This window comes from Anguilla anguilla, chromosome 8 (assembly GCF_013347855.1).
Source record: "Anguilla anguilla isolate fAngAng1 chromosome 8, fAngAng1.pri, whole genome shotgun sequence".
In the NCBI taxonomy this organism is placed as follows: Eukaryota; Metazoa; Chordata; class Actinopteri; order Anguilliformes; family Anguillidae; genus Anguilla; species Anguilla anguilla.
In genome coordinates this window covers 27,238,101-27,378,481 of record NC_049208.1, presented here as the reverse complement: position 1 = coordinate 27,378,481, position 140,381 = coordinate 27,238,101, and the positions used below count along the sequence as shown (strand labels likewise).

Below are 140,381 nucleotides of genomic sequence, written 5' to 3'. Positions count from 1 at the left end.
ACCAGGCTCAGCCCCTCCCCCGAACCCCCAACCCCAACCTACAAAGAACAGGATAGGGTGACAAAGGCACACTCCCCCTTTGCCACTTTCAATCATGTACAGCTGAGAGGGTTAAAGAGAACCTGACAAGAGGGCTCATATTTTCATTTCTGATCAATCCTGGACAAAACAATATAGGATCATTTTTTGTTTGTTTGTTTGATAAATTTGCACACTGCATTTAAAACCAGGAAGTAGCATTTTTTTTTCAATCCACATAAGTGTCACCTTCAGAGAGAACAGAGCTGCACCAGCAGAACCTCATTATCTGTGTATTAGATGGTGGACTTATGGGAGAACAGAAAGTGAAGTTAAATTTGCCAACCGTTTGAAGGAACAGAGATTACTGTTCTTGTGCGTGATCACGTTTACAAAGAGAACTTAGCAAGTCAGACTAAAAATGTGGCAAGGCTTTATTTTTTTAAAATTTTGTTTCCTTTTGGTGACAATGATTATTGGTTTTACCTCCTGCTGTGACTTCCCTCTCACTGTGAAATGATTGCGCCCTCCGGTGGCCAAATCACGCCACGACTATAAGACTCGCCATTGACGCTCAGGCCTGCCTCAACCAAGTGCAGTATTTCAGCTCAGCTCCCCCTGACCAGTGCACCACGAGGACATCCCTGAGAGTACAGACAACATTCGCTTTGTTTTCACTTTGTGTTTTCTCCAATGCCTTTTTCACACTGCAATTTGGACTCTTGCTGTTTTATGTAGTTTACAAAGAAAAGAAAAGAAATCAGGAAGTGGCATCTCCTAAAAACCTCCAACAAAGGAAGACTGTCAGAAAAAGGCCTTGTTTCTGATATCTCAGCTTCGTGCTGGCTATTTAGTGACCACTGAGAAATGCTCTGGGGTTAGTCATGCAGTGATGTAGCTTAAACAGCAATCTTAGGAAAATGTAGAACGGTATCCATTTGTACCGATTTGTGTCACAGTAAGCTTTCCATTACTCTGGTCTTCAGCAATTGAACAGGTAAAGGGGAAAGGAGTGTCTTTTTGTTTGTTGCTTTTTCCCCTTGCCGGCTGTCTTGTTTGGTAATGTTCGAAAGCTGAAAATTTGTGATCTTGACAATGCACCCCTAATTTTCTGGTCTTTATTCAGACCAGTTTTAAATTTCTGCATCCATAAAAGTCATGAAGAATGGTACAAGTAGCTGTGCTGGTGATTTTGCGAATGGGTGCATGTTTTGCTTTGGAAATACTTTTGGTGTATTGGCTTTTTTTTCAAATGCGCCACGAAAACCTAATTATAAATATAATACTGCGTTGACAAGGGAAAAAATCCCTGGAAATGCTTTCCTCATATCACTGTGGGGTATAGTTATATCTTTTGGGATATGCCAAAAAATCTAACCACTATCTTTGAAATCCCATGCAGTGATTTCAAGCGGTTTTTTTATTGCCACAGTTCTCTTTGTCAGCACCTGCCCTCTTGTGGACAGAGTACATTATAGCAAAGAACAACTACTGTAGTCCCAGAGCAATTTTTTTGGAAAAGAAAAAGAATTATTTGCATGAAAAACTGGGATGTCTTTTATAAATTTGAAACTGAAGCTCAAATGGAGTATTTTAATGGGAGATGTATATTTTATATTGTTATCTACATTTTTTAGATTAGTATAAAATATATGATTATATATGTATAAAGATTATTAAACATTATTAAACATCACAGAGACATATGTAATATAACATTAGCCAAGTGAAGCAGTCCTTATTCGATGGCATATCATGATTCAGGCATGCAAGAGAGGAGCTCGGCTTTCTCTTTTGGGCGGATGGGTATATTTCAGTAGTGCGGTTGTCCAGGTTCACAGGGTTAAACTGTGCCGATCACAGTCGCCAAATGTGCTCTCTGCTTTATGCTTCCTGTCCTCTTTCTGGCTCACTCTTTCTGTGTCTCATGGTTGTGATACATCACATCCCCAAAAGAGATGGAAAATGAGCAGGGAGGCCATCGCCCTTGTGACTTACTACCTGTAGTATGCACCGGGATTTTTGTTTGTTTTCTACACAACTGACAACACGTGCCTGAGGACAGCAATGCGTGCGGCTTATTTCATATGACTATAATAACTTATATTGTGGCAGAACAAATATGTACATAGATTAACAATATTTAGAGATTTTTAAATAGAAAAAATATTTTACTGTATTAAAAGCCTTGTTGTGAGACTTGAAACATGAATCCACGTATACAAAGACACACACACACAGAAATACCTTGTCAACTTGGCTTTTGTATCAGACATCTCTCAGATCTAGCTATTTATTGTGCATGCTTTTTGTACGATGGCTACAATAAATTGTAGTTTGTGGCCACAATTGTTTTTGTCATCCTGCCCTGTTGTGAATATATATACAGTAACATGGCTCTATCCTATTTGGCCAATGCTATAAACATAACTTGTTTGTCAAGCTAGTAAAAATTATGATAAAAGTCCTCTGAATACACCAGTTCTCCCTTCCTGCTTGCAATTTGATTCAAGACTGACGAGAAGACTCCTTGTACTGCATGCTCAAGCAGCCAAATCAACTTACGAATATGTGGGGTCCCCCAAGGGCCTGTTCAAGGATCCATAACATAACAGTGAATGGTAAAACTTTGAAAAAACGCTTTACCTCTGTGAACTTGACGTATAATTCAGTATCAATGTGCTACACTGCTGAGATTCTTTCGCAAAGATTCTACAGCGATACAAGCTTTCATAGGTGCGACATCTCCTATTTCATGCCAGAAATAATATATATAATGCATTCTATACTTAAGCCTATGTGAAAGTGTATAATAATAACTGATGCTGCAGTTGTATAAGCACAATACTTTGCCAGTACTGTTCCTTGAATATTAAGGACTTGTCACCATCAGATCAATATTGTTTCGGAATGAACTCACTGTAAGACAAGAGTTTCAACTAAAGGACCCACAAGTGCTTTTCATGTGAAAAACAAAAACGGTCACATGGATGTGAAGACTGAAACAGTCAGGTCACTTGAGGCATGAGGTACCATGCTTGCGTTTATTGTCTTATGTCTTTTCTCTCGCATCTACAATATTTAATCTGAATCCCTCGGGGGTGTGGGGGAACTGCAGTGTATCTTTAACCCTGGGGGGTGTCGGTATTTACTTACACAAGCACTATTAGCCTTTAACTAGACCCCCTGGTCAACGTATGAGTTTGTCATACATCATACAATATAGCTGCTGACTGACCAATTGATCAGAAATGAGCTGAGACCAAGTTCATTTGAAACACTTGATAAGCCTTGACAGCTCTTGTGTGACAGGTCTTTGCACAACCAGTACATAAGTGCTTAATAATTGGTGGAACTCTAGGCTAAATACCAACTCTGGCCTCACTGTACACTTCTACATTTCCATGAAGTTTGTTCCTCCCCTGACGTAGATGGATAGGGAGCTAATGGAGAATGAATGAAACTATAAAGATCTGGCTTCTCCTCTGGTAGTAACTTTTTCAAAATCCTATTGAGGTCTCTTCTTCCAATGTTTTTGTTTTTGTTTTTGTTTGAAATAAAGGTCAACGCTATGACTGTGTAGCTTGCATTAGAACCCGTGCACCAAAATCAACACCCTCATTTAACGGCTCTTAGGAGAACCATGCCTGTTGTAAATGGTATTCTAAGTGGGCAGTAATTGTGCCCTAGTGCTGATGAGAATAATTTGATCATATATAATTACTGCACTGTGATCTTGACCTCCCTCATTTACAGGCTGCAGAGATACCTAAACACTGGAAATTACATGGGTCACATACTCCAAAGTAATTACTGTGTAATAACATTTACCCTACACACACACACACACAATTCCTCACTTTTATCATGTAAATATCTCTGTTGAAATGGAATTTAGTATTATTAATATGAATATGTACTGTTATTACGATTATTATCAATACTATCAGTCATTATGAAAAGTGTTATTTCAATTATCAGTATTAATAACCTTATTCTGTATTCAAGGGTGAGTCTGTAATGTATAAAAAGAACATGTGTGTTGGAGGATTGCTTTTTATATTGCTGCTACTAAAGGGCAAGGGTTGGAAGAGCACCTGCCATTGTTGGGATGATGCTGTGAAAAGGGAGAGCACGAACTCTCTGCTCCATCTTCAAACAGCTGCATGGCTGCTTCCAGGCAGAGGAGTTTTATTCCAGGTTAACCTGAGGAAGACTCACAAGAGGGCTGCCATATGTCATCACTGAGCCCCTGGATCAACTTCGGTCTTACATATCGAGAAAAATTGTTAGTCAGAAAAGAATTAGCCTCCAGATCCATCCCAAAGGGGGACAGACATTTTTTTAATGAATGTTTGGTTAACGCAGCAACACATTTTCCTCTCTCATATTTCCTGACTCTGCGATTGACTCCCTGAGAACGATTTCAACATCAGATTGACCAATCCAGTTGATTTCCCTTTTACTTATGCTGGTTTGATTCCTCTCTATTTATTTTTTACTTGGTAGTTGTTAATGTGCCAATGTTTCGACTCTGAAAATATTCTTCTCTTGTCTACTGGTTGAATCAAGGCTGAATTGCTCAAACTAATAGCAATAGTGACGTCAAAGAGCAGAGAAAAAGAAATAGCTAAAGAAAAAGTAGTGAATGAGGATCACAACACAATCAAAGTGTAATTCAATCATTGATTCTGTTTAAGTCATTGTTTTCTTGTTCATGGACGTGTACAGGTCAGTGTCTACTAGCGCAAAAACCAGAGAGATGGCACACTGTGACGTGGTTTACCTAACACAGAATGTAACACTTGACGTTGTTAACATTTTCTAATTATTATTATAAAGCTATTTTTAGCGAGAAAAAAGTTTGGAGTCCCTTTGTGTTTCTTTTGCCCGCTTCCTTGTTTTTTTTGTTATCCATCCATCCATCCATTATCTATACCCGTTTATCGTGAGCAGGGTCGGGGGGCGGGGGGGGGGGGGGGGTGCTGGAGCCTATCCCAGCGTGCATTGGCGAGAGGCAGGAATACACCCTGGACAGGACACCAATCTATCGCAGGGCACACACACCATTCACTCACTATTCGCTCATACAATCATACCTATGGGCAATTTAGAGTCTCCAATTAGCCTACCTGCATGTCTTTGGACTGTTAGAGGGAACCGGAGTACCCGGAGGAAACCCACACGGACACGAGGAGAACATGCACACTCCACACAAAGACCCAGGCCAGATTCGAAACCATGACCTTCTTGCTGTTAGGTGACAGTGCTACCCACTGCACCACCGTGCCGCCTTTATTATTATTATTATTGAAAATGACTGATGGCTGGAATGCTGGTTACATTCATGCGGCTGAATATTTACAACAGCAAAGCACTTTAAAATGGCACAAATGCAATGTATCACCCAGGACTCAAACCATCAGGTTACTGGCCTTATAATGTACAAGCCGCCTGTCATCAGTTTGAGTGACAGCCAGAGGTCTTCTGAGGGAGCGAGGTAGAAGTTTGTCAGGGTGTGAAACTGCACACAATTCATCAGCATTTTAGAAAGCAATCGCTTTTGCTCTCAGCAACCAAAAAGCGGTCATTTGGAAGCCAGGACAGATAATCAGTTATCTGTCGACTGTCGATTGATTCCTTCCTCGCTCAACTACGTTTTGCACCCAGACAGAAAATGTAAGAAATGCATAAGGGTCCTTCTTTGGGGAATAAACTTTATCCGACCTGCCCTTACTTGGCCCACGTAAACTATTTTAACTTTATTACGGTAAATTAAAACTACCCAAGGGGGAATTGATAACAAAGTATAGCTCAGGGAAATTATTTTGCTAGATCTATCAGATGTCTATAAATCAGGCCTGAACATGGCTAGTTTGTACTCAGTGCATTCATCTACAAGCATTATGTTTTATTGACAGAGAAAGGTGGTGATTGGTCACTGTAAAGCATATTTTTTCCCAAGTGCCCCAACTGGAATTCCTGCAGTTCCAAGAGTGAATGAGATTTTAAGGAACACTGGAAAGCCAACACAGAAACCCCCAGGATAGGGGCCTTGCTTTCCAAGTGAGATACTTCACTGGCTGAGATGGAGGGAATGTTCATGAGCCAACAATCTCCCCGTTACTCCACAATAATTTAAAATGCCCAATACCTGTAACACCAGCAAATAACTGCATAGTAGGCGATACCATGTCCATGGTGGTGGGTACCCACTGTTACCATCATGGGTCTCTTTATTGTGTCTTTGGAGAAAGGTAGAGAAAAATTATTTAATTGCCTAAAAGATAATATCACTGATAGCCAAGCCTTTTATTATTTTTGTCATATAAAGGATCTTGGCAGCTGAAGAAATTGCAGGAATCATTTTGTGTTACAAAGGCTGCATGACAGAACCTTAAGTATTAGCAAGCTCCCATTCCATGTCCTTGTTTCACTTTCCCTCAGTTTAAATGCTTTGAATGCTAAGGAGACATGAGTAATGCACAGCAGTCTGAGGACCAGCTCCTATAGGACAGAAGCAGAGATGGAACAGGTCCACACCAAAGACAGGTGTATTCATCAATGAAGCTGTTTTCCTGTTGTGGTGCATTCATCCTGAAGATCTTTGAGATTAATTTTTTCAAGGATGCTGATTTTTGACAGCCACTAACTGGCTGAAACAGCACTTCAGACAGTAAATGTATTTTTTTTTTTCAATTTACTATTTTTAATCTGGTGTTTTGACAGTCAAGCCATCGGCAATTTTAAAAATAACACTGTTTAAATCTGCAGAGCCTCTCAGTCTTAGGTGAGATGAAAATAAGTTGTGCAGGTGCAGAGAATGTGCAGAGAAAGAGCTTTTCAGTTATTCAGAAGGTTCTGGAATCACTTTATTTCTGCTCGTCTACATAAACGACATCTGCATATTTTTTTCAATGAAAAACATCAACTGAGCTCCATAAGGAAAACACAGCCACAAAATTAAGCTACTTTAAGCTTCTGGCGCAAAATAAAACCATTTTTTTATGTTTGCCTCAGAGACGAGTTTCTACAAATGTTTTCTTTGTTGCAGTGTAAGACTAAATGCATTTGGGACTTTTCTCGATGAGACCAAACAAGGCAACACAGTAACTCAAACATTTTTATTTCTTTGTTATAAAAATACATACAAAAATAGTAAAAAAATAGAATTAACTTGCATGAAGCAGATTAAGTGAATTGATGTTTCATGTTTTTCTTATCATGGAAACCTTGGTAGATTAAACTTGATATAAAATTCCATTTTTAAAGCACAAGAGCTTCACTTGACGCCATCGAGCCTCAGCGTCCACCCATGGCCGTTCACAAAAGGCTTGAGAGGCAGCTCCACCTTCAGGCCACTGGGCTGCAGGGCAGACCAGTTCAGCGGTCCAGAGTACCCCAATAACGTCACCTGTGCACAACAGGGAAACAGTGGTTCTCAGTCATGAAAGCAAGGTTTAAAAGAGAACAGAAGCTCTCGAGAATGTTCCAATGGCTTTGGTTCATTTGCTTTTTACCTTAGATAAGAATGGCCCTGCATTCAAATCTGAAATCGACAGGCATGAGCCAGAAAACTAAAAATAAAATGTTTGTTTTTTTTTGCACAAGGGCACAGCCATCTTGGCACAAGCTAGGTTGTGACATCACTGACAGGATTCACATTGACTGCTCAATGTATTCCTGTTGCTAGATGTCTGCCATTCAATGAGCTCAACGATGATTTTGGAGGAAAGAGACAAAGCAAAAAATGCACAGAGGGTCTTTTTGTATTGCTCCGGGATGCTCAAATGAGTATCACCAAACAAAACGTTTTAATTTTCACAAACTGCCTCTGACGAGACCGCAACTACTGAGCTGCTGGCTGGCTGCTCTGAAATGGCATCTTTAAAGCATACAGTATTCTTTCAGTCCACATAATCAGTATAAAAGGTATTGTGCACCTCAAATGTACCCAATGAAAACAATCTGGAAAAGGTCAGTGTATTTCCCTTGCCAACGGAATGCGACATCGATTAGCAGGGCAGCCTACGTTGAGAGAGCCATGCAGACACGGTGGTTACAGACTGGGACACACCAGCACAGCTGTGCTTACCTTTGTAGAGGGCGACGTTATTGGCTTGGCTAACTTCAGCCAGGATTCTGACGGTCGGACAAGGAAGAAAGCGTAAACTTGGGAGCCCTTCGAGGTATACCTGTGAAAGACGGAAAACACAAACGCACGCTAAGTTTATCTACAAAGACTCTAGCTCACAAGCTTCAGTGAGGGGTCAGCTACCTCAAGATAAAGGCAAGAGCATTAAAAAAGACAATGAACAGCTAAACCATGCGTCCTCCTCTGGGTACACAGACTTTTTCAACACTGCAATCCTAAACGTTTCAATCCAAAAGTAACCATCACTCGACCCATAAGCCACAAATACATGCAAGACTTGCACTTTTAATAATTCTACTCAAATACCCTGCACATCATAGAGCTGCGTACATTAGGCATGCTGGTAGTGCTGGTAGCGGGACTCTTACCACACGGTCTGGGTGGAGTTCTCATCACTCTGTGCCCTCCATGGTCGGGAAGCATACACCGCCTCCCCATTGACCTTCAGCCAGTCGCCCAAACCCCGCAAGCGCTCCTCGAACACCGGCGGGATCGCCCCCTCTGCCGTGGGGGCCACATTCAGCAGGAAGTTTCCCCCGTAGGCCACAGTGTGAACCAGGTCCTGGTAGGAACGGCATGACGAGACCACTGAGCTGTACAGTTCTCATTTACTGAAACCAGGGTTTCATTAACTCCATTGAAAGACACTAAGATTTGTGAAGAAAAACCCAAGGAGAAATTTTGGAATAACAAAGCATATTTGCAGTTGATCTGTTGCAGCTGAATGAACTCGTGCTGAGGACATCAGATTATAATGCCTTAAATTTGCATTTATGACATTTTCTAGTGAGAACGTTCATAATTTATGCATGCACTGATTTAAACTCAATATGGAACAGTCAAAAACTCATTTGGAGTGATAAGAGAGATAGGCAAGAGAACAGTCTTTGTCAGGTGGTTTTGGGCTCCGCCCCCCAGTTCTCACCTGTATAATACTGGGCAGGTCCCGCAGCTCATTCAGCCTCATATTCCTCCGATAGCCCCAGGACAAGGTGTCCACAAGGGTCTGCTTCTCCCACTTGTGTTTGGACGGCTGTCCCGAGCTGAACCTATGCTGATAGCTGTAGTACCCTCCGTGATTGCCGCTGCAGCCGGCCCCCCACTCGTCATTGGTTACCACCGAATCCTGTGGGAGGGGCATTTTTATCAAAGCCTCAGAGCTGTGCCCTGAGGATCAGAGCATCTACAGGGCCAGAGACCTCCTTCCCCTTTCTCCACCCCTATAGCACATGCTAGCCGCTATTACTGTACCATCCAATAGAGCAATGCTTGCAGATTTTGTTTTTTGTGTATTTTCTTCATTTTTTCCAGTGACTACACCCGTGCTTCTGTCTGGATTTTTGCCACAAGCTATTTCTGTTTAATCTGGCAGCAAAGTGAAGCAATTAGTATTCAAATGTAGTTTTACACTAATAAATTTACTCACAGTGGGTTCCCTGACCATGGGAGAGCAAACGCTGCACTGATGAGAATTAATCTGCACCATGTGCCAAGGTTCATTTCTGTCTGCAGACCAAGCATCACACCCAAACAGTAGATTGTCAAGTCACTTGAGCATGTCGGACATTGAGGACCAGGGATTGTTCCAGGAGCAAGCCGAGCTATACCTGATTTTTATTAAATTTATATAACGGTAGAGCCTTGCCCAAAACAGCCAACTTTCTCTCCAACTGGTCAGACGATATTGTAAGTAGATCACATTGCACAACTTTTGTAAAAAATAATTACTTCTGCCACATGTCCTAGAGACACATAACTGTCCATACATCCATCACTCCACAATGAAATAATTCTCAAGAACCCAGTCAGCCATATTGGATATTTCTCCACTTTTGTTTTTAAAAAACAGTTAAAAACGTTTCCTGGACTGTTTGATGCATCACACATTCATTCACTGAAAGAAAACCTCCCTGAAATACTGACAATCAAATGAAGGCTTCAAACAGATATTGATACCCATATAAAAGCAGTATGGTAGTACTTTCACATTGAACAAATATTTAAAAATCATTGTTCCTTTCTGTGCCCTAAGGGTTGCTGTCTTGAAGTGACTGTCGTGAGCCAGTGACAGTAAAGTATTTTTCTGTATTAAAAAATCCCTCTAATACACCATATCATGCTGCTGAATTTCATATGGACATCCGATTCTTGGTACCAATTTGCAAATGGTCATCAAGGGGGGCACTGTAACTTTAAAACCAACTAATACATTTTTTGCAGGGTGTACAAGTTTAACAAAAAACATACAAAACAAGGACTTTCAGACTTATTAGTGACATGGGCGGACGGTAAACTTGGCACAAACAAGCTGGCATCATTGCAGCCATGTGTGCTTGGCTGCCATATTTGTTGCTTGCAGCTATAGCCTTTTCTTATTTTCACTGTATGTGCACATGACCTATGTTCATCAGTACACACCTTGACAGGGCTGTCATTGTAGAGCCAGGCCAGGAACTCAGTGGAAGTCCAGTAAGAGTCTGGTGCTTCCGAGTTCCCATATGTCCAAATCAGGTCTGGCTTGTACCTAGAAGACAGTAAACATGACAGCTCAGAAAAGCTGCTTACTTCCTCCTCTTTCAAAGCCAATAATACAAAAAGTAATGTGCTGATGTTGCAGGTTTAGCACTGCTATTCAAACCTTGGATCATGGTACAGAGTCAGTCATTAGACACATAAACATGGTGTAGCATTCATAAACTACAGTACACAAAGATACAACAGTGAAATATGACAGATTAATCCACTTTAGTGAGGTGATTTACTTTTACAATTTTTGTGGCACATGACACACCAGAAGGCCAATGTGTGAAGCAGTTACCTGGTAACAACTTCATGAAGTTCTGGTAGAACCTTGTTGAATACAAACTCCTGTGTTTTAAAGCCCGATTTTTTATCAGACAGGTAAAGAGGGTGGAACCATTCAAATAGGGAGTTATATATGCCATAGCGTAGGGACCTAGGAAAAAGATATTGCAGAACATAATTTTCTTATCAGATTCCAATAATCATAGAAAATGAAATGTTACATTTTAATATCACTTTAAAAACATAAGCAATTCAATATGTTATGTGAACTGTTTAATAATACACCAGCTAGCTAACAACATCATAAACTTTTGCGAAATAGCTCAGTTCTCAAACTGCAAATCTATAATATGATCCCTTGCATTGCATTGCATATTTTACAAAGAGGTCAGGGGTGTCAAACTCAAATTCTGGAGACCGCAGATATGGATGCAGAGTGTACACAGATACATTTAAAGAGTTTCCTTATAATCAACTGTCAATATATGCCTTCAGAAAGAGGTGCCTGGTCTCATTAAGAAATTGGAGTCTGACACCCATGAAGTAAGTGAATACGCTTTTCAGTGACAATGAATCATTAAGATCTCTGGCCTTTGGAAACCGTTAACACTGTACCTTTTTCGTACAGCGACTCCCAGGTCCCCCACCAGGTCCCTGTGAGGACCCGTGTCCACAGAGTTCCAGCTCCAGGAGTGTGGGGAGCCCCACGTTGTGAAGCCATCATAGTGCTTGGACGTTAGAACCACATACCTGAAAGTGGCCAAACCAACACTTACCGGGGGATGTTTACTGATGATTTCACAGTATAAATAACAGTCTTCTCAAATCATCAGTAAAAGAAAACAAGCAAAATAGCATTACATTTAGGCTCTTCGGCACTTAGATGAAATTATTACAACAGGGGTTCCCAAACTCGGTATTGTGGCCTCCCTGGGTAGACCATTTTTCATTCCAGTCATTATTCCTGCTGTGTAACAAGCTGCTGATTTTAATTAGACACTTGTAATGTGTAATGAGGGATGATTTACCCACTTAATACCAGTTATGACCAACTTTTATGTTACAAAGAATGAATGCCTATTTCAAATTAATTTTAAGCGCTTTTGATCAGGCAGATCAGTTCTCACTCAAACTCTCATTTATGTAATAAGCTACTGAACTATAAAATCAACGATGCCTTCAGTGCCGAATGTGTTAACACCTGCAAATGTTCAACGTTAAATCCAGTTTCAGTAAGCTACATTTCACTGAGACAGAGCAAAGTCAATTCCCTTTAGACCCACATATTAAGTAACGATACGTAGGACTAAATAGCTAGACTAACTACATTTTATCGTGATATTCTCATTATTTTTAGGTCAACTACTTACTTGGCACCCGAAGCCTCGAAGAGTTCAGCCCATTGGTCTGGATCGAAAAACTGTGCACGGAAGTCAGGAGCAAACTGTTGGTAAGTGAATCCTGGAGGGTAGTTTTTCTTCATGAATTCCACATGGCTCCGTTTCGGATCGCCTTGCCAGTGCCACCAAAACCATTCACTGCCGAATCCGGGCACCGCGTAAACTCCCCAATGAATTATAATCCCAAATTTGGCTTCATCGAACCAGGTTGGCAGCGGTCTCGAATCAAGACTCTTCCAGTCCGCAGTGTACCTAGCTCCGGCTCCTGACGGCAAGGCAAGTACAAGAAACAATGACGTCCATATTGGCAGACAATTTACTGGCATTTTGCAATTTTGCATACATATAAAGCGGCTAATTCAGCTTCGATGACGCACTAACAATTGCGGAATTTTATATTTTAAAATCATCTGTGATCACAAGATGTCGCAACACAAGAACTGGTAACCTGGTACACCACCAAGCTGAAACAGTGGTACAATGTGTACAACAACACTTACCGGTAATTAGAGGATGTACTTAATTACAGTAAAAAAATAATTTAACTACACAATAGTCTATATTAAACTGTAGTTTACTATGATTTACGTTACACTAGTACCGTGGTTCTCAACTGGTGGGTCGCGCCCCAAAAATGGGTCGTGGGGCCATTTCGAGTGGGTCGCGGATGTGTGCATAACGTCTTCATGTTCGAAGCAAGAGCTGGCACTCCGTGCATCTTACCACGTAGCTCACTGTATTGCAAAGTCCAAGAAGCCCCACACCACTGCAGAAGACCTTATCTTACCTGCAGCCGATGACATGGTCAGAGAGGTGCTGGATCAATCTGCTGCGGATAAACTGAAGACCATACCACTGTCGAATGATTCCATAAATAGGCGGATTGAAGAGCTTGTGAAAGTGAAAGTGGAAAAAGGGGCCACTCCCCTCGTTTTCCCGGAAATTTGTCAAAGGTGAAAATTAATGGGGAGATTTTGAATAAGCGATATTTTTAGTTACAAGTCGGGAACCAGTTAGCTATTGGTATGCGGTACTCATGACATATATGACTCATAAAATATAATATCAGCAGCACGATTGACCCACGACAAGTACAAGGTACAACGCTGTGTACGTTTCGTACGCTTAGGAACTACACAAACCGGTACTGCGCTCCCGACGCACGCTTATACAGACCTGCCAACCTGCACCCATTTTGTGTAGGCTACCAACCACGCAGTTCTTGGTCAAAATACGCATGTACGAAATGCCATCTGAAACTACGCAAATATATATATTGGATTGGACCAGATCAAGCGGCCAAAACCAGACTTCGTTTTTCAAACTAATTTCCTGGTCTTGTTGTTCCTGATTGCTCACTAGCGCCACTACGGTTGGCTCCAGTATAGGTGTTTTCATATCCGGTTTCCATGTAAGTCTACGGTACAAATGCGGTCAAAATACAAAGTCAATAATTTTTTCTCATGAGAACAAATAGTCACAATATGTGTATTTTATTCGTCTTATGACTGTCTATGGGTCGATTTCATGATTTATTGTGTCATTTGGGCACTGTTGTAATATTTGTTGTAGACCAATGAGGTACAATTTGCGTCACTTCCTGATTACTGCGGAGGACTGACGGCGAAGCCACACTATACGCGGCCGCGGCGCGGCGGCGCCGCCTCCATTCATTTTGAATGAGGGGAGGCGGCCAGACCCCGCAAGGCATGTTGGGATTGCCGGCGGCGCGGCGAGAGGCGGCGAGCCGCGGGGGAGATGGCAATAATTCAACTTTGACCCCCTCGCCGCGTCGCGGTAACCAATCTGAATTGATCAAATGATCCGTCAAGTAAATTGTCCCTATTTTTTTCTAATTTTATTTCCACATGCTATTGTTCCACAATGGAGGACCTAACTCGTAATTTCCGTATCGGGCTTCCCAACTTAATAAAATCTCCTACAGAGACGTTGATAAGAGGAACGCAGCGTGGAGAAAAGTCTCTGAAATTGTCGGTGGCTCTGCAATGTAGTTATCGCCGTTAGCTACTATCACTGTCCAGTCTAGAATAAATTCATTTTTGCAGTAACCTAGCTCTGAAAAATGTTAATAAGCTGCCTAGCTAGGCTGTCTAATGTCTAGCTATAGTTAGTAACAACAAACAATAACAAACAAAAAAAATCTTCCTAATGTATTAGTTGCTAGTTGTTCGTTTCAACCAGCCACCTAGCTAGCTAACCAGATATAACTTTGAAGGCATTACCTGGCTAATTAGCCAGACAATGTTTTTGTTGTTGGTTGTTACTCACTAGCTAGACATTAAACAGCATGGCCGCGAGCTTCAAAATGTGTTTCAGAGACGTGTTTTTGTATTATTTTTTTTATTATTATTGTTATTGTTATTGTTGTTGTATAGCCTACTCGCTGTGGCCATTGCCACACTGTTGATTGCATTGTTGTCGTTACCACAATGTTGTTTGTATTTCATGTTTCCTATTTCTGTTTCTATGTGTACGCTTTGGCAATAAGTACAAGTGTATTTCATGCCAATAAAGCATTTTGAATTTGACTTTGAATTTGACCCACGGAGAGTCAATGGGTGACGTCACAGTAGCTTTGTCCATATTTTTTACAGTCTCTGGACCAGTTGCGACCTTGTGCTTGTGGCTCTGTAACCCCTCCCCGACCCACTCAAAATCCACTGATACACAGCGGTACTTTATTATCCACCGAGGCTTAACGCAGCATTGCTGAGGTAAAATGAGAAGTGGGAGAGTAATAATCAAGCACAAAAATGTGACCGAAATGTTAACATATAAAACGTTAAAACATGTTCGGTAACTTCACGTGCATTTATGATTTTGACATTAGCCACCAAGGAGCTTCGTGTAATAATTTAGCTAAACCTCTAGTTACAAAGGCCTACATTCCTAGATAATTTTTCAATTGAATACTTTTTTTATTGTTAAATAAAAATGGAAATCATGAACAGAAACTTGGTTTTATTCATAACTGAGTGTTGTACATCGCAACATAAGTTTTTTTTTACATTACAACATAAGTTTCTGTAAATACTTGAAAATGAAAACATGTCACAATATACAATATAAATTATTTCCATATTTATTAAATAATTAAATGCAATTCACGTATAATTATCAGTTTGTATAAAAACACATATCATATAATAATATATTAATCATGAAAAAAAATGGGTTTAAGCAGGTGTACTCAAACTTTTGACTTGCAAGTAACCTATATCATAATAATGTACTTTAAAACGTTTTTTTAAAACGTTTTAATTATTTCGGGTGAACTATAAAAGTTCACCCGAACCGTCTGGGCGTGGTAATGAGAACTGTCAGTTAGCTATGATTGACAGACCGTGCCCCGTTACCATAGCTACCCCCATGATACGCGCTCTTTTTGGAAGACTGAATTTTCGCAAGCTAGCTAGCTTAGTAGTATATCAAGTGTCGATAGACAGCTAAGGACGTTGACTTATATCCAATTATAATTTTTGCTATCTAGCTAGCCAAGTTAAGATAAAAGCACAACTATAACGTCCTCATAAAAGCAAACTAGCTAGCTAACGTTATCGATAACATTGCCTTATGAAAGCGAGCTACCTAGCTAGCTAAATGAATATAACCAGAAATAATCTAATAGTCCTTTAAAGGCACTCTAATTTAAGTGAACCTAACGTTAGTCAAATATTTGCATCGTTTTGCCTGTAAGCCAGCCGCGCAAACTATGGGTCTCGAGTTATCAATCGGTTTACGGGGCGTGGAACGGGGAGTGGTTACTGTGTTCGTGACGCACGAAGTTGACAACTTTCTCAACCAGTTGAAGCGGGCGGTTTGTACCGTTATGGGCGAGAGCGGGCGGTTTGTACTCTGTTGCGGCGGGAGCGGGCGGTTTGTACCCTGTTATGGTCGGGAGCGGGCGGTTTGTACCGTTATGGACGGGAGTGGGCGGTTTGTACCCTGTTGCGGGCGGTTTATACCCTGTTGCAGGCGGGAGCGGGCAGTTTGTTCTCTGTTGCTGGCGGGAGCAGGTGGTTTGTACTCTGTTATGGGTGGGAGCGGGCGGTTTGTACCCTGTTTTGGTCGGAGCGGGCGGTTTGTCCCCTGTTATGGTCGGGAGCAGGCGGTTTGTCCCCTGTTATGTTCGGGAGCGGGCGGTTTGTACTCTGTTGTGGGCGAGAGCGGGTGGTTTGTACCGTTATGGGCGGGAGTGGGCGGTTTGTACCATTATGGGCGAGAGTGGGCGGTTTGTACCATTATGGGCGAGAGTGGGCGGTTTGTACCATTATGGGCGAGAGCAGGCGGTTTGCACTCTGTTATGCGTGGGAGCGGGCGGTTTGTACCCTGTTATGGTCGGGAGTGGGCTGTTTGTACAAAATATATTTTCTAATTTAATTACGGAAAACAATCAATCGATACAAAATAATACCGTACATTTATTCGGTAATTAAATTACATCCCTCGGATTGTACCAGATGCGACCTTGTGCTTGTGGTTCTGTAACCCCTCCCCGACCCACTCAACATCCACTGATACACAGCTGTACTTTATTATCCACCGAGGCTTAACGCAGCATTGCTGAGGTAAAATGAGAAGTGGGAGAATAATCAAGCACAAAAATGTGACCGTAATGTTAACATATAAAACGTTAAAACATGTTCGGTAACTTCACGTGATGATGCATTTCAAGAGGTAGGCCTATATCCTAATGAGATAAATTTGTGTATATAGTTAGCCGTAGTAGTAGCTCGCATACGATTTAGCCTCGTTACGAGACGGCTACTGTGTGAATAACTGATGGAATTATTTAGCTGCAGTAACTCAAACGCCACAGAGACTCCCTGTTCTAAGATTGAATCGAGCACACTGTTGGAGCAAAATATCAGGAGCAATGGCCGTACCTCCGCCCCACAAAACTTCCGCACCATGCATTTTGCACATTGTGTATTTATGATTTTGACATTAGCCAAGGAGCTTCATTTAATAATTTAGCTAAACCTCTAGTTACAAAGGTCTACGTTTCTAGAATATTTTTCAGTTGAATACTTTTTTCATTAGCCCTATATGATATGTGCCTATATAAGCTGATTCAATTATTTAATTATTAAATAAAAATGGAAATCATGAACAGAAACTTGGTTTTATTCATAACTGACAGTGTTGTACATTGCAACATGTTTTTTTTTTTTTACATTACAACATAAGTTTCTGTAAATACTTGAAAAAGGAAAACAATATACAATATAAATTATTTCCATATTTATTAAATAATTAAATGCAATTCACTTATAGTTATCAGTTTGTATAAGCACACATATCATATAGTGAAATATTAATCATGAAAAAAATGGGTTTAAGCAGGTGTACTCAAACTTTTGACTTGCAAGTATATCATAGCCCAGTGCAGTGCAAGTGATATTTTAGAATCAGGTCAAATTATACAATTTTGCCTGATCACTTCTACAGTCAAAACTAGAATTATGAAGAAAGGCTTGTGTGTGTGTGTGTGTGTGTGTGTCTCTTGCAGACTGTCGTGTGCAAAGCGAAGTGGTGCGAAAGCATGTGAACTAAGCATTACACTGACTATTGTGGTACTCAAAATATTTTCCCAAGGTTGGCAGGTCTGCTTATATCGTCACGACTCAGATGGAACATGCTTGCGCCCTTCTACTTCTAGTGTCACTTCGATATCATATTTCAATTTCAAATTACTGGAAATAACAGATTTGTTACTAATAAGTCATATATATTTTTTATCACAACACAACAACAATATACCTAGCCAGCATGGTTTTCGATAAATTACCGACAATATGTTTACTACTTACTATGTTTTAATAAAACTATTTATTAGAAATGGTCTATCTCTTGCCTACTGCACCTGTCTTGTCTAAGTGCACTGTGATTCTGATTCTCACAATATGTGTATTCCTTTCTAAGTGCTGTGAGCTGACTGAAAGTCTGTTACACCGAAGCCTTGCGAAACGAAGTTTCGTTACATCGTGTGCTGTACAGCATATGGTTTGTAATGACAAATAAAACTGACTCTGACAGCTAGCTAGCTACCTGCTGATCCAGCCCTTCCTAACGTTAACGGTAGCTAACCGAAACTTTATAAATGATATCTTTCATGCTGGTGCTGACAGAACCGCTAATCTACCCTGGCTGTATATGACCTGCTCTACATGGTTGGATTTGGAATGATTTTCTCCCTTCTTAACATTATTGTCCTGACCATTGAAAAAATGCATTAAGCTAACCAGTGACACCGCATTTGTCGTTGGTATAGCTAGCTAGCCACCGGTGTTGGGTGCAGTTGGCCCTAGCTGCTGGTCCAGTCAGCTATTTCCTTCTACTAATTGTTAAAGCTAGGACCTTGGAAGGGAAATCTGACACCAGACCAGCAGTTAGGGGCAGCCTAGGTACCGCACTTGTGGGTAGATTTTTTACAGTCTCTGGGGTAGACTTACAAGCACACGTGGTTGTGACGTACATCCGTGCGACTTTGATTTAGTGTAGTTCAGGACCACCAGCACACCGTAGGCGACAGAGCTACTCACTGCACCACCGCGCCGCCTTTTTTATTATTATTATATAAAATGACTGATGGCTGGAATGCTGGTTACATTCATACGGCAGAATATTTACAACAGCAAAGCACTTTAAAATGGCACAAATGCAATGTATCACCCAGGACTCAAACCGTCAGGTTACTGGCCTTACAATGTACAAGCAGCCTGTCATCAGTTTGAGTGACAGCCAGAGGTCTTCTGAGGGAGCGAGGTAGAATTTTGTCAGGGTGTGAAACTGCACACAATTCATCAGCATTTTAGAAAGCAATCGCTTTTGCTCTCAGCAACCAAAAAGCACTCATTTGGAAACCAGGACAGATAATCAGTTATCTGTCGACTGATTGATTCCTTCCTCGCTCAACTACGTTTTGCACCCAGACAGAAAATGTAGGGTCCTTCTTTGGGGAATGAACCTTATCCGACCTGCCCTTACTTGGCCCATGTAAACTCTTAGATTGCATTTCATTCCAGCCCTTAGCCACTCAAACCCAAACTCCTCGCCATTTTAACTTTATTATGGTAAATTAAAACTACCATCATGGGTCTCTTTATTGTGTCTTTGAAGAAAGGTAGAGAAATATTATTTATTGGCCTAAAATATAATATCACCGATAGCCAAGTCTTTTATTATTTTTGTCATATAAAGCATCTTGGCAGCTGAAGAAATTGCAGGAATCATTTTGTGTTACAAAGGCTGCATGACGGAACCTTAAGTATTAGCAAGCTCCCATTCCATGTCCTTGTTTCACTTTCCTCCAGTTTAAATTCTTTGTATGCTAAGGAAACATGAGTAATATACAGCAGTCTGAGGACCAGCTCCTATAGGACAGAAGCCGAGGAGGAACAGGTCCACACCAAAGACAGGTGTATTCATCAATGAAGCTGTTTTCCTGTTGTGGTGCATTCATCCTGAAGATCTTTGAGATTAATTTTTTCAAGGATGCTGATTTTTGACAGCCACTAACTGGCTGAAACAGCACTTCAGACAGTAAATGTTTTTTTTTTTTCAATTTACTTTTTTAATCTGGTGTTTTGACAGTCAAGCCATCGGCAATTTTAAAAATAAAACTGTTTAAATCTGCAGAGCCTCTCAGTCTTAGGTGAGAGGAAAATAAATTGTGCAGGTGCAGAGAATGTGCAGAGAAAGAGCTTTTCAGTTATTCAGAAGGCTCTGGAATCCCTTTATTTCTGCTCGTCTACATAAACGACATCTGCATATTTTTTTCAATGAAAAACATCAACTGAGCTCCATAAGGAAAACACAGCCACAAAATTAGCTACTTTAAGCTTCTGGCGCAAAATAAAACCCATTTTTTTATGTTTGCCTCAGACGAGTTTCTAAAAATGTTTTCTTTGTTGCAGTGTAAGACTAAATGCATTTGGGATTTTTCTCGATGAGACCAAACAAGGCAACACAGTAACTCAAACATTTTTATTTCTTTGTTATAAAAATACATACAAAAATAGTGAAAAATAGAATTAACTTGCATGAAGCAGATTAAGTGAATTGATGTTTCATGTTTTTCTTATCATGGAAACCTTGGTAGATTAAACTTGATATAAAATTCAATTTTTAAAGCACAAGAGCTTCACTTGACGCCATCGAGCCTCAGCGTCCACCCGTGGCCGTTCACAAAAGGCTCGCGAGGCAGCTCCACCTTCAGGCCACTGGGCTTCAGGGCAGACCAGCTCAGCTGTCCAGAGTACCCCAATAACGTCACCTGTGCACAACAGGGAAACAGTGGTTCTCAGTCATGAAAGCAAGGTTTAAAAGAGAACAGAAGCTCTCGGGAAGGTTCCAATGGCTTTGGTTCATTTGCTTTTTACCTTAGATAAGAACTGGCCCTGCATTCAAATCTGAAATCGACAGGTATGAGCTAGGAAAATTTGTTTGTTTTTTTTGCACAAGGGCACAACCATCTTGGCACAAGCTAAGTTGTGACATCACTGGCAGGATTCGTCTTGACTGCTCAATGTATTCCTGTTGCTAGATGGCTGCCATTCAATGAGCTCAACGATGATTTTGGAGGAAAGTAACAAAGCATTGCTCCGGGATGCTCAAATGAGTATTACCAAACAAAACGTTTTAATTTTCACAAACTGCCTCTGATGAGACCGGAACTACTGAGCTGCTGGCTGGCTGCTCTGAAATGGCATCTTTAAGCATACAGTATTCTTTCAGTCCACATAACCAGTATAAAAGGTATTGTGCACCTCAAATGTACCCAATGAAAACAATCTGGAAAAGGTCAGTGTATTTCCCTTGCCAACGGAATGCGACATCGATTAGCAGGGCAGCCTACGTTGAGAGAGCCATGCAGACACGGTGGTTACAGACTGGGACACACCAGCACAGCTGTGCTTACCTTTGTAGAGGGCGACGTTATTGGCTTGGCTAACTTCAGCCAGGATTCTGACGGTCGGACAAGGAAGAAAGCGTAAACTTGGGAGCCCTTCGAGGTATACCTGTGAAAGACGGAAAACACAAACGCACGCTAAGTTTATCTACAAAGACTCTAGCTCACAAGCTTCAGTGAGGGGTCAGCTACCTCAAGATAAAGGCAAGAGCATTAAAAAGACAATGAACAGCTAAACCATGCGTCCTCCTCTGGGTACACAGACTTTTTCAACACTGCAATCCTAAACGTTTCAATCCAAAAGTAACCTTCACTCGACCCATAAGCCACAAATACATGCAAGACTTGCACTTTTAATAATTCTACTCAAATACCCTGCACATCATAGAGCTGCGTACATTAGGCATGCTGGTAGTGCTGGTAGCGGGACTCTTACCACACGGTCTGGGTGGAGTTCTCACTCTGCACCCTCCATGGCCGGGAAGCGTACACCGCCTCCCCATTGACCTTCAGCCAGTCGCCCAAACCCCGCAAGCGCTCCTCGAACACCGGCGGGATCGCCCCCTCTGCCGTGGGGGCCACATTCAGCAGGAAGTTTCCCCCGTAGGCCACAGTGTGAACCAGGTCCTGGTAGGAACGGCATGACGAGACCACTGAGCTGTACAGTTCTCATTTACTGAAACCAGGGTTTCATTAACTCCATTGAAAGACACTAAGATTTGTGAAGAAAAACCCAAGGAGAAATTTTGGAATAACAAAGCATATTTGCAGTTGATCTGTTGCAGCTGAATGAACTCGTGCTGAGGACATCAGATTATAATGCCTTAAATTTTCATTTATGACATTTTCTAGTGAGAACGTTCATAATTTATGCATGCACTGATTTAAACTCAATATGGAACAGTCAAAAACTCATTTGGAGTGATAAGAGAGATAGGCAAGAGAACAGTCTTTGTCAGGTGGTTTTGGGCTCCGCCCCCCAGTTCTCACCTGTATAATACTGGGCAGGTCCCGCAGCTCATTCAGCCTCATATTCCTCCGATAGCCCCAGGACAAGGTGTCCACAAGGGTCTGCTTCTCCCACTTGTGTTTGGACGGCTGTCCCGAGCTGAACCTATGCTGATAGCTGTAGTACCCTCCGTGATTGCCGCTGCAGCCGGCCCCCCAATCGTCATTGGTTACCACCGAATCCTGTGGGAGGGGCATTTTTATCAAAGCCTCAGAGCTGTGCCCTGAGGATCAGAGCATCTACAGGGCCAGAGACCTCCTTCCCCTTTCTCCACCCCTATAGCACATGCTAGCCGCTATTACTGTACCATCCAATAGAGCAATGCTTGCAGATTTTGTTTTTTGTGTATTTTCTTCATTTTTTCCAGTGACTACACCCGTGCTTCTGTCTGGATTTTTGCCACAAGCTATTTCTGTTTAATCTGGCAGCAAAGTGAAGCAATTAGTATTCAAATGTAGTTTTACACTAATAAATTTACTCACAGTGGGTTCCCTGACTATGGAAGAGCAAAGGCTGCACTGATGAGAATTAATCTGCACCATGTGCCAAGGTTCATTTCTGTCTGCAAACCAAGCATCACACCCAAACAGTAGATTGTCAAGTCACTTGAGCATGTCGGACACTGAGGACCAGGGATTGTTCCAGGAGCAAGCCAAGCTATACCTGGAGAACACTGCAACGAACACGTTCCAAAAACTATGGCCATCCTTAACAGGAGCCTGAGGCCCAAACTGTAGCAAAACCACCTGGTCGGTTTTGATTAAATTTATATAACAGTAGAGCCTTGCCCAAAACAGCCAACTTTCTCTCCAACTGGTCAGACGATATTGTAAGTAGATCACATTGCACAACTTTTGTAAAAAATAATTACTTCTGCCACATGTCCTAGAGACACATAACTGTCCATACATCCATCACTCCACAATGAAATAATTCTCAAGAACCCAGTCAGCCATATTGGATATTTCTCCACTTTTGTTTTTAAAAAACAGTTAAAAACGTTTCCTGGACTGTTTGATGCATCACACATTCATTCACTGAAAGAAAACCTGCCTGAAATACTGACAATCAAATGAAGGCTTCAAACAGATATCGATACCCATATAAAAGCAGTATGGTAGTACTTTCACATTGAACAAATATTTAAAAATCATTGTTCCTTTCTGTGCCCTAAGGGTTGTTGTCTTGAAGTGACTGTCGTGAGCCAGTGACAGTAAAGTATTTTTCTGTATTAAAAAATCCCTCTAATACACCATATCATGCTGCTGAATTTCATATGGACATCCGATTCTTGGTACCAATTTGCAAATGGTCATCAAGGGGGGCACTGTAACTTTAAAACCAACTAATACATTTTTTTGCAGGGTGTACAAGTTTAACAAAAAACATACAAAACAAGGACTTTCAGACTTATTAGTGACATGGGCGGACGGTAAACTTGGCACAAACAAGCTGGCATCATTGCAGCCATGTGTGCTTGGCTGCCATATTTGTTGCTTGCAGCTATAGCCTTTTCTTATTTTCACTGTATGTGCACATGACCTATGATCATCAGTACACACCTTGACAGGGCTGTCATTGTAGAGCCAGGCCAGGAACTCCCTGGAATTCCAATAAGAGTCTGGTGCTTCCACGTTCCCATATGTCCAAATCAGGTCTGGCTTGTACCTAGAAGACAGTAAACATGACAGCTCAGAAAAGCTGCTTACTTCCTCCTCTTTCAAAGCCAATAATACAAAAAGTAATGTGCTGATGTTGCAGGTTTAGCACTGCTATTCAAACCTTGGATCATGGTACAGAGTCAGTCATTAGACACATAAACATGGTGTAGCATTCATAAACTACAGTACACAAAGATACAACAGTGAAATATGACAGATTAATCCACTTTAGTGAGGTGATTTACTTTTACAATTTTTGTGGCACATGACACACCAGAAGGCCAATGTGTGAAGCAGTTACCTGGTAACAAGTTCATGAAGTTCTGGTAGAACCTTGCTGAATACAAACTCCTGTGTTTTAAAGCCCGATTTTTTATCAGACAGGTAAAGAGGGTGGAACCATTCAAATAGGGAGTTATATATGCCATAGCGTAGGGACCTAGGAAAAAGATATTGCAGAACATAATTTTCTTATCAGATTCCAATAATCATAGAAAATGAAATGTTACATTTTAATATCACTTTAAAAACATAAGCAATTCAATATGTTATGTGAACTGTTTAATAATACACCAGCTAGCTAACAACATCATAAACTTTTGCGAAATAGCTCAGTTCTCAAACTGCAAATCTATAATATGATCCCTTGCATTGCATTGCATATTTTACAAAGAGGTCAGGGGTGTCAAACTCAAATTCTGGAGACCGCATATATGGATGCAGACTGTACACAGATACATTTAAAGAGTTTCCTTATAATCAACTGTCAATATATGCCTTCAGAAAGAGGTGCCTGGTCTCATTAAGAAATTGGAGTCTGACACCCATGAAGTAAGTGAATACGCTTTACAGTGACAATGAATCATTATGATCTCTGGCCTTTGGAAACCGTTAACACTGTACCTTTTTCGTACAGCGACTCCCAGGTCCCCCACCAGGTCCCTGTGAGGACCCGTGTCCACAGAGTTCCAGTTCCAGGAGTGTGGGGAGCCCCACGTTGTGAAGCCATCATAGTGCTTGGACGTTAGAACCACATACCTGAAAGTGGCCAAACCAACACTTACCGGGGGATGTTTACTGATGATTTCACAGTATAAATAACAGTCTTCTCAAATCATCAGTAAAAGAAAACAAGCAAAATAGCATTACATTTAGGCTCTTCGGCACTTAGATGAAATTATTACAACAGGGGTTCCCAAACTCGGTATTGTGGCCTCCCTGGGTAGACCATTTTTCATTCCAGTCATTATTCCTGCTGTGTAACAAGCTGCTGATTTTAATTAGACACTTGTAATGTGTAATGAGGGATGATTTACCCACTTAATACCAGTTATGACCAACTTTTATGTTACAAAGAATGAATGCCTATTTCAAATTAATTTTAAGCGCTTTTGATCAGGCAGATCAGTTCTCACTCAAACTCTCATTTATGTAATAAGCTACTGAACTATAAAATCAACGATGCCTTCAGTGCCGAATGTGTTAACACCTGCAAATGTTCAACGTTAAATCCAGTTTCAGTAAGCTACATTTCACTGAGACAGAGCAAAGTCAATTCCCTTTAGACCCACATATTAAGTAACGATACGTAGGACTAAATAGCTAGACTAACTACATTTTATCGTGATATTCTCATTATTTTTAGGTCAACTACTTACTTGGCACCCGAAGCCTCGAAGAGTTCAGCCCATTGGTCTGGATCGAAAAACTGTGCACGGAAGTCAGGAGCAAACTGTTGGTAAGTGAATCCTGGAGGGTAGTTTTTCTTCATGAATTCCACATGGCTCAGTTTCGGATCGCCTTGCCAGTGCCACCAAAACCATTCACTGCCGAATCCGGGCACCGCGTAAACTCCCCAATGAATTATAATCCCAAATTTGGCTTCATCGAACCAGGTTGGCAGCGGTCTCGAATCAAGACTCTTCCAGTCCGCAGTGTACCTAGCTCCGGCTCCTGACGGCAAGGCAAGTACAAGAAACAATGACGTCCATATTGGCAGACAATTTACTGGCATTTTGCAATTTTGCATACATATAAAGCGGCTAATTCAGCTTCGATGACGCACTAACAATTGCGGAATTTTATATTTTAAAATCATCTGTGATCACAAGATGTCGCAACACAAGAACTGGTAACCTGGTACACCACCAAGCTGAAACAGTGGTACAATGTGTACAACAACACTTACCGGTAATTAGAGGATGTACTTAATTACAGTAAAAAAATAATTTAACTACACAATAGTCTATATTAAACTGTAGTTTACTATGATTTACGTTACACTAGTACCGTGGTTCTCAACTGGTGGGTCGCGCCCCAAAAATGGGTCGTGGGGCCATTTCGAGTGGGTCGCGGATGTGTGCATAACGTCTTCATGTTCGAAGCAAGAGCTGGCACTCCGTGCATCTTACCACGTAGCTCACTGTATTGCAAAGTCCAAGAAGCCCCACACCACTGCAGAAGACCTTATCTTACCTGCAGCCGATGACATGGTCAGAGAGGTGCTGGATCAATCTGCTGCGGATAAACTGAAGACCATACCACTGTCGAATGATTCCATAAATAGGCGGATTGAAGAGCTTGTGAAAGTGAAAGTGGAAAAAGGGGCCACTCCCCTCGTTTTCCCGGAAATTTGTCAAAGGGGAAAATTAATGGGGAGATTTTGAATAAGCGATATTTTTAGTTACAAGTCGGGAACCAGTTAGCTATTGGTATGCGGTACTCATGACATATATGACTCATAAAATATAATATCAGCAGCACGATTGACCCACGACAAGTACAAGGTACAACGCTGTGGACGTTTCGTACGCTTAGGAACTACACAAACCGGTACTGCGCTCCCGACGCACGCTTATACAGACCTGCCAACCTGCACGCATTTTGTGTAGGCTACCAACCACGCAGTTCTTGGTCAAAATACGCATGTACGAAATGCCATCTGAAACTACGCAAATATATATATTGGATTGGACCAGATCAAGCGGCCAAAACCAGACTTCGTTTTTCAAACTCATTTCCTGGTCTTGTTGTTCCTGATTGCTCACTAGCGCCACTACGGTTGGCTCCAGTATAGGTGTTTTCATATCCGGTTTCCATGTAAGTCTACGGTACAAATGCGGTCAAAATACAAAGTCAATAATTTTTTCTCATGAGAACAAATAGTCACAATATGTGTATTTTATTCGTCTTATGACTGTCTATGGGTCGATTTCATGATTTATTGTGTCATTTGGGCACTGTTATAATATTTGTTGTGGACCAATGAGGTACAATTTGCGTCACTTCCTGATTACTGCGGAGGACTGACGGCGAAGCCACACTATACGCGGCCGCGGCGCGGCGGCGCCGCCTCCATTCATTTTGAATGAGGGGAGGCGGCCAGACCCCGCAAGGCATGTTGGGATTGCCGGCGGCGCGGCGAGAGGCGGCGAGCCGCGGGGGAGATGGCAATAATTCAACTTTGACCCCCTCGCCGCGTCGCGGTAACCAATCTGAATTGATCAAATGATCCGTCAAGTAAATTGTCCCTATTTTTTTCTAATTTTATTTCCACATGCTATTGTTCCACAATGGAGGACCTAACTCGTAATTTCCGTATCGGGCTTCCCAACTTAATAAAATCTCCTACAGAGACGTTGATAAGAGGAACGCAGCGTGGAGAAAAGTCTCTGAAATTGTCGGTGGCTCTGCAATGTAGTTATCGCCGTTAGCTACTATCACTGTCCAGTCTAGAATAAATTCATTTTTGCAGTAACCTAGCTCTGAAAAATGTTAATAAGCTGCCTAGCTAGGCTGTCTAATGTCTAGCTATAGTTAGTAACAACAAACAATAACAAACAAAAAAAATCTTCCTAATGTATTAGTTGCTAGTTGTTCGTTTCAACCAGCCACCTAGCTAGCTAACCAGATATAACTTTGAAGGCATTACCTGGCTAATTAGCCAGACAATGTTTTTGTTGTTGGTTGTTACTCACTAGCTAGACATTAAACAGCATGGCCGCGAGCTTCAAAATGTGTTTCAGAGACGTGTTTTTGTATTATTTTTTTTATTATTGTTGTTATTGTTATTGTTGTTGTTGTATAGCCTACTCGCTGTGGCCATTGCCACACTGTTGATTGCATTGTTGTCGTTACCACAATGTTGTTTGTATTTCATGTTTCCTATTTCTGTTTCTATGTGTACGCTTTGGCAATAAGTACAAGTGTATTTCATGCCAATAAAGCATTTTGAATTTGACTTTGAATTTGACCCACGGAGAGTCAATGGGTGACGTCACAGTAGCTTTGTCCATATTTTTTACAGTCTCTGGACCAGTTGCGACCTTGTGCTTGTGGCTCTGTAACCCCTCCCCGACCCACTCAAAATCCACTGATACACAGCGGTACTTTATTATCCACCGAGGCTTAACGCAGCATTGCTGAGGTAAAATGAGAAGTGGGAGAGTAATAATCAAGCACAAAAATGTGACCGAAATGTTAACATATAAAACGTTAAAACATGTTCGGTAACTTCACGTGCATTTATGATTTTGACATTAGCCACCAAGGAGCTTCGTGTAATAATTTAGCTAAACCTCTAGTTACAAAGGCCTACATTCCTAGATAATTTTTCAATTGAATACTTTTTTTATTGTTAAATAAAAATGGAAATCATGAACAGAAACTTGGTTTTATTCATAACTGACAGTGTTGTACATCGCAACATAAGTTTTTTTTTACATTACAACATAAGTTTCTGTAAATACTTGAAAATGAAAACATGTCACAATATACAATATAAATTATTTCCATATTTATTAAATAATTAAATGCAATTCACGTATAGTTATCAGTTTGTATAAGCACACATATCATATAATAATATTATTAATCATGAAAAAAAATGGGTTTAAGCAGGTGTACTCAAACTTTTGACTTGCAAGTAACCTATATCATAATAATGTACTTTAAAACGTTTTTTTAAAACGTTTTAATTATTTCGGGTGAACTATAAAAGTTCACCCGAACCGTCTGGGCGTGGTAATGAGAACTGTCAGTTAGCTATGATTGACAGACCGTGCCCCGTTACCATAGCTACCCCCATGATATGCGCTCTTTTTGGAAGACTGAATTTTCGCAAGCTAGCTAGCTTAGTAGTATATCAAGTGTCGATAGACAGCTAAGGACGTTGACTTATATCCAATTATAATTTTTGCTATCTAGCTAGCCAAGTTAAGATAAAAGCACAACTATAACGTCCTCATAAAAGCAAACTAGCTAGCTAACGTTATCGATAACATTGTCTTATGAAAGCGAACTACCTAGCTAGCTAAATGAATATAACCAGAAATAATCTAATAGTCCTTTAAAGGCACTCTAATTTAAGTGAACCTAAGGTTAGTCAAATATTTGCATCGTTTTGCCTGTAAGCCAGCCGCGCAAACTATGGGTCTCGAGTTATCAATCGGTTTACGGGGCGTGGAACGGGGAGTGGTTACTGTGTTCGTGACGCACGAAGTTGACAACTTTCTCAACCAGTTGAAGCGGGCGGTTTGTACCGTTATGGGCGAGAGCGGGCGGTTTGTACTCTGTTGCGGCGGGAGCGGGCGGTTTGTACCCTGTTATGGTCGGGAGCGGGCGGTTTGTACCGTTATGGACGGGAGTGGGCGGTTTGTACCCTGTTGCGGGCGGTTTATACCCTGTTGCAGGCGGGAGCGGGCAGTTTGTTCTCTGTTGCTGGCGGGAGCAGGTGGTTTGTACCCTGTTTTGGTCGGAGCGGGCGGTTTGTCCCCTGTTATGGTCGGGAGCGGGCGGTTTGTACTCTGTTGTGGGCGAGAGCGGGTGGTTTGTACCGTTATGGGCGGGAGTGGGCGGTTTGTACCATTATGGGCGAGAGTGGGCGGTTTGTACCATTATGGGCGAGAGTGGGCGGTTTGTACCGTTATGGGCGAGAGCAGGCGGTTTGCACTCTGTTATGCGTGGGAGCGGGCGGTTTGTACCCTGTTATGGTCGGGAGTGGGCTGTTTGTACAAAATATATTTTCTAATTTAATTACGGAAAACAATCAATCGATACAAAATAATACCGTACATTTATTCGGTAATTAAACTACATCCCTCGGATTGTACCAGATGCGACCTTGTGCTTGTGGTTCTGTAACCCCTCCCCGACCCACTCAACATCCACTGATACACAGCTGTACTTTATTATCCACCGAGGCTTAACGCAGCATTGCTGAGGTAAAATGAGAAGTGGGAGAATAATCAAGCACAAAAATGTGACCATAATGTTAACATATAAAACGTTAAAACATGTTCGGTAACTTCACGTGATGATGCATTTCAAGTGGTATATCCTAATGAGATAAATTTGTGTATATAGTTTTGCCGTAGTAGTACCTCGCATACGATTTAGCCTCGTTACGAGACGGCTACGGTGTGAATAACTGCTGGAATTATTTAGCTGCAGTAACTCAAACGCCACAGAGACTCCCTGTTCTAACATTGAATCGCGCACACTCTGTTGGAGCAAAATATCAGTAGCAATGGCCGTACCTCCGCCCCACAAAACTTCCGCACCATGCATTTTGCACATTGTGCATTTATGATTTTGACATTAGCCAAGGAGCTTCATTTAATAATTTAGCTAAACCTCTAGTTACAAAGGCCTACGTTTCTAGAATATTTTTCAGTTGAATACTTTTTTCATTAGCCCTATATGATATGTGCCTATATAAGCTGATTCAATTATTTAATTATTAAATAAAAATGGAAATCATGAACAGAAACTTGGTTTTATTCATAACTGACAGTGTTGTACATTGCAACATGTTTTTTTTTTTTTACATTACAACATAAGTTTCTGTAAATACTTGAAAAAGGAAAACAATATACAATATAAATTATTTCCATATTTATTAAATAATTAAATGCAATTCACTTATAGTTATCAGTTTGTATAAGCACACATATCATATAGTGAAATATTAATCATGAAAAAAATGGGTTTAAGCAGGTGTACTCAAACTTTTGACTTGCAAGTATATCATAGCCCAGTGCAGTGCAAGTGATATTTTCGAATCAGGTCAAATTATACAATTTTGCCTGATCACTTCTACAGTCAAAACTAGAATTATGAAGAAAGGCTTGTGTGTGTGTGTGTGTGTGTCTCTTGCAGACTGTCGTGTGCAAAGCGAAGTGGTGCGAAAGCATGTGAACTAAGCATTACACTGACTATTGTGGTACTCAAAATATTTTCCCAAGGTTGGCAGGTCTGCTTATATCGTCACGACTCAGATGGAACATGCTTGCGCCCTTCTACTTCTAGTGTCACTTCGATATCGTATTTCAATTTCAAATTACTGGAAATAACAGATTTGTTACTAATAAGTCATATATATTTTTTATCACAACACAACAACAATATACCTAGCCAGCATGGTTTTCGATAAATTACCGACAATATGTTTACTACTTACTATGTTTTAATAAAACTATTTATTAGAAATGGTCTATCTCTTGCCTACTGCACCTGTCTTGTCTAAGTGCACTGTGATTCTGATTCTCACAATATGTGTATTCCTTTCTATGTGCTGTGAGCAGACTGAAAGTCTATGTTACACCGAAGCCTTGAAAAACGAAGTTTCGTTACATCGTGTACTGTACAGCATATGGTTTGTAATGACAAATAAACTTGACTTTGACAGCTAGCTAGCTACCTGCTGATCCAGCCCTTCCTAACGTTAACGTTAGCTAACAGAAACTTTATAAACAATATCTTTCATGCTGGCGCTGACAGACCCGCTAATCTACCCTGGCTGTATATGACCTGCTCTACATGGTTGGATTTGGAATGATTTTCTCCCTTCTTAACATTATTGTCCTGACCATTGAAAAAATGCATTAAGCTAACCAGTGACACCGCATTTGTCGTGGGTATAGCTAGCTAGCCACCAGTGTTGGGTGCAGTTGGCCCTAGCTGCTGGTCCAGAGTCAGTTATTTTCTTCTCCTCCTAATGGTTAAAGCTAGGACCTGGGAAGGGAAATCTGATCCCAGACCAGCAGTTAGGGGCAGCCTAGGTACCCCACTTGGCGGGTAGACTTACAAGCACACGTGGTTGTGACGTGTATCTGTGCGACTTTGATTTAGTGTACTTCAGGACCACCAGCACACCGTAGGCAACAGTGCTACCCACTGCACCACCGCGCCACCTTTTTTGTTATTATCATTGAAAATGACTGATGGCTGGAATGCTGGTTACATTCATACGGCTGAATATTTACAACAGCAAAGCACTTTAAAATGGCACAAATGCAATGTATCACCCGGGACTCAAACCGTCAGGTTACTGGCCTTATAATGTACAAGCAGCCTGTCATCAGTTTGAGTGACAGCCAGAGGTCTTCTGAGGGAGCGAGGTAGAATTTTGTCAGGGTGTGAAACTGCACACAATTCATCAGCATTTTAGAAAGCAATCGCTTTTGCTCTCAGCAACCAAAAAGCACTCATTTGGAAGCCAGGACAGATAATCAGTTATCTGTCGACTGATTGATTCCTTCCTCGCTCAACTACGTTTTGCACCCAGACAGAAAATGTAGGGTCCTTCTTTGGGGAATGAACCGTATCCGACCTGCCCTTACTCGGCCCATGTAAGCTCTTAGATTGCATTTCATTCCAGCCCTTAGCCACTCAAACCCAAACTCCTCGCCATTTTAACTTTATTATGGTAAATTAAAACTACCATCATGGGTCTCTTTATTGTGTCTTTGAAGAAAGGTAGAGAAATATTATTTATTGGCCTAAAATATAATATCACCGATAGCCAAGTCTTTTATTATTTTTGTCATATAAAGCATCTTGGCAGCTGAAGAAATTGCAGGAATCATTTTGTGTTACAAAGGCTGCATGACGGAACCTTAAGTATTAGCAAGCTCCCATTCCATGTCCTTGTTTCACTTTCCTCCAGTTTAAATGCTTTGTATGCTAAGGAAACATGAGTAATATACAGCAGTCTGAGGACCAGCTCCTATAGGACAGAAGCCGAGGAGGAACAGGAATACACCAAAGACAGGTGTATTCATCAATGAAGCTGTTTTCCTGTTGTGGTGCATTCATCCTGAAGATCTTTGAGATTAATTTTTTCAAGGATGCTGATTTTTGACAGCCACTAACTGGCTGAAACAGCACTTCAGACAGTAAATGTTTTTTTTTTTTCAATTTACTATTTTTAATCTGGTGTTTTGACAGTCAAGCCATCGGCAATTTTAAAAATAAAACTGTTTAAATCTGCAGAGCCTCTCAGTCTTAGGTGAGATGAAAATAAGTTGTGCAGGTGCAGAGAATGTGCAGAGAAAGAGCTTTTCAGTTATTCAGAAGGTTCTGGAATCACTTTATTTCTGCTCGTCTACATAAACGACATCTGCATATTTTTTTCAATGAAAAACATCAACTGAGCTCCATAAGGAAAACACAGCCACAAAATTAGCTACTTTAAGCTTCTGGCGCAAAATAAAACCCATTTTGCCTCAGACGAGTTTCTAAAAATGTTTTCTTTGTTGCAGTGTAAGACTAAATGCATTTGGGATTTTTCTCGATGAGACCAAACAAGGCAACACAGTAACTCAAACATTTTTATTTCTTTGTTATAAAAATACATACAAAAATAGTGATTACTTGCATGAAGCAGATTAAGTGAATTGATGTTTCATGTTTTTCTTATCATGGAAACCTTGGTAGATTAAACTTGATATAAAATTCCATTTTTAAAGCACAAGAGCTTCACTTGACGCCATCGAGCCTCAGCGTCCACCCGTGGCCGTTCACAAAAGGCTCGAGAGGCAGCTGCACCGTCAGGCCACTGGGCTGCAGGGCAGACCAGCTCAGCTGTCCAGAGTACCCCAATAACGTCACCTGTGCACAACAGGGAAACAGTGGTTCTCAGTCATGAAAGCAAGGTTTAAAAGAGAACAGAAGCTCTCGGGAAGGATCCAATGGCTTTGGTTCATTTGCTTTTTACCTTAGATAAGAACTGGCCCTGCATTCAAATCTGAAATCGACAGGTATGAGCTAGGAAAATTTGTTTGTTTTTTTTGCACAAGGGCACAACCATCTTGGCACAAGCTAAGTTGTGACATCACTGGCAGGATTCGTCTTGACTGCTCAATGTATTCCTGTTGCTAGATGGCTGCCATTCAATGAGCTCAACGATGATTTTGGAGGAAAGTAACAAAGCATTGCTCCGGGATGCTCAAATGAGTATCACCAAACAAAACGTTTTAATTTTCACAAACTGCCTCTGACGAGACCGCAACTACTGAGCTGCTGGCTGGCTGCTCTGAAATGGCATCTTTAAGCATACAGTATTCTTTCAGTCCACATAACCAGTATAAAAGTTATTGTGCACCTCAAATGTACTCAATGAAAACAATCTGGATAAGGTCAGTGTATTTCCCTTGCCAACGGAATGCGACATCGATTAGCAGGGCAGCCTACGTTGAGAGAGCCATGCAGACACGGTGGTTACAGACTGGGATACACCAGCACAGCTGTGCTTACCTTTGTAGAGGGCGACGTTATTGGCTCGGCTAACTTCAGCCAGGATTCTGACGGTCGGACAAGGATGAAAGCGTAAACTTGGGAGCCCTTCGAGGTATACCTGTGAAAGACAGAAAACACAAACACGCGCACAGTTCATCTCCAGAGACTCAAGCTCACAGGCTTCAGTGAGGGGTCAGCTACCTCAAGATAACGACAAACCAACAAGAGCATTAAAAAAATACAATGAACAGCTAAACCATGCATCCTCCTCTGGGTACACAGACTTTTTCAACAATGCATTCCTAAACGTTTCAATCCAAAAGTAACCTTCACTCAACCCATAAACCACAAATACATGCAAGACTTACACTTTCACTAATGCTACTCAAATACCCTGCACATCATAGAGCTGTGTACATTAGGCATGCTGGTAGGGCTGGTAGCGGGACTCTTACCACACGGTCTGGGTGGAGTTCTCACTCTGCACCCTCCATGGCCGGGAAGCGTACACCGCCTCCCCGTTGACCTTCAGCCAGTCGCCCAAACCCCGCAAGCGCTCCTCGAACACCGGCGGGATCGTCCCCTCTGCCGTGGGGCCCACGTTCAGCAGGTAGTTTCCCCCGAGGGCCACAGTGCGAACCAGGTCCTGGTCAGAACAGAACGGCGTGACGAGACCACTGAGCTGTACAGCTCTCATTTACTGAAACCAGGGTTTCATTAACTCCACTGAAAGACACTTATATTTGTGAAGAAAAACCCAAGGAGAAATTCTGGAATAACAAAGCACATTTGCAGTTGATCTGTTGCAGTTGAACGATCTCGTGCTGAGGACATCAGATTATAATGCCTCAAATTTGCATTTACAACATTTTCGAGCGAGAATTTATGTATGCACTGATTTAAAATCAATATGGAACAGTCAAAAGCTCATTTGGAGTGATAAGAGCGATAGGTAAGAGAACAGTCTTTGTCAGGTGGTTTTGGGCTCCGCCCCCAGTTCTCACCTGTATAATACTGGGCAGGTCCAGCAGCTCCTTCAGCCTCATAGTCCTCCGATAGCCCCAGGAGTAGGTGTCCACAGAGGTGCACTTCTCCCACTTATGTTTGGGCAGCTGTCCCGGGGTGTACTTGTCATCACAGTTGTAGTATCCTCCGTGCTTGCAGCTGCAGCCAGCCCCCCAGCGGTCATTGGTCACCACCGAATCCTGTGGGAGGGGCATCTTTATCGAAGCCTCAGAGCTGTGCCCTGAGGATCAGAGCATCTACAGGGCCAGAGACCTCCTTCCCCTTTCTCCACCCCTATAGCACATGCTAGCCGCTATTACTGTACCATCCAATAGACCAATGCTTGCAGATTTTGTTTTTTGTGTATTTTCTTCATTTTTTTCAGTGACTATACCCCTGCTTCTGTCTTTGTGGATTTTTGCCACAAGCTATTTCTGTTTAATCTGGCAGCAAAGTGAAGCAATTAGTATTCAAATGTAGTTTTACACTAATAAATTTACTCACAGTGGGTTCCCTGACTATGGAAGAGCAAAGGCTGCACTGATGAGAATTAATCTGCACCATGTGCCAAGGTTCATTTCTGTCTGCAAACCAAGCATCACACCCAAACAGTAGATTGTCAAGTCACTTGAGCATGTCGGACACTGAGGACCAGGGATTGTTCCAGGAGCAAGCCAAGCTATACCTGGAAGACACTGCAATGAACACGTTCCAAAAACTATGGCCATCCTTAACAGGCCCTGAGGCCCAAACTGTACCAAAACCACCTGGTCGGTTTTGATTAAATTTATACAACGGTAGAGCCTTGCCCAAAACAGCCAACTTTCTCTCCAACTGGTCAGACGATATAGTAAGTAGAGCACACTGCACAATTTTTGTAAAAAATAATTACTTCTGCCACATGTCCTAGAGTCACAAAACTGTCCATACATCTATCACTCCACAATGAAATAATTCTCAAGAACCCAGTCAGCCATATTGGATATTTCTCCACTTTAGTTTTTAAAAAACAGTTAAAAACCTTTCCTGGACTGTTTGACACATCACACATTCATTCACTGAAAGAAAACCTGCCTGGAATACTGACAATCAAATGAAGGCTTCAAACAGATATCGATACCCATATAAAAGCAGTATGGTAGTACTTTCATATTGAACAAATATTTAAAAATCATTGTTCTTTTGTAGAGATTTCAAACTGTTTGCAATGATCAAACATCGAATTAGGAACAAATGTGTGCCCTAAGGGTTGCTGTCTTGAAGTGACTGTCATGAGCCAGTGACATTAAAGTATTTTTCTGTATTAAAAAACCCCTTTAATACACCATCTCATGATCCAGAATTTCATATGGACATCCAATTCTTTGGACAAATTTTCAAAAGGTCATCAAGGGGGGCACTATAACTTTAAAACCAACTAATACATTTTTTTTGCAAGATGTACAAGTTTAACAAAAAACATACAAAACAAGGACTTTCAGACTTATTAGTGACGGTAAACTAGCTGGCATCATTGCAGCCATGTGTGCTTGGCTGCCATATTTGTTGCTTGCAGCTATAGCCTTTTCTTATTTCCACTGTACGTGCACATGACCTATGTTCATCAGTACACACCTTGACAGGGCTGTCATTGTAGAGCCAGGCCAGGAACTCAGTGGAATTCCAGTAAGAGTCTGGTGCTTCCCAGTCCCCATCTGACCATATCAGGTCTGGCTTGTACCTGAAAGACAAGTAAACATGTCAGCTCAGAAAAGCTGCTTACTTCCTCCTCTTTCAAAGCCAATAATACAAAAAGTAATGTGCTGATGTTGCAGGTTTAGCACCGCTATTCAAACCCTGGATCATGGTACAGAGTCAGTCATTAGACACATAAACATGGTGTAGCATTCATAAACTACAGTACACAAAGATACAACAGTGAAATAAGACAGATTAACCCACTTTAGTGAGGTGATTTACTTTTACAATTTTTGTGGCACATGACACACCAGAAGGCCAATGTGTGAAGCAGTTACCTGGTAACAAGATCATGAAGTTCTGGTAGAAGCTTGTTGAATACAAACTCCTGTGTTTTAAAGCCCGATTTTTTATCAGACAGGTAAAGAGGGTGGAACCATTCATATAGGGAGTTATATAGGCCATAGTGTAGGGACCTAGGGAAAAGATATTGCAGAACATAATTTTCTTTTCAGATTCCAATAATAATAGAAAATTAAATGTTACATTTTAATATCACTTTAATAACAGAAGCAATTCTATATGTTGTGTGAACTACGTATGTTGTAATGATACACCAGCTAGCTAACAACATCATAAACTTTCGCTAAATAGTTCAGCTCTCCAACTGCAAACCTATAATACGTACTCATGCATTACAAGACATTTTTTACAAAGATGTCAGGGGTGTCAAACTCAAATTCTGGAGACCTCAGATGTGGATGCACAGTGTACACAAATACATTTAACAGAGTTTCCCTATAATCAACAGTCAATATATGCCTTCGGAAAGAGGCACCTGGTCTCATTATGAAACTGGAGTCTGACACCAATGAACTGTGAATACGCTTTTACAGTGAGAATCAATCATTATGATCTCTGGCCTTTGGAAACCGTTAACACTGTACCTTTTTCGTACAGCGACTCCCAGGTCCTCCACCAGGTCCCTGTGAGGACCCGTGTCCACAGAGTTCCAGTTCCAGGAGTGTGGGGAGCCCCACGTCGTGAAGCCTTCATGGTGCTTGGACGTTAGAACCACATACCTGAAAGTGGCCAAACCAACAGTTACCGGAGGATTTCAGTTACTGATGATTTCACAGTATAAATAAGTGTTCTCAAATCATCAGTAAAAGAAAACAAGCAAAATAGCATTACATTTAGGCTCTTTGGCACTTGGAATTATTACAACAGGGGTTCCCAAACCATTTTTCATTCCAGTCATTATTCCTGCTGTGTAACAAGCTGCTGACTTTAATTAGACACTTGTAATGTGTAATGAAGGATGATTTACCCACTTAATACCAGTTATGACCAACTTTCATGTTACAAAGAATTAATGCCTATTCCATATTAATTTTTAGCACTTTTAATCAGGCAGATCAGTTCTCACTCAAACACTCATTTATGTAATAAGCTACTAAACTATAAAATCAACGATGCCTTCAGTGCCGAATGTGTGAACACCTGCAAATGTTCAAAGTTAAATCCAGTTTCAGTAAGCTACATTTCACATTTCAGACAGAGCAAAGTCAATTCCCTTTGGACTTACATGTTAAGTAACGATAAGTAGGCCTACATAGCTAGACTAACTATATCTTATCGTGGGATATTCTCATTATTTTTAGGTCAACGGCTTACTTTGCACCCGAAGCCTCGAAGATTTCAGCCCATTGGTCTGGATCGAAAAACTGTGCACGGAAGTCAGGCGCAAACTGTGGGTAAGTGAATCCTGGAGGGTAGTTTTTCTTCATGAATTCCACATATTTCGGGTTCGGATCGCCTTGCCAGTGCCACCAAAACCATTCACTGCCGAATCCGGGGACCGCGAAAACTCCCCAATGAACGAAAATCCCAAATTTGGCTTCATCATACCAGGTTGGCAGCGGTCTCGAATCAAGACTGTCCCAGTCCGCAGTGTACCTAGCTCCGGCTCCTGACGGCAAGGCAAGTAAAATAAAAAATGTCCATATCGGCAGACAATGTACGGGCATTTTGCAATTTTGCTCAAATATAAAGCGGCCAATTCAGTTATTCCGGGAACCGTTGTTTCCTTTGTACAAATGCCTTCTGAGTTGAACGAGTCATATGACTACCATTCACGTGCCATGAGAACAAAGTATTTTTCGGAGGGGCTGATGGGAAGTGGAGTCCGCAGCTTCGAGGACGCATGGCATTTTATGTTTTTAAATCATCCGTGATCATGTCGCAACACAAGAACTGGTAACCTGGTACACCACCAAACTAAAACAGTAGTACAATGTGTACAACAACACTTACCGGTAATTAGCGGATGTACTAAATTACAGCAAAAATCATTTAACTTCACAATAGTCTATATTAAACTGTAGTTTACTATAATTTACATTACACTAGCATTACACTCAACATTGGCAGTATAAATACACCCTGCTGTATTTAGGAACCACGATGCAGCGGCTTCAACTGGTGGAATGATAAGTCAGGTGCAGAATATCAAGATTCTGCAGTCATTACATTACATTTATTTGGCAGACGCTTTTATCCAAAGCGACGTACAAAAAGTGCATTTCATGGTCATAGACAACTGCTTAACACAGGTTCAGTAAGGTACAATACTTATTTTGTACAGCTGTTTCTAGCCAAGAACACAGCTTAGTTCACACAGACCTATGAACACTATTCAGACCTAACCTCTGCAAAGCCAACTAGGTAGAAGAATAAGCTACAGTATTAGGACAAATACAAATTACCAAAAAGTGCTGAAAAAAGCGACTTACACAAGTTTTACATTTTATCCATTTATACAGCTGGATATATACTGAAGCAATTTCAGTTAAGTACCTTGCTCAAGGGTACAACGGCAGTGTCCTACCCGGGAATCGAACCTGCGACCTTTCGGTTACAAACCCAGTTCCTTACCCACTGTGCTACACTCCGTCGCAGGGTCGAATCCGGGACAACATGTAACAAGTGTCATGAAAAAAGGGGGGGGGGGGAGAGATTTAGAGTGAAATATACAGCGTGGTGGTGGTTAGTCTAGGTATAGTCTGAAGAGATGAGTCTTCAGGCCACGGCGGAAAATGGGTAGTGAGGGGGAGGTTCGGAGAGGGACGGGGAGTTCGTTCCACCACTGAGGAGCTAGGGTGGAGAAGCTCTGTGATCCCTTTGGGCGGGTAGGAGGGGTTACAAGGCGCCCTGCTGCCGCAGAGCGGAGTGGTCGAGCAGGCACATAGAATCGAGTCATGTCCTGCAAGTAGATGGGGGCTGTCCTGTTGGCAGCAGTGTAGGCAAGGGTCAGGGCTTTGAACCGGATCCTGGTAGCGACCGGTAGCCAGTGGAGTGATCGCAGCAGAGGAGTGATGTGGGAGAATTTGGGAAGGTTGTAGATGAGTCGGGCAGCGGCATTCTGAATCATCTGTAGTGGCTATATGGCACAAGCTGGCAGGCTTGCAAGGAGAGAGTTGCAGTAATCAAGGCGAGAGGTCACCGTAGCCTGGACGAGCAGCTGGGTGGAGTGCGTCGTCAGGTAGGGTCGAATCCTTCTGATGTTGTACAGAAGGAATCTGCAGGACTGTGATGTTGCCTTGATGTGCTCCTTGAGGTCCAGTTAGTCATCCAGGATCACCCCCAAGCTCTTGGCAGAGTGAGAGGCAGTCACTGTGGTGCCATCAATCGTGATTGAGAGATCACAAAGTAAGGAGGTCTTGCACGGGAAGAAGAGCAGCTCAGTTTTGTTGAGGTTGAGCTTCAGATGGTGGCTGGCCATCCAGGTGGAGATGTCAGCCAGGCAGGAAGAGATCTTATCATTGACCTGTGTGGCCGAGGGGGGGAAAGAAAAGAAGAGTTGTGTGTCATCTGCATAACAATGATAGGAGAAGCCATGTGAATTAATAACTGAACCAAGAGATCTGGTGTATAAGGAGAACAGCAGAGGACCCAGTACAGATCCCTGCGGCACTCCCGTAACAAGGGGATGAGAAGCAGAGGCAGACCCCTTCCAGGTGACCTGGTAGGACCTATCTGCAAGATAGGAAGCGAACCAAGACAGGGCAGTCCCGGCGATGCCCATCCCAGCCAAGGTGGAGAGGAGTATTTTATGGTTGACCGTGTCGAAAGCTGCAGACAGGTCAAGAAGGATCAGGACAGAGGAGAGGCGTGAGGCTCTTGCAGTGGCAAATGCCTCTGTCACAGCTAGGAGTGCGGTCTCTGTTGAGTGCCCGGATCGGAAGCCAGACTGGTGAGGGTCTAGCAGGTTGTTCTGATGGAGAAAAGAGGTTAGTTGTTTAAGAACTGCTCGTTCAAGGGTTTTGGACAGAAAGGGTAGAAGCGATACGGGTCGATAATTCATTACATCGGAGGGGTCTGAGGTGGGATTTTTGAGCAGTCCTGGTGATGCTCTCATTCTAGAACTGAGAGGCCTAGCAAGTTAATTCAGGATGCATAGCACAAATGGGGAAAAATGAATGGGGACAATTGCTTGTTCAGTACTTGTGTGGGGATGTATGGTCTGATGATGGATATTAGATAGAATGATAGAATTCCTTTAGATGACATACCCATTTAAACAGTTCAGAGACTGCATGAACACAACAGGTAAAACTAAGAGGAATTAAATTGAGCTTAAGCTGGCTTAAATTTGTCCATTATGACAATGATACAAATGTTTTTTTTTCCATTTGACTACAGTACCTCTTCAACTGCTAAAAACATGGCTAATTAATGGAAATGCAGGTGTACTTATACAGATTTTTTAATGGAGGGTTGCATTTCACAGTAGACACTGCTTTTGAAATCAGTTCAAATTTAAGAATAGAAAAAGCAAACATTACAAAATCGGAATCGGAATAACACAATAAATATGTATCCTTTAAAAAAATTTAAAAAATCAGTTGACCTCTGTACAATGAGGAAAATCTGACAGGTGTCACATTATCTCCATAAATCAAGCTTTATTTACAGATATAGCAAAATGAAAATATTTCAGCTTTTATCGTTTCCTTGATTGATTTTCTTTTCCGATTCTCTTCTTTGGAGAGTCTTCATTCGTGTGCTTTCATAGGACCGAGAGGGAAACCTGGCCCACGGGGAGCAACCGTGCACATCACTGAAACCGAGGGCTAAGGGCGGCCGCTACGCCAGCTCAGCACCTTTGTCTGCTCACAGGGTCCGTTAAAGCCTGCTAAACGAAAGAAACCGGGAGCCATTTCCCAAAGGTTCGAAAGCTGCTGTTTTCTGAAGTACAGCACAGACGAGCAAATAAAATATATGTTCATATATCAGTTCCATGAGACAGCCATGCAGGACCTGTACATGCAGAGAATTTGTCTAGTGCCTCTGGCCCCACACCGCTGGGCTGCCTGCTGGTGGAAGCTGGTCTCCTGTCAGATGATTCGGTGAGTAAATGACCTCACTCTTGCAAACTGGAGCAGTGGCACAAGGTTTTGCAGGGCACCTCCCTGACACACTTAAAAAGGAGCCCCCTGCTTGTTCGCCTCTCCCACCCACACAGCTCTCTCTGCACAGCTGGGGAACTGCTCATCAGCAGGAATGAGTCCTGACCACCGCCAGACTGCCTGCACAATGAGACACTCGTGCCCTGCTCTTCCCTTCAGTAATACGCTGTGGAAAAATCCAAGGCTGACCCTTTACCCTTAACATGGAGGAAAAAAACTCCCCCTGGTCAAGTAGTAACATCACATCTTTGGCCCCCTTCCACAGCCCTGATTGGACGCGTCCTGTGGACGCCCTCACAATATCACACCGCTACCCTTTTCTCCTCTCCAATCCTCCCCCTTCCTGTCCCTGGCTGCTGTGGCCAGCCTCAACTTCTCATTTTTAATTGTTGGTGTGGCTGGGGAACGGAGGGAGAGTTAACTTCCACCACCCTATAATAGACCCTCGTTCTCTGTGAGCTGCCTTTGTAGCTCCTGCTTGTCCTCCGTGTCGTCGTCTCCACCGCTGGGCTCCGCCTCCTCCGCATCGTCCATGTACATCGGCCAGTCGCCGTCCCCGTCGCTGCGCTCCGCACCCTCCGATTGGCTGCTGAGATTAATGGGGACGGAGTCGTCTTGGGTGGTGGTGACACAGGTGCAGCCGTCGCAGAGGCCGAATCGTTTCAGCCCGTGTGACACCGGTCCCGTGAACGTGCGTCGACACCCCTTACACACAATGGGCCAGCTGGAGCGATGCACCTGTGAGAAAAATTTAAAGACTTAATGGATTTCAGAATATTGCTTAAGCTTCATTACTGAATTAGCAAAGATCTTTGTGCCCCTCTGAAGCAATTCAGAGCTCAGTGAAGCTTGTTTTCCTTAACTGGATGTGCATAAACACGCGTATTTGGCAGTGTTGTAAAGGTAGTACCAGGGAGAGCTCCAAAGTCTCCTTACATCTTCATATGAACACCCCCTGTCCAGCTGACATTGGACCGGGTTTAATGAAATTGCCCCTTGGTCAGTGAAAGCAGGCCCGACAGGTTTGTTTTTGTTGTGCAGTATAGCTGTATTAGAATAACATGTTCACAGAAGCCAATGTGGGAAGCAGCAACATACGATGCTGACACCCAATCGAATTTGGGGGCTAAAAGGCGAGAAGGCTTGTTTTAATCTGCAGCCTGGCATTCAGGCCAGCTGAACACAGGAAAACCAAGCATAAAAAACACAATGGTTTATATGTATATATTTTTTTAAATCTCTCTCTCACACACACACTCACGCTGAGGGAGTGACTCCGCAGGTGTTCTTGGCGGGTGAAGCGTTTGCCGCAGGTCTCACAGGGGTAAGGCCTCTCCCCCGTGTGGCAGCGGATGTGCCTCTTCATGATGCCCTTCTGTTTGGCTGTGTAGGGGCAGAAAGGGCACTTGTGCAGCTTCACCGGCACCACCATTCCATCACCTGGAGCAATAAAAACAGAGGGGAACCTGCAGTCAAGGCAACGGACATGTGACGTGGGACAAATCCCAACACGGACCCAGGGCGAGCAAGCCTATTCGCCTGGCAATATAAAACCTGCCACAACCTCTTCATTGAGCCTATGAGCTCAGCTATCAGTGTGCTACCTTGTCAACTATACTGTACAACTCATGATTAATATTAATTCTATGACATTTTATTTTACGCTTTTATATGATCAACGGCAATTTTACCAGCTGTTAGCTGTCACTATTTTGCATACCACCGCATACCAACTGTCAGCAAGCTAACAACCGCAAATAACTTGTGCTGGAAATTTCAGTAAATGTGATTGTGCCTCTGATTAGCCTGACTCTTGTGCCCCATCTATAACTGTGAAACACACATAAGACTCTATTTAAAAGAAGAATATTTTAACATACTGTCCCTTTGTACTTACTGTAGTACAAACGCAACCATTTATACATTTTTTGTAGACTGAAGAATAATTCAAGCTAAAATTAACAAAAGGTCATGAGCTGATGTCATCAGCATAAGACGAATCTTCACCTGTGTCTTCACCATACCACTCGCTCTGGATCTCCATGATGGAAGAGCCCCCGAGCCCCAGCCCCTCCTCCAAGCGGCTGGCCCCCTCCCCACCCCCAAAACCCTGGGCAAAGTGCTGGGCCAGCTCCTCCCGCCGTGGATCTGAGCCCCCCCTGAGAAACACCTCCAGGAACTGTTTCATGTGGTAGTTATCATAGTGCAAGGAGGACGGCTCGCTTCCAGGGGTGTGGCTGGAAGGGTGGGGTATGTCATCATCATCGGGCGGGGCTTGGCACAGGGGCATGTCCTTTGGCCCTGGCGAGCCCTCCCCTTCTTCATCGGGGTCAAACTCTGTCTTAGGGTGGACCAGCCCCAGGAGGAACCTGGAGGAGGAGTTAACCTTCTCCCCCTGGCTGCTCTTGATGGCCAAGTCCACAGGGTGAAAGCTGGGGAACTCCCCCCGGGAGCTCTCGCTCTCCGAGTCTCTACTGGGGGCCAGGGGCGTGGCCGGGTCGAGCGGGAGGGCGGACGCTGAGCAGGGCATGGCTGAGCTGGGCATGTCCGACCCGGAGTGGTCACCTCCATCCGTCTGGGAGGTGGAGGCATTGGAGGCCTCAGCCGGAGACCCACTGTCTGCCACGCCCTCCCTCTCCCTCTCTCTTTCCCTCTCCCTCTCCCTCTTCCGCTCTCTCTCCCTCTCTCGTTCCCTCTCTCGTTCCTTCTCCTTCTCTCGGTTGCAGATCTCCAGAGAGGAGCGGATGTAGGCCTTGCAGAAGCTGACCACGTCGGTCATCTGCAGGTAGCTGGCCGCCGACATCACCTCGATGACATTGTCGCTGCGCAGGTCCAGCCGGCCCGAGTACAGGAAGTCCAAGATGAGGGAGAAGGCCTCGGAGGTGACGATGTCCAGGGACGCCGTGCTGTGGCGCTGGCCGCTGTCCTGCAGGTAGTGGACCAGCAGGGCCCGGAAGTAGCCGCTGCCGGCGAATAGCACGTTGCGGTGCGCCTTGAAGACCCTCCCCTCCACGATGACGCTGCAGTCGCAGAAGAAGTCCCGCTTCCGCTGCTCGTTCAGCTCACACAGCAGCTTAGACTGGTAGGACGGCACCTCCATCTTTACCCTCTCCACACACAGCTGAGAGCGAGGGAGGAAGCAGAGGAGGTAGATGTCAGTGGATAGAAAGCAGGAGAGAGAAAGTGGAGAGAGACAATTCTGGCACTGTCATTAAACCTGAACCAAAACAAAACACCCACTCCACACTATTCGCCCACACACATAACAGCAGTCACCCATGTGCTGAACTCTGGTTGACTCCCCACAGCAAAATGCATGACCCTGCCTAACCTCATAGTCGTCCCCCGCGTTACCAATAGAGGGTTTTGTGATTTGCGACTTTCACATTTAAAATGTGTAGGCTATTTTCAAATTGTGTCAGTTGTACATTGTTACAAAACTGCACATGACGCACGAGACAGGCTATACACAGTGCCTTATCCAAAGGAGGAAACACGCTGACAAACGTACCAACATGCCTTTTTTGGAGGTGGGCAGGGGACGTTAAACACAGCCTAATCTCTTACCTCCCAAATCGTGTGGACTACAGAAAGCCCGTTACGTTAATTGCTTTTATAAGGCTTTGATAGTCTACCTAACACTGCACATGAAATGTGCTGAACTACGCATATCCAAATCGTACTCCGCCGAACACGAAAACTCATGCTACAACGTACCAACATAATCGTAGAGCTAATTCCTACCAAAGCGGGGCTCAAACCCTAATGTATTCAATGCAAGTCGATAGTTGCATTCATTACTATTTAACTAGAAATTGTTTATCACCTTCGATGTATTATGTAAGCAATGCCGACAATTAAACAGATTTACAGAGGCCAAGAAATCTTACCTTCGATGTGAGATCTGTTGTAGCAGCAGTATTTCTCTGCCGTTGGTAATCACCTAGCTAGTAGGAGCTACTTCCTTTATTACTCAAACGTGACGCTACAGTTGACACGGGTTGACATATGACACCACTCGTTAAAGAACCAGAGGTACAACAAAACTGTCCAATGAGAAACGAAAGCGTTCGAAAGGGCATGTTCTATGAGCCCGAGGATTTCTGGGAAGTGTATTTTATTTTATGTCATTTAATTTTATTCTTTTGCGGTTCATCCTAGTCTTGGCATTCAGTGAATTCAGCAGGAATGATAAAAAGAACATGGCCTAGAACAATACCCATGTGTATGTATTTTGACAAAAGTAAATCGTTACCTATAATATATATTAAACATGACGAATAACAGTGATTAGTAAACATATAGAAATTTCTATAGTATGAAGATAAGTTAAATGAACTATACAATGTCAGCTCATACTGCTATTACAACTGTAACGGCGATTTTGTCAGTAGTAATGTGTAGTAATGCTATTCTGGTCAACACTGTAATGTCCTCACGTTTACTCTCAACAAACGACTATGCACTGTAATAAATGTGTGCAACACACTGCCAGCAGAAGAGGTCGCTACATCTCAATTTTAGCCATCAATGTTACTTGTTTCGGCGCACGGGGGGAACACTGCTGCATAGGCATGGTCCTTCCACACTTTGTTTCACTATGTGCGTGTAGTAGAGACATATGTAAAAAATAAAAAAGGAAGTTTTTTTTTAGTAAAATGAAAATATAAATAAGAATGCACACTATTACAGCAAGTTAACTCTATTTAACAAAACCGCCTTAAAATTACACAAATATTACCACATTTGGCCTGTCTTTTAGAAATAAATAAATAAATAAATACTGTCTTTACAAGTACATAGTGTTGACGCGCGTTTTAAAATATAGAGCCGGCCACCATTGTACAGGCGCAGATTGATGTGAACCTGACAATGGCACTCGCGTCATGAGCCCCATTCAATGTGCAATCAAGTCGTCAGACGACTTGCTCTTGCCCACATTGTCTACAGCGGATGTGTGTTTATTTGCTTTCGCTCTGAAAGAAAATAGTTCTTTTTATTGTCGGACCGAGAAAGTAAACGTAAAGTTCCTGCTCACCGCACCCATACTTCACAATCCGTCACTCTCTGAAGTTTTACTTAGAGGTCATGAGGTTACTTATTTGTTTGAAGATTTTTTTCTGTTTTCCCCATGGTAAACTTGATGAATACAATGGCTTTGTGGTGCATGTACAGACTGCTGGATAGATAGGCCTACAGCCGTAATTGCTGTGTTGTATATGAAATTCACGGAGCGATTTTATATCCTATTCATAAATTCCTAATCACAATCAAAATGCTTCCCATCTCCTTGCTAGTGTCCTAACGAGCTCCACTATCTGTGAGCAAGTGTACGTTGTCAACCCCTTACATCTCATAATACATCACAGCCATTCAAATATAATATTTATATTTGACTCATGTACCCTGAGAAATTTGCATTTAGGCCAGACTTTAGCTTCATTCAGGGTTGGCATTTTATTTGCAATTTTTAATTTGGCCACAAAAGTCTTGACATGAACATCTACTGCATATCGGAAATTCAGTTTTTGAAATTCCTTTTGCTCTAAAATGTTTTTACTGATTTGGGATTCGGGTATGCAAACATTGGTATCAGAGGTTAGTATTACAAGCGGCATTTGAAATGTACAAATTCAGGTTATGATATTTTTATGGTGTTTGGTGATATGGTTTCTCTTCTTTGGACAAGTTATGGGCACAGTCTGTATGTATTTAGAATATGCACTGGTTCTTGGTTAGCACAGTTAGCCTGCACTGGAGATTTAGTGATGCTTTACCTGCTGGTCTGGTAGTGTTGTTAGCTGGCTCTGACATTATTGCTCATATCCACCAGGTAAATAGATATTAGGGTCTGCTAAGTGAATGCTACGTATAGCTCAGATGTGAACCCCAACAATGATCACAGAATTGAGAAAAACTTTAGTTTCTCCCCAATACTGTCCAATCCTCCATTGATCTAGTTGTAATTAAGTTCTCTATGTGTACGAATCGGACAAGAATTGACAGAAGGGTCGGAAAGTGGTTGAAATGGTATGCTTTTGTGTACGTGTGTGCGTGTGTGTGCGGAGGGATGGCGCTGCTTTAATAGAGCTGAAGAATAGTGGGCACTTGTACAGATGGAACGAGGATGTTTGGGAGGGGGCGCTGGTAAAGGCCCGTCGTTGGGGAGTTAATATGCCAGGCGCCCAGTGACAACTCAGTCTCAAGACAGCTCTTCCCTCTGTGGTGGAGGAAGAGAGAAGAAATCTTTACTCTCCCTCTGTAATTACCACTTAATGTACTTTTGCAATTTTGAAACAGCCTTTCCCCTCCTTCTTCTATTTCTCTCCAAAGCTGACGTCTGGCAGAAATAAACAAGTCCGCCTTTTTTATTATCTCATGTTTAGAATGAGAGAAGAATAATGATTTCAGCTCTCTTGGCCGCAAACTTCCGACAGGGTCTGATGAAGAAGACGCGGGGCCTTATTGTCTGGATTTGCCTTGCCTCAGGATTCATTAGACGCCCGCCCCCCCCCCCCCCTTTCCATCTCGAATGTCACCCAGCTCCAGACTACACTGAGAGACTCCCCACATCCTCTTCTTCTTTGGCTCTGTCTCTGAGTGCGGCAGTTGAACAATTCAGTTTTGTGACATACAGCAATTACCGTTGTGCGGGAGATACTTTTGAAGGTCACCATTCAGTTATAATCTATGGAAACCTGTTGGCAGCATCAAAATTGGTTTACCACAACAACAATAATAATAATAATAATAATAATAATAATAATAATAATTCAGTAATGGAGGATGCATTTAAACTTGAGTCCCAGTGAATCAAATGTAGTGCTTAAGATTAGAGATAAGCATGATTTATATTCTGTTCTGAGGAGACCCTTGTAAACAGCATTAGCCTATAAGGCATTTATTGTTCACGGTATATATATTCCAGTGGCATGGCAACTGTGTGTTTGGAAGTTACTCAGCTTTAAAATATACTAATCAAAATCATGTCATGCTTGTAAATTTAAATTTGCTTAATTTCACAACTGCGTGAATACACAACAAGATGGTCAATGTGCATCTCTTTTCTTCTGTATTTTATATGGGCCTCGATCCCACTGCCACCGCTGTCCCCTACCTACAGCCCGGCCGTCGCTGGGCCTTGTTGTAATTACAGGCTGGGATCGTTATAATTAAGTTCAAACATAGCAGCATGGTGGCGGAGGCCGGACGGCGTGATCCCTCCCTATCATGCAGACTCACCGCAGACTGTCAGCTCTCCAACACTCGCCAAGCCGCCTTGTTCCCGGTCCGCTTCTCCCCCGCTGGCTATCCCCACTCACGCAACACACCGAGTACGGCCAGAGCCAAGACGGAAAAGATATCATTTTTCACCACGCCGTGGCTCTCACGCGCACAAACACGGTCCGACATCATTTCTGGGAGGTAACCGGTAGACGACCGTAAACAGACTTGTGCGAAATCCCTGTTTTGGTCGACAAAGCAAAATGGTTCAGTGTACATTATTGCATTTATTTGTTTATTTTTAAGCAAAAAGTGTTCCTAACGCACAACAAACTACTCAATTCACACCCACTCTCCTTTCTTCTCTTCCTGCACACCCCGCTTAATCCCATTCTAGGAACTCTAAAATTAACTAGGCCTACCCTTTGGAATGCCCCCGCACGTTTTATGACCGTAACAAGCCTATTTCTTCTCTCTTAAAATTCCATCAGACCCAAGTGTTAGGTCGGTGGTGTTCTGATAACTGGCTTTCTGAGTGCAACATAAATGAATGTGGCCCTTGAAGCATGCACACATTGCTTGGTACCCTATTAAAGGTCAATATTGATTGCCCTTTTGTCGTGGTTTTAAAGTGATTCGATCACCTCCTTATTAAACACAGTTGGAGATGAATAAAGAGCTTAACAGTTATATAATTTACATTTTGTATCATTTCTGTCAAGTATAAGATAATATAAAATAAGGCAATGCTGTTTGTTGAATGCATTTTTTTCATGGAACTTGAAATTATTTTGTAATCATTTAAATGTTTATTTATTCTGCGGGTATTCAAAATTCATATATTGAGAATTTTCATCACCTGTAATAATAGTCTTACATTAAGTTGGCTATGTTATCACTGGGCAAGGTCACATACTTTGGGAAAATGTGCATCCAAAACGTACTTTCAAGGATGTGAACCAAAACATTTCAGGTCTAGTGTTCATTAATTCCATGTTGCTGTCCATTATGCTACCCTGACACCATAATAGTGGGAAATAAGCCAAGTCTTTATGGAGTAGTTCAACAGAGACTGACTTACACCGTGTTTCCTTGTGCTTGCGCCATGCATGTGAAATTACTCTGTTGAAATACCACACCTACCCGTTGAGACACAGCCTGTATTTGTGACAAATATTAGAGAAATTTATCAACAAAGTAGCCAGAGTGGCGCTTTGGCGTGAGCTGAGAAGACGGACAGAATTATTTTCACTCTTTCATTTTTTATCCCTTTTCATTTTCCGATTTGGCCAATAAAATATTCTGCCCTGTCTGTGATGTGGTTGGGGACTTGAGTCAGAATGAACTGATTACCACTGTACTGCAAATCCTTTGAGTCATGGCACAGAGCAACATTCTTTAGGATCTTAAAAATAGTAACAGTTTTCTGTTTTGTTTTTCTCATTCAGTGTCTGTGGGGCATCCTTTCTTGGTTTTGGAGACCAGAATCATAACCAGATCTCTCTCTCTCTCTCTGTCTCTCTCCCTCCCACCCAGCCTCCCTCACTCTTGTTCTCTCCCTTTTTTTCTTTCCTTCTGTCGTTAGAGGTTGTTTAATCTTCAGATGAAAATTGGCTTAGCGTGGGAAAGACAGAATTCTTTGAGGATAGGTTTTGTTGTTTTAGAGTCGTATGTTTTTTTCATCCCTGAAAAAAGGGCAGTTTGTGCCAAAACCTCATAAAGTCAGTTTTAAAAAAATGAACAAGGGAGAAAAAAAGGAAAAGCCACAACACCACGACAAAGATAGGGCCTGTCTGCAACTAAAGAGCTTTACAAATGACAGTCTTCAAAAAAAAAAAGCAGAGGGAAAAAAGAAAGAAATGCGGATGGGTTGGGGGAAAAGGGGGAGGAAACATTCCCTGAGCCACATTAAAGACATAAAAAAGAAAACAAACAGAAAAACATGTCTGACATGAAGACGCTGGTTTCTGTGGCGACGGACAATGCCTGCTTGTGGCCTGGTGAGGCCTACCCTTCCCGTCTGAGCCCCGGCACCAGCGAAAGTTACCGCAGTCGGGCCCGTGTTCAGGGGGTCTGCTCTGTGGGAACAGGCTTGAAAGGGACCTCACCCGGGGCCACAAAGAGCCATTCTGCTTCCTCTCATTGGCTTTTACCCCTTTTATTTATCTTTGGGGAGCCAGATGAGGCCGCCCTCAGTGGCTGGGTAAACAGTGTTTACCTCTCTCTCTCTCTCTCTCTCTCTCTCTCTCTCTCTCTCTCTCTCTCTCTCTCTCTCTCTCTTTCTCTCTCTCTCTGTCTCTCTCTCTCTTGCTCTCTCTCTCTCTCTCTCTTTCTCTCACACACACTCACTGTCTCTGTCTCTCCTTATCTCCTTATCTGTCTTTATCTTGCACCATAAGCTGTTTGTCTATAAACTGTCCATTATATCCCATGCTTGCAGATCCTACTGTGGTCCAATGATGAATTAACTAATCTAGTTTGAACAATGCAGAGTTCTCTTGTCATATCATAACTTCTGATAATGCCAAATTGTTGCAATGTAGAAAGTATCATGCACTTTTTTTTCCCCTAATGTCAATAGCTTCTTTGTTAACTAGTGTAATGCATAATGGCTTGTAACAGTTCACAACTTGATATAAATGAACATTTTAAAGTTAATTTTTACACAAGAGAACCTCCATACTACCTCATTCAATTAGTAAGCAGAGAACATTCATTCTTACTTCAAAATATTCAGTCAGAGTGGCATGTATAACGTAACTGATGTTATTGCCTCAGTGCTAGCTCATGCATTTCTCAATTAGTTTTATAAAAAAAAATGTATGGCTAGAAGCAGTGATGCTCCCTTACACATTTATGTATGTGTGTATGTATAACTAAGACTAAATTATTTTGCTTTAAAACGGCATAGGTGCCGAAGCATCAGAAAAACTGTCCAATATTAGCCTCAGCAATGGCGAGTCAAACATGGATATTGACAAGACCTGCTGGTCAGTTGTTCTTGCACCCTGTAGTGGTACAGCTCTGTTTAGTTCAGAACCACATGCATATTCTTTCTCAATACCGATATGCATATTTGTAGGTATGCAGATCTTTGATGCATGTATACAACAGTATGCTCATCTCTGGTTAAATATAATTATGCAAATCGTGTCAAAAAAAAAAAAATTATATATATTAATAAAAACAATTAAGTATCAAAGGAAAAATTGTTACAGGCTACACACTGGGCTTATTTGGAGATTCTGGGATGTGTGTCGCTCTCCCAGCAAGACTAACAGCTCTTTTTATGTCCTTTTATGTGTGCTGCTTTTCAAAAAATGATATTTCCTTGTTTTGGGAATGTCTAATCTAGTGTGTCGCCATCAAAACCTCTTCTGTCTCTCAGTGACCAAACTGTCTGTTTTAACGTATTCCAACGGACAGACTGTGGTCACAGAGCCTGTCTTTCCCAGCTGCTCAGGTTAAGCTATTTAAACGCTTTGGCTGCGGTCGCAAAGTCAATGTACCACGACTAGCCAGGTTAACCTATTTCAACAGCCGGATTGTTTGTCCCTTCTCTTACCACACGTCTGTGTGTATTTCTCTTTTTCTCTGTTCTTGTCTGCCTCCACCTCTCCCTATCTGCCTCTGTCTTTTTCTCTGCTTGACTTTCTTTCCCATCCCTCTCTTTTCCTATCTGTCTGTCTTTTGCTCTGTCTGTCATGGTTTCTTTTACCCTCCATCCATTTGTCTGTCTCTTACTCTGTGTCTTTTTTCTTTTTCTGTCTGTCTCCTTCTTTCTCTGTATCTCTTTCCTGTTTTTTTAAATTTTTTATCCCATCTCTCTGTCTCTCTGTCTGGGAGCTGATCCCTCAGTGAGAATGACGGGGCCCAGTGCGGGCCCCGGACAGGAGAATGCTTTGCGGCGCACCCTGGAGGTGGGTGCAGGGTGCGGAGGAGTGTGTGTGAAGTGGGAAGGGCTTAAGATAAGGCGTGGCAGGGCTCTAGCATTCAGCACCATCAGATCCACAGCCGGCAACAGCACTGTATCTCACCAAAGGGCACTTGTCGTCTGAGATAAAGAAAAAAGGTTTTGTGCCACAAGCGTTGGAGTAAATACCTGAGAATAAGGATAGAAGGAAAGCCGATTGACAGACACCATGCCTAATAAAGCAGCCCTGTGTTTCAATCTATTTCCATAACATTCATTGATATTACATACTGATATCATTACTCAGCTTATTTATATTAAAGTTTTGTTTTCAAGACTTCACCACATTGAGTGCCAGTCATGGCATAAGAAACTGTGGTAAGCCAGTCACCATGACTATCATTGCCATCATCCGTGGGCTCATGGCCACTGGCTTCATATTAGGTGAAAGCTCTGGCCAAGAGCACTGTGACGCACGGAGATGGAACGTGTACACTAATAAAAAAGAACAGTCACACTTGAGTTTGAAGGCTCACGGGGTGGTCCAACACAAAAATATAACTTAAAGACATACCCAGAATATAAATCACCCTCAGAAGGGCTCATGGGTTTGGTTTGGTGCTCATGGGTTTGGTTTGGTGCATCTCCAACCAAACAGTGTTCTTTGAGTTCATATTAAAATGTATCACTTTTTACGCAATATTTCAATGTGCATTATAGCTAACCATGGTAAAATAAACGCTTGATTGTTTCTAAGAAGAGCCTAAGCAAAGTACCTCGGATGGGCACTCCCTGGCTTGGCAATCTTTCTCATAGCCACAGTTGCGCTATAACACAGACAGCATAATGACAAGGGCACAACAGTCCTGTAACAAACACCCAGGGCTTCAACTTCAGCTCCTCAGACCGCACCAATGGCACATCCAAACCTTAATCCTACAGTGCTCATCTTCACCATGACTCCACTCCAAAAGCTTAAGTCCCCGGCTGGAACATGGAGTGGGGCTCAGGGGATCCCCAAAGGCATTTTACTGCAGCTCGCATGCAAAGGATGACAATACTAGAACAGAAATCTCAGAAAAATGTGTAGTACAAAAGATGGACAGAGGGATGAAGGGAGACTTAAGCAGCCATGGTTCTTCCTGGAAGGGTTTAACGTGGATAAATCCAAAATCACGCGTCCCCCACATTCCTGGAATTGCTGGAGAGATAATTTCCTCATGGAATAAAGTGTGCGTTCCCAGTGTGGTCTAAGTGTCTCATAGTTCAGATGCCTTTTTTATGGCACAAGTTTCTTTATATATAAGAAATATATAAAAGGCACTAATTTGAACCACTGTTTGTGTGTGTGTGTGTGTGTGTGTGTGCATGCATGTGCTTGTGTGTATTTGTGAATTTCTATATGAATGTGCGTCTGCATGCAAGTGTGTTTGTGTGTGCATGTGTGTGTGTGTGTGTTTCAAAATAGTGAAAGTATGAGCTTGTTAATTTCAGCTGTGAAGGCTGCCTTGTTGTGGTGGTGAGGGAGGACATTATGAAAAGACTGAAGTGGCTAACAGCATCGAAAGAAATCTCCCAGAATTCCTCCTTTATTCAACACCAGCTTTCTCTTTGTTATGCCCCTCCATTGGTGCCCTTTCATACTATTTTTAAAATGTATTTATTTATTTACAGTTTTTTTGCTGCTTTTTTCATGTTCTGAGAATGGGTCCTTCTCCATTTGTTGTCAGGGAAGGACGCATGCCATGGCGCAGATCAAAAACCGAAAGAGGGGGAGAAAAAAAGCTTGCAAAGAAAAATAAGCGGAGAGTCGAGTAGAAGAAAGCAAGCCTTTGAAGCAGGGAACGATACTGTAAAAATAACAACAGAGACATGATGAAGCCCTGACTTCATAGATTAGTTGTTTCTTTCTGCTCTTTTTTCTTGAATTTGATGGGGGGGGGGGGGGGGGGGATTGGGGGGGTTGAAATGAAATCCAGACCCGAATTAAAAAGGGACTGGTAATGAAAGGAGCGGGAGTCGGGGGAGTAGGAAGGAGGGGTCTCTGCGCTCATCTTGACTCACGCACATCGCGGAGCGCCCTGGCGTCGGCCGCACGCCTCCCTCCGGTCCCTCGTGTGAAGGCATTTGCTGTTTGTTTGTCGTGCGCGCTTCGGAGCGCATGTTTATGGGCTGGCCTGGGACAAGGGAGCGCCCCAGACGAATCAGTAAACAAGCGCAGTCGCCGCGGGAACCGCGCGCGCACTCACGCACATGCTCGTTACGCACGGCCCTGCGCTGTGGCGAACCCCTGCGCTCCTTTTTAACGCGCTTTCAGCCAGCCCGGGACCTGCGGGTTCGGCTGCAGAGCATCCCTTGAGATTTGAAGGGCTGAATAGCCCCATAGTGATGCGCCCCCGATCGCCTTTCACTCGCTGCTCTCTTTCTCTCTCTGTGCCAAGGAGGAAGAGCGTGGGCGCCTAGCTAGGCATTGCAGGGGGTGTGGGGGGGGCTGCTGCACTGTCTGTTGGCCACTGGCCCTGACAAGAGTCCATCGGCAGGCGCCTGGGGTCCTGTCACCATGGAAACCCTCACCGGGGAGCTTCCCACGGTAACAGTGGGACCAGGCGCGAGTGTCAAAGCAATGGTGGTGAGGGGTAAGTGTGTGTGTGAGTGTGTGCGTGTGCGTGTGCTTTTGTGTGTGTGTGTGTGTGTGTGTGTCCATATGTGCGTTTGGCAGAGGGTACTGTTGGGTGTGGGTGGATGGGGTGGTAGAGAAGGTGCTGTTTTTTTAGTGAAGGAGGGGTTGCACTGTCCCATACACTGAAGAGACCCTTTCTTCAGACACTCACACACTGTTTCATCTCCTGAGCTGTTAAACCACTATCAGTTGAAGGTTCTTATCTGCACTGGATTCTCTTTGTTTTATTTGAGTCAATTGAATCAGGAAAGAGATCAAATTTGGATCTGATTATAGGGCTGGGTTGCTGAACAGTTAGGTTTAGGTTTAGGTTTGATCAGGTTATAGATTGCCCTGAATCACACTTGCAAATCTGCAGTGGGCATTGGTTGTTGTGGGAGGGTATCAATACCTGTTTTCACACACTGAAAAAAGCACGTCCTGTGCCTGGGTCCCAGTGCTGCCTAACGTTCCCACAGCCCCCTCTTCATTACGGAAGGGGGAGAGGAAGAGTGGAAAAGAGAAAGACTAATTAAAAGAGCAGAAAGAGGGAGGAGGAGGAGGAGTGAGCACAGGATGAGACAGAGTGAAAGAGGGAGAAGAGGCTAATTGAAAGGAAAGCAATGACAGGGAAGAAGGGAGGGAGAGAGAGGGAGGAGGTGGTTGGGAAACGAGAGGGAGGTAGTAAGAGATGGAGAGAGAGAGAGAGCCAAAAGTGGCAACTCTGCCAAAGTGGCCAAGTGTAGCATTGTCAGAATGTGGCTGTTAAATAGTGTGTGACAGAACAAACCCGCAGCAGAGTGACACCCCCCCTGAGGAAGTGAGGGAGAGAGAGAGAGAGAGACGGAGAGGGAGGCAGAGAGGCAGGAGTTTTGGGTATAAGTTGGTTGAATGCCAGTGGAAGCCAAAGGAGCCGGGGGAATCCATGACGAACTGAGCAGCGAGGAGACGGGGGGTGGCGCGCCAGCTGAGACTTGTGAGGGTCTCCCAGAGCAGAAGAGCAGGCACGGAGGGAGAGAGAGAGCGGCCGTCACACGGAGGAGCGCGGAGCGAGAGGAAGGAGGAGGGACGCTGCGCTTGTCGGGCAGGAGGCAGGAGGAGAGAGAAAGAGGCTTGGAGGGAGGGAAGTGGCACGGGACCGTGGGTGCTGTCCCCAGAGCTGCCCGCCGAGACCGTCCCGCTCTTCTGTCCATCCGTCCGTCCGTCCGTCCGTCCCTGAGGACCAGGATTCGGCCTAGCCATGAAGAGACCCCACGACTACAGCTCCCCCGACACGGAGGTGGAAGAGCTCATCGACGTGGGACAGGAAGACAGCTACTGGTGAGGACAGCCGCTCGCAACCCTGCCCCCACCTCAACCCTGCCTCACCTGCATACCCCGCGCGCGCTGCGTATTCCACACATAGCTCAGCGAGACTAACGCAGTGCTTATTCATGTTCTCTCTGCATGCGTGTACCCTTGTCTTTACAGAGGTCTTTATCCTTTATATCAGCCACAGTTGCACCCAACAGAGTGCCTGTTGTGTGCTACTTGTTCTGTGTCACAAGTCAGGCTGCTCACTGATCCATTATTAATGACTGTCTATGCGTAACAATACTGCACAAGACCAATTAAACATATTCATGTTTTAGTTCTGAGTGGTGCTGTTTGTCACAAGAAATTACTGTTGCATGTTGTTACTGCCCAGTTTATTTTACAAAGGACGTCTGATGATTTGGATGGAATTGTATTTCCATTTCTCGACAAATACTTTGCATATGTCCTACCATTTCCTAAGATTTTCCATTCATTTCTGTTTCCATTTTGTCTTATTCCGTCAGTTCTTTATTTTATGAATCCTTGTGACGACTGTGAAAATCAGAAGCAGGCTTACATTCTTTGTAAAAATTATTGGTATTCACTTCCAAAAAAGGTCAACAGGGCTTAAATATAGACTTTGCTGCGATGTTGAAGATTGTGATTCTAAAGTTGGGTTTGATTTGAACAACTGAAAATATCTCATTCTAAACCTAAAATTCTGTCAGAAACATCAGAGAAATTTAAGGAATTTTATCAAATGTTTAAGGCTGAGATTATCTCTGTAAATTAACACTGTTAACACTGTAAGTATTGTTATACCTATCAATACTTCAATGCGCCTTATGAATATATTTGTTGTGATTATTCAAAAAATCTCTCCCTCTCTCTCTAAACATATTTAATGGTACATTAACATTATATATTACATTATATTTAATTTCAGTGGATAATTAATGTTTTAAGTTAAATTAACACAGTATTGCAAAAATCTGTTTGTTGAGAAAATGATTCGAAATAATTAGATCATACATTTAAGTTGGTTCGAAATCTTATTTTGTGAGTTGAACAACAATCAGTGGTGAGGGGTAAGTGTATGTGTGAGTGGGTGCACGTGTGTGTATGTATGTGCATGTGCTTGCGCTTTTGTGTGTGCTTTTTTCACAAATCAGTGATTAGAAAAATTATTAGAAATATTTTGATCAAAAATTAAAGTTCAAAATTTTAGTTGGAAACAACAATCATTTTCTTGAAGAGTAATTTCAATCTGTGCAGGTCTCCTCCTGTATTACATTTCAGTGAAAACTGTGAACGCTGGGTATATTTTAAATGACTGTTTGTGTTTTAAGAAAACTTTCAGAAAGTAAAACATAAAGTGCCACAGCCACCATGTCCCAGTGCTGTCCTGGGGTCTGTGATGGATTAAAACAGTTAACCATGAACAGCTTTTGTATCAGCTTTCAAAAGACATTTTTTACACAATACAGACACGGAGCATACTGTGCCAGTTAGTTCAAACTTATGTCCAGAGCATGTAATGTAAAACAACTTTTATTCTGACAGCTCTGTGTCTAGTGGCGAGCAAAGGCAAATCAAGCAGGGTCTGCTAATACGCACCAGTTGGCAGTTTCTGTGTCACATTAAAATTCAGAATGATTTTATCGAGCACTGTTCTGACTGAACTCCATTTGTCCCCCTGTTTCTCTGTGTGACTGTCCCACCAGTCCGGTTACAGGCTCCATGTCTCCAGGTAGTACCTCGCAAGTTTTGGCACGCAAGAAACGCAGAGGGGTGAGTCGCTCTGGTTCATCTGTTTGCTCTCTGCACATGTATATTTATTTCATTGTTTTATTTATTTTTTATCATGGAACCCACAATGCCGTGCAGCTTCAGGCATGCTCTTTGGTGCGTGCGCATCCGTTAGTCTATCGCGGGACCCAAGCAACGGAAATAACAGAACAACCAGGGGAAATAAACAGCTAAATATGCTTTGAGAACGCACTAACTAACTACTGAAATTTGTAAGGATCGTGCAATATTTTACAGTAGCCTGGTACTTATCGACACAAGTACTATTTAAATATTAGGTGGGTATGCATATTATATGCAATTTCATTTTAGGGGTATTCCACTGTGGGAGTATTATTTAACAAGATAAACCAATGCTGAAGTTACAGAGGTAGTAATTACAGGTGTCAGTTTAATGCAATGTGGGCCAAAGCAGAAACGGTCAGAAACTCCCCTGTGTAGCGATTGGCAATATTTTGAGTTTCACTCCACAACTGTTTTCACTATGGATCTATGCTATAGCCTTCTCCCACTAGTTTTCAAAGTAACTGCATTGGCATTGAAGCTTAAATTTTATATCCACCAGTCTACCTCGACCTGTAGGCCCATCTTCCAACCCTAACCTTAATTCATGAACAAATACACAGTACGTTTCACCTTAATTCAATCTTCTATCTTCTATATTCTTATGGTCTTCTATCTTCTTGCATCTGCTTAACGCCCCTCAGTGCCTTTTAATAGCACTCAGATAAGTGGAAAGGACCTGGTTGATTGGTTCATCCTGGCTTGTGTGACACCTCCCTGTTCTTCTGTTCGTAAGATCATTGAGAAGAGGCGGAGGGACCGGATCAATCACAGCCTGTCAGAACTGAGACGCCTCGTCCCCAGTGCCTTTGAGAAGCAGGTAATACTCTGTCTATGCGGAGCGTTCTTTAATTAAACAATCAAGCAATGCATCAAAATCAGTAAATCAGCCAATCAATACATCAACCAATAAAATGTTCAGTCAAGAAATTAAATGAATAATCAATCAAACATGCATTCATAGATTCATCAGTCACAACAATATATAAAAGTATTTGATCAGCTGAACTGACGGCACAATTTATGTATTTGCATATTGGCTAATTGCACACTCTGTTATACTTCATAGTTTTGATCCCACTCAACCCTAATTCTGTTATGTGCACAGTCACATGAACTAATGAAATCTCTATGAACTCCAAGAACTTGGGATTCTAACCTTAGTGCCATTTTTCTCCATAAGGCTAATTCAAACATACTGGATAATAATAAAGAAATTAAACTCCAGTGTAAGTCCTTCAAACCTATCAGCTGTAGACTCTTCTTCATTCTGTGTGAAAAAACAAACATATGGACACAATCAAAGGGACTTGTGAGAAGCATGGAATCAGCTGTGTGTTCTGCCGAACAGAGAACTATGCATCACAGTGTGTCTGCATGTTGCGTGTTATAGGTATGTCCTACTATCCTCAGTAATGCTGTTTCCTGGTTTAGGGCTCCTCCAAACTGGAGAAGGCTGAGATCTTGCAGATGACTGTGGATCACCTCAAACTGCTCCATGCCATGGGGGGGAAAGGTACAGCACTCGGGTTTAGAGCATAAACAGCAGGAACTGAAATTCTTTGCTAAGTGAGAGAGAGAGTGGTAAAGAAAGAGAGAGAATGACAGAGAGAGAGAGAGAGAGAGAGAGAGTGACAGAGAGAGGGAGAGAGAGAGAGAGAGAGAGAGTTTGTCCATTTATCCTCCGCTCGGAGGGATTGTTCCTGAGAAAGAGAGAGGGGAAGGAAAAGGGGGTAACTGAATGAAACAGTATGTTCAGAAGGGAGATGCTGCACCACATAACCAAGGAACTCTGTGCTCTGTGTCCTATTCATGTGGTTGACATAGACCTTTACATTTCTCTCTCTCTCTCTTGCTCTCTCTCTCTCTCTCTCTCTCTCTCTCTCTCTCTCTCTCTCTCAGGGTACTTTGATGCCCGTGCTCTGGCGGTGGATTACAGGACGCTGGGGTTTCGGGAGTGTGTGGGGGAAGTGGTGCGGTACCTGAGCTCGCTGGAGGGCCTGGAGGCCCCTGACCCTATCGGAGCGCGGCTGGTGTCACACCTGAGCCACTGTGCCAGCGAGCTGGACCCACTGATGCAGAGTCCGGCAGCCCTTCCCTTCGCACCCTGGCCCTGGGCCTCCTTCCCCCACCTCCCGACTCCGCCCCCCGCCAACTCCGCCCCCTTCCCGGGGGCCTCTCGCAGGGACCTCCCGCCCCACGCCGCTGCCCTGCTGGCAGCCTACCCCTCGCCGGCCCTGCGGGCGGCTCCCATTGGCTGCCTCCCGGCCGGTCGTCAGGCGGCGGTCCTGAGCCCCGCCCTGGCTGCTGTGCGCAGGGTGCCCTCCCTCCCCTCCGCCGGCCCCGCCCACAGACTCTCTCAGCCCTCCTCCGAGGGTCACGGAGCTCCGCCCCTCCTGGTCACCCCACCCTCCTCCGCCACCTCGCAGGTGTCCTTCAGGCCGTTCGCTCCGCCAGGATCCGGCTCCGCCCAGCGCGGGGGCGCGGGGAACCCCAGCAAAGCGCCGCAACCCTGGGGCACGGAGGTCGGAGCCTTCTGACCCCCGTCCGCAAGCCTCGAACGCGCACACCACCCTGGGGTTCGAGTCAGAGGACAGCAACAGAAGAAGAAACGAAGGAGCTCAACAAAGGCTCCCCACTCCCTTTATAATCCCTCTTACAGTCAGCATTGCGCAAAGGGAGATGTTCGGCCTCCGAACCTCGCCGTGACCCACAATGCAATGTGAGGCCTTCAGTGAAAAGCAGACTGTGAACACTCAACACCTTTCGTATCCGGCAGGTTACCAGCCTGCCTGAACCCAGAACAGTAGAGCGGCAGCCGTGCGGATGCGAGACACGCCTTAAATGGACGCCGGGCAGGCTTTGTGTCAGCGTGGATGAAATGTTTGGGATTTTGGAATGCAGATAGGATGTGGGCATGGAGGCGGTGCACCTGTGTAGTTCACAGACACCTATACATATCAGTGTGCGAATGGCACTGATTTAAAACAGACTCCCACAGATATGAAGGTATCTCCAAAACAACCATGTAACATCAAATGTATATTGTTGCATTTTCGCCTTTTAGTTTTTTTTTTTTTTTTTTGTGGTGTTGCTTATTGTTTTTGCCACAGCATTTATACACATGCTATTATGGAGAATGATATTTTTACATTTTTCATTGGTTGAATGGCTTTGTGCTGCTCATAAGACATTAAAAGAGATTCTGAAAATGACTGAAACGGAAAAAAAACTTTGAATTGAACCAATGTATAAAGTTGTGTACGTGTGCTTGTGTGTCTGTGCATGGTTTTACATTCATGTGTGAATCTGTGTGTGTGTGTGTGTTTGGTTGGAAGTTTATGTGTGTCCTTTTCATTCTCCCAGGTCTTTTTCTACCGACGTTTTAAAAAAAGCCTAAACAATGTAACGCCCTGCCGACCACTAGAGGGTGCTTCAGCACATATTTCAGACACTTACAAGCACACGTCTCTGTAACAACCCTCTGCACAGTTTCTTCCAGTTTTCAGGCTGAAATGGACTTTGGTGTGAAGCATGGGAATGACTCTGCTCGCTGGCCACAGGACACTGATTTTATGAGTCAGTAAGAGCGAGCAGATCGCTGTGAGCTCTCTCATTGCCCGAACCGTGCAATTAGGCTAACCCCAGTGTCATTTTCTCTGGGGAGATCCCATCGCAAAGGCAGGCCCTCACATCCCCACACCGCCATTTGTTTATTTGCTTTATTTGAATGCTCCCATTTTGAGATAAGTAGAGGTCCTGGAACAGTGTGTGCAGGAACACCAAAGCTGATTATATGTTAGCCAGAGAGAGGGATGGCTTTCAGTCTGCTGATAGCTCCAGCGGAAGTTACAGATGTTGGCGTACACATGCACAAACGTGCACGTGCACGTGCCCACCCATCAACCCATCTCCCCCCACCACCACCACTGCCCTCACAACTGGGCACACACACTCACACACCCACATGCACACGTGCACACACACACCCATACATACATGCACACAGACGTGCATGCACACACATACACACACACACACTCACACACATATGCAGACTACTGCACGTATGCACAAACAAAGTGCATGATGATGCTGTCATTCACAAACCATTTTTTTCAGTATAACAAGAAAAGAAGGTTTCCTAACAGAAATAGGTTTCATAACAAATTATAGCATGGTACAAACCAGATATCAAACATAAGACAGTAATTCCGGGTATTTCACATGAAAATAAGGCCACTTACTCTAATAGCGCCATGCTATGGATTATCACTATCAAATTTAAATATTTTAAAAATTTATCCATGCATGTTCTGGAAAATGTGCAACTGAAATAGTAAATATTGAATAAAAATGTTTTATTTCATCATGCAATGATTTTGCCTTTATTATTCAAGCTGTCTGATTACTAAAGAGATAAAAGAGCTAAATTTATTGCATGGTGAAATGAAATATTTGTATTGCTTACTTTGTATTCTGAGTTTGTAAAATACATGACCAGTGACCTCATTCATTCCTGTCCTACAACTTCATGAAGAACATGGATTCAGACCTGTATCTGATCTACTATCACAGCTTCCCATTACATTCTACTGATGTCTAAATGTCAATCAAAAGTAGTCATTTACACTCAACAACTGCTGATTAATATCACATTAATATTATAAAATAATATCAGCTCAAAACACCCACGCATGTGAGGAGAGTGGCTGAGCAGCACTGTGCTGCTACTCACTTTCCAAATGGGCTGGACTGTGCCTCAGTTCCAGACACCACTGAGAGCACTAAATTACATGAAGGGCATGTGTAACCAGCTGATTTTGTGGAATGAGGTGTGTCTCCCACTGGTTTTAGTGCCATGGATGAAATGCGAACGGATGAGAATGCTGCCGTGCTTTTCTCTGTTGAACTGTAAAAGTTTGACAGACAGCTGAAAATCATTAGAATTGTTTACAAGCACATAATGAAAATGTCTGGCTTAAAAAAAGTTATATTGAATTGTAATTTCATTCTCTCAAGAGTGGTAAATTGCAAACATTGTTTAGTGATGACACCTACAGGATCACTGTGACTCATTCAGCAGTACCAACTTCGAGCAGCTACCAATTCTTCAGATGCTTCAGATATTGCCTGTGCACAAATGCACCGCAATAATTAATAAGAATAAGCAATAATGGCACAATAAACCATATATGTCTGTTCTACTAAATTATTGAATATCAGTGTGCACGGACGCACCTTAATTTGGGTTTGTTTATTTGTGTGTGTGTGGGTGTGTGTGTGTGTGTGTGTGAGTGTACAGTATACTTGCATGCTTTGTTGTTTATGTTTGCTTGTTTGTGTGTTTGTGGGTAGTACGTGTATACTTACATGTGTTTATGTTTGCTTGTTTGTTTGTTTGCATGCAGTACTGTATGTGTATACTTGTTTCTGTCTGTGTGTCTGTGTGTGTGGATATGCGTGCAGTGACACTTGCAAGAATGTGTGTGTATTTGTTTACAGGACAGTTTGAATCGGTACTGTATACATTTCAGTGGTAGCAGAAATGTGCATTTCTCTAACAGTGCGCTTATGTCTGGAGTGTGTTTGTGCGCACGTCGATGTGTGCAAGAGACAAAACAGAAACAATATCTGTAATAAAATCTGAAATTGAAGACTATGAGAGAGAGAGAGAAGAGAGGGGGGGGGAGAGAGAGAGAGAGAGAGAGAGAGAGAGGGGGAGAGAGAGAGAGAGAGGGAGAGAGGGAGAGAGTGCGGTGGGACACTGGGTCTGTGAGAGTGGAAGTGTTGGTGCGCGAGACTGGCGTCAGGGCAGAACAGCCAGTCGCCCCGGGACTCTCGTGCGAGAGGCATGCGGAATGTTTGCGGACGTCTCCCAGCTTGGCACTGTGCTGGCAGTGGAGCCAGCAGTGGTACCACAGCTTCCAGGAAGGGCGACCACAATCACACAAGACAGGCTTTCCCACGGGGAGGGGCCTGGAGTCCAGGGGGGTTCAAGGGGGAGGGAAACATGCATGCACACTCGTACTGACACGCACACATACTCTCTCTCTCTTTCACCCTCTCTCTCTCTCTCTCTCTCTCTCTGTCTCACACACCCACACACACATACTGTACTCTCTCCCTCTGTCACTCACACACACACACACACACACACACACACAAACACAGCTATTCTAGACTTGATGAGGAGACACACAGAGTGAGTGAAACTGGAAACAGAAATTAAACTTTCCTTTGCTTTTTTAAGTTACATTTTTTACTTGAAATCTGATAAAACCTTTAATAAACATAGACAGTAAAAAGATTTAGAATACTTTTGGAATACTTGATGATTTTTCAACCTCATACAATATAGATAATGTTAATACGTATTGTGGTAAAAATTATTGCCATAAAACACTAGAAGATGGAATAGCTGTAAAAGCCACTACATTGCCAAAGAAGAAATCAGCTTAAATTGAAAACTGACTCCTGTGACAATTTTGATTTGGCTTCTAATTGCAAAACACCGACCCCTTGTGGACACAGAATAAATTCGTCTTTTGATTTATTTTTAGATTGCTACCAGTTATCACAGTTATAACAGCCATGTCCATTCTGCTGTACTCAACTAGACTAGATTATTCAACATTTTTATTTTTACTTTTACTCAACATTCGTACAGTTGATGTATGTTCTGTTTTACTAGACTAATTATTTAGTCATTTACTGATCAATTTTACATGATACAGAATAGTGGAATATTGTACTTGTACATCTCACTTTCAATGGATTCTGGGAAATGCAGGCTGAATACAATGCATACAGAAAAGTAGTGATGGCCAGTTAGCATAATAAAACCTGGCAACTGATGTTACATTTTAATACAAATTGCAAAATTTTCTTGTCTTGTTTTTTCCCTTGAGTAAATTATTTATCTTTAAGGGTTGTAATTTTGTTTCATGTATTAAATTAGCTATGTAAACTACACAACATGTATTGAATACATAAGGGTAAATATCTAGAAAGGAACTAAGGAACCTTTCAGGATTTATCTCTTGGTTAAATACAATTATTTGATTAAAAGCCTAGATTTATTGTGGAACTGTGAAACTTGCAGTGGATGAATCAACTACTGATTGAGCTCCAGTCGATGTAGTTGGAAACACACAAAGTTACTCATTTATGACAGTGAGGTTTCCAGAGTTCAGTATTTACTGGAGTTATTGCATGTTGTCAATCGCTGATTCATACAGAACAATGAAAACTTCACTCTCTAGCGAGACCCTATCCCTGTGTTAGTTTTAAATCATTGATTTATAATTGATAGCATGGGCTAGCTCTACCTAATCTGAGTATCAGGAATCCTCAATCCCATATCATCTCTATTGTCCTTTCCCATTACCAGAAGTCAGGGATGCCCAGAGCCACTCTACAAATGCCTAAAAATGTATAAAAAATAAAAATAAGCTACATTCTGTTTTATAGTGAATGGTTAACTGAACATGAACATGCCAAGTGTCTACTTACATAATTGCAGGACTTCCGTACAAAGACTCAAAGGGCATTCCCTGGTAATACACTTCATCACCTCAATGATAAAAAGGCAGTAGTCAATGTCTTGAGTCATCTTACTTTGGATGCTTTTGTGTTTGAAGGTTTTCAGTGAGCAGGAGGCAGAAGTGACGCCACAATTAAGTAATTTTGGTAGGTTTCCCAGAGTCTGCATGCTTCAGGTAGCAGTAGAACTGTCTGAGACTGGAAACATACAGAATGAGATCTCATGCTCTTCACCCATAATGCAGACTGCAATGACTGGTTAATATAAAGCTTGTTAAGACTACAGCCATAAGCATGTATGGTGTGTCCAAAGAGAAGATTTGACTGCAGTTTAGAAACATTTTTCCACCCATTACAATAATGTTTGCACCTTTTGAGCAGAAAATATATATTGTGATGTATTCCTCACAAAATGTAAAATATACCATACCTTCCACATTTCTCACTATTTTGAACATAAAATGGTTGAAAGGGCAAGTAAGGGCATAGGGGGGAAATTCTGTCTGCTTTTTGCTGATCTATGATTTTGAGTGTAAGCAAGCCTATTCATCTGGAAGTACAAATTCTTCTCTGTAACAAAATGTGTAAAGGTGATGCGTGATGTAATCCAATCACACCACAAAGATTTTTGAATATACATGTCAAGAAATGTGTGCATACTATTATTTCAGTAAGAAAAGAGTTAAATTGCATTTGTCAGGTAAATAAGTATTGGCTTCTGGGGGAACTCAGTGGAATTATCTTTGTTGGATTTTGCAAATGCAGAGAAAATCAATAGTAATCACAAGGTCATTTAAACTGCTATCTATCTGCAGTTCAATATTTAGTAAAACTTTAATCTTCCTCTGAGCTAAATCTTTGCAAATGAAAAATAAAGTACATAAAAATGAATGAAAGATTGCAAAGGTCAACAATTTGGGTTTATTAATTGCACTTATTTTGTACATTTGTTTATGACTGGAAAGTCATGGAAATCAGATGCATGCTTTAAAAGGATTTTGCCATAGTAATGACGGCCCGTGCCACACTGTAAGCAGCACCAGCAGTGTAATCGCACTGTCCCTCGGTAAAAGCATTAATGCACACCTGTCTTCTCCACTCCTCCACTCTGCTGGCAGCCCCTCTGGTGGAACCCAGAAACCACGCCCTGCATGGCAACCACCTTCGGAGGAAGGGGGACCGTGATCACCTGCTTCAGGTAACATATCCTCCTATAGGGTTACACATATATTGGAAGGACAACAGTAAAGAACCCTCCAGATCCCATTGGTCCACTATCAAGAGATGACAAGTGCTTTTTCAGTGCAGTAGGTAATACACTGATTGTTTGTGTGTGCAAGTCAGAGTGAAAACATGCCTCAATGAGCAGATCATAGCCCTGTGTATAAGCATTGTGTTGTATATGTGCTATGTTTGTGTGAGCATGCATGTGTGTGCATTGTATGGGAAAGCAGAAGTGAGACCTTTGAGTAGGCACATGATATGACTCATAGACGTAGGTGTAGAACTGGCACTCAGGATCAGCTGTGCAGGTTTCCTGGCAGGTCTGTGGATCGTCCAGTAGGACGAAGCGTCTGTCAAACCCCAGGAAGTCGATGTTTTCATATGAAGTCCTTGCACAGTCACCTGTAGGCGGGAACAATCATCAGCTCCACACTTGCACTACAGAACTCCAGGGGTCTTCAAAGGTATTTGGGGGGTACACTGAGTGAAACCAGGGAATTTCCCCAGTATTCGCCTCACCATTTGAGTCCTCGCAGAAGCGTGTTGGGGTTCCTGACATCACCCCATCCTTAGAAGCATAGGGCCGTTCATCTTTGTTGTGCTTTAAGTTGCAAAGCATCTCTTTCCTGGAAAGACAGCGTGTGTGCTTTATTGTTTTGCTTGGTTGAACATTGTGAAAATGAAATTTGGGGTGAAATATACCAGAAGTACAATATGTCAGATGACAGAAAAATAATGAATTTCATGAATTTCTTGCATAAAAAATGTATAATATACCTTGCATATGAATAGAAGGTGCAGCGGGGGTGGATGGTGCATAAAAAGTGGCAGTATTCAGGCGAGGGAGATGGAACCTGCTCAAAGTCATTCCCAGGAAAATCCATATCGGTCTGAATCTTGTACTGGCAATCTGTATCAAAACCAGTATCACAGCATACCATACCTACATCCACAGATAAACGCTGGTGCCAAGAAAGTAGCAAAATCATTAAAGAAATAACAACAAGGAAAAACTTTTGGATTTATACCTTTTAAAAACATTAAACCCTTGTGGTATAAAAGAGTATTTTGACATCAGTGTGTTTCAGTAATACTGTGAATTTGTTTATCAAAATAACAGTTTTTGATGGTTAATAAGTTGTTGTTTTTTTTTAGCTAAGATGACAGTTTTTGTGTGTACAAACTTTTTCCATCAGTGCTGCCAGCAGTGCAAATTTTGTGTGAGAAGCCACTCGCCACTCCATTCAAGCTGTTGACTCTTGGAGGACTGGGGAAAACCCTTCTGTGTTTCAGGAAGCACTTGTTTCTGAGGAGAGACCCATAACACGTATGAGGTTGTTTGGCCATATTCTAAAGATCTGTTCCCAGAGCTTATTTGCTGCAGGTTCTCACCTGTATTTTGATGTTGGAAAGTCTTGGTTAAGAAAGGAGAAGAACTGGCAGTCTGGGTCCTTAGTGCAAGTGCTCTGACAGTCCTCATAGTCCGCTGTAAACAGGGATGTGTAATCTGCCCCAGTGAAGTCCACATTCTTATAGACCGTCGACAGACAAGCTGCAAACATGCAAGGCTATTAGTTTTTGACAGTGACACAGTCACTATTGCATACTGTCAATCACTGATTCAAACAGCCCAAAAAATATTGCTCTCTGCCAGGTCCTATCCCTATGTTTGTTCAGATCACTGGATTATTATTGATGGTACATCATGAATTTTCACTCCCATTTCATTCCTATTGCCCCCTCTCATTCCCGGAAGACAGAGATGTCCAACACCACCCACAAAATACCTACAGCTACATTATATACTGCAGTACAGTAAATGGTTATGTATCTCTGGGTATGCTGATTGATTATAATTATTATAACCCAATTTATGGTAAATGCTAAGTATCTATACACAATTTCAGTATCCCAGCACAAGGACGGAAAGGGCATTCCCCAATAATACAACCTATCATTCCAATAATAAAATGTCAATAGCCTGAGTCATCTCACAATCTTACTTTGGAGGCTTCTGTCTTTGCATGTTTTCATTGAGTAGCCAGAAGTGACGCCACTCAGTGAAGTAATTTTTGCAGGTTTCCCAGAGTCTGTGTGCTTCAGGTAGCAGTAGAACTGTCTGAGAGACAAGAGGCACACAGCTGCATGCATAGTCATATACACGTGTATAGTATATCCAAAGAGAGAGTAAACACATTCATCTTTATCCTTTCTTAAAGCAGTATTATCACTCGTCCTCCCATCCTGTTTTTTACTTGGTTACAGAGGCCTTAAGAAAACTGAACACCTCAAAGTTGCTCCGAGGGTTTGGTAACCAAAACAGCCATCATTTTTCAATATCAGCCAGTTTATATCAATAACTCCAATGCAGAGCCATTTTTGCAGCGATCTCAGTGAGGTTTCCTGGTCATTTACATCATGGTAAATAAAACAAAGGGCAGTACCGCTTGTCCCTGGTCCATTCAGGTCGAACAAATGTGAAAAAGAGACAGTGGTGGTGCTGAGTGCAGGCCAGCTGGCAGTGGTGCGCATCTGGAGAGAGGATCTGCTGGACGTCACTGCCTGGGAAGTCCACGTCCACCTGGAGCTCACGCACACACTCTGTGGAAAAGCCACAAACCATTCAAGAACCTTAAACTTAACAGCAATGCTTCTGAATCTCTAAAAAACATTATTTTGCTGTCAGTACTTTCTTTTGAAACAATGTCTTCTACCTTCACTGAGAGAGTCTCCCCAGAGAAGAACCAGACACAGCAGAACTAAGCTCACTCTCATTTTGAGCGACAAAGAATAACCTGCCGAGCTAAACAGACAGGGACAGTCAGTGATAATATTTGTGAACATTGTGATACCCTGGTCGTCCAAAGTGCAAGTGTATTCAAAGTTTGCAGGCTAATCTCTGATTAATCATTGTCATTTACCTTGTTAGTGTAGCGGAAGTTATACAAGTAAATTGTATAAAACTCATTTTCCAGGGTTTTATTTGATTATACCATCTGAGTGGCTATTTTAATCTGCACAACCAACTGATCTGTTTAAACAAACCGATCACAAATTGGGTGGACTAGTGGGTTCATTGGTTACAACATCACAATTTTGTTGTAATAACAGTTGAAATTACTGCATCTTTAGAAGTGCTTTGCCAGTTAACCAATTTATAGACTGGATAGTCAAGAATATAAAGTCTAGGTCAGAAAGTATTTTTTAAAAAGAACCTGAATGAAAATGAATGGGGATTTTTGTTGGAGTTATAAAGCACCAGCAAATTTAACCACCCGTACAAGACTGAATGTAAAGAAATTGTTGGGTAAGGTACAGTACAGTGCTTTACTGCATGTCATTTTCACATAAAGCCACTTCACATGACTTTTAGGTTTATATTATTCTTATGTTTACGCAAATGCATGCCCATTACATGTCAAGCAGGTGCAAGTAGCATTCATTCTGATCTGCACTGTTAGAGATGGGATTTCAATACATCGTTCTGCAATCTGCAGAATGCATTCTGCGTCTGTGGCCCAGTCCGTCTACATGCTGAATATTGCACTGATTGACAGAGAAAGAGAGTTTGTCAGTCACATAGATTCAGTTGCAAATTGTGGGGCAGCAATATTATTCCAATTTACCATCTTAATTTACCAGTTGAGGCCAGAGTGTGTCAGCATCTACCCAGTTGTGTCCAAATGAAATTTGTTCATGAGAAGATTTTTAGGTTTATGTAAATGGGGGATGAGCTTCAGTATCTGCAAAGGAACACATTTCATGCCTTTATGCCATAGTTTATTGGAATTCCAACTCACAGTTATAGTGCCACCAAGTGTCCAATGAGTGAAGAATTGGGTGTATGTATTGTATTCCAACATGCTTGACAAATTTTAGAATTTCGCTAAATCACACTGGGAACTGGTGGGGAAAACTATATGTATACTTTAAATATATGTATACTATATGTATGCTGTAATAAACATCCATATAATATGTACCCCCAGCCCCTTTTCAAGCCACTTTTTCTATCTGAAATGTTGTCTGTGTTCACATTTCCACATGAATATTTCTACTCAATCGCAATCATAAACAGATAGTGTAAACTATTAATGTATCCATGAGAACACATGTATATTGGTTGTACTTCATGCATTTTCCATGCACCTCTTGTATTCGTGCAGAGACCTCTTGAAGGGCAAGTGTTCAAAGTCAGAACAGGGCACACACACACTAACCTAAAATATACTGTGTTACAACACCCAGTTATTGTACAGAATATATGCACCTGCTTGATATTGGAGCTCTATTATTCATAACGTTATAGATTTTGCATTTAGACAAATATGACTAGAAAAAGTCATTAAATGTTTGATCAGGCTCATGGAGTTAGGATCAGGACTAGAGAGGATGTACTGTAAAATAAAACGTTGCATTTCTCTAACTCGAATTTTCACATGCACGTTCACCGGATGGCCAGAGATGGCGCGGTCACGTTCACTAGTAGTAAGCGAGGTCAAAGGCTAAAGGGTACAAGCAAGATGGCAGCCGCCAAGCGTGTGCTTTACATTGGTGAGTGAAATTTTGGTTTCTCTCTTAAAACCAGTTTATATAACTTATTAAAAGTACAAACAAGCACAAAGGATACTTCGGTATAAGTTCGAAGAACTGCATCTACCTAGCTAGTTAGTTATTATGTTTTTTAGCTAGCCAGCTAAACTAAAGTATTTTGGGTGAAGTTAGCAAGCTAGCTAGTGTCGTTGCTATGTAGCTAGGACTAGATACAGTGCGGAAACTGTATTATGCGTTCACAAGGATTCTGTAATAAGCTTTTCCGTTAGCTGATATTTTTGCTAGATGAGCGTGGTAGTAAAGTCAGAATTATTTTTTCTGTAGTAATCTTGACGTAACTAGCTATCGCTTTGCGTTGCTGTTCTGTGTAGGTGGGCTTGCGGAAGAAGTTGACGAAAAGGTTCTTCATGCAGCATTCATTCCCTTTGGAGACATAACTGACATTCAAATACCGCTCGACTATGAAACTGGTGAGTCATCCGTACGCAGTTGGTGTCCAGAGTTCATATTAATAACGTGCTATCATCAATATGTTGTAGGCATGTGCTTGTTTTGATTAACTCGAGCCTCAAGTATTGAATACAGACTATCTTGCCATCTTTTTGTTTGGTAGTCGTACTCATGTAAAACAGACGAATGCTCGCAATTTGTTCATTACATGATCCCTACAAAACATAGATTTTGTATGTATTTCTTTTTTGCTTTTCACTTTCAGAAAAACATAGAGGTTTTGCCTTCATCGAATTTGAACTTGCAGAGGTGAGCTTGGAGTTGTTTGCTCTGAAAAGTGTAATAAGTCAGAGGTTCCTTGCATTGCTCGAATCAAAACTGTATGGTTCAGAGATGGGTATATACATTCCTGCAGGGCTGGTGTGTATGCAGCTTTTTTCCAGTGTTTGATTACCCTGACTCAGTTAATTAGCTCAATAAACCTATGGCAGACGCTGTACAATGCTTCATATAGGCACACCTAATCTTAACTGTGATTGGTGAGTTTTGTCAATGTACTTGGCCCACATGTCAGATCACACATGATTGGGCTGATTAAATAATTAATAGCAGAAGTTGGTATGGTAACCAGAAACAGACATGGCCCTTCTTGCTCAGCCCTGATGTATTCAGTTCTTTCATTTGCATGGCATCATTTAATCGGTGCGCACATTTTACGAGGACATCATTAAGCATTGTCACTAGGGCATCATTGCTTCTTTGACTTACAGTATTTCTTTCCACTCCTTTTGAACAGGATGCTGCTGCCGCTATTGATAATATGGTGAGTTAAACACTCATAATATATTTTCTGTATGTATGCAGCATGCTACATAAAAAACATGCTTTTGGATTTCACAGGTATTGTATGATGCAGCTGGATCAATACTAGTTATAGATGCTGTCAGATGATAGGAGACCAAAGTGGAAATGTATACAAATGTTATAATGTGTAGCCTTGAGCTTGTGTTGTAGCTGAGCCTTGTGTCTTCCCATTAGAATGAGTCAGAGCTGTTTGGCAGAACTATCAGGGTGAACATTGCCAAGCCCATGAGGATCAAAGAAGGCTCCTCGAGACCAGGTGATAAGTTTGATCCATTACTTCTGTCTGTCGTGTGCATTGCATGAGTACAATTTTTAAGAATTTGCTGCCGGCCAGCACAGTTACTTTAAGGCTTGACACCTTGGCAAAAGTCAGAAAAAGGTGTGACCAGATGGATGCGGAATCAGAAATAAAAACTAGTTAGCAATGGGTGATTATGTTCTGCAGTCTCGGGAGGGAAAGGAAAAGTCAGATGGGGGGAAGGTATTTAAATTGGTTGTCATCTCAGAAATTTGAAGGTTACCTGGTTGTTAGTTACAATTATTTTTAATAAAATGATTGTATTTAAAGTAATGTATGCTGTGTGATGAATAATGATAGGCCTATACTAACCATATGAATACAAAGATTAACAAGAATAAGCAAGCTTAACAACCATGAAAAAGGCATCTTAAAAATTTTTATTACCTTCACGACAAACTTTAGAAACATTGGATGTAAAATCCTATTGCTTGCTTTCGGAAATTGGCTTACTGCAGCTGAGACTGCTCAAAGCAAAAGCAATCAGTTTTAAATTAGCACAAAACAGACACATGACGATATAATTAATGATAAGCCATGTGGATGGTTTTATATATAAAGCGTTTTGTTTTACTAAGGGCATCCTCGAGAGTTTTTGAGCATGGGTGTGTGTTTTAGTCAACCTTGCGGTGTTCCTGCTCTCCTCTCTCTCCTCGTTGCACTATGTGTGTGCGTGCGTGCAGTCACAGCAATCTCCAACTTGCTTCTTTTTTTTTTTCGGGTTGGGCTCGGACTTAGTAAAATACATGTGATTTTAGGCCGGTCCGAGCTTGGGCTTCAACTCACTCGGGCTTCAACTCACTCGGGCTGGGTTGGGCCAGGCTTGAATGTTTCACCCCATTGAGAACTCTAACCCTAAGCACACCACAGTTCTCTGTCTCGCTGATAAAGCACTCCCTCCCGATTGGTCTGTTCGCAGTGTGGTCCGATGATGATTGGCTGAAGAAGTTTTCAGGGAAGACCTCAGAGGAAGCCGAGGGGGCGGAGCCTGCAGGAGAGGCAGCCGGTACGGAAGCACAGGAGGTATGCTGTCACGTCGCTGCTTAAAGAGTGCCTTTTGAAACGGTGCATGATCGCTCTGTTTTAGTATCCTGGGAAACGGGTCCATGGTTGTGGAGGTGTAGTGGAATTCAGAGACTTGTCTAAAGGTCCACTACGGAATGTGACATCACCGCTAGAGAAGCAATAAGAGTCTGATTAGTTCTCTTAGCTGCGGTTCAAAACTTGCAGCTGAGCTATCCCCATTCAAGTGTGTAATTTATCGGGGGGTAGGGTGGTTACAGTATTTTCTCCTTAGAATTCACCAGAAATGATCATTTCACAGTTGTTCTTTCAAAAGTTTATTCTGCAGGGGCGTGGGCCCGGACCCCCCTAGGAGGTTGCAGTTCTCGTGGTCTATGCATTTCAACCTTCCCCCCAAATATTAAAACTGAAGTTTTGTCCTTGCCATATTAAATAAGCCTTGTCCCCAAATACAGAAGGATTTTGCCTGTATTTAGTTGGGATTGTTGCTGGCTGTAGTCAGTATTATTGATGTGATGATTCTTTAAGGGCGAGCCACCAGCCAAGAAAGGCAGGTCCAATCCTCAAGTCTACATGGACATCAAGATCGGCAACAAGCCAGCAGGACGACTACGTTTCCTACTCCGAGCTGACATCGTTCCCATGACTGCAGGTACACCAGCTGCACACATGGGTTTCCATTCTAGAATCCCAGTCACTTTTGAAAGGTTTTGTTATATTGTCCATTTGGTGAGCTAACCTTGTAATGTGTATTGCTTCGTAAGTCACTGCAAATGCGACTCCCTAGCAATAGTCTGTCACTGGTATTGAGCCTTACCCACAATGCTTTGCTGTCCCTTGACAGAGAATTTCCGTTGCCTGTGCACCCATGAGAAGGGGTTTGGGTTCAAGGGCAGCAGTTTCCACCGCGTCATCCCTCAGTTCATGTGCCAGGGAGGAGATTTCACCAACCACAACGGCACAGGGGGCAAATCCATATATGGACGCAAGTTTGACGATGAGAACTTCGTCCTCAAACATACCGGCACAGGTCTGGGAAACTACGTTATCTTACCTACACATCCTGAAGTGGCATAGTGTAAAGTTCACAGCTCTGTATTTTAACAGGTGGCTTCAAATGCTGTGTTTCAGAATTGTTCTCATGGTGAGACCATAGTTAGGTTCAAATGTTGTATGCATAAATATACATTTGACAGCTGTCATCTGATGGAAGGATTTCATTACTGATCTTGGAAGAAGTCATTTGTAGCTATAGCCCAGGACTGTGCAACTTCCATGTTATGTCTGGTATTTATTTGTGTCTGTAACGGTTACATTTTGAGGCTATAGGTGAGACCTGTTAAATGTGCCGCTCTATAGGACAGTGAACACTGTCCACCATTTTAAATATGTACAGAGACGCTTATTTGAGGTGATCCTACCCCCTATTGTTTCTGCAGGGCAGCTCTCTATGGCCAACTCAGGCCCTAACACCAACGGCTCGCAGTTCTTCATCACCTGCGACAAGACAGACTGGCTGGACGGCAAGCATGTGGTGTTTGGGGAGGTGATCGAGGGCATGGAGGTGGTGCATGCCATGGAGGTGAGGACTGAGGGTGTGGGAAAAGGGAGAGAGATGTGGAAAAGATGGTGGAAAGAGTCAGGGGAAAGAGAAGATTGGGGGAGTGAGGAACCAGAGGGGGACAACATAATAAAGTTGGTGTTATATACTGTGTACTGTTATTGAATATTACTGTATTGTCAAAACTGCTGTTTGATGTTGCCTTTTTGGCCAAGACTCCTTGCAAAAAAGATTATCTCCAGTAAAGGGAATGTACCATTTAAAAATAAAAGATAAAGAGGTACAGACAGGGGATTAAACCACAAGGGATCCTGTACATGTAGTCAAGATTGCAGACTGGCTTGATAAAGTGAGTTCCCAAAACCCCATAGTGGCAGTGATGTGACCATGTTCCCGGCGTCTTTTTCAGGCCCAGGGGTCAAAAGATGGCAAGCCCAAGCAGAAGGTGATCATCTCAGACTGCGGGGAGTACGTGTAACAGGCACATACAGGAAGGCAGACACGCCCTGCAAGTTCTGTCTGCCGTTCTGGGAGAGGGACCCATCCTGAGTGACTACAGCTGACCAGGGCCAGGTCAGATTTAGAAGGTTGGTTCTTTCCACACCAGCAAACCCACCTGAATCTGGATTCCTCCCACAACTGCTTTAGGTTTCCAGACATGTGCCAGATTGTCCCCACAATAACACTGGTGTGACCTCAAAATATCCTGTTTGTGTGAGGCCCAGGCAGAGATGTAAATACTATGTGAATAAATGTTTTTTTACAGCCAGAAACTGCTTCAGTGTTTGCTTTTAGAAACCTGTTTTCTATTTCCAATCTCAAAAGCAGTGCCAAAAGACAAAATGAGCCAAACTTTGCAAGTCCTTCCATGTGGGTGTTCTTGTGCTCTTGCCTTGAACTGAATTCCTGAATAACCCCTCCGAGCCGTGTGATTTACAAATGTTGCAATGGCAACATTTTCCGTGTTGTAATTAGCTGCATGTTTAGTTTTCCTTGTTTGTTTATTATGAGCAGTGTTTTGTAACTTCATAAGCTACGTGCAGCAGACAGAAAATGGAGCACCAGTGAGAAACGAGGGTGTTGGGTCGTCACGTGGTCAGTGTGGCCTGTGTGCGCTGTAGCACAGTCTGTACCAGGAACACAGCACTACTGGTTCACAGGGTGGAAGTGGAAAATACGGTCTCGGGTATCATTCCAGAATGTCTCGTATAGAAAAGAAAAAAGAACACATGATTACAGTCACCTATATTGGTTTTATTAGTTTTCAGATAAAAGCAGACAGAAAGGGGTCTTGCCCACATCGATATACAGCACTGGAGCTAGTGCAGAGATGAACAGGGCCAGTATTGCACTTTAATACACAGCTTTAAGCTGCCCCGTGTTCATTTCTACACTCATTGATTTGATTAATCCGTGTTATTAACAGGTTATGCCTTTAATCGGTTCTCTTGACACCTTATGTCTGCGTAAATGTATCCTGGTTTGACTTTGGCTGTGTAAGGACCTTGAGATAAAGTGGTTATATTTCCAAAGGTGGACCACTTAACTGGGAAGCAGCTCGATGCATAATGCGTAAAGTCAGCCATGTGTCTTGCAGAAGTGCAGCTTTGCAGTCATAAAGCTTTAGCTTATCAAAATGGCCTTAGAACTAGAAACATCATCACAGCATATTATGAGCAATGGCCGTAGTGTGTTTGTGTTCTCTCTCTGTTCTTACATTGTGGCTGTATCAGAAGGGTTAAACTTTACTGAAAGCGGCACTAGGAATATAATTGTCCGTTACTATTGCTTTCTCGTCACAGTGGAAAAGCTCTAAAAATACCCTTTGCGGCCGACTAGCTTTGCCTGCTGACACAATGGTCTTCTCACAGAGATTAAGGTTTTCACAGAATATAATTGGCCTATTAAAATGTCCTCTAAATTAGCTACAGCAGTGAATTTGACATATTAAGCACTTAAGTGACAATGGACTTATGGGTAATAATTTTGATCCAAAAATTCCACGTGGTATACTTACATACATTTTTTTCCGTTTTTGTTTTTTTGTTTACAGTCTCGGAAAACCTGAGAACATGTTAGTGTCCCCATCTATTGTCAACACCCCCCCCTTCCCCCCCAACCCCCCTACCCCACCCCCCCCCCCCGGGAACTCACACAGCACATCATAGCACACTGACCCTGAAGGTGTACCTCACACACATCTCCCTGTCCTGCAGGACCCATTCTCAAGTTACAGCTGAGATAGTCACATGGGCTGCGGCCATTTTTTTGTCTTAACGCTGAAATTCACCAAGCCGTTAAAATGAAAGCAGCGGAAAAAGGTAGAAATAAATGCTTTAGCAGTAGGGAGTGGCCTTCCCTCTACGACACACCCACTTCTAACAGCCTGCTTCCCTCTCCCTTTCAGATGGTCTTTAATAAGACTCATCTTGGAATGCACTATAAAGAGATTAATATTGCCATTAATATTAGCGTAATTACTGGAGATACATACTGTGGCCTCCCTACCACTAGGGGGCAGGGAGGGAGGGGCACCAGAGGAATACCTCGTACCACCCCTGGCCTTGACCTCACCCTCTGAAGCCCTCAGTTCAGGAGCTTTGATTCACCAGCTTTATCCATGTCCTTTCCTGAAGTTCTTGCCCGGGATTCACTCCTCGTCAGCTGCCTCCCTTTTAGATTCTTCTGCTTTTTGAGTCACAAGCTGGTCGCCAGGGCTGGGCAGGCCCGCTACCTCAAGGGCCAGTGAGCCAGCGTCTTCCTCAGTGTCCTTCCTGGAGGACACTTCTTCCTGTGAAAGAGGAAGGAAAATTACCAGAAGACAAAGAGTGGAAAGAAGAATGCCTTGCCTGGATTGCGGTAGGGTAATGCTGCATGGAAATGAAATGACTCACCTGCTCACAGAACTCAGAAACCTCTACTTCCTCTCCATTTGAGTGGCAGCTGGGGCTTGGCACTTCAATTCCATGGCTTTCAAGAATGGCAGCTTCTATGATGAAGGGAAATGTGCTGTCACTTTCCTATAGTAAAACTTACGTTCTAAGTGCTGAATGCAACGCAACTTGTAAATCACTCAGGATAAAGACACAGAGTCCAGTCCAACAGAGGGTGCAGAGACAAAAGCATAAAGCCCCAACATCCATTCATGCTGTTCCATCAGACGCATCTCACCGATGTTGGCCCGCCTCTTCATCTCCTTCCTGCGATTGGCAAACCAGTTGTACACTTTGAGGGCCGTAACTCTCTCAAACTCGGACAGCTTGCATCCTGGGAAATGGAGGAACGACAGGCAGTTGGGTGCCACAATTGGATTTCATCCCTTATTTTAAATTGTCCATTTACTTAGCAGGCACACATTCAGCCTCAAAGGTATTACAGCCATGAAACACACGTGCGCAAAGGGAAATCAGACCATTTGACACAAACGTGTTCAGAGATGAGCTGCCGGACAAAGGGAAATCATATTTGCGACTACAAGCTGAATAGGCCCACTGAGCTGACCCAAATGCCTGTAATGTAATGACCCACGGGGCCAGAAGTCAAGTAACTGACCAGGTTTCTGGATCACAGAGTTACAGGCATTGGCGATTTCCTCTCTCCTTGCTTCATCTGGGTACTGGTTCTCAACGAAGAAACTGAGACACAGAAGTCAGCTGGTCAGATGAAATATAACACTCAAAGAGCCATATCACTTAACCTGAAGCCTACCAGGAGCAACTGTGTAGTGATAAGAGCAGCACTGACATGAACAGCACAGGGGAAGATAATTACCGTCTGATTCACAATGCTTCTCAAAGGACCCATTACCTAATTTAGCTTTTGCAATTCAGCTTTCACAGCAGAAATTTATCTTGGCGATACAGTTACTGGAGACCTACAAGCTGCTCAATATCTTCTGCAATAGAACTACTCTTACTTAAGTTTTCCTTTATTTGTTAGGACGCAGTGCTTATTCAACACGAAGGAGTAGCCTGTTACTTTATATGAGTGGTGTGCAATGAAAGCAAAGCATTTCAAAACACTAATGGACATTTCATTTGTGGCGTGACCACAGTGACTTCATTAATGCAAAGCGTTTGATTGGCTCACCTCTCCATGATGGACTGGCACTCCTTCCTCCAGGTGAAACGGCTCCCCCTGCGCAGCCGCAGAGGTCCGCCCCCCACCCCGTTCGCTGCAGGGCTGCCACTGGACCTCCAATCCGGCTCCTCTTTCACAAGGGAACGCACAGACATGCTGGCACCTGTAGGGGGCAGTAAAAGTTCAAAGCACAAGTACCATATTAGTTATTCAGAGGCATCTCGGGCAGAAAGTGACTGCCACTGTAAAGTTCTGCGTGCAATTAAAAAATTTGCATCCATTCTTTTTTTTTTGTTTTTTGCATTTGCAATGCTATGGCATTTACCCCATTTCAGAGCGTGTGCGTTTCCTGTGCCGTTACCTGGTTGTGTTTGATGGGCAGAGTACCAGGGGAGCAGCTGCATCAGCAGCTCTCTCTGTCTGTTCCAGGGGGTTTCTGTCCTCGTCCTGGGGACCTGCGTTTGCTGGCTTTCGTTCCATCGGAACCCTTGATTTTTTTTGGTGGGCGATCACAAAATCCTAGTCAGTGACCACGGCGTCGTTTTTTCCCTGCGACCAGACTCACGTGACAGGAGAAGTGGCACTTTCTCAACAAGCTGATCGGCCAGAATACGCTTACACTCATATAGCATATAAGGGCAAATTCATTATCACAAACCGTGCTGAAATGCAAACCAACAAACGCGGATTTCTTTGCCATTCGTACGCGCAACGTGGGACGAACCCACAGGCTGAGGGCGCTCCGGGAGAGCTCACCTGCGAGGGGGGCAGGGAAGACCGCGGTGCTCACCTGGGTTGTTGCGCTCCAGCAGGTACCAGCGGTAGAAGGCTCTCCGTTTGGGGTCGCTCATCTCCAGGCCCTGCTGCAGCAGCCATTGGGAGATGTAGCTCTGGCTGATCCCTGGCAAGAGCCACATGGTTGAGGTGAACACCGAGAGGCATGAACAGCCATCCGCCAGTAAGTCAAAGTAGATCAGTGCACATTTTAAATTAGAAATGTGGTGCATTCAATCATGAAAAGTCATTAATCCTGACGTAGTTACGTGAAGGGCCCAGTTGTCACTAAAAATCACATCATTATAAATTCTGCTGGCAAAATAGACAAACAGCTATATAATAATTTTTCTTGAGACAAATTACTATTTATTTATTTTTTAATGAACTTTGTACATTGGGTTTCTTTCCCACATCCTTGTCCAAAATAAAATCTGACTTGAGTTTTGAACAAATGAAGTTAGCTAAAGGTCAGCTTGGCCGTGGTGTTGAATTGAACTCTGTTGGTGTTTAAACTGGTCAGGGTACCTGTCACCTGGCCCACGATGGCCTGCGAGATCCTCCGGTTGTTGAGGAAAGCCTTGATCTCCTCCTTCACCAAGTTACTGTCCCTCCTAGGACCAGAGCAGCGCAAAGCAAGAGCCGCAGGGATATGTGGATCGAGAAAAAGTCATGCTAAATGTAATGTGCTGTATGTGCATATTCCATTTAGATGCCTTTCCTAAATTTCCCGTTCCTTACCAAATCCCTGTCTGCTTTTTCTCCATATAGTCCCTGCTCAGCTGACCCATTTCTGCACTTTATGAGCAGCATGCCTCTATCCAGGAAGGTAACTTAACTTTAAAAATGTGCACACAATCTTCCACGTGAACAGGGAAAACCCTGAATATACACAAACCAAAATGTAATGGCTGAATGAAAATGCTACAGTATATGCTTATAAATTCTACTCTTCCCTAAACAGAATCTTTCTCATCATGCATGTTGAACTGGGTTACAAAACTCAAGAAATCTAAACAGAATGATTCAGGGTTCTGGGCTAACCATACCTCTTCAGATAATGTCAGAGGCAAAAAATAGCATAAGAAAAGTCCCACCCAGTAATCTAACATGCATAATGCCATGGAATCAAACTTTTACAGCTTACCTCATATACTCCTCCACTTTCTCTTCCATGTCCCAGTCCTCCTCAGGTATGTCGTAGCTAAACGACCTCTGACCCCCACTGGTGGGGTACTGGGGTGGGGGGGAAGCCTCGTAGCTGTTGCTTGGTGACGGGGAGGTGTCTATGTTGGGGGTCTGCGTGGTAGTGGAAGTCAGGGAGGAAGAGGAGGAAGACGGGGCGGCCGCGGCAGCGGCGGGAGCGTTGGCGGGCGTGGCGTGGGTGTCGCAGTAGGGCGACCGGTGGTCTGAGTCCAGCCTCTCCAGGGACTCCAGGGCATGGACGATCTGGGGCTTGGTCAGCCCCGACAGACGCAGGCGCTGCAGCAGGTCAATCTGCTCGATGGTGTACCGAGGCTCTACCTCGCAGCATTCCATCCTGGCATCTGAACAAGAGGCCACAAACAAAGCCCGCTGGAGTACTGGCAGCCAAAACGAAAATAACACAGCAGAGCACTCCCCTACTTAGAAATTGGTTGTGCCAATTTTCTACAGTAGATTACTCTCCCGTCACTGTCACTCACGCTGAACTCTCGGTTTACACTATAGCTTAGGTGGCTAGCAATAACAGAGACTTCAGTAATAGCTTGCTAGCTACATATCTACTGTAGCTCACTAGCTTGCTGTACACTTATACAGCTGGTGAAGGGTGTACTGAAGCTAGCTTAGTACCTTTGTAGCTTGCCAGGAACCTATCTGGCAGGCTATGTAGCAGCCACAAAGCATGCTAATAACCAATGTTTGTGTGCTATTCCTGTTAGCTTGCCAGCCAGACATTTGTTCTGGTTATGGTAATTCTGGTTTAGGCTATCATCATCATTTACTACAGACTGATGCTAAAATAGTTGGAAAATGTTTTCACTAAGCCGAGTGATTTATCATTTGACCCCCTAATAAGTATGCTTACATTTTATCCTGCTTGCATACACTGTGCCAGCTGATACACATAATTAGCTGTTTACTAAATAACAAGGGACCCAGAAGTCAGGACTATGCAAATGCTTCACAAGATGATTCATTAAGGATTTTACACACCATAATATATCATTTTTTGCATTAATTATGTTTACAACCCTCACTTCATTGTGTTGCTAGGAAGAATATGGGCACACCTATGAAGAAATTTAAATTCTCACACTTGCTTTTAAAAAAAAAAAAAAAATACTAAAATGCAGTGGGGACCAAAAGTCTAAGGACACTGCCAAGCATTGATTGTTTTCATTATTCATCAAGGGCTACTACAATTATCATACTACGTTTATACTTCTTATTCAAGAACACATTATTTTTAAGTAATACTAAATATACTAAATAAGTCTAAAAAAAGTGTGTGGGTATTTATTGAACATCAAAAATTGTTAGAACTTGGTGAGTCTGCCTTTCGCCTTGATTACCACCTTCACTCTGCTTGGCATTAATTCCACCAGCTTATGCAACACCTCGTCTTCCATTTCATCACAGCACTTTCACAACACACCCATAGATGTTACTTGACATTTAGCCTTTTCCCTCTTCAACTGATCCCATAGATGTTCGAATCGGTTCAGATCCAGTGACTGAGGTGGGAATGTCATCCTGATAAGATCTCCTTATTCTCAATACTGTCAATAAGTAATTGGAGTGTCATAATTTAATTACTCCTCAGTAAATAATGAAAACAACCAGTTCTTGGCAGCGTCCTCATACTTTTGGTCCCCACTATATCAGTTTGAGAATTTACCAATATGGTGAGGTGAGAACAGTGATCAGAGGTGGCCCTGTAAATATGTTGATATTAATAATGTATCAGCTTTTAATTGTGGTATAAGGTCATACCAATATATTGGTCTCATATAGCAGGCACCAGGTGCTTTTTTAAACTTATATTGCTTCAATAAACCAATCACCTGTTGAAGCCAGGACCAATTCTCACATGCTAACATGCATATCAATCTGTTAGGGCCAGGACTAAAAGATGAATTCAACCTGAAGAGAGACCAACTATTCTTGTGCTCCCAAACGTATTACTTTTACAGGACAATATTTTAATCCACAAGGATCCTTGTCCAGCAAACGACTGGGAAGCACAACCAAACAAAACATACCGGGATGCCAGAAAAATAAATGCATATACAACAACTGTATTCATTCACAAGTGGCAGACAGATCCAGAGATTTGGCATAAGTCTGTTCTATAAATAAATAAAAACAGTAAATAAAAACGCACCCTTGCAAAGGACCATCAAAGGCAATTAATCAATCGATCAATAAATCAATCAACCAGCCAATCAATAAATAGTACCTTTTATTTTTTGTTTACCTTAAATGAAAATGCAAGTGAAGACACTGAACTGAAAGCCTACCAAATCGAGATTAAGGCCTGGAAGAATATTTGCCACTTGCATCTTCACTGTCAAGCAAGCGAAGAGAGACCATCTTTATTGAACCACACTTTAAAATATCCACATTTTCACAAGAATCTCTTATGCTTGTGTTTTGGCAAACCTGCAGCAAGGGTGGACCACTGGGCAAACTGCCACAGGACTGCAGCTTTGCAATTATGGGAGAATGAGCTAGAATATAAAATATCACAGTTACGTGTCTAGGACTGCTTGATGCAATTTTACATATACTGGTGAAAACAGCAGTTACGGTGCTCTGGTGGTCACAGGTTAAAATCCCTGGATGGACAAAACACCCAGGCAATTAATAATAATAATAATAATAATAATAATAATAATAATAATAATAATAATAATAATAATACAAAAATAGAGGGATCATTTGAAATAATGTTTACAGCCATAACATCTATAATTAAACATATATATTCATGATAAAATAAATGTCAGTAATAATAATAATCATCAATTGTATTATCAGTGATACTTAACAGTTCCACACAGGCAAAGTGTCCCGCAACAGTTATAGCAATGAACCTCAAAACCGATGACAGCACTTCGTTACCTGACAATTGAGGTGACAGTCGGCCAGTCAGGAGCGGTTCTGTGCGTGGAGCCACAGCCGGAAGGCACCACTGTCGCATGGCTGGTGGAAACCACAGTTACGAGGATAGGACCATAGCCAAGATAGCCTAACTACACTACATTGAAAATATCAAATATGACAAGAAACATCAAACAAGGCTTATAGGTCCCTTTCTTAATAAGTTATGTTTATGTAAATATACTGCTAGATACAGCAACCTAGTTAGTCTCTAAAGTCGTGTTCTATTGTATGATAGCTAGTTAGCCGATTCAGCTGCTTTCAAACTCATTATGCACTCGCACTTTTATTATTAGCTAGCAACATAGTTACCTAGTAAAGTCCAACTACCACTTGGTCCCTTTGAGACTAAGGAGTTTTCTTTCCACAAAGTACTCAGCTAGCTGGAGTCTCTGTTTTCCACCTTTGTATATGGTGCAGGCGTGACATACGAGTTCGCTGTCTAGCTAAACTTGCTAGTTAGCTAGCTCGCTACTGTAGCACTTACTTGCCAGCTACACAATGTGACAATACACAAATTAGCAATCGTGTAGGTTAATTATGTAAGTAGCAAGCAAGCAAAGAGGAACCACAGCAAGCGAATTGCAACTCGGTACAATGTTTGCGGCTGATGAGTAGCAACCTAGCTTCACTGTCTCTATGGGAAAAAGCTAGCAAGGGATTTGTCTTACCTCCCTATGCCGTAGCGGCAGCCGGAGTGATGGATTGTTCGGCAGGCGAGGCAGTCGGGAGTCCTCCCCGGGAATTTTGGCCCACTTGCCTGTGCAATGTTTCACCTCGCGAAGCCGCAGCTGGATATCAACGATTTAAGTTATGTGGCGATCGGACAGCAGTCATTCAAACTAATGAAGGTGATAACAGGGTCACATTGTACCGGGATGCTGCTGCGAAAAGAATCCTGTCTCCGGGACTTCGTTTCTGTCTCTGACCCCTCACCCTCTCCCGTCCCGAGTTGATGCAGGAAGTACTTACTACGCCGGGAGGGAAAATCAAAAAGTTAAAAGCGGAGAAAAGTTTTTACTGGACTAGCTAGCTTGTGAATGTTGCTTTTTTATCATCAGTTCTTACTGAAATAGTAATAATAATTTATCTAGGCTGTAGTTATACAATCTGGCTATGCAGCAAATGCATACAACAGGTCGTTATTCTTGGAAAGATGGAATATCAATAATAAACTATTTTCTACATTAAGGATTGTCATGTGCAAATGAGTAATGGGGTTCTCTATTATCTGCATCGCAAAAATATTTCAATGGTGGGCTTTTCGTGAAATTCATTCACTAAAATAAAATAACCTGGAGTAAAACTTTGCAACCTATGGTAAGAGAAAATGGCGCTGTTCCACTGTGACTGAATATGGTTACTGCCTGTCTGAATTTCATGAATCACTCCATCATTATTGCACACATTCTAGGTGTGATAAGACCTCTCCCTTTCAGAAGGGTGTCACATGCTTCTGTTTACCTATCCCATGCATAGTTAAAGTAAACATTGTTTAGCTGTGCTATCACTCAAGTGCTGCAGAAAAACTTTGAGAGCTTTATTCGGCACTCCCTACCAACTGTGTCTCAGTCAATCAAGTAGGTCTGAACACTTGGTTTAATAGGCTTGGTTTAGTCGCCGGAGTTGGACAGGCTGGCCTCAAGATGAACTGGCTTTTCCTCCAGGGCCTCCTCAGTGGGGTGAACAAGTACTCCACAGCGTTCGGCCGCATCTGGCTCTCAGTGGTCTTTGTCTTCAGGGTCTTGATTTTGGTGGTGGCTGCGGAGAAGGTGTGGGGCGATGAACAGAAGGAATTCTCCTGTAACACGGCCCAGCCGGGCTGCCACAACGTCTGCTATGACCATTTCTTCCCCGTGTCCCTCGCGCGACTGTGGGCCCTGCAGCTCATCTTCGTCACCTGCCCCTCGCTGCTGGTGGTGTTGCACGTGGCCTACCGCAAGGAGCGAGAGCGCAAACACTGCCTGAAGTACGGCGACGGGTGCCCTCGCCTGTACGCCGACGTGGGGAAGAAGCGCGGAGGTCTGTGGTGGACGTACTTCCTGAGCCTGCTCTTCAAGATGGGAGTGGACATGGTCTTTGTCTACCTGGTCTACTACATCTATGAGGCTAATTTTTTCCCCCTGCTAGTCAAGTGCAAAGAGGAGCCCTGCCCCAACGAGGTGGACTGCTTCATCACCCGGCCAACGGAGAAACGCATCTTTGCCACTTTCATGGTGGTCATCAGCCTGATATGCATCCTCCTCACTTTCAGCGAGCTCCTTTACCTGGCCGGCAAGCGCTGCAGGGAGAGCTGCAGGCCCAGGCGGCGCTCCGTTCAGCCGTCTACGGCCTCTTCAGTGCTGGATAAGAAGACTTCCTTCTTGGAGGTCCACCCTCTGAAGCAGCTTGATAATGGTAATAAAGACACCAGTGTTCCCGCGTACAGCGTGGCGGTCTCCTGAGCAGGAGACACTGGTCTTTGGAGATTGTCAGAGGAAATAAGGTTCAAAAAGACTAAAGATGTGGTGGCTACTTTTGTTCCTAATGCCCAACCCCATGCATTGCAAAGCAATTGAAGCAGCAGTTAATATGTTGTATTTTACTGAAAAATTGCTGGAAGAAGAACAGTTACAGTAGGTGTAGCTAATTTTATCCCGAGTGGTTGATAAATTTCTATGTTTCCTGAGAGTGTGTGCAAATATGACAAAAAGTAAAAAGTTATAAATAAACTGAAATGGAAGATTTGTAATCATCATGCCAAAACCTCACATTGAAACCCTGTAACAGAACTTTAAAAGATTTTTTCTTCAAAAGGACGTTTTCTTACAAGTTCTGTGTGCAATTCAGTCCTCTTGACTTCATTTTTGAAAGACTTTGAAATGTAGGGAATGTTACATGTCTTCCTTATCTAGTGTTCCTCATTGTTGTTGATATGTTTATTTTTAAAATCTAAATGTAAAATGCTGTTGAATAATATATCCTTAAGTATAGCACCCTGGAAAATGGCCTTTAGCATCAAATAAAATATCAAAGAAAAACACATATAAAGGAGAGGAATGGCATTCCCTTTTACATGGCTTGTCACATGTCTGAAATGCACAACCAAAAAATAAACTTATATTTGATTTATTTGTTATCCTCATACCTGTTGTAAGAATAATTTGTCTTAAAATGTTTTAAAAAACATTTCTGATCATTTCAATTAAAAGGTTAAATACAGTGGACACTATTAAGGACTGATTGTTTTCATTATTTATCAAGGGGTAATTCAATTATGATACTCAAACTGCATTTCTCATTCAAGAATACATTATTGAGAGCAAGGGAAGCTTATTACGATGGCATTCCCACTCAACCTGAACCCAATCAAACATCTGTGGGAGCAATTGAAGAGGGAAAAGGCCAAACATCAAGTTACATTAAGAGATTCTCTACGGGAACTGCTGAGAAAGTTCTGGGATGAAATGGAAGACGAGGTGTTGCATAAGCTGGTGGAATCAATACCAAGCAAAGTGGAAGTGGTAAACAAGGCGAAAGATGGACACACCAAGTACTAACAATTTTTTACCAATAAATACCGACACACTTTACATTATTTTAAATTTATATATTCTTGAATAAAAAGTATTAAAAAGTATTGCGAAGTATCATAATAATGAAAGTAATCAGTTCCTGGTAGTGTCCTCAAACTTTTGGCCCTTGCAGTATTTCTAAATCTCTGTGGGGAAAAATGGTTATTAAATTAGATAAATTATTTGACTTTAATATGTACATAAATTATACTAGTTAATTTGATTATTCACTACACTCCCCAAATTATAACCTCCTTTCATCCAAGAAGTTCTTCACTGTGCACCAAATAAACATATGATTTTTTTATTTACTATTGTGTGCTTTGTTGTCTTTATATGTGGAATTCAGGGATGATGCATTTAAATAACTCATTTCCTTTAAATCAATCCCAATGTGTAGAAAAATATTGGCATCACAAAGGAAAGAAGCAGGATTTCATTGCTAAACAATAAGTACTACTGGAGGGACTCTGGGATTATTCTGGCTCTCATAGCTGCAATACAAATGTTTTAATTGCATAAAAGCACACAAAGGCATGAAAGTAATTAAGCTACTTATAGTTTATCTTCCTCTTGACTATCTTCTGAGGCCCATAAGCCCAACCCCTAGCAGTGTTGGGAGTCTCTTTTCTGAAAACTTTGAGAACTTTTGATTTGTAAATCCCAATGTGCACTGACAACATTTTCCAGCAGTTCCCTGTCTGCATTTTCTTTTTGAGACAGAGAATAGAACTGACAATTTCATCCAGAAATCACAATGCAAATATGACCGCACCATCGTAAAGGTTACAACTGGCTGTGTCAGTTATGGCTGACCAGAACCTATTGCAGGACTAAATAAAAAATAAGTTTGGTGAATGTCTAAAGACATTTGTGCCGTCACAAAACAGATGCACATACTTCATTCAATTACATTAAATAGCTGTCTGTGGAAGACTGAAGAAAGAAATATTTATTGCCTGGTTACTGTGATAAATCAAATTACTGCATTCTCCTGGGTGGTGTGACTCGGTATGAATTTGTAGAAGCTTCACATTTTTTATAATTTGATGTGCTGCCTCTTGTTAAATTATTTTCCAATGAAAACATTCAATCATTTTATCATCTCCCCTGGAGAGCCACCAGGGTTGTTGGTTTTCATTTTCACCTTAAAATCAGCAGACAATTCAGACCCAGGAAAGTACATGAAGTGAGTTAACTGTAATCAACTGCTTTAATCAGTCTGTTACATGCTGAAAAACAACAAATACCAGCACCCATGTGGCTCTCCAGGGGCAAGTGTGAATACCACTGTTTTAGAGCTGAGAGATTCAATCTGTTCAGTATAATGTATGCCTTATCCCTAATCAAGTAAACGTGCAGGAGCCACATGCACATTGATGTCACTGGTGAGTACTTGCACTGATACAGACTTCTATAGAATCTAGAGGACCACAGCGATATCATAATCTCGAGGTGGGCCACCAAGGGTAGGGTTGGGTGGAGTTCAGGTCACGATGGGTGAGTTTCCTCAAATGTAAACACTTGTGTGTTTACAAATGTGCGATAAAACCTGGAGGTTCCATGAACCATTGAGGCAGTGCCCATAAGATACGCAGACAAGTCATAGGAGCCACAAAGCCCAACCTCAGAACATTGTTCTCCAGCATAACTGTACCAAGGGTTTGAGTCTCCCAAGAAAATAAAGGATTGGCCTCGAGACATTCTGCTATTCAGGTGTGTCAGATACCGCACAAATAGTGGGGGGAGTACAGCGTCACACCACGTCCTCTCACAGGAAACATATACGAGCGAGACAAACGCCCTGGCCTCCACCGATAAAATAAATGCCATCATGATGATCCAGGCACCTTGTCACTATATCCACATAAACCACGTAAATGCCTGCAGTGCTTTGGCAACTCAGTCGCTGAGGTGAAACAGTGAACATGTTTACCCTGGAAGCAGGGCCATTACAATGAGTGTTTTAGTCAGGAAAGTAACAATTCTATTGGTATTAGTACCCTTCTCTTTCTGATTGCATACTATACAACTGCAGGCAGATAAAGTATCTGTGCAGGTTGCATTGGAGGGAAACTTTTAACATCGTCAAACTGTGAGAAAAGAATCAGCACAGAGACCAATATAAAGGGATAGCATAGGAATCTTAAGTTTCTCAGATGTTAAAGACCCTTAGCCACTGGTGTAGGGTGAACCTTTTTGTGAGTCGTCTCTATATCTAAGTCTGGACTGTATCAGTATTGAGCTATAGCCTGGAGTCAGAAACAGAGGAATACAATTGCCAGAATAGGGTAAGCTTCAGTCAGCTATAGGGTTCCTCGGGTCACAACTGACAGCTCCAGCTATTTCTATACCCCTCACTGGCACCTACAGGTACCAGTCGTGATGAATGAGACACGTGCCTCTCCTTCATGTCAATGTAAGCTGCCCTGTTCTATGCTGTGTTGCAGATAGTGCAGGCTGAAAAATTAAATTGCCTTATATGTAGGAGAGTGTTTCAGAGGAGCGCATGCAGTTATGCTGATTGTATGGGCACAGGTGACATCGAGGTGACATGATGTAAGAGAACAATCATTGGTTTCAAATATGAGAAAAGGGTAAAATGAAAGAATGGGATAGAAGGGTCACATAATTCTTGAAAGCAGCGATGCATTATATTTTATATATAAAGAATACATACAGTGGGGACCAAAAGTCTGGGGACACTATGGAGAATAGGTTGTTTCCATTATTTCGCAATTGGAAGTACAATTCTGATAATCTTTTTATATTTTTTATTCAAGAATATATCATTGTTTCAATAATATGTCAAAAAGTGTGTAGTTATTTATTGGAGGTCAAAAATGGTTGGTGCTTGGTGCCTTTTTCCTTGATTGCTGCTTTAATTCTGCTTGGCATGGATTCCACCAAGACCCCATATTCCATTTCATCCTAGTGCTTTCTCAACACTTCCCATGGATCATCTGTTGATGTTATTTGATGTTTTGCCGTTTCCCTCTTCAGCTACTCCCATAGATGTCTGACTAGGTTCAGACTGGTGGGAATGTCATCCTAATAAGCTCCCAGTGTTCTAATACGATAATTTATTCTTGAATAAGAAGTGTAATTGGAGTGTCCTAATTGCATTATTCCTTAATAATGCAAATGGTAAATGGACTGCATTTATATAGCGCTTTTATCCAAAGCGCTTTACAATTGCGGCCTCTCATTCACCCATTCACACACACACTCACACACCAATGGTGAAAGGCTGCCATGCAAGGTACCAATCAGCTCATTGGGAGAAATTAGGGGTTAGGTGTCTTGCTCAGGGACACTTTGACACGCCCAGAGCGGGGGATCGAACCGGCAACCCCCCCGACTGCCAGGTAACCGCTCTTACCTGCTGAGCTATGTCGCCCCTTCATGATAAATAATGAAGACAATTAGTTCTCGATGGTGTCCTCAAATGCTTGGTCCCCACTGTATATAAATTACACACAATTGTGCTCCGTCTGAAATCCCTTATACTATGTGTTCCAAAGTACAGGCTTCCTATGTGTCTGTCAAATTTTGAATCAAAGTTAGCACACAAAACCTGCCAAAAGCTTATTTATTATTAATTTGAAGAACATGTGGTTACTGAAGTCTGGATGATCAAAGAAAGTTATTACATCATAGTTCTTTTTTTTCTTGTGTTGTCTTTATAACGTAGTAGTCTGCTCATATGCTTCTTATATATTTTTTAATGTAATCGTCTAAAAGTGTATTTATTTATAATCACATCACAAGCCCAAAGTTTTTGGATGGGGGGGGTAAGTCTATTATACATTAGTACAACCTAGAACAGTAAAACCAGTACTCCACAGTGAATACTCAGTGTTCATTGTGTGTGTGTGTGTGTGTGTGTGTGTGTGGCCATGTATGCGCACGTGTGTGTGTGTGCTTTATTTTACCACACCTTCAGGCAAAACACAAGAAATCAGTTCATAGGTCTGCGTACAGCCAATGTGTTTCTTTCCTGCACAAAGGTGAGGTAGGCTGATCAGGGTGGACATCAATCAAATGTGATACAGAGGAGCTGTAATAAAGGTGAGTAAGCAGTGAAGTTATATGTGAGAATGAAATTACACTTATTTAAGTATAAATAATTATTAAGATTTACAGTGTTTATGAATGTATTTTGGTGGAAAGTTGTTACTGGTTCATATGAAGAAAACAAAGCTAATCATGACAGTATCTGATTGTGTTCAGTCTAATGTCAGTGGCAGTAAACTGGTGTAATTTCTGAAAATTTTAGATGTGAATGGGTCCTCAGCTTAAGAACCAAGAGGTCTGGCTTTTAGTGCATTTATGTCTTTTAACAGACGTCATTCGTTAACATTGATGTTTTCCCCAAAAATGTTTTGACAGTGAGGCTGCTGGGCTTACTTTAGCTAACTGATGGCTCATAAAAGCATGCAGTTTTATGAATCGCTTGTACACACTTCAGCCATTTTTTCTCTGTGGGACAAGTATTTAATGTTTCTACCAACATTTCCTGAAAAAGAACCAACAAAAGTGTATTGTGGTGTAGGTAATATTATTATACGTATTCCATATTCCTATACTACCTTATACTAATTTTAATATAAAGTGGGTTTTTTCTGAGCACAGCACACTTCAAATATGAATAATGTACTATGTGATTTATTTATTTTAATGAGGTCTTTATTCATTTATGATGCTGCTTTATTCAGGGAATTACTGGGTTTGTGAATATATTCTGCATACAAAAAGTACTTATTTTTGTGTGCAAGATTTCTTTGAACTTTTCACAGAATGGTGATGGTTATCATGTTTTTTTTAGTTTAGATTTATTTGATATAATTGTCTCTTATGATGCAAAATGTTAAATTATAATAATCATAAAATAAAGAACTAACACAATTGTGTGTGTCAAAGCTGAGAACAAGCCTCAGTGCAATTGGAAATGTAGCTTTAGTGTAATAATTTATATTCCTGATTCCATATCAGCAACACAAAGGGTCTGGGCTTCGGCCTTGCCAGAGGTGTGGCTGTTTATTCCTGGCTATTCTCCAGCACTTCCATTTAAAGCCCAGAGTTGTAGAATGTTTTACCGTGGAGCAGACATCACTATTGTTCAGAGATTTTTTATAACCACTTCTCCCATGCTCGTTGCTTATTAACGACAACAGAATTCTCTGCGACATTACGACTTCACCAGATAGGGAAACGCTTCAATTCGAGGGCTTAACTTAAATATATATTTATTTCAAAACTATGTTTTTAAAAGCTAGAGTAGCAGCGATGAGAATAACGACTGAATAATAACGAGGTAGGTCAAGAATGCAGTCACAACTACTAACATTATTCAGAATGTGTTGCCCATAGCCTGCTGTGTTTATTCTTTTATCCTTAGTGTAAACTGTTTGTCTGTTTGTACAACCTTCTAGTGAACCTATTTTTAAAATAAACAGCTAATCATTTGTAATGTACATTGTGTTCCTTCAGGTTCTTGTTTGAGGTGAATCGGTAACAGGGACAGATATTCAAGTGCTTCAGAATTTCACAGAGGAAGTGCACCTCCAACTATCATCATGGATTGGAAGATGTTTCAAAGCCTCCTCAGTGGAGTGAACAAGTACTCCACGGGATTTGGGAGGATCTGGCTGTCCGTGGTGTTTGTGTTCCGGGTGTTGGTGTTCGTGGTCGCTGCCGAGCGCGTGTGGAGCGACGACCTGAAGGACTTTGACTGCAACACAAAGCAGCCCGGCTGCCCCAACGCTTGCTACAACTACTACTTCCCCATCTCACACACCCGACTGTGGGCGCTGCAGCTTATCTTCGTCACCTGTCCCTCCCTGCTGGTGGTGATGCACGTAGCCTACCGAGAAGACCGCGAACGTAAGTACCAGTTGAAGCATCCCGAAGGAGCAAAGCTTTACGACAACACGGGTCAGAAGCACGGAGGCTTGTGGTGGACGTACCTCCTCAGCCTCTTCTTCAAAACGGGCATCGAGGTCACCTTCCTCTACCTGCTTCACCTCATCTACCACAGCTTCTTCCTGCCCCGCCTTGTCAAGTGTGACGTCAGCCCCTGCCCCAATCACGTGGACTGCTACGTTGGACGCCCCACCGAGAAGACAGTCTTCACCTACTTCATGGTGGGGGCCTCGGCCTTCTGCATCGTGCTGAACGTCTGCGAGATCGTCTACCTGATCGGCATGCGCATCTACCACCTGGTTCACAAGGGCAGCAAGAAATTTCCCCGTGACAGGTGCAAGGACGAAGACTGCAGCGAATGCAATGAGCCAGTCACCCACCTGGATTCCAAGCCGGGCTCCCGGCCAGGAGAGGAGATGCCAGCGTTGGCCCCAAACCTCTCCTTCAAATGTTAGGCTCCCCTCATTCTTTCCACAGACTCAAAAACTGCCCTTGTAAATTTTTCAACAGAGCAATTGTTCAATATGATATGTTTTATGTAACTTCCAAGGTTATTGTTTTATCTGTTATCTTAACTGTTTATTGTCTTGATCTACTGCAGTAAAGACTACAAGAGAAAGCCATGTAATAGGAAGTGAAGGTGGACCATCTATTAGACTTTTATATTTAATTTAATAATGATCTAATGACAATGTTTTTTGTTGTTTTCAATTGATCTGACATTGTGAATATGTGTTTTATTTTTCATTTGTATGCATGAGACGTGAAGATAATGGTTTTTATTTTTACAATATGGAGTGTTGGTAGATAAAGGACAATCATTGTATTTGGTCAGAATAAAATGGGTGATGATTCTGACTTTTCAATTTGCCAATTAGATGCTTCATCAAGTTTTACAAATGTAGCCCAATGTATAATACACACTGTCAAAATGCCGACCATGGCTATCATTGAGGTATGGTTAATTATTCTACACTGCCAGAATAAGATGTAGGCCTACTGTATATCGAATATCCACACCTATGTTTGTCAAGATAGGCCTTGTGTTCATTGTTAAAAGCCAAGTGAGTCACGACCAACTAGCTCTAATAAACAAGCTCTGTTTGCGTATCGCCGATGTCTTTTTTTTTTTTTTTTTTTAATAGTATCGCACCATTGGGTGCTTTTATGCTATAGGCCTATAGGCTACATTTCCCAACTTAGAGAGCAGCCATCAAACTGTAGCTCTCACGTACAGAGTGGAATCAAATCGCTCTTCCAGTCTTATAACTCTGAAAACACATCAGACTCCATGTAAATTTAATCGAACTGTTCGGCGAATACAACGATAGCTCACATTATGAATGCACACTTCAAACATCATCTCCAAGAGTCCCATCCACTGTTAGGTAATTCGCGTATTAGTGTAGTTGTATCTGTCCCTTTAAGGAAAATAACGTAAATGAGCTTCATTGCCTGTGTAAATTGATGCGCAGTCGTTTGTCACCCGATAACGGTGACGGGGATCCGATCGAGTTGTACACTGCAGGGAAGGGACGAGTATGCTTTCAACAGAAAGGCAAACAGATGGACCGGTGAAGTAAGAAAAATGGACTTATAATGACTTAAACGAGGGATTCGTACAAAATGGTCGGTTTAGGTGAGTCGTTGTCTGTCGTGTAAATTATTTAAAATGAAACAGACTATAAATAATTATGTAGAAGTATTCCATTAAGGATATAGCCTAAATGCCCATTATAACGACTACTCACTTGCAACAATCACAAATAACTTTTCAGGACGAAATAATTGGCATTTACTTACACATTCACGTTTTAAAGAGAGAGAGATCAATACAAACCCACCGCTGGTGGCCAGAAAGGACAATTTGGGTGTGTGTGTGTGTGTGTAGTGTAAATCCAGAGAGCTGAATATATTCACCTCTTTTTGTGCTTTGGTAGATTTGTGGTGTGACATCACTGTCGAGGAGCTAGCCTCCTAGCTAAAGGTTTGACTCCACGACGGGACCCAGGTGGGCCTCAGTGAGACCCAGGTGTCTCATTGAGATGGGTTAAATGAAGTGGCTTCATAAACATCTAGTCCTACAAATTAATGTTTTGTATGTGACAAATGAGCTGTCAAAGCCTCCATGGCTGAGAGATTCTGGCAAATACACTCATAAAGAATGTATCACAGCTCACTCTGTTTTAAAAAATGGAAATTGCAAATGGACAGGGGAAGTTATGAAACTCCCCTACCCTGAACCCCCCCCCCCCCCCCCCCCAAAAAAAGAACCTCAAAACTAGAAGAAAAACTGTTAAACTGTTTTACTTTAATCAACCAAGGTTAAATATTTGCAAACTTTCACTTATTCAAATAGCACTGACATGAAAGTCACACTCATTGCAGTGAAATGCAGAATGACACAGTAATAACTTGGTGTGGAACACGTTAGGAGTAGCCTATAAAGGAGGCACCATTCAAACCATTCACTTCCACTGAAAACCAGTCTAATTGGTTTGAAAGCCACAGATCTACAAACACAGCTTTAGTTTCTGCTTTACCGTTTTCTGAGTTAGTACTGGTATGTTAACGCAGTGTATTCAGTGTGTAATCATTAATGAACATGATATCTCCGCCAAGGCATTACCTCGACTTGAGCAGAACGGTCAAAATCCGCAGCCTGTGTTTGACACTGACCTCCTAACTGGAATTTTAAAAACAGAAGCATTTCATGAAAGGGGGGAAACCAGAGTGGACTGAGAAAGCCTGATAGTAATGATGTAGAATGATTATATTAGGGAGGGGGTGTTCTCATAGCTCAAATTCACGATGCGCATGCTAGTCCATTTTGTAAAATGTACCACCAATTAAATGTAAGCCTTGCAAACGTTCAAAAAAGAGGGGCTTTATTAAGACAAGAAATACTGTTATAAAGTTATGACAAAAATCCTTGCGGAACGTTTCATCATCCTGTTGTGCAGCTCAGGATCTGTGCAAAGGGTGAGGCTGCGTTATGTCATCAAGACTGTGCCAGTTTTGCGGATGATGGCTCTCGGATTCATAGTGGCTGGTGCCCGCACCCCCTTGGGCAATGCCTGTTAGATACCTCTTCCTGTGATATTTCTTTCCAACTGGGCTCTCTGTTCACTTTTACACTCAAACTGGACATTGGGGCATTTTTTGGTTTTCACTCACCCCTGGGAGACACCTGTCTCATTTTTTTTTCTGGAATTTCCCCAATGGTCTGGGAACATGGGCTGAGATGTATTTATTGTTTTCACTCACACTGAAGCTTTGGTCCTGTCATCTCTCTCTGTATTTGGTCACACCCTCAGCCATTGTGTCATCACTGTGTGTTTCCTGTGTAATCTCTCTGTGCCGTGCCTCTCCCAGTGTTGCCAACTCTTCAAAGCAAAAAAACCTTTATCTTTACTAGAGTAGAGATAAAGGTTTTCAAGAGGGAAATGCAACTGTCAATAAGTTTGGCACATAAAATGAATATCTGTTTTTTTGGGATGTTTTTTTCATTCAGATTATTAGCAGCAGAATATTAAACTGAGTGGTTTATATGGTAACATCAGACAGGTTCTGTGATAGTCTAACCTAATGACACGTCTCTGCTCCACCCACTCTGCTAGGTTTGTGCAACGCCAGCCTGAAAGATGACAAGACCCTGATGAAGATGGGGCTGAGCATGGTTCTGGTGGGGCACATCAACTTCCTGCTGGGGGCGCTGGTGCACGGGGCGGTACTGCGACACATCAGCCTTCACAAGCAGGCCCGCGCCACGGAGTACGCCGTCTCCAACCTCATCGCCCTGGCGGCCGGCATGGTGGTGAGGGGGCCTAGATCTGCTCGCGTTGTCTCTTTGTCGCGGTTGTCATTTACAGATTGTAACTGCAGAGCTTCCGTTGCCATGACAGTTATTTCAGTGTAGCTGTAGCAGGTGTAGCAGCCCAGACCTTCTCGCATGCCATGTCTACAGGGTGCCATTGTTGGAATATCGGCCATCGTCCTGTCCAAGAACAGGAAGAACAAGACGCTGGTAGGTCATTGTTGCTTGTGCTATGAATCTGTTTGCTATGAAATTGAGTCCTGTCTAGTTTCTTCCACCTTTCACCACACATTTCTCTGTCTCTCTCCCTGAGTTCACCCTTCGGTCTTTACAAAATATAAAGGAGTTTTAGTTTACTTTTCCTGCCTGGTGTAATGTTACATACTTCTTCAGTAAATGTCATTTTTTCCTGATTGTGAAGTGGCGCCCTCGCATGGCCGTGATTGTACTGCATGTGCCGTGACCTGTCGCTCCCAGGGAATTAGCTCTCCCTTGGTCTGTCTGAAGGTTACAAGTTTTACCCTGTGGGTGTGTGTGTGTGTGCATGCGTGAGTGCATGTGTGTTCCTTTGCATGATTCTCACACTGCATATGTTTCAGGAACAGCACAGTGTCTATTAGAGTTGGTGGGATCAGTCTGTGTGTGTCTCCCCATTTGCCAGATGTGGTTCCTGCTGGTAGTCAGTACTCTGTGTAGCCTCCTGGCCGCTGCCTCAGTGTTGGGACTGTGCGTGTCCGTGGGGAAGGCCATCGCTAATGGAGGGAGGAGCCTGTTAACCCACTGCAAGTTCCCTGACGCTATTGGCTACTCCAGCATCACCAATGAGTGCCCCTTTGACCCCACGCGAATCTACGTGAGTTATAAGGATGGAGAGGGATATGGGGCAGGGTGCAGAGGAGTGGGGGGGAGGGTCGTGTGAGGGAGGGGGGGGGGTTGTGTTCCTCATGTAAAATGTCAAAACTGACCAGAAGTGGTCACCCCAGAGCGAGCCAATGCGATAGCCACTAAAGCCCCCCCTCCCTTCGGTGTGTGATTTCCAGACTGCTGCAGAATCATTGACGTGAGGAAATGATTGTCTGACTCTTCCTCGTCCTCGGGGAAATTGCGGTTTAAAAAATGACATTCTGTCCCGGTATTTTATCTCAGTGTACACTCATTGAATATCTTTCTAAAGGTGAGCAAGCTGTCTGGGTAATTTGTCATAAAGGATAAAGTGCAGTGTCTTTGCACATGTCGTTAGGCCATTGTGCCCAGTGACAGTGACAATTTGCCCTGCACTTTGCGGACAGAGCAGAAAAATGTCATGCTGGTTTTTAGTTTACAATCTGAGGCAGAGATCTGACGCAGGTTTTTGATTAATAGGTTCTATTTTAATCTCACTCTGAGGACTGCACGTGTGTATGTATACACACACACACACACACACACACACACATACACCAGAATCATATACACACACAAACACTCGCACACTGAAACAGGCAACGCATACACACGCCCGCTCACACACGTGGCTCCTTGAAATGACGGTGGGGGAGCTGACAGGACTGGACAGAGACGCTGATGATGGAGTGCAGGGTGAACACAGCATCAGCGCCTTTGATGAAAAGGGACGTTCGGGGATTTTCCTCTCTGCACAACTGAATGTTTTCTGTCGGCACTAAAATGAAGCACAAGCGCTCTCCGCAGCACACCCATCATTCTCCATTCTCCCCAAATCCAAATTGTACATGAATTACAGTGATTCATGGTGTGACGCAAGAGAGGTAGAACTCTAAGCCCTTAATCTGGGAGTTTATGAACGGTAGACAAAAAAATAGGCACACAAACCAAGACCCAGCAAGCTACATCAGCTAACTGCATATTTGCAGCCACCATATGCATACAATAACATAAAAGCAGACCTATAGGAATTTATAGCCGAGGGTTTATAAGTTGCTAACAGCGCACCATTTCTACATCCCCACAACCAAGCAAGCCATAAGCAGCACTGAAGACATTTTTTCAGAGTAAAAAACTGTCCTGTCTGTGCACTATTGTAGGTTAAGGCACTGTTTCACTCTTGCACTCTTGATGCCCCTAGCATTGTGTGTCCATGGATCACTTTGCCGTGTTTGTCTTTACTCTTACTGTACCCAGACATGTATTGTGTTTTAAATATTTAATGTCTAGTGTCATTTGAACAGCAGAAAGAGATTTGAAGGTGCATTTTTGCATACTTGTGAACAGTATCTAATTCTGTCAAATATACTGTCTCCAGGGAACAACCATCTTCCTGTGGGTGCCCATGGTCTTCCTGAGTGTGATGGAGCTGGTGTTCTCTGGGAGGTGTCTGGCTGCCTGTGCTTCCTTCCTTCGCCTTCCCTGTGCTGTCAGGAAAAGGAGGAAGAGGATCAACGTCAGGAGGGTGTGTGTGTGTGTGTGCATGCAGATTTAAGCAGACACGTTTGTATGTCGTTTATCTTCTTTGTAATGGTTCCACAATTCTGATGAGTGTGTGTGCATTGTAGTATGTTTTTGTTTCTTCAGTGTTTCTTGGTTGTGTGTGTCTGTGTGTGGGTGTGTTCAGGTGAGAGTATGGCGACCAGAGGAAATGACATCACCTCCTCAGACAGAGTGCTGGCACCAAGGGCCGGAATTTCAGCACCAGGAGGTGGAACTCCCGTCCCCGGAGGTGGAGCTTCAGTATCAGGAGTTGGAAATTCAGTACAAAGGGGTGGGGCTTCAGCGTCTAGAGGCGGAGCCTCAGCAGCAGAAAGAAGAGCCTCCAGAGCAGCATGATCTGGTGAGACAGCTACCCAGGCCCAGAGTCAGCAGGGCCAGAGAATTCAACAGGGCCAGCCTGTGGATCTAAGGCTTCCTGTTCCTGTCAACTTTGACCCCTACGGAGGATTATGACAGGCAAACTTCAGGGGAGCTCATGTTTGTGTACCCTCTTTAATGAACATACACTGTTCATTCTGGACCCTTGGATAAAGTCTTTGATTCACCTGGGATAATGGGGTGGACTACTTTGACACCCAGACAATGTTGATAATATTTTGGGACTTCTGCTCTCCGTTGGGCTAGAGCTTTCTCATGGTGGGCCCATCACCCTGAAACCAAGGGAGGTTTACAGTGAACCCTATCCACAGCAGCAGAGACATATACTGTGCATCAGGCCTGTAAATTCATATGACTATTTTTGTATTTTCTAATTGCATATGCTCCCCAACAATTACATTATAGGAAATCGCTTATGTTAATTTTAATGTTTATCCATCACTAGTCTGCTAGCGATACCTAAGTTAGGACCCATTTTTGCACTGCCTACTATTATTTTGCTTGCCGCTGTATCTGAGGGTAAAGCACAAAACTTTGTTTTGTTCTTCCCTAACAAAAGTTTAAATAAGGCTCTATACATGAGAATAAAGGTGACCTTCTTGTAGCTTCACCTGTGAAAATGTTCATTATAGCAGGGCAGACTCTAGATGTAGAAGCAGTCCGATCATATTACTTCAAAGAGTTTTATAACTTGAAAATAGCTCACAGAATAGTGTAGAAATTACTTCTGTGAACAAGTAATTGATTAGATGGAGTTACGTCTATTTCCCTGAGATATAAAGGAAAGCCAGTCTGTATTTTGGTAGAAACAAAATACAGACAAAACAACCTCCAGCCTTCAGGAAACTGGATGTTCTCATCCAGCAATTTCCTCATTCAGTGAAATTACTAAAGGGTAGGACAAAAGAACACTTGACCTCACATTATAAGTGGACCAGCTCTCCCCCAACCCCCACAGTAATCTATTTTATAATGAGTTACATAATCAATCCGCACAATGGAGAACAGATACCTGTCAGAGTAATGTGACCAAGTGCCTTCTTGCAGTAGGCAAGCTATGCAAAAGTGTTGATTACAGTTCTGTTGTATCAAAAGTGTAATGATACAAATGTGACAATGTACAGAGAAAGTTGGCTAGGAATTCTGGGTTACATTCAGCAATGACAATTAGGTAATGCTAAAACAATTTCTCTGTTCAGGTTATTAGTGAAGCTTTTGCAGTGTTGAAATGTGTGCCAAGAACAGACTGAATTTTTATAAACCCTTCAATAGATGACAAGTATATGAAGCATGAGATAGGAGATGTTTCACAGTCAGTCCTGCCCATGAAGGAAACGTAATTCCTAACTGTCAGTGTCTCGGAGAAAGTGTCCGAGGGTTAGGCATTTAAACACTGTCACATGATGCTGAGCTATCAGCATTCACACACGTTACCGTATTGGGGATTTAGCGGTGCCTCTCGCAAGCTTTTGGCTTTTTAATGAGCGGAAAGTGAACCTTCTCTCTCAAACTCCTCTCCATGTGCTCATGATCTGCAGTCTGCTTTTAATTATCCATCTACTGGCAAGTAACGGTAATTTTACCCGAGCATCTTGTTTTCAGTTACATTTTATATTGTTTTGTTTTCCCATAATCTATCCCCTGATTTTACTGCATTACTGGTCCTCTCTATTATATGATTCTAACATTGCCTGTTCCCCAGGCTCTAGCTACAATATAGCAAAGATAAACTGGTCAGATTTGTGATGTGGATCATTGGTAAAATGTGTATGATAAAATTAGGACAGATGAGAATGACAGGATCATTTCTGGAGCCGTTGCCACAGTTTAAGAGAGGTGTTCTCAGCAAAGCCTCCTGTCAATTAGATAATCTTGAAAAATATCCCCAAGGCACTCATAATGGTTCAAAAAATTAAAAGTGCCTTTATTACTATGGCATATCTACTGATATCTTTTACAGGCCTGAGTGGATGTGCCATTTCAATAGACATAAGAAATATGCTATACTACTACATGTAGTCTGTGGTCTGACAGGCAGGGTTCCTGCGATGGCAGATTCAGTGGCACACAGCAGCGTACATAACCAGTACAGTGTACTGTATGTCTCACTCGTAATAATAGTAGTAATAATAAAGTGTGTCCATGTTTATTTGAGATTCCTGGTTAAAAATATTGTTCACGCTTGCTTAAGGAACAGCTTACAAAAAAAAGAAAGAACATTTGAGGGTGTCCTGAGAATGACAAAAACAAAATGACAGGCAGTTTCAAACACATAAGTATATATTTTTTTTTCATAGATTTGGGTAGTAGGGGACAAACATGGCATCCTCATGAGAGGCTTTCATGCAACAAAAGAAAGGGGTGCAACAGAAGATTTCAGCATCGAGACTTGAGAACAGAACCCAGAATGCACAGCACAGCCTTCACAGTGCGCATGAAAAGGACTCTGCAGCCGGGGTCTCTAAGCAGGGGTTTGTCTTCAAGCGGTTGCCTTGTAATGAGATAACAGCAGATGCTAATGACAACATTGTTCACTGTCCACCTTCTACTGAGAATGGAAATAAGCCCTTATTGGTGGCTTTTCCTCCTTCTGTGGAATGAAAAGGACACGTTTACCCAGAGGGGAGAAAACGTGTGTAAACAAGACATTAAATACATTCGCTTTAAGTTTGTCCACTGTTGTAATGTGAGTGTGTTATCTGTTAACTTCTCAAGTAAGTCCTTAAGTATCTTGTTCATGTCCTGCACCATGCATTGCATTTGAAACGCTATGACACCACTTCACAGTTTGAAATTAATTTTGAATACTTGAATTTTCAGAAAAGGAATGCAAACTGATAATACTGTTACATTAGCAAGAACATGCACACACACACACACACATGCACAGCACCCTCACCTGATACATGCACCTTCATCTTATTTCACCCAAAATGTACATGTCACAGATACATGTTGTTGCAGCTCTTTCCCAAAATTCAGTGCAAAAGCTTAGTTTAGATTCATGCTCCAAGCAGCTATGGAATCAAAACATCTCTCTCTCTCTCTCTCTCTCTCTCTCTCTCTCTCTCTCCCCCCTCATATGCACCACACAAACACACACACACAATCTAAAAGAGATACGTTTGCAACATTCATGAAAAAAAAATCATAAAGGAAACAAAATCAGAAAATAAAAAATATAAATTAAACAACTGGATCTTCAGCCTTTTTTTGTAAGAAGATCATAAGTTCCAGTTGGGAAAAACTCCCAGCATCCCAGTCCATCCCAGTATCAACATTTTACTGGCGTTTACTTGCTTGGGGAACTAAGCTATATAAATACTACCTCCAATACCATGGTGGTTACACAAACTATTCTGTTTATGCATACATAAATATATATGCATGTATATTATATCCACATAAATATGAATATAAAAAGTGGAAGGAGATTTGTGTCTTCGGGAAAACAAAAGCAAACAAAGAAAACATACAGCACATATCTGACCATGATATGTCAGATTCCCAATGTGGAATGTTCCCTTCTGAAATTTTGGTTCTGTAAGACACTGTCCGTCTGACATTCTGATCCGCACGTGTTTGTGAATTCAACGGAAATCTCTCCTCCACAGAGTGACGGATGATGGACAGCTGACAGCTGATGTCTTGGCAGTTTTTTTTTGTTTGTTTTTACTGAACGCATGTCCAATTTCTGAAATTAAAATGAATACATTATGCTGTTAAAACTCTCCTCTTTCGTACACAAAAAGACAGGAACCTTCATGCATTGTGTGTTTGTTTACTCTGAGGAACCGGGGAACCCTTAGAACTGTGACGCGCTGCTGGGGTCACACTGCAGTAGCCGTACGATCGAGGGGTCACTTTTGGCACCTTTGATGAACTCCTCCAGGGAAAGCTTGCCTACAAGAGAAAAATATTAGCATGTTTGAACAGCAGTCGATGTCACCTAACCTCAGTACCATCTAACCCCTCAGGAGGAGTGTAGCACAGTGGGTAAGGAACTAGACTTGTAACCGAAAGGTCGCAGGTTCGATGCCCGGGTAGGACACTGCCGTTGTACCCTTGAGCAAGGTACTTAACCTGCATTGCTTCAGTATATATCCAGCTGTATAAATGGATACAATGTAAAAAATGCTATGTAAAAAGTTGTGTAAGTCGCTCTGGATAAGAGCGTCTGCTAAATGCCTGTAATGTAATGTAATGTAATGTAACCCACACCTCCTGAACCTCTGTCATCTCACTACACCAGAACAACTTGTCAGAGCGATTAATTTCAAAGACCCTTATAATGTGATTGGACTGGGCCACTGTTGCTGCGGTGACATAACTGACCATCATTGTTCAGATCCATCTGTCTGAAAATCTTGTCTGTCCTCTTCTCAGGCGTGGACTCATCCTCTGGCATCTTCATCACTGAGGACACCATCTTGTAAATTGCCTAGGGAAAGAGGGGATGCGTGGGCATACACACTGATATTTCACAGGCGGATACACATTCTGAAGCACAATTAGTGCTTGGTCATGTGATCACAGCTCATTTTTCTGATATTAGAATCTCAAACTGTGCCTTGATAAGATGCTCTCTGCTCTAAAAACCCATGTGGGGACCATCCACTGTGGCTAGTTACCAAACATTTTCCTAGCCATGAAATACAAGGTGAACAAATATCTGAAACATCAACTATATGCCTTGGCCCTTTCCCAAAGAGTTATTGATCAATCAATTTATGGACTGGTTTGATTGATTGACTTGCAAGTGCCTGATAGCCAATGGTGTTTAAAGAAAGCTTGACCCATGGTATTGGATTGCTGAAGGTGTCCTTTTTTTTCTGAATGAAAAGCGAGATGGGGATATATTGGCGGCAGCGTTAAGAATGGGTGAATCTAACGCGTGCGGGTTGTTCACCGTTTATCCGCGGGTCTTTTTATAACCACTGAGGCGATGCGTAGAGCCTCCGTGGCCGCCAGCAACGCGTAGCCGCGATTAGCTCTTGCATAAGCCGCCCGTTCTGCACACTCAGGGATAAATCCCAGTTAAATTTAACTCCATAATCCAAAGGCACACAGCACCCAGTTCCTCATCCATTTCCACCCCCCTTCCCCCAGCTCCAGGATCGGGGATCCCGTGGAGCATGCCTAGGTTGAGGGGAAGGTAGAAAGAGCTGAATGGACGTAGGCCAGTGATCTGCATTCCTGGTCCTGGTCCTGCACAGCCACAGGGTCTGCTGCTTTTGGTTGTTACTCTGCACTTAATTGATCAATTAAAGCTGTCAATTGCACAGAAAACTCGCCTCACATGGTTTCTTCGGTCTGAATTGGTAGTCAATATGCGAAAACAATAACCAGCAGACACTGCAGCTCTCCAGCACCAGTAATGAAGATCACTGATGTAGGCATTCCAAGCAATGATGCAGTACCCATTCCCTGCCACAAATGGCTGGTTTCTAAACTAATTAATATTCTTATACTAATCTTTTCCACATTTTTTCCTTGCTTTAATAAGGTACTATTATATACATTTAGAGTATGCACTTGGATCATGCATTGTAGTCTCCTGCAACAGTATCTCACCGCATACTAAGCTGTGTTTAATCTGGATATAATTTGAGAAGCCTACATTTAGAACGGTCGTCTTGCCACCACCTAGAAATATCACACGACCCCTCACCAAGCAAAAAGCAAAAAACACCTGCAGTGCTTAGTTTGACACACATCAAATAGTCAGCTGACCACTAGCCTGAGTGTACAGCCGCCATGTTGAATCACAGTCTCCAGCACACTCACCTGCACGATCTCCAGCATCTCCTCCCGGCTGATGTAGCCGTTGCCGTCCAGGTCGTACATGCTGAAGGCCCACTTGAGCTTCTGCTCCAGCTTGCCGCGCGACGTGACGCTCAGCGCGATGATGAACTCCCGGAAGTCGATGGTGCCGTCGTTGTTGGTGTCGAAGGTGCGGAACACGTGCTCAGCGAACTTGGAGGCGTCGCCGTAAGGGAAAAAGTTGGCGTAGATCTTTTTGAACTCCTCCACATTGAGGTGACCGCTAGGGCAGTCCTTTAGGAAGCCCTAGAAAGCAGAGAGGACATCTGAGATTAGGAGTAATTAGGAGTGCGTGAGAGATATTTTCAGAAGCGCTTCTGTTTGATTATGACAACATCGCAATCCACGACAATGCTTCAGAAATGGCATTAGAGTAAACAGAGGGATGTTCTATAGAAATTATCTATACCTGGACATAAATCATCAGAATGCATTTCTGCTCAGCCATACTTTTAAAGTACGCATGTCTTATTATATTTCTGTATGTCTCATCACAATACAAGCCTATACCATGTGGCACACAGCATCTCTAGATGGGTTTTTTCAGATCCTGCTTGATGTGTTCATTGTTAATTATCAGTCACGAAAGAGGGACTGAATAATTAGTTTGCTGCAGTTCTTTGCAAACACAATTCAATATGTTTATGATGCGCCCAGTATTTGATATTGCATACTGTGTGTTCTCTGTGTACTCCAACTATGTAGGTGGCGCTGTGCTCACCTTGTACCACTCCTGCAGCTCGTGGTCAGAGAACTCTGTGTTCTCTCTCAGGTCCTGGAGCATCTCTGGCCTGAGCTTGCTGTTTTGTTTTCCCATGGTGACAAGTCTCTGTGTGCGCAGCGACGACACCAAGGCCCCTGGTCAAACCTTCAACCAAAACAGCACTGGATCAACAACCAATCACAGTCCCCACAGTAAGCCTGAAACCAACAACTCCCAGGGTCAACCAATCACTGACCCTGGTCCAGCCTACATCCAAAGCAATTCTAGGCTTACCCACCACAAATCAACACAGCTTTGATAGGACATCTGCCAATGACAAGAAAGTAGCAATAATAAATAACATACACAAGATAATAACAAATAAACAAACAAAAATGTGCCCCTCCATTAGTATATTATCCGGGTAAAGATGCTTTGTCAGTGCTTAACAGATTATTCTTCCTGTAACAAATTCTGTATAGTGCGAATAAGGTAATGATATCAGGCAAAATGTGATTCGCAAAGAACAAGTTTTGAGAATGAAAATGAGTTTTTAGAATGATCCCATTTCCTTTCTGGAAACATTGATGATAATAAAAGCCACCTGTCACAGCGAAGGCAGTCCCAGGAACTGCAGTGCATAAGGATCAGGGGAATCTCTGCTCTGGTAGCACACTTCTCTGACAAACAACATAACAAACAGGCAGGATGCAAGCCATGGCCCCATGCAACATGGGCGCTACATCAGGACCTATTACAAAACAACAAAAACCAAATGGATGCACATGCACTCCTGAATGTAGCTGCAAAATGGCCGTCTTCTATTTTGGTTCATGTTGTCCAATCCCAGGCATTTAATTGTTCTTCACCAAGCCCCTGTTGTTGTGTAAACACTGCGTTGTAAATCCTGGGTACCTGCAGCAATTAATAACGGGGTCGCCCACGCGCCTGGCAGCCGGCAAATTAAAATGCCAACTCACCGGGAGCGCCAGTACGCTAACGTGCCCCTCTGTTTGCATCCGCCCTGCCAGGAAAATACTTTCAGCACATATTTAACCAATCACCACAGAGCAAGACGGAGAGGATTAAGGGAGCTCTTCATTAAACAATAAGGGAATGGATGACCGAGTAGGAGAAGGAGGAAAAACCACACAAGCTTCCAGTCGCGCCAGGGTCTAGCCCTGCTGGAAATACGCCAAACTAAAGAACTGATACTGACTTTGATGGTGCGTGATTTCGCAATGGATTCTGACTATAATAGTCTGCAGATGATAAAGGAGGCTTGTCTGAGTCGGCCAGAATGCCACTGCGGTGAACTGCGGTGTAATTGAATTAAATTAGCATGACTGCATGTCTATGCAGTAATCTCTTTGCTGAGGAAATGGGAGGTATGATGATAAAATCATCCCCGAAACGAGAATCAAAATCATAAGCTGGCCTTCAACTAATGGAACTGCAAATGATATCACCTTCTACCCTGATATTACTGTGAGGTGCACCGCATTGCTTTTCCTTTTTTTTTTTTCTTCAGTGCGGCTTTGCTCACACAGGTGGCGAGTACAGGGGCTCCCGGACAATAAACAAAAATAATGGGACAGCCACTGCACCACCAAGGAATAATTCAGATGTGCTTCCCATTAGCGAGCACAGGGCTCAAAGGAGAGGTAAACGGGAAGCGTAGAGCGATAGCCTCCCCTTTGTGTCAGCCCTGGTCTACAACACCCAGAAGCTTCCTGTGTGGTTATCATCATCACTCCTTCTGCCTGGCTCACAGCGTGGTGCGGTGCAAAGCCCTGTGGGTATGACACCACACCCAAGCTCTCTATGGGCAGTGTGTGCCGCGAGAGAGCTCCTCCAGGTGCCGCCCCGCCTCTCCCGCCCAGCGCACCGATTTGCGGTTAATGCTCTTCAACGAGGGCTCTGCGCTACCACCAGCACATCACCTGCTATCCAGCTGGAGCAGGAAGAGAAGGGCAGGCAGAGAATGCACTGAAGGCATGAAGAAAGGGAAGGAGGTATGATGAGCAAAATAATGAGATGGGGAATAAAGAAGGAATGATGAGAGAGGGAATTGAGCGGTGAACAACGAGGGGTAAAAAATGAGAGGCCAACAGATGAGGAAAGATGAAGCCTGGGAAACAAGGGAGACAGAGAAGGAGCGGGGAGAGGCAAACGTAAGTGTAGAATGGGGATGTAATTAGTCCCCTGCGCACCATTATTAGAGATACGGAGAGCGTGACTGAGAAATAGAGTGAGAGGAAGAGCGAGAGAGAGAGTCCAAAAACAGTAACAGCTTCTCAGTAGTCCCTCCACATAAATGGTTTTCATTTAAAACTCATATTCAGGGATTCTACATGAGATCACACAGGGTTTTCCAAAACACTGAAGAAAATCTCCTGTCTGCCTCGCCCTGCTTCCCAGCTCAAATAAAGAGAAAATCCTCAGCAGTCACCTTACCGCCCTCATTAGTGCTCAACTGCAGGAACACGTCCAGCCAAGCATTGGAATTTACAGCTGTATGCATCATGCATTCGCAAAGTTCCGCAGAAAGCCATTTTGATGGAGAGAGAGATCAAAACTTCTAGCCTATGTCAGTAACATCTTTAGTCCAGTCTTTGTTTACTGTTGTTCAGAAGCCACACAAAATGGCACGTCAAACTGGGCTGGACGTGGGTGGGTGGAGACGTGGCAAACGTCCATCCACAAGCCTCAGCTGCGAGCAGACATGTTTATCTTTCTCCCTCTTGACATTTGTTTCCTCTCCCGGCTTAAAAATAATCCCCTCTCCCTTACTCTTTTCCTCGCGTCGGTTAATATCCAGCCTTGTCAAACGCAGAGCAAAATCGACAACTATTCCAACCCTTTTCCTCAAACATCTGTCAGATTCCTTTTTTTCTGGGTCACGAACAGCTGTACTGCAAATCCCGCGATCAGGGGGAGCTGGCGAGGAGAGAGTGGTTGGGGGGGGTTGGGTAGATTGCCAGAGGTGGGGGGGTGGGGGGGTGGGGGGGTGGGGGGGGGTTTGGGCTCAGAGGAGAGAAATGAAGTGTTTTCGTATGCTAATGCGCGCGTGTGAGCCCGAGGAGCGGACTCCGCGGCTCGAGTGGGCCGCGCGGCGGGACGGCGGGGAGGGTCAAGGGCCCCGGCACTCAGCACGCCGCGCGCCTGCCGCAATTAGCCAAGAACCGCGGCTCCCAATCCGAGGCGCCATTATGACCGTGCGCCCGGAGGCTGAGAGCTCACTTCAGCATGACAAAGGGAGATGAGAGCATTCTCTCTGTCTCTCCTTTTCATTCCTAGCATTCATTCTGTTTTTGCGTGAAGCCTCAATGACCAGAACGTTTTGCTGTAGCTGAGGCGAGCAGGACGCTGTGGCTCCGGAGCGTGACCCGAAAAGCGGCTCGCGACCCTAACCCCCTCCCCTTCTTGTCTGGCTCGGACAGCCAGATTACCCTTTTTGTTCCTGGTGTGAGGCACCCTTAGTAATGGCCGCCGGGGAAGCAGGCTCCCTCCCCACCCCTCGCATTTGCCGTGCCGCCGATGTCATAGCAACATCGCGGCGCGGTCACCGTCGCTGTGGCGCTGATGTGGCCCCGACACCGCACCAGCGTTACCTGGCGAGCTGCTCGCCGGCCGCCTCGCGGAGTCCGCGGCCGTCGCTGAGGACGCGGCGGGACGAGCCCGAACCCGGATCGATGCAGAGTCCATTTCACACGGGCTCTCAGAAGCAGGAGCCAATCGATGAGGTAAAAATAAGAATGAGGCTGTGTCTGCGGTGAGAGATATCTCCACTGCCTGGCGAGAATAACATCCCTTATTAGTCAAGTTTTTCTCCATTATCCCCGGCTGATAATAATGCCAGCCTCAGTTCAAACGTACACCGCTGCTGTTTGTCTTAACATCACAACAGACAGGTTAATTGCGGCAATTATAATCAAGTCAAAACAATCGCTACCGCACACGATTCCCATATCACAGCGATCATGAACACAAATGAACTGAGAGTACAGTCTCTACGGTGTTGTTTTTTAAAAACATGACGATTGATCCACATCTCCACTCCCCCCGATTCCCTGGAAAAGGCCTGCTTCCCCGGCGGCCATTACTGAGCGGAGCGGAGGACAGCTATCCGTCAGGACGGCCGCGCGCGCAGGACTCCGCGCTCAGCGCACCGTCGCCCCGGGGATCTGGCAACCCGCCGCCCTGTTTACACACAGCACAGAGGCAAGCGCTCGAGAGCCCGGCAGAGTGCGGCAGACAGCGTCTCATCCGCATTCACCCGTTCTGCACACCGCTAGCGCAGGAGGGGCGCAGAGATAGCAGCGCTGGCCTGTCACTTTTAAACACCCCGACTGTGTGGTCAGGGCCCAGATTTAAAATGGAGATCTGCAAAGGTGAAAGGTCACATTCACCCCCCCCACACACACACATGCACACACGCATGTACACACACACACACACACTTTGTCCCAAACATACATGCACACATGCATGCAGGCATGTACATAAACACACACACACACAAACTCTGTCCCAAACATACATACACATATGCATGCAGGCATGTACATAAACACACACACACACACACACACACACACACACTCTATCCCAAACAAACATACACAAATACACTCTCTCACACACGCACACACTCATGCACAGCCACAGCCATTCACTCACGCCTCACACCCAAGAGTGTCAATAACAATGACAAACCTGCATTTCCTATGCTGGGGAAGCGAAGCTGACCACGGACTGCAGCTCAGCTCTGTGTGGCTCTGCTTGTCTGTAGCATGTCAAATCACACTGACAGCAGGTCAGCTCTCTGCAAACCCCACAGACTAAACCGGGGAACAAATGGTCATTAAACTGATGGGGACCCAGCGCACACTGGATGCTCCTCACAGTGGAGAGCTGTGGAGGAGACTCTCTCTTTTTCTTTCATTAAATAAACGAAATGATTTTTAAAATGTGTTTCGTGTTTAATCGGGTTCCCTTTGTCAAATATTACATTTTGTCTAAAGGTCTGAAACCATTCAGCGTGACTAATATACAATGATAAAGGAAATCAGGAAGTAAGCAAATACATTTTAACGAAACAGTACCTGCAGGTACCCTTAGGGGGCTTGTAGTCCTTTAACCCCCTCTCTAAACACTCATCCACCCCAAACGATGCAGGCGCGTGTAATTTTTTCATATATTTCATTTTTACTTTGGGGGTACTCAAACCCAAGGTAGTAGCAAGATGAACCCAGACAGGATTTACACTGTGTCACAGCTCCTATAAGAGTGTACCCATGTGAGAGAGGTCTACAGTACTACACAGGGAATTCAATGGACAAGCTGCAGTAGCCGTTACATGATTATATTGTTCGTAGGCGTGGCACACCAATTTTGGGTACATGTTCCGTAGCTTAATGCTAGCCTGGCTCACCCAGGACATGAACCCATAATGCCTCTGGGTATGTACTTCTGATTAACCTCTCCATTCCCCATCTCATCTTTCCGTCCATGGCTAGAGATCTCTTTACAGAGGCAGAAATTTGGCAGAGAGACTAACAGACAATAGCTACAGCATATCAATAATTTTTACTGCAAGAACCCCCAACACACACACACACACACACACACACACGAGGCAGTGATTCTATTGTCATGACCCAAGGGACAATGCCAAGGTCCCAGAGCAGTCAAGAGGCCAAAATCTAAGTCCAATGACAGCTGTTTTATTATGCTGACAATAAGCAAATAAAATCTGTGGTTTGCACATTTTGAATCTGCAGAGACCAGCTGCAATAGTTAGAAATAGATTCATAAGAGAGGATGAAAGGAACAGAGTCACGATGAGGTAAGCCACAGCTGAAAAAAGCAGGTGGCTAAGAAGGACACTTCAAAAATGTTTTTATTTTTTTTATTTGCACTTGATGCATCCATGCTTCCCTCAATAGGAACTGCCCTTATGTATATGAGGTTGGAACATGCGGTTCTATACATCCATAAACAGTATATATATATATATATATATATATGTATATATTTTTTTTTTTTTCTCAATTTGCGAAATTGGAACAGACCTTAATTGTCATGCTGGAGCGGAGCCCATCTGCGATTCAATTTCTCTCTTCACTTCAGCTGTGGCAAACACAATCCCGCTGATGAGGACCCATGCATTTGCACCTGATTGCGGACTTCCTGGGCGCCTCGTGAGGGGAAAAGAAGGGCTGAGGCGCGCATACAAATCACACCTCGCTCACGGAGCACGGCCGGCCTCACCACATCCTTTAAATATCAATGGGCACGCATTTCCTCTTCATTCATGCAAATCGCCCCCCAGTGTAACACAGGGCCTTTGATGAGCAGAAATGAAGGCGCAGTGAGATGTCGTATTCTGCATTTTGTGCAAATTAGTGGGTCACCCTTCTCCCAATTTGGAATGCCGGACTGTATTCATCACCGCCCATTGTCGCCACCTCTGCTACTGATTTGGATGAGCGCAAACAAGAACGTGCTCTCCTCCGAAACGTGCAACGTCTGCCATGGCTTCTTATGAGTCGCGCTTGCTCAAACATGAGTTGGAGGTTCAAAACAGATGGATTGTGGGTGCCAGATGGGCAGGGGTCACTTGTAACTGAAACTCTCCCTTCCCTGGGCGACACCAAAACCAGCTGTGTGGCTGCAGACCAGTCAGGAATGGCACAGTCCAGATTCCATACCAGACCACTGGGTCCATGCATGCACTAGAACAGTGTCTTAATGACAAGCTGATTAACGCTTAACATTTTAATGTGCGGTCTTCAGCTTGTATCCAGGAGGAATATATCCCCAGCAGCAGATAATAAAAAGAGAATAAAAGCTTCTGAGGAAAAGAACACAGATCTCAATTCATGAGGAGAAACTGAGGGACGCCCATTCCCCGCAGCCAAGCTCGGCACAGCCGTCCCAGGGACCCACAATGCAATGTGCCATTACAACAGCTGCCATTTAAAAGCACCCTGGGACGTTTGCAGAGAAATCATCTGTTCTGAGGGACAGACTTATTATTCCTCTACAGCCTGGGTATCAAATTAGTGTGTTTATTTCCTGCATCACAGAAAACTGTAGCGCCTGAAGACTCATGAAAATAATTTTGCGTGTTCTAATTTAGAGGGAAAGGTACATTCAAAATATTTTTTGTACGCACACAAGTATAATTCACGCGGACAGTTATAAAGGAAAGTTTATAAAGGTGTGTGTTAATGGCTGCCTCATTTTTATGAAAGCCCATGAAATAATACCAGTCACACCGCAATACACAATGACTGCATATTACAATTCAAGACAAAAGTCATTACACTGTCATAACGTATACCGAACATTTTACAACACAGATTCCACTGGCATCTGTCACAAGCTGTAATACACTGTAATGACTGGTTCTAACCAGTGTGCATTATATTATAATTATGTAGGCTTTATGGCATATAGCACAACTACAATTTCAAACACAATTTTTCAACATTTTCCTACTAGCTAGGCAAAATAATGTATTTAAGCAATATAGATAGGGTCATTAAATTGTCACCAGGTGGTGAAAATGTTAAAATTATGAGCCATTAATGCCACATGAACAGAACAACCAGACAGGCTCTCATGGTCTCATTAACTCCGTTAAATCAAGTGTTTTTATCTGGTTATATTTACGTATACCGTGACTGAAACTGAACATCTCACACTATGTTACATTTTGTAACCCATTAAGTGAGATACTATAATATTTCCATTGTCACTGTTGTCAAGTGTACTCTAAGCTACCCTTCGTAATGTAAAATTATTATTTATAATAATAGTAACGACAATGGCAATAATAATAAGAATAAGAAGCACACAAATATTACAGAAGTATTATCATTATTATTATTATTATTATTATTATTATTATTATTATTATTATTCCAATCAGTACCACCCTCATTATCAGTGCCAGTGCAGGGCTATCGTGAGATGAGAGAAGAATTACAGTCTGACGTCAGCTGAGCAGAACACCCTGTCTGCAAAGGCCTTGGAACAGATTCCTGTCTCATCAGGGCGCAGCAGCTTTAATTCAGCCCAGATTACACAACCATTTAGCCGCTCTGACCCCGTTCCCTGCCCCCCGGCCCGCCCAGCCGCGCTAACAGGAGCGCTAACACTGGCACGCAGGGCACCTTCGCCTCCGTCTTTCTCAACTCTGACCTCTGCACTCATTGGGAAAGCGGGGGAGAGTGTGCATGAGATGGGCAGACGAAATGAAACAGAAATAGGACCAAAAAAGAGAGATAAAAATGAAGGGAAGGGGTAGCCGAAGAGGAGATGATTGCTTCCATCCTCGAAGAAATGAAGGTGCAGTACAACCAAAGCGGGTGCTTCAAAAAAAAATAAAAACAATAACAAAAAGGCTCCAAATGATATTGAAAGCACAAGTTTAGATTATCATCTCATGAACAAAAATGCAAAGGGCAAATCTGGCATACACAAAGCTATCTGAATTGAATCTGGAGCCAGCACACAGCCAATAACAGTGGTGTCACTCACGCTGAATTTGCCTTGTCGAGTACGCTATCTATAAATTGACACATAATGCCAAATGTGGGTGTAAATTTTCAACAAATAATTAACTTTCACGCCTACTGAGGACATGTACTCCTATGTGGCATACTGCATACATTTAAATATAACTGAAAGACAGATATTTTTATTGAAAACTGGCTTACCCGCCCTGTTAGATGCACACACTATTCTGAAGGCTGATAAACCGCCACAGTGACACAGATGGTTCTAAGGGGACTGCTGGTTTCAGACCGTCTGTGCGTCCACCTCAAAGGTTCCACGCTACCCTCCCTGTCTGTACCAGGATTCTTACATAATGTCGCTGCATGGTAGCTAGATTTTTCTCCTGAAAGTACAAGCACAGATTAAATCAGATAAGGCCTTTTTCTCGCCACATGGTAACCAAAATAATATGTAGACAGATAGACAGACAGACAGACACACAAACAGAAACACTAACATAGGTCCAGTCAACCACGTCTCTCTGGGCACAGGAACGAGTTTTTAGTGGTTTCACAGCTCCAGCTGTGTGAATCTGTAGAAGCTGCATATCGCATAACATGCAAACTACATGCAAGAAAACAACCTGTACAGATAAATCAATGCAATTTGATTATTCCTTTGCAGTATGAAAGAGTGCAATTCACCAGATGAGCCCGTTTTTTTTTTCTTGACTAGTTATTTTCCGTGTCAGGGGTGGCAGCAAAAGAGGGATTTACTGTACATGCAGAGAAAGAATATCACTAGCAGAATAGAGCCTTGTGCTTCTATCTTACAATGGCAAGTCAAGATTTTGATCCATCCGAACTGAGCATCCATTGTGTTATAATTACCTGCTGAGCTGAAGAGCAGCTACACAATAGCAGATTAACCACACTTTGCTTTAGAGGAGCATCAAATGAGTGTGTGTCTTTGGGGGGGTTGGGGGATGAGGATAACTAGGGCTTGCCTCTCTGCACTGACAAGCCTGTCAGTTATCAGTTACACTGACACAAAAAAGCAGCCCGACCTTGGTTACTCCATAGCCTTCTTGCTAATCAAAGCTGCTTCTCCTCAAAAGTGTACTCTTTTTTCATTTCCCTGTTCAACACTTCCTAACTAATCCGATGCACGCTCCTGCTCTGTCTGTGAAAGCACCTTTACAATCGGGTTAACCATCAAAAACGTTCAGCCCGAATGTAAATGTCAAAAAAGAAGGCCGAGAAGAAGGCGCCTCTTTCTAACGGCGGGGGGTGCGCCGTATGATCGATTGGCAGAGTGGCACGGCACACCAGGGAAGCCTTCACGTTCCGGCACCGCGCACTGCTCTCCCTACCTCTCTCCTCTCGCCATCACAACCTTCCTTTTTACCGTCTCTGATCTTCTGTAAGTGCCTGCTGCCTCGCCGCGTCGAAACTCCCGCTGTTTACACAGCCCGCGGGCGCCCGCATAGCGCGCATCGCTCTGTCCGCCGCCCGCCAGCGCAGCCGCCAACATTCCGGCCGACCCCGTCTGAAAGGAGCCGTGCGCCGGCGAGACCCTGCAGCGCCTCAGAACGCCGTTCCAGAAACTTCCCGGCAGCCTTAGCCCAGTCGCCATTATCTCGTTGTCTTTAATGGCTCCTAGAGCAGTTCTCAGAAGATTACTGCTACTTTACCTCAAATGTAATGTTTAGCGCAGGTGTCTAGTTGGAGCTTGAGCTGAATTGCAACTTATCTGAAAAAAAGGGTTTCTTGGAAATGGACCCACAGAGAAAGTATTTGGGGTCGCACCAAAGCCTGTGACCTCCCTGAAGTGAAACACTTTTTCTCCCATTAGGTGCCTCTGCTTGATGAGACTCGCTTTCACATGACCCACACATGACCCAGGCACACCCAGGTCAAAGGTCAGATCGCTTGCTGAACTAACGTGTCTGGAGAAGACGGATCACCTCCATACCCACACCCCCTTCCCTTTTTTCGAGGAGCATAAATCCCTCACACAAGGATTTGAAGACAGACCTGTCTGTACCAGGAACGCAAATAGCATCTCATGTTCTAGCTGCTAGATGATCTTATTAGGTGCACAGGGTTGAGAGCAGAACAAGTTGAGAAGTCTCTTACAGCTATCATACTCACTCCCCTCTTACTTCAAGAAAGCGCTGCTGTTTAGGATGAGATGGATCTATCTGCGGTCAGTCTTCTGGGGACTCCCTTTTCTTATTCTAGTCTTAGCTTACACATATGCCAAGTAGTCTGAAGCGGCAGCAATACAGAAACTGGAAAAAATGACCATTTACCATAAATGGCTTTGTCAGTCCTATGGTGTTAAACACTATAGATCTCCACTACATTCTTATTGCATAACAACTTGTTTCGACCTATGAACATAAAGCAACAGAATCCAAGGATGACAGTGCTAATGTATGACAGGTAGGTCCACCTACTGTACCAGTGACACTACCCCCAGCTCCCTGAGATAGAAATACAGGTTGAAAGTTAGGGGTGCCAAATGCACTTTATCCTGATGCAAGGTTGACTCACATTCTCTTCTGAGTTACAGCAGGAAAAAAAGCCGCTCCCCCCCAAACACACCCAAATACACATGACCCCACCTTGAGTCCAGATGGCAATTATTTTGCCCGCATCTCAGCTGGGTGGGGGGGGGGGACATGCATTATTCAGGTCAAGGAGAGCCGATCTGCGGCTTCCTGGTGGAGAGAGAGAGAGAGAGAGAGAGAGAGCCATGCAATCTGCCAACACTGAAAGTCTGCGAGAGCTGCAGCGCACCCCGCCCGATAAACAAAAGCAGGGCCGGATTAACGAATCCGCTCGGGTCACAGCCCACTGCCTCGCACCTGAGCGCCCGCACCTGCGCGCTCTCCCCCCAGGCGCAGGGGAACCGAAGCGGCCGCACACGGGGCCGTCCTCCAGCCCCGAAAAGCGCCTTCGCCAGGCAGCTGGGCCCTTTTTTGTTCTGAGGAGACAGGCACTCGTTTCGGTTGTTCTCCGCAGAGGGGCAGCTGGCAGGGGGGGAGAACCTTGAGGAGATACCAGCTACAGGCCCTTTTGAAGTCGACACATCAGAGGCTGGATCACTGGACCGCTTCGGCTGTACTGCCACGCAGAGACAGCTCTCTCACATCTTGTTTCTGCCTTTCATTCTCTCTCTCTCTATCTCTCTCTTTCTTCTTGCCTGAGCATATGACTATTCTGAAATGTAATGGTGAAATAATACCCTTTCATTTAAAGCTGAGAGCTGCACAATGAATAACACAGCGGGGAAGAAAACAAATGCCTTTGAATTTGAAATATTCCCCATTAGGCTGATTTATCCAGCATATGCTGTAACCTGGTAGGGGTTATTGGGCAAGGACCTATTGCTCGTAAAAAAAAAATTAAAAAAAACACAAAGGACTGAAATCGATGCAATACAATATACATGTGGCCCTATCCATTTCCATCCATTCTCTGGCCGGCTCTAAAAATACACGTGAGAGCCTTGATCAGGACACAAGGTGCCCACTCAGCTGGATTCTCCCTGACAGTGGTTTCACGTGGCCCTGAGCGATGACTCTAAGCCCGGAGCCCTATCCCATAATCACCTGCATCATCTTACACGCACCACACAGCGAGCTCTTCAGCCCAGGGTTACACACATCGGGCATACCACCAACCTCTCTTTGCAGCACTTCAAAATGAGCCCACTGCTAGTCAGTCTGCCGCTGCTCTGATACCTGCATTTCACATTTCGGCCGAAGTCCCCGTCCAGTAAGGTCGTCATCTTTACACCACCCGCGTCACAAATGACAACTAGCCTTCAAGAAGGTGGAACACACAAATCCTTGTGTCAGCTAACATAATGAAAGATGTTTGTTCTAAAATAACAGATGACTCAACCGCAAATGAAGCACAGAGTGCTTTTTTCATAAGCTGTTGAGTCCTCCTAATGTCCTCACGCTGTGAAGAGAAGGGACTAAAAATTGCAGTGTCATGAAAACCAGCTACGCCACAGCTTTAGTGGATGCGAGGCTGGGAGCTTCATTGATTTTCTATTTCTGACGGGACTTTTCTGTTTGGAGACCGGTATGTCATCTCAAGGGACCCGCCATATTTAACCCATCTCACATTCAGGAATAGCGAGGTGACAAACAGCCGCATATTCTCAGAGTATTGATTCTTCTCCCCCCCTATAATTCACTTTAAGCATCTCCCAGTGCGTTCGGATAACAGGAATTCAGGTTAGGCCTTTGCTGCACGGCTTTCAGTCCGCTTCTATTTGTGTCTCGAGAGTACTCCCCTCTCCCGGCTTTATCCATCCCGGCTTCCTGCTGTGCCCCCCCGATTCTGCAATTCGATTTTCGGATAAATGTTAAGCGCCACGCAATCAAGGACGCAGTCTGTCGAGAAAGAGGAATGGACGTCTGGAACGGAGTCGAAGCAGAAGGCCTCACCGAGGGAGGCGGCCGGGCGAACGGACGTGACACTGAAACAACGTTAGCGCGGGAGCGGCTCTGAGCTAGCGGCGTCCCGAGGAAACGGGGTGAGCGAAGCACACGACACGCGCGGGCGGAGGCCAAACACGGCGCCAAAGGGGGCAGGGCCAAGCTTTCAAACGCGATGAAGGAAGCAGGAAGAAGGGGAACAGGCCTGAGTCTTTTTTTATTCTCAGTCCTTTCGTTTCTCAGTAGTGGACCCCCCCCCCCCCCCCCACTCCCCCCAAAAAAAAAAAAAAACACGCAGCGTTGGAGAAACTGCTGAGAAATGGTGATAAATTACTAGACTGAAGAAAAAGAAAAGGAAGCACCTCGTCAAGTTGACAGGGGTGGAGTTAAAATTTGCAAATGTGGGTATGGGGCCTTCTTGTGTCTCCTTCCTCTAGCTGAAAGCTGTTAGGTGCTGTCCCATTTTTTTTGTCAAACTGTAGTACTGATCCACCACGCAAACCAGCCACTGAGAAAGACACGTTAGCACAGCGCAGGGGCTGGGAGTATTCCAGTGGCATTTGCTTGTTAATGGAAAGAAGTGGTGAGTGAAGGAGCTCTCAGTTAATGCTGCCAAATGAAAGGTTTTCACCCACCAGCGAAGGCCACCCGGGGCTGGGCTGACTGTTTCCAGAGCACGGCTGGCAGAGAGCCGCGGCAGCAGAGAGCGCTTTGCGGAGTACGGCACAGGCCACGGCCGGGGGACCCCTGTGCGGCTGCAGGGTGAGCCTCTCCTGCTATTTCCTCAGGCAGGAAACCCGGGCTCTGGTGCAACCCACACCACAGAGCATTCTGCCCTCACCACTGAGTAATGAACCTGAAAAAGCCTGACGTTCTTCTACCACTTCCTCCCACACCGTCTTCAGCTAAGTGGCTGGTATTAATCAAATCGCCATGTAAAAATCAAAAAGTCTTTTTTCTTTCTTTCTTTTTTTAAAGCAGTTGCTAAAATGTTTCTCAAAGTTCACGACTAAACACGCTGAGTTTATATTGATTCCAGCCCGTTGTCCGATGGGTGAAATAAATAAATATTTGTAATTCATGTGAAATGTGACATGCTGAATACCCATACTATTGTTTGAGTGATGCTTATGATATAAATAGGACTACTTATTTAAGTTCAGAGAACATGCCCGTGCATATAAATACACAGGCCTTAGAAGAAGCCTTTTGTTTACAGAAGCCACATGACAGTGGAGCTCTATGGAAAACAGCATTCAGCTACAGGGCCCCCTGAACACACTCATGGGACAGTCACGACCCATCAACATTTTTTAATGATTTCCATGATTAACATTACCATAGTTATTATGCTTCTGGTTTTTATTAATGGTGTTATTATTATTGTTATTATTATTATTATTATTATTATTATTATTATAGTAGTAGTAGTAGTAGTGAGTATTATTATCATCATCACCATCACCATTGGTGCATCATCATCTGTGGCAGCAGCAGCATCATAATAATAAACATCATCATCTATTTGCTAAACAAAAGGGGCTAATGCTGTAGAGCATGTGTGCCTAGACCAAATGTACCTGACACAGTATAAAAAAGGGCTTTGTGGCAGAACAGACATTTCTAACCCCATCCCTTAAACTTTGTGTGTGTGTGTGTGTGTGTGTGTGCGCTCACACAAGTGTGTGTGTATTTGTATGTGTGTATGTGTGTGTGTGTGTGTGTGTGTGTGTATCCAACCCTCTGTACAACAACAGAAAAAATATCATATAGACGCAAACCTGGAAATGTTTACTACATGTGTTTGACATTTAAAACAATTCACTAACTATACATAGTACATGCTCAACTATTTATGTGATGTGTTTGTCTTAAGACACAGGATAAAAACTGAAAATCTGTGGGATGTTTCCAGGTTTTAAATATGCTTTGTTATTTTGCTGGTATGGCGTACACAAATGTCACAGAATATTCAATGAACACTCTAGCTTTGTAGAATTTCCTCATTGATTTTCAATCAATGTGGGAGACAAATGTAGGCCAGGAGTCCACAGTGTCTTCAAGGCTTTGTTCCAGTAAAACCATGAAGGTTAATATTCACCTCAGGGAAAAGAGCTACTGCTCAGCATTCGACAAGGACTAAACATAATCTTTGCATTGAGTGAAATGGTATTAGGCAGCAGAATCTCTATTCTGCACAATGTATCAGATCAGTTTGGATTTCTGGGGCAAGTGTATGTCATAAGCTTCCCATGTTCCTTAAATTGAATCCTACAGGATATCCATTATTAACGAGCAAGTTGGCAACAATGTGTTTGTGCATTTATTCCTATGTAATAAATACTGTCTTCATAATTTACAATACAACTACCACCACCACCACCACTACTATTACTACTACAACTACTACTACTATTACTACCAATAATAATAATAATAATAATAATTATTATTATTATTATTATTATTATTATTATTATTATTATTATAATAACAACTGTCGTCATCACCATCATTACAATGTACCAGACTCCCGGTCTACGCAATCCTCAATATCTCTATAAAATTGCATTCACAGAGACACTGAATTATACCAAGAAGTACTTCCCAGTTTTATTTTAAGTATTGATAACATAATGTGCGATTTTATTGGCCTCGTAAACAATGTGTCGTTTTCATTTTTATTGGCGAAGAAAAAAAAGCAACTATCCAAAACTATGTAAGACATTTTTTTTTTAATACAGTAACAGCAGCGGTGCAGATACTCAATAATAATAATAATAATAATAATAATAATAATAATAATAAATCTTATAGTGAAGTAACTATCATGACTGGTGTTATTTCCCATAAGGGGGAGTGACAGCAGCTGTATAGTTCCTAATTATACACCGTCGCATTAGGTTCAAGATTTTTATAGACGGAAAACCTTACTGTCAGTAACATGGCATTAATGTTGCAGGCTTTCATGTAACCATCCGTAGCATTAATCATAAATAAATCCCTAATCCGAAACATGCTTATTGCGTGTCAGAGAATTAATATGACTGCATTGATCCTTTATGCAGTAGCAGCGCCAGTCTCTGTCCCGTTTCCTGTCGTGTGAACGGATGGAGATATTTACAATAAACAGCACTGCACGGAAAAGAGATGATTTGGAGCAAGATTTCATCACCAATAGATGCGGTTTTTGCAGTCATGCAATAGCAAGACATTCTTTACTTCTCGATTTTTCTCCGTTACAGATATAATCACTCGTAGATCGTCTTTTAGGAATTAAAGCAAGGCTATATCGTTGAAAGTTAACGTGGAATTGAATAAAGGAATTCAAAAACTGCGAACAGAACCCAGGCATTTGGTAGAATGTACATTGGAACGCGACGTGCAATTAAACAGAATGGAACAATTATTACATAATTATACCCGCGTATCCCTTCATCCGATGAATGATAACAATGTGAAACATACGTACTTAGGACCTGAAATAGTATATCGCAAGAAGCTGTCTTAAAATTTAGACAATTTAGGTCCCAGCAAGGGACAAAAGATATAAGCGCCTCATTAACAATTAAATAGCGATATAAATATTTCAAATTGATGCAGGACAACTTGATGCATGGTTAATTCTTACCTTTTTTCAGTTCACCCCGCTTCCTCTCTGTGCAAATATGTGTGAGTGAGAGAGATGCAGCGTGCAGCCTTCCGGAAGATCCTTAAGTACTGGGCACTACTGCCGTGCTCTACAAACCATGTTACCATCAAACGCCCCGCGAGACAACGAACCTCGCTGCACGGTTCCACGGGGCTCAAAGTATCAGTTTAGCAAGGTGAGACGGGCGAGCGGATTTAAAGGAGGGGAGGGCGTTTGTAGGATTACGTGGTGTTGTTTTAAGCAGATGCACACCGCTATGCTGATTGGCATCGCTGTATAAATGTTAACGCAACAACGGGCTGTGTGCTGTATAGCATCCTTCATTGGCTGGGTAGCTGTGTGGTTGTACATGTGGTTGCCTTCGTTTGCCTATGATTCAGTTTCACTGGAAATCTTCCTCCGGCACTTTTGTGTTCATTATGAAGGTAAGTGTAACGGTGCTAGAGCCCCCTAGATTGATTAGAACCAATTAGTCGGAGAAGATAGCGTTTTACAAATATTAAGAGATTTCTTGGACCTATTTGCAAGAACAATAAAACATAAGAATTCTAATTATATAACTTCAGTAATGCGTACTGTATATCTATACTTGTAGCCGAATGCACGCACAAGTATAAAGCAACTATCAAATGCAAAGAAATATTTCGCAGGATCTGTTTTTTAGACGTATATATATAGGCTACTACTGTGATTGTTGTTTGAACAAAACCTACTAAATCTGAACTGCAATTATGTGATTATGCTATAATTCTTTGTTTTTAAAGTGCCCATAAGTATGACATAGTTTATCTGATTAAGAGAATAATGTGACCTCACTCTCACTTTCCTTTTCTGTCTCTCTCTCTCATCAGGTCTTGTTTCGGAGAAGGTTCCAGGCACCGTATGATAATGAATTCTAATAATAACTATTCTAATAAGGAAAATGTGTTGTCTCATCTTGATACCTCATTCAGAGATTGTGCAGCTGTGGTTCAGGATCCCCTAAAGTTTTGCAAGGTAATAAATGAGCCTGCATTGTTGCATTGCTGCATTAAAAAAAAAAAATCTTAAAGAATGTACATTTTAAAATATTAATTTTAAACTGACCTTACAATTTGGTTTGGCTCTAATTAACACCATGCAAATTAAGCTGGAGAAGGTGACATTACAGAGTAGTAAGATCATTGGGAGACAACAAATAACCACAAAGCATCTTTATGAGGAGCAGACAGTTTAGAAAGGAGAATATGTAATGGCTCTTCCTTCACATCTCCTGAATCATCTTACCATCAGGAAGAAGACTGAGGTCCCCATCCTTAAAAAAAAGGAGGGCATTTTGTGCTAACAGCTTTGTACTAAGATTCATTTGCCTCATTAGTGATATAGAACATCTTAATTTTAATGTTTAATTTAATTTCCTGATATACAAGCATAGCCTGAAATGTATTTGAGTGTTTTAGTGCTATGCAATTTTTGTATGGAAGTTCTTACTAGAATTTCCTTAATATAATTATTTATTTCTCAATTGTAATAATAGTAGTGCAATTTAGGAGTATTGACATCAATGAATCTCAAATATATAATGTAATTTTTTCATCTGCCGTCCCAGTCATGCCATGTTTATTATGTCTGAATCTGAAAAGCCCACTGGTACAGGGGGGAGGCGACATAGCTCAGGAGGTAAATGGTAAATGGACTGCATTTATATAGCGCTTTTATCCAAAGCGCTTTACAATTGATGCCTCTCATTCGCCAGAGCAGTTAGGAGTTAGGGGTTAGGTGTCTTGCTCAAGGACACTTCGACATGCCCAGGGCGGGGTTTGAACCGGCAACCCTCCGACTGCCAGACAATCGGTCTTACCTCCTGAGCTATGTCGCCCCTAAGAGCGGTTGTCTGGCAGTCGGAAGGTTGCCGGTTCGATCCCCGCTCTGGGCGTGTCGAAGTGTCCCTGAGCAAGACATCTAACCCCTAACTGCTCTGGTGAATGAGAGGCATCAATTGTAAAGTGCTTAAAAAAACGCTATATAAATGCAGTCCATTTACAGTTGTAGAGTCTGATAAGTGCCATTGCCCACCACAATCATACTTTTGACATTTGGCCCCTTCAAATAGGTTGAAAATCAAGAAGTGTAGATTATAAATGTATTTATGGGACAGCACAACCAATAGCATGCACAAAATGTGGTGCTAGGGTGAAACATATTTCTTTTGGACATTCTTTACAAAGGTAGATGAATTGTCATTCAACTAGTCCCATGTCTCTGTCCACCAGCGCCTGAGTACACAGGAAACACATGAATGCATTCAGCCACCTTGTTTTGTCATAACAATCCCACAAGCCCCTAACATGCATGCTTAGTACACAGCTGTCTATGTTGGCTAGTACAGACCTACAGTGTGAATCTTTTACCGAAAGACCGATTTAGCCCATAGCAGCCCCAAACTTGCAGTTTCACTGGTAAGGTTTTCTCTCCCTCCTCTAGTTAGGTTTTTCTCCATCAATAAACTGCTATTTTGTGAGTGATCTTTTTCTCAGTGGGTATGCGGTGTAAGATGCGAGATTGCTTCATTAAGTTTTCACTGGTGTGTGAAATATTTTCCCAGGCATACTTTCAAAGGCTGAAGCCAAGTTTGAAACCAAGTCGTGACCAGAGAGCTAATGTCAAATGTACTTCATGGGAATGAACCAAAAATGCAAACACTACCTTTGATTGGGTTTACACCAAACCCACAGCTTTTTAATTCATTAATTTTTATTTTGTTCACTAAGAAGACAAATCACCAGAACTCAACTTGTTTGAAATAGGCTTTGTGACATTGTACCCTACTCAAAAGATTTACGTTGGGACAGTCAGCGGCTAAACATTTGAACAAGAGAGGAATCCCATCTCTCCTCTGCATGGGATGCCATCATTAGTTTCTTCTCATTATGGCCTGTCAGGTGCTTTGAGAACCCTGCCTGGGAGGACAGGAGATTCTCCAAGCAGTCAAACATGTTATGAGAAGTGAAGCCCACTGCCTTAAAGGATAACCCTGAAGTCCTCTTGCCCTGGCTCGTGTGTTGTGTCCACTCCACCCCCCGCTAGTGCGACCCACCACGTGTGGTTTGGACCAAGTTCTGGCTCAGCGTTTGGTGATTTCATTAGTTCTCTCTGCTCCCGCTGTCTCCGCACCCTTCTCCCCACGCGAGCGTGAGACTGACAGAGATTGAATTACTGCTCGTCCTTTCTCGTCTCCGAGGCAGAGTTCAGGGCAGGGTTGCACTTTCATTGTCTTATGTAACACGTTGCTCCATTAGTTTTCTCCTCCCAAGCTTCTTCAGTTCCCCAGCGGCTAAGTGGGCCAGAGGTTCTCGTTGGTGCCCACTTGCCGTTCACTTAAACAAATTACAGTTAGCCTGGCGACATGGGCAGCAATCAGGCTAGCAAGGAAATGTTGCTTCAGCAAAACGGGCAAGCAAGAAAGAGTTGCTTCAGCATTATGATGTGTAATGTATCAGTGTTTGGCCAGTGTCTTTGGCTGTTCCTGGTCTGAAATGTTCAGAAACAGGTTAGGTTCTTATTATTATTCATTTTTATGTATTTATTTGGGGTTGGGTGGTGAAGTGGGAATAAATATATGTATTGAGTGTAATAGGGGATGAGTTTCAATCTTCAGTAAGGCAGTGTCCCTTTAAACTGGAAATTTCCCGAGTGAAGGGCATCATTAACAAAAGATTTAAACAAAATATAAACATGAACCTTTTTAGGGTTCATCATTCATTCTGTTTATGCCACCATGGAGGAGATTCAGATGAAAGTTACATTGATGCCTCTTGACTCCTCAGCAACCTTTATCCAAGTATGAATCAGATATTCACTGGTGACCATCTGAATATGTGTTTGGTCCGTGCCATTATCAAGCAATTAATCAGCCTGGCGAATATGAGCCATTTCAGTTAAAACCAATGGGGCCTTCTTGACATGCACGACTAAGTACACCATGTCCAGACTAGAGAGATGCATTTGTCTCCTTTTATTAGCCACAGTCTCATTTCATCTGATTATCATTCAGTTTTATTGTTATTACGCCATTGTCCATTTGTAATGTCCTGTTAGGGAGGGAACAGTGATGGCCTTGACATGTGGAGCTATAATTGAATTAACTGGGGCCTGACAGAAGTGATCTACAGACAGATTCTTTTTTGAAGGGTCAGTAAGTCCTGTGTTAAGCCCCCTAATTCACCCCATACACATGGGGGTTCCCACCCAAGACACAATAAGAGCTTTCCTCCCTGATTCCATAAGTAAAATAGTAAAATTGAGAAGCAATGCTTAAGACTCCTACATCTTTAATTGAGCTATGTAAACTGGCTCAGGATCTTGCTGTTCTTCTGACATAGCCAGCTGGATTGTTTTTTTAGACAGTTTTGTGATCAACAGAGACCATTACAAAAGGCAACGTGGTATTCTGACTGTAGTGAATGCCGGAAATGTCAGTAGTGTCACAATATACATTATGAATGTAAATCAATTATTTATAATGACTCGCTGTTTCAAGTGTAAGAACTGTGTTGTGGTCTGTCATGACAACCTGTGTTTTCAGGAGAACCCTTTCACAGTCATCTTAGTCAAGCTGTCCATAGAGAGTAAGGGAACACCCTTTTCTTCAGCTTCATACAGCGTGTGTTACATGCAGTGTTACAAACCCATTCCAGGAAGCTTGGACTGCAGAAGGAGCTATCTGAGCCACAGTACTTTTAGTGAGGGCATATCAGTCGTGTCTGGTCCTGGCCTTGAGTTCAGAGGCCTGTCCTCACTTCTGCTCTCCATCGCTGTTCTTTGCCTCGCCTCCCACAGCAGTCAGAGCCATCACCCCTGGCCTCGGGTCTGACCCAGAACCCCAGACTTCACAGGGGAACACAGGTTAGGGCCCTGTCTCCTACGACTGCCGCCGCCCACTCCCTCGATTACGGCTAATCCTAACATGTCACCTGTGCTCGGCGAAGGGATAAGCCACCCGGGCTATTTTTGAAAAGCAGGACAAGCTTTTCCGTAATCCCGCCAATGAACTGACCCCTGGTTCCTGGCAGCTTTGGCTGATTCAGACTTTCTCTCCCTCTAACAACTGCTACGGGACTCTCACAAGCTTGGCAGCGAAATCGCTGGCCAATGAGAAGGCCAGAGTTGGCCAGTCTCCTCTTTGAGCCAGCGATTGTGTTAATGGACTTTCTGAGCTGTGATACATTGACCGTGCTCACCTCTGTGTGATGATTTTTACACTGTGTAAAAGAAGGGATTTGTATGGGCAAGAATTGGCTGATTATGAAATTAAGAAATGACTGAATGTATGAATAAATAAAGCCAAAGATAACTGAATTTAAGTGATTTAGCATGCCTTTTAGTAATCAGCAACACAGAAGAATCCATAGGATGTAACTATTCCTGAAATAACATTGCCTTTTTCTAATGCAATGTATTATAATGTAATTAGAAACTCTCCCGTTGCACTGGTAGTATGTATTATGGGAATCCTCTCTACCAACTCAATGACAGGCATTGGTAGTCATTACCCCCTCCGTGCTCTGGGGTGTTTAATGTGCAGCAGTGGCAGTATCCCTTAATGTTCTTAGGGCAGAAACGAGCCTGATTAAACACCCTCCTTCTGCCATTTGTCCATTTGCCACTGTAATACCAGCTAATATCGCACATGCAGCTTTTAGACGAGTCAGAGCAGGATACGAAAGGGAAGCGGTGTTTGTTTTCCACACCAGGCAATTGCCACTCTGTAGCAGAGTCTTTCACACCGCGCGGGGCCTCGTGCGCTCTGTGGGCTCCCACACATTCACAGTGCTCTCATCGTCTGGTCCTAATCTAATTACCATGCTGGCTGGGAGACAGAGGGAGACAGAGGGACAACTTAACTTGCTCTCTCTTTTTTTTGACAGTCCTGTGACGAGTGTACGTTTTTCCTTTTCTCTTCAAGGAAGCGGCCAAAGACGGAGTATGATACTGTGGGACTGCTATGGAGGTTGGTGTCTTCAGAGGTCCATCTAAGCAAAGGTAACTCATCTTCCTGTATGAGCGCATTCATACCAGTGCTGCGTACTGAGTCTGTTACCCACTGGTTAAGGTCTGTCTCAAGCACTGAAGGCCAGATTGTGTCTCCCCAGGGATTTTGGGGAACTGTACATAATGGAGCTCTGAACCACAGAGGGGAACCAACACTCAGCCTCACGCACTCCCGAAGGCCGCTGGCGGGGGAATCGGAGCGGGAAGTCCCCTCTTATCGGCGCCAGCTACCTCACAGCCTGAATAATATATCCACATTTCCAGTAATCACGCTTGGCTAAGGCCTGGCCAACAGCCCAGAGTCCAGTAATGACATTCAGCAAGGGCTATACTTTATTACATAACGAGGCATGTGTGTAGTCCCCTTTCCGTACTGCAAGATTAATGACAGAACACTATTGTCAAAGTTAGGAAAACAACCACGTCCCGGATCTCTCAACACTCCGCTTTTCTGTACCTATGAGTTCTACATGCCTTTGCTTTCTTCGTGTATGATGATGTCATTTAACGGAATGTGTATGGTGAGTGACCACCAATGTACAATCCATCAGCTGTAATGTATTATTCACTGCAGTGGAAAAGTGTAATTTCTATGGACTGTGCATGCCATAGTGTAAGGACCTGATAGTAACACCCAACCCTTACCACCTCTGACCCAAACCGAAGGCGAACCCGAAGTTAATCTTATCTTACCGTAACCGGCCCAACTTGGCTCAATCAGTTGCAGAGTGGACACAATTGTACAATACCCAATAATTTTTGCTTAGCTATGTACCTTATATTCTTTCACAACTACATAATATTAGACCATTAATAGGCCACATTAATTGGAAGACTGAAGATCAATGTATCCAGTAGCCATAATTTACCGTTCCTTTTCTAATGTAGCACAGATAGTGAGCCCTTCTGGAAAAAGCTAAATAAAATTTGCCTTTTACCATGTGAAAATCACAATTTCACATGTGAATTTAACATTTTCAAATATGAATTAAAATATTCACTTGGGAAAAAGTTGAACTTGACATTTTCATACATACATCATTTTCATTTTTCACATTTTAACAACACAATATGAACAACAATTTTGTGAAAACGAAACGAAAATGTGACTTGAAAAAGCATCAGTGGGATTATTTTTATAGTTCACATGTGGCCTCTTCACATGTTGGATGTTCTCACGTGGTTTTTGGATGTTCGAAGATGTGATTTTTTTGTAAGGGAATCTTCCAGTGTATGAATGACACAAAATTGAGAAACTATATGCACATTAGTTTAACTTGATTGAATGCCTTAATACAGTCATTCCAGTTCCAGAAATAAATGACATTTACATCCTCTTCTGGGTTAAAATACACTTACTGTAGCAAAGTGTCTCCTCATGCAGCTAATTTTCTCAGCAGGGTAACACAGTCTGAGTGTTCTAATTTGCAGGTAGGTGTATCCTGAATGAATTAACTTATGCTTTACTGAATCTGAAAAAAGCCATATTATAATCGGCCCAGCCTGCCCCAAAACCTGTTTCTCTGTCATGAAATAAAAGTCAACTTGTCCTGAACCTGACACAAACCTTTGGGTTTGCCAATCCTTAATTGCTCACACACACACACTCATTCACGTACACACACACACACACACACCCACACACACACACACACACAAACACACACACGCACACACACACGGAATGACTGACTGAACGACTGGGGGAAATACGCATTCGCATGCACTCTCTTTTTCGCAAATACTGCAGACAGACAAAAGGATCACATCATAAGTCAGTAGGAGAATTTTTTAATCCCTTCATCTAACCCTAACCCTTTGTCTATTGCTCTCAGTTTAACTGAGTTTTTATTTTAAGATGTAAACGCACCTATCAAACACAAGCCTTTCTGCTCCTGTGCACACAGAAACGAGGGTCAGCCTCTGGATGTCTGGGAGCTGCGTTCCCTCGCGCGCTGTGTGGATTGCGGATCCATGGCGAAGTGGCTTGGCGTTCCCCGCAGGCTTTCCGAGATGATGCGCTGATCAATACCCAATAGCTGGGCAGCAGTGTGGGGGAGTCTTAGAACTGCACTGTCGGGTGACTGGGTGTTCGTGGGTGACGTATGAAAATCTCTCTGCTAACTGGATTGTCTCTCCTCGCCTAGCACTCGCATGCCTTATGCTGATATTAAGGAATATGGGGGTGCACAAAACAGCCAAATCTGTATCAGGAGTTTAAAAAAACAACAACAAAAAAAACAAAGGAACACATCTTAATAAACAAGAAAAAACTTTTTGTTCTAATGTGATAACGGTTGAGTTGCTTTGAGGTATGCAAAATCATTACTTTGAAGAACTTTACAATAGCACCCAGTGGGCAACAAAATGTGGAAAATCACAAAAATTGTTTCTGTGCCACAGTCTTTGTTATTAATTTATTTTTTGAAGGTACTAGGTGTGATGGTTGTAGCTTATTCCTCTAGCCTCTCTTTTTCTAGAAGTATGGATGATATTTAATGCATAACACACATAATCATTTAATATATGTGTTCCCCGTGTAGGACAGGGTTCTCAAACAAATCAAGGGAGCTATATAATAGAAACTTTAAAAGAGGTGGGGGAGACATGTGCGTTGCATCCTCAGTATGAAACGGTGGTTCGCTGTTCGCACTGTGCCAGTGGCCTGGTGTCGTCCCCCTCAGGTATATTTTTCTCTGCATGGCGTGGCAGAGAAGGAGCCCAGACACGCGAATGAAAAAGCGCGCGCTCAGGTTACCGCGGCAATAGCTGCACACGCTCCCCTGCACGAGCCGCGCGGGCAGGTGCATTGTGGGATGCTCGCTGGGCCGCGGGTGCGATCGGGGGGCTGCGGGATCAGAATAACAAGAGCAGGGGAAGGAAAAGAAAGATGAATTAATCATGATGAAGCCCACCAGTGGAGACAGAAGCGCTGAAATATTGATGAGCACGGACAGAGAGAAACTATTTTGGGGGGGTTTACTTTGCAACGGGTTGTGGTTCCATACACATCTGTTGCATGAAAACACTTGTGTTTCAGAACAAAAGGGTTCAGATAATGAGGAGCTGAATGATCATGTGACCATTTCTGCAATGTCACACTGCTGTGGAGAAAGGCAGGGCTAAGGGATGAAGTTGCAGACTCAGAGTACGCAATTATGGTGCCCAGGAGGGCAGGGGAAACTCAGGGCCCAGAGTGAAAGGCTTTGGGGTGCTTTGCGAAATAAGACTTGGGGCGGCGGTCAGTCCTGGGACCCTGGGCCAGGGGGGGCCTAGTGTATCAGTCATTTTCTGACAGCCAATGACCTGTCAGTCAAAACTGGCATCCTCTGCATCCACGCAGTATCCTCCAGGAGAGGAGATCGATGGCTGCATAGAATATATTTAAAACAGTCTGAGGACGAATATATTCAAAAATCAAACTGGGCATGACTGTGCAATGTATTATTAAAATAATTTGCATACTGATAAAATTAAATATTCTGATTGCATACTGATATAGAAATTATATGTCCTTACATATGATATATGTGATATATAGTTTTGATATATAGCTTCAGATAAAAATCTTAACATTCATTATCCAGTTATTTCACCTTCTCACGAATGAGCAGTATCACAGTCTCCCTCAGGTACTGGTCTGAATGAAGCCTGGAGAGATGCTTATGCATTTTAACAATATACTTAAGCTTGAGATCAATAATCAATACCGTACCAAAATCTATACTGGACATGGGAAAACACTGATGATAATCCACCAGCACCAGAAGAGGTGTATGCAAACCTAGTGCATGGTGAACATTTTTCAACCAAGAAAATCATCTGAGCCTCATAACGAGTTCCCTTAAAAAAATATTGATGATACATAAAAGGCAATACATGATTACTAACTGTGTGTGATTCAGAATGGATCAAATACCGTTTGTGTTTGCTAGATACTTTGTTGGCCAGACTTGCAAAAATGCTGTTAGTTTTGGTGCAGTGAGTATGTGAGTGAAATAGAACTACTGCTTCAAGTTGTGGTGAAAAATGCTATCTTTCACAGGATGAAACATGTTCAGCTTCAGTCATTAAATGGACAAACTCTATATACATAGGCTCACGGGTGTGGGGTTTCCACGTCACCAATTCAATAACTAAACAATCACACGAAACACGACTGGAGTGAAATAGGGGGGATTTATTTAGGGAAAATTTACACAAGGAGGGGAAGGGGGAATTCAGCAACCAATCCAAAGTCCACAATCCGTTCTCGTTGTCCTTTTCCGTAATCCAGGGATATCCAAAAACCAGGTCCTCAGCCAAAACAGTTCGGTACACAGCGGGGTTTGTCAAACAGTCCGGGTCACAACAGGTAATCACACAGATAATTTTCGCTCTCACTTTCTCTCCACCACACGCGTTTCCCTCACGGTACTTTGCGCCGTTTGTTCACTTCGCTTCCCCTTTTATCCCTCTGCCCTTAATGGCTTAATTAGGCCCAGGCTTGCCTCGTTGGGGCAGGAAGTCCATATAAGGCTCGGGGGTGGAGCCAGCGGGCGGCAACGTATCTGCCCTCAATTACTACTCCCCTCACCTCTCCCTGCCGTCTGCCACAATATATATATACATACTTTTTTTTTGAAAGTTTTGTACTCACCATTTCAATCTGTTATATTGTGATGCCATGCAATAACATTAAGGTGGTTTTACATGGATCATGCTTTCCCAAAACAGCATCATATTAACTGAAGCATTCAGGTTTATGTCAGTCATGTCAACTGCCTTGGGTGTGCATGACACGTTGGGTAAACATAAGTGCAGAGTGTAGTTTACATTGCAAATAGTGTGGAGAGAGCTGGTATTCCTCTCTCTCTCACACACAAATCCAGCAGCAGCCATACACTCTGGAAGAGAATTTAATTAAGTCATGGCACAGAAAGTGGGGGATAAAGTAATTACATTGGCTGGACTGGACGCTGGAAAATATGCACTTTGCACGTAACACTTAGGATCAAGTAAATGTTGCTTAGGCAACAGGATGAATGACCCTCCCCTGATGTTCCATGGACAGACGGACTGCGCGATGCGGGGAATTACCCTCAGGCTGTGGCATGAGAGCAAACAAAATGAATAAACTTAACGGGAGTTTTTAGTCAGCGGCCTCCTCCATAATAAAAACACCAAAATAAGTTGCTGGCCCATTGTCACAAAGCACAATATGAATGGATGCATGTGACCAGCATTTGGCGATCTTTATGCTAAGCGCAGGACTCGACATAGACCGCAGTCCTGCAGCATGCAGGAGTCCCCACCTCCTCCTTTCTCTCAGTCACTCCCTTCTGCATCCCTCCCTCCCCCCTTCCCCCGACAGATCCGCACCGTGACAGGGGAACACCACTTCGTGACTCTGGCGAGCAGAGGCCTCGTGCGATTGGCTCGCGAGGGAGAAGCAGCCGCCGTAGCAACATCAACAGAAGCTGCAGCAATGAACTGAAATGCTGCATACATGGTATTGCTGTTGTGTTGTTAATGCAGACCAGACACAGTCCTGGCCGAATGCAGTCTTAAAGCTCTTCTTCCCAATCATAAATCTATTCTCTGTCATTTCTACCCTCTGGTCCAGGCGCGGCACATGGACCATGAATAATGAATGGGGAGCAATGCACACTCTGTAGAGTGCCGCTATTAAAAATGAAAACACTTTTGGGGATTCGCTTGGACGTGAATTAATTATCCACGTCATCCAAAACAATCAGGTAATTTTTCATGCTTTTCACCGCAACCTATGTTCCCAGACCAGGGAGTTGAGTGTTATCATGATGGACGTCCGAATCCATCCACACAAGCAAGCGTAAAAATGCACACATAAACGCATTTTCACATTCACCCACACACACACACACACACACGCACACACATACACACACACACACACTATCAGTGACCCTCTCCCTGTCCTTACCACGTTCTGTTCTCTGCAGTTAAGCAGGCCTTTGGGAAGGCAAGAGGTAGGCCTTGTGTGGAATATTCTGGAAGCACAGTAGTACTCTGGCTGTGACCCTGTCAGTTACTGCCCTACTGTCTTCCCCTAGCGAGAGTCTGAGAGATGATGAGGAGATGACATTCATCTCTGTGTTGATACACGCATTAGAACCCCCACATGGGACAGGGTTTGAAAGGACAGGGCATTTTCCATCGCCTGCCTTCTCTGTGGTATGGTTCACTGGTCTGTTGCACATGATTATTGTGAGTTGTCCATGTGTATGTGTGTACCATCTGTGTGTGTGCATGTGTGTGTGTGTGTGTGTGTGTGTGTGTGTGTGTAACATCTGTGTGAGTGCGTGTGTGTGTGAATATTTGCATAATTGTGTGTAGTGCGTGTGTGCAGAAATGTGCGTGTATATTTTCTCTGTTATCTGTCTGGAAAGAAGAATAGCATTTTTTTCAGTTTATTTGCTGCAACGCATCGACAGTTGAACTGCTGCCTTTCTATTGTCCGCTTACATTTATTTTTCATTGCTGTACCAAACAATTTATCTCTCTCCTCACATTGTCTAAATGGACATTGACCTGACTGGAATACGCCTCTAAAGCCTTTGGGTCAATGCAAACTTTAATGTGAGAGCAAAGATATATGTGCCAGACAGGCATCCTTGCAGTGATCCTAAGTGTCCATTTTAAGAATTTCTTCACATGGGAATGATTTTAATTAAACTAGATTGCACCAATTAGCCTCTTTGAGGCTACAGTAATTAACCAGACAAAAACGAGGCACCCCCTTTCAGCATTTTGATTGCAGTGAAAGATATCGTTCTTTTATTTTTGCTCACAGAGGTCAGTTGTTTCCATGGTGAACTCAGTGAGCGAGAAATTAACTCTGCATGCGTACTAACTTAGACGCAACAGATTATCTCCTTTCTAATTGCTTCCTGCTTCCAAGAGACATTTTTGATATGTTAGAACTAAAATACAATGACCACTTGGTGTACAAATTGTAATTAAATTGACATCCATTTACCTTTTTTTAGTCTTTGTGTGCTTCTAAATAACTTTCAGTTACTAATTAGGTGTTTCTTTCATTTCTCAGGGAGAAGGACAGTTTATGAATTGTAAATTCACAACAATTATTTTATAGGGTTTAAGGCTCCTGATCTTAAATGTGAAAACAACCAGGTGCCCAGTCTCTTACGGGAGCCCAGTTGTCCAGCCATTTTTAAAGGATTTGCTTTAAAAAACCTGAGCGACACCATCATTATTAGGAACTATGAAGTCATGTTTAATTTTACAGGCCACCAACTTTATTATGAACATGATGACTCATGGTCTAATTTTATAGAACCAACACATCAGTCCTAAATTATGTCCTGAATACCTAAGAAGCTGCCATGCTGAGGTTTAGGACAGTTAATTAAACCGAACACTGTTATGACTTCAAGTCAGCTTTTTTTTTTGCAATGAATTCCACGTTAAATGAGATGGTTTTACCATTTCTCTGAAATTAATTAAATTTGACAGGTTCACAGTACAATAATGGATATTTTACATTTTCCATTAATGTGATCTGTCATATTGAAAATGCATGTTAGTGAAAATTATATCAACTGCAGTCAAGTGATCCTTTATTATCCCATTTAGGGAAATTAATCTGGTCGCAGTTTTTGTGCATTAAGGACTACAAGAAAATATTTAAAAATAATTCACATGAGTTTTGAATTTTGGCTGCAAAGATATAGGGCCATAAAAGAACAGTGTTCTTTTTGAAAACATAGATACAACAAACAAAACAATCTTTATTCAAATTCAACCCAAATTTATGTTTAGAAAGTTTTTTAAAATACTCTCATAAAACACAGGTGAGTTGGAGGTGTTTTGTACATGTGATATACTGTATAGCTCCATGTAAATTGCTTGCATTTTAAAAAAACATTAGCTGCATTAACATAATTTGCAACATTAACATTTGCAAATTATATATTCTTCTCTCAGGGGTAAATTCTTGTCAAAGCTTACGTATGCAAATGGTGAGCCATAGTATATCCATTTTGAAAGCAATGTGTTAGCAATTATGGGTGTTTACCCATGAACGGGCAGAGATTTTTCAGCAGTATCGATTGCACTCAGATGTGCACTCAGATACCTCACACTGGTCCTCCATCCTCCTGTGCAAATCACTCCCAGTTTCTCACTGCCCCTGCAATGGAGGAAGGGGTCTCTTCTTTTATCCTGCAGTGGAAATTTCATTCATGAAAATCAGTTTGTTTGCTTTGGTGAGTCACATTTGCGCACGCAAGAAGACAAGGGTGTAATGCCTTCAGGCAAGCCGGCATATGAGTCAACATTTCATGCTGATTTGTGGCCTTCGGCAGACAGATGTTCTTTCGTAAGTAATGGGACATAATGCTGCAATTACTACCAACAGAATTTTATAGCACTATTTTAGCGCACACTGGAAGGGAGGCAGAGTTGGGTTCATTCTGTACCAAGCCATAAATGGTAGAACAAAAATATGGATGATATGAGGTCATTTAGGTTTTTCGTATTTTTATCATGCATTTATGCATATCTAATGATGGGTCTAAACTGATGGAAAAATCATACCATAATTCTGTAGCCTCCACTGACCAGTCAGCAGCCGGCCTGCAGTGATTATATTGAGACCTGAGACTGAGAACTTTATAACGACAGCAGTGAGGACAGCCAGAGTCACCCCTGAATATCTGGCTGAGGCACCTCCAGGATCTAAGAATCCTGTCACCTCAAACTGCCACAGGAACATCCTCTGGTCACCTTTATCCAAATCAGCTCTGGGAATCATAGCCGGGAGCATAATGTACTGTACGTATTGGGGTGGCACTGGTGTCAGACATAAGGTACAGTGTGTCTTGGACATTATAACTAAAATCACAGTACCAGCCATTGATAGAATGCTGTTTCTTTTGTCATATTTTTCTTTATTCTACATAGT

The 140,381-nt window shown here is 42.9% G+C and overlaps 13 protein-coding genes and 1 long non-coding RNA gene across 21 annotated transcripts in view; 7 read left to right on the top strand and 7 right to left on the bottom strand.

The window, feature by feature from the left end:
• Positions 1-2,485, top strand: part of dlgap3 (discs, large (Drosophila) homolog-associated protein 3) — a 115,497-nt gene extending 113,012 nt beyond the window's left edge. For both annotated transcript variants that reach the window (XM_035427846.1, XM_035427845.1), the window contains one exon: positions 1-2,485. This exon is cut by the window's left edge and continues 337 nt beyond it. The gene's annotated coding sequence lies outside the window, so the exon portion shown is untranslated.
• Positions 2,486-6,871: 4,386 nt separating this feature from the next.
• On the bottom strand, positions 6,872-13,707 carry LOC118233480 (tissue alpha-L-fucosidase-like). The gene is made up of 9 exons (XM_035429277.1): positions 13,166-13,707; positions 12,349-12,643; positions 11,594-11,728; positions 10,992-11,129; positions 10,592-10,697; positions 9,099-9,299; positions 8,542-8,735; positions 8,114-8,213; positions 6,872-7,432 (listed from the first exon to the last, which is right to left on the bottom strand). The coding sequence occupies exons 1-9, from the start codon at positions 13,179-13,181 to the stop codon at positions 7,301-7,303; spliced, it is 1,317 nt and encodes a 438-aa protein (XP_035285168.1). The 5' UTR covers positions 13,182-13,707; the 3' UTR covers positions 6,872-7,300.
• A 6,419-nt stretch (positions 13,708-20,126) lies between these two features.
• LOC118233481 (tissue alpha-L-fucosidase-like) lies at positions 20,127-27,016 on the bottom strand. Its single transcript, XM_035429278.1, has 9 exons — positions 26,459-27,016; positions 25,642-25,936; positions 24,887-25,021; positions 24,285-24,422; positions 23,885-23,990; positions 22,304-22,504; positions 21,750-21,940; positions 21,323-21,422; positions 20,127-20,677 (listed from the first exon to the last, which is right to left on the bottom strand). The coding sequence occupies exons 1-9, from the start codon at positions 26,472-26,474 to the stop codon at positions 20,546-20,548; spliced, it is 1,314 nt and encodes a 437-aa protein (XP_035285169.1). The 5' UTR covers positions 26,475-27,016; the 3' UTR covers positions 20,127-20,545.
• A 6,467-nt stretch (positions 27,017-33,483) lies between these two features.
• On the bottom strand, positions 33,484-39,360 carry LOC118233479 (tissue alpha-L-fucosidase-like). Its single transcript, XM_035429276.1, has 8 exons — positions 38,861-39,360; positions 38,131-38,265; positions 37,522-37,659; positions 37,121-37,226; positions 35,506-35,706; positions 34,957-35,147; positions 34,520-34,619; positions 33,484-33,874 (listed from the first exon to the last, which is right to left on the bottom strand). Exons 1-8 carry the CDS (start codon positions 39,211-39,213, stop codon positions 33,743-33,745), a joined length of 1,356 nt encoding a protein of 451 aa, XP_035285167.1. The 5' UTR covers positions 39,214-39,360; the 3' UTR covers positions 33,484-33,742.
• Positions 39,361-41,935: 2,575 nt separating this feature from the next.
• zbtb8b (zinc finger and BTB domain containing 8B) lies at positions 41,936-46,659 on the bottom strand. 2 transcript variants are annotated; one of them, XM_035431426.1, is made up of 4 exons: positions 46,545-46,659; positions 44,662-45,763; positions 43,916-44,094; positions 41,936-43,392 (listed from the first exon to the last, which is right to left on the bottom strand). In XM_035431426.1, exons 2-4 carry the CDS (start codon positions 45,752-45,754, stop codon positions 43,087-43,089), a joined length of 1,578 nt encoding a protein of 525 aa, XP_035287317.1. In that variant the 5' UTR covers positions 45,755-45,763; positions 46,545-46,659; the 3' UTR covers positions 41,936-43,086. The 2 variants fall into 2 exon arrangements, with proteins under 2 accessions (XP_035287317.1, XP_035287316.1); XM_035431425.1 differs by having other exon boundaries at positions 44,662-45,775; positions 46,545-46,645.
• Positions 46,660-55,810: 9,151 nt separating this feature from the next.
• heyl (hes related family bHLH transcription factor with YRPW motif like) lies at positions 55,811-63,575 on the top strand. Its single transcript, XM_035428553.1, has 5 exons — positions 55,811-57,770; positions 59,471-59,537; positions 60,355-60,438; positions 61,053-61,134; positions 61,521-63,575. The coding sequence occupies exons 1-5, from the start codon at positions 57,691-57,693 to the stop codon at positions 62,156-62,158; spliced, it is 951 nt and encodes a 316-aa protein (XP_035284444.1). The 5' UTR covers positions 55,811-57,690; the 3' UTR covers positions 62,159-63,575.
• Positions 63,576-68,061: 4,486 nt separating this feature from the next.
• LOC118234685 (plasma kallikrein-like) lies at positions 68,062-71,262 on the bottom strand. Its single transcript, XM_035431402.1, has 9 exons — positions 71,102-71,262; positions 70,832-70,988; positions 70,391-70,506; positions 69,780-69,939; positions 69,572-69,693; positions 69,165-69,297; positions 68,907-69,013; positions 68,627-68,789; positions 68,062-68,374 (listed from the first exon to the last, which is right to left on the bottom strand). Exons 1-9 carry the CDS (start codon positions 71,229-71,231, stop codon positions 68,239-68,241), a joined length of 1,224 nt encoding a protein of 407 aa, XP_035287293.1. The 5' UTR covers positions 71,232-71,262; the 3' UTR covers positions 68,062-68,238.
• Positions 71,263-72,852: 1,590 nt separating this feature from the next.
• ppie (peptidylprolyl isomerase E (cyclophilin E)) lies at positions 72,853-77,910 on the top strand. The gene is made up of 10 exons (XM_035431403.1): positions 72,853-72,941; positions 73,313-73,411; positions 73,657-73,700; positions 74,188-74,214; positions 74,430-74,511; positions 75,473-75,576; positions 76,105-76,228; positions 76,421-76,606; positions 77,016-77,158; positions 77,547-77,910. The coding sequence occupies exons 1-10, from the start codon at positions 72,911-72,913 to the stop codon at positions 77,613-77,615; spliced, it is 909 nt and encodes a 302-aa protein (XP_035287294.1). The 5' UTR covers positions 72,853-72,910; the 3' UTR covers positions 77,616-77,910.
• Positions 77,911-79,417: 1,507 nt separating this feature from the next.
• On the bottom strand, positions 79,418-87,099 carry zgc:91944 (uncharacterized protein LOC436941 homolog). 4 transcript variants are annotated; one of them, XM_035430788.1, is made up of 12 exons: positions 87,012-87,099; positions 86,809-86,928; positions 86,099-86,179; positions 83,139-83,538; positions 82,520-82,605; positions 82,008-82,118; positions 81,579-81,704; positions 81,227-81,380; positions 80,690-80,772; positions 80,309-80,404; positions 80,032-80,126; positions 79,418-79,928 (listed from the first exon to the last, which is right to left on the bottom strand). In XM_035430788.1, exons 3-12 carry the CDS (start codon positions 86,175-86,177, stop codon positions 79,788-79,790), a joined length of 1,371 nt encoding a protein of 456 aa, XP_035286679.1. In that variant the 5' UTR covers positions 86,178-86,179; positions 86,809-86,928; positions 87,012-87,099; the 3' UTR covers positions 79,418-79,787. The 4 variants fall into 4 exon arrangements, with proteins under 4 accessions (XP_035286679.1, XP_035286678.1, XP_035286680.1 ...); XM_035430787.1 differs by having other exon boundaries at positions 86,099-86,234; positions 86,809-87,067; XM_035430789.1 differs by having other exon boundaries at positions 80,032-80,123; positions 86,809-87,067.
• Positions 87,087-89,333, top strand: LOC118234327 (gap junction beta-4 protein-like). Its single transcript, XM_035430790.1, has one exon. It carries the CDS (start codon positions 87,784-87,786, stop codon positions 88,579-88,581), a length of 798 nt encoding a protein of 265 aa, XP_035286681.1. The 5' UTR covers positions 87,087-87,783; the 3' UTR covers positions 88,582-89,333.
• A 5,920-nt stretch (positions 89,334-95,253) lies between these two features.
• On the top strand, positions 95,254-96,681 carry LOC118234570 (gap junction beta-3 protein-like). The gene has a single exon (XM_035431187.1). The coding sequence runs from the start codon at positions 95,271-95,273 to the stop codon at positions 96,069-96,071; it is 801 nt and encodes a 266-aa protein (XP_035287078.1). The 5' UTR covers positions 95,254-95,270; the 3' UTR covers positions 96,072-96,681.
• Positions 96,682-97,070: 389 nt separating this feature from the next.
• LOC118234569 (keratinocyte-associated protein 3-like) lies at positions 97,071-104,923 on the top strand. Its single transcript, XM_035431186.1, has 6 exons — positions 97,071-97,255; positions 99,237-99,433; positions 99,584-99,643; positions 100,095-100,286; positions 101,694-101,840; positions 102,003-104,923. Exons 1-6 carry the CDS (start codon positions 97,243-97,245, stop codon positions 102,285-102,287), a joined length of 894 nt encoding a protein of 297 aa, XP_035287077.1. The 5' UTR covers positions 97,071-97,242; the 3' UTR covers positions 102,288-104,923.
• On the bottom strand, positions 104,519-125,520 carry hpca (hippocalcin). Of its 2 annotated transcripts, none has more exons than XM_035431188.1 (5): positions 125,384-125,520; positions 108,801-108,947; positions 108,044-108,325; positions 106,592-106,697; positions 104,519-106,159 (listed from the first exon to the last, which is right to left on the bottom strand). In XM_035431188.1, exons 2-5 carry the CDS (start codon positions 108,894-108,896, stop codon positions 106,062-106,064), a joined length of 582 nt encoding a protein of 193 aa, XP_035287079.1. In that variant the 5' UTR covers positions 108,897-108,947; positions 125,384-125,520; the 3' UTR covers positions 104,519-106,061. The 2 variants fall into 2 exon arrangements, with proteins under 2 accessions (XP_035287079.1, XP_035287080.1); XM_035431189.1 differs by lacking the exon at positions 125,384-125,520 and adding an exon at positions 111,240-111,407.
• On the top strand, positions 125,485-132,979 carry LOC118234572. 2 transcript variants are annotated; one of them, XR_004766686.1, is made up of 4 exons: positions 125,485-125,579; positions 126,256-126,400; positions 131,349-131,425; positions 131,536-132,979. It is a non-coding gene; the product is annotated as an uncharacterized LOC118234572 (long non-coding RNA). The 2 variants fall into 2 exon arrangements; XR_004766685.1 differs by lacking the exon at positions 125,485-125,579 and adding an exon at positions 125,693-125,829.
• Positions 132,980-140,381: the final 7,402 nt, after the last annotated feature.

What these genes read in the sequence shown, in the direction of transcription:
- LOC118233479 (XM_035429276.1), bottom strand. Translation starts at nt 39,213, where the DNA reads ATGCCCGTACATTGTCTGCCGATATGGACATTTTTTATTTTACTTGCC. An exon ending in GGAGTCGCTGTACGAAAAAG is followed by an intron (nt 37,660 to 38,130) that starts GTACAGTGTTAA and finishes TCTTTTCCCTAG; the next exon opens with GTCCCTACACTATGGCCTAT. An exon ending in ACAATGACAGCCCTGTCAAG is followed by an intron (nt 35,707 to 37,120) that starts GTGTGTACTGAT and finishes CCCCTCCCACAG; the next exon opens with GATTCGGTGGTGACCAATGA.
- zbtb8b (XM_035431426.1), bottom strand. Translation starts at nt 45,754, where the DNA reads ATGGAGGTGCCGTCCTACCAGTCTAAGCTGCTGTGTGAGCTGAACGAG. An exon ending in GTGGTATGGTGAAGACACAG is followed by an intron (nt 44,095 to 44,661) that starts GTGAAGATTCGT and finishes TTATTGCTCCAG; the next exon opens with GTGATGGAATGGTGGTGCCG. An exon ending in TGCGGAGTCACTCCCTCAGC is followed by an intron (nt 43,393 to 43,915) that starts GTGAGTGTGTGT and finishes TTTTTCTCACAG; the next exon opens with GTGCATCGCTCCAGCTGGCC.
- LOC118233481 (XM_035429278.1), bottom strand. An exon ending in CTTCATGAACTTGTTACCAG is followed by an intron (nt 23,991 to 24,284) that starts GTAACTGCTTCA and finishes ACTGTCTTCTAG; the next exon opens with GTACAAGCCAGACCTGATTT. An exon ending in ACAATGACAGCCCTGTCAAG is followed by an intron (nt 22,505 to 23,884) that starts GTGTGTACTGAT and finishes CCCCTCCCACAG; the next exon opens with GATTCGGTGGTAACCAATGA.
- LOC118234570 (XM_035431187.1), top strand. Translation starts at nt 95,271, where the DNA reads ATGGATTGGAAGATGTTTCAAAGCCTCCTCAGTGGAGTGAACAAGTAC.
- zgc:91944 (XM_035430788.1), bottom strand. Translation starts at nt 86,177, where the DNA reads ATGCGACAGTGGTGCCTTCCGGCTGTGGCTCCACGCACAGAACCGCTC. An exon ending in GCTGGAGCGCAACAACCCAG is followed by an intron (nt 81,705 to 82,007) that starts GTGAGCACCGCG and finishes AAAAAAATCAAG; the next exon opens with GGTTCCGATGGAACGAAAGC. An exon ending in TGCCCATCAAACACAACCAG is followed by an intron (nt 81,381 to 81,578) that starts GTAACGGCACAG and finishes TGCCCCCTACAG; the next exon opens with GTGCCAGCATGTCTGTGCGT.
- LOC118234327 (XM_035430790.1), top strand. Translation starts at nt 87,784, where the DNA reads ATGAACTGGCTTTTCCTCCAGGGCCTCCTCAGTGGGGTGAACAAGTAC.
- hpca (XM_035431188.1), bottom strand. Translation starts at nt 108,896, where the DNA reads ATGGGAAAACAAAACAGCAAGCTCAGGCCAGAGATGCTCCAGGACCTG. An exon ending in AGATGCTGGAGATCGTGCAG is followed by an intron (nt 106,698 to 108,043) that starts GTGAGTGTGCTG and finishes CTCTTTCCCTAG; the next exon opens with GCAATTTACAAGATGGTGTC. An exon ending in GATGGATCTGAACAATGATG is followed by an intron (nt 106,160 to 106,591) that starts GTCAGTTATGTC and finishes TTTCTCTTGTAG; the next exon opens with GCAAGCTTTCCCTGGAGGAG.
- LOC118233480 (XM_035429277.1), bottom strand. An exon ending in GGAGTCGCTGTACGAAAAAG is followed by an intron (nt 11,130 to 11,593) that starts GTACAGTGTTAA and finishes TCTTTTTCCTAG; the next exon opens with GTCCCTACGCTATGGCATAT. An exon ending in AACTCCACCCAGACCGTGTG is followed by an intron (nt 8,214 to 8,541) that starts GTAAGAGTCCCG and finishes CGTCTTTCACAG; the next exon opens with GTATACCTCGAAGGGCTCCC.
- heyl (XM_035428553.1), top strand. Translation starts at nt 57,691, where the DNA reads ATGAAGAGACCCCACGACTACAGCTCCCCCGACACGGAGGTGGAAGAG. An exon ending in CACGCAAGAAACGCAGAGGG is followed by an intron (nt 59,538 to 60,354) that starts GTGAGTCGCTCT and finishes TCTGTTCGTAAG; the next exon opens with ATCATTGAGAAGAGGCGGAG. An exon ending in CCAGTGCCTTTGAGAAGCAG is followed by an intron (nt 60,439 to 61,052) that starts GTAATACTCTGT and finishes TTCCTGGTTTAG; the next exon opens with GGCTCCTCCAAACTGGAGAA.
- LOC118234685 (XM_035431402.1), bottom strand. Translation starts at nt 71,231, where the DNA reads ATGTTCACAAATATTATCACTGACTGTCCCTGTCTGTTTAGCTCGGCA. An exon ending in GGGAGACTCTCTCAGTGAAG is followed by an intron (nt 70,989 to 71,101) that starts GTAGAAGACATT and finishes GCTTTTCCACAG; the next exon opens with AGTGTGTGCGTGAGCTCCAG. An exon ending in GAATGGACCAGGGACAAGCG is followed by an intron (nt 70,507 to 70,831) that starts GTACTGCCCTTT and finishes CTTGTCTCTCAG; the next exon opens with ACAGTTCTACTGCTACCTGA.
- LOC118234569 (XM_035431186.1), top strand. An exon ending in TTGACCCCACGCGAATCTAC is followed by an intron (nt 100,287 to 101,693) that starts GTGAGTTATAAG and finishes TACTGTCTCCAG; the next exon opens with GGAACAACCATCTTCCTGTG. An exon ending in AGAGGATCAACGTCAGGAGG is followed by an intron (nt 101,841 to 102,002) that starts GTGTGTGTGTGT and finishes GGGTGTGTTCAG; the next exon opens with GTGAGAGTATGGCGACCAGA.
- ppie (XM_035431403.1), top strand. Translation starts at nt 72,911, where the DNA reads ATGGCAGCCGCCAAGCGTGTGCTTTACATTG. An exon ending in CATCGTTCCCATGACTGCAG is followed by an intron (nt 76,229 to 76,420) that starts GTACACCAGCTG and finishes GTCCCTTGACAG; the next exon opens with AGAATTTCCGTTGCCTGTGC. An exon ending in AGGTGGTGCATGCCATGGAG is followed by an intron (nt 77,159 to 77,546) that starts GTGAGGACTGAG and finishes CGTCTTTTTCAG; the next exon opens with GCCCAGGGGTCAAAAGATGG.